At 37.8% G+C, this 144179-nt stretch overlaps 1 protein-coding gene across 5 annotated transcripts; it reads left to right on the top strand.

Moving 5' to 3' along the window:
• The first annotated feature begins 29111 nt into the window (after positions 1-29111).
• On the top strand, positions 29112-133012 carry Mbnl3 (muscleblind like splicing regulator 3). Of its 5 annotated transcripts, none has more exons than XM_052739486.1 (9): positions 29112-29340; positions 108352-108516; positions 121041-121232; positions 122446-122682; positions 125568-125721; positions 127010-127045; positions 129393-129487; positions 130414-130487; positions 132421-132519. In XM_052739486.1, exons 2-8 carry the CDS (start codon positions 108463-108465, stop codon positions 130468-130470), a joined length of 825 nt encoding a protein of 274 aa, XP_052595446.1. In that variant the 5' UTR covers positions 29112-29340; positions 108352-108462; the 3' UTR covers positions 130471-130487; positions 132421-132519. The 5 variants fall into 5 exon arrangements, with proteins under 5 accessions (XP_052595446.1, XP_052595411.1, XP_052595435.1 ...); XM_052739451.1 differs by lacking the exon at positions 29112-29340 and adding an exon at positions 74788-75038; XM_052739475.1 differs by lacking the exons at positions 29112-29340; positions 130414-130487 and adding an exon at positions 74788-75038 and having other exon boundaries at positions 132421-132534.
• The last annotated feature ends 11167 nt before the right edge of the window (positions 133013-144179 follow it).

The raw sequence follows: 144179 nt of genomic DNA, 5'->3' as shown, positions 1-144179 counted from the left end.
TGGCAGGTGATGACATAACTTCCTCAGTGGCTGGTGCAGCCTGGCCAGCCAGCACCACTGTCATGGTGGGAACTAACCTTTATTCTCTTCTGTATGGCTAATAAACAGAGTAAAAGTTAGTCCTCTTTGAGGAAGTGAAATTCAGAGTAAAGCTTTGAAGTTAGAAAGATATTGTTAGGAGAATATTGAGAATACTGGAGCAAAAGGACCAGTCCAGCCAGGGCAACAGCAAGAGCCAAGAGCCAAGAACCCAAGGCCAAAGCACAGTGAGACCACAGAGTGTCTGGAAAGTGGTGGCTATGGGAAGAGTGTAGGAGATGGTAGAAAAATAGGCAAGATACATATCACATACAGTCATGGTGAGGACTTTGGTTTTACCATTAGTGCCATGAGAAATTTCTGGGAGATCTTTAAAGTCACAATAGTCATATCTAATTTATGTTTTTGAGTGATCAATGCTGGCAGCTGTCTGAAGAATGAACTGAGGGTACATGACTGAAAATGGGGAGATTGATTTTGGGACTTGTGAGGAATCCAGGAAAGAGCAGTGTAGGCTGAATTTGCTTGATGATGTTAGAGGTTACAAGAAGGAAACAGATTCTTTTCTCCTTCATTTGTACCTCTCCATTCATCCACCCATCAACTAAAGCCAAACAATGTGTACATTCTCTTTGATTCTTTTTGTTCCTTAAGCACTGCCTATATAATCCCTCAGGAAGTCCTTTGAAATAGAACATGGGTTCTTTCAAAACCTTGCTTTATTTTTTATTAATTAAATTTTTTTCATTTATTTTACTTTCCAACCACAGTTTTCCCTCCCTTCTCTCCTCCCATTCCCTCCCTCACTTTCCCTCTACCCATCCCCCAATCCACTCCTCCTTTGTTTCTGTTCAGAAAGGGGCAGGCCTCCCATGGATGTCAACAAAGCATGGCATATCAAGATGAGGTAGGACTAAGTTCCTCTCCTTGTATTAAAGCTGGGCAAGGCAACCCAACATTAAGAACAGGTTCCTAAAAGCCATCCAAAGTGTTAGGAATAGGCCATGCTCCCACTGCCAAGAGTCCCACAGGTAGACCAAGCCACACAACTGTCACACATATGCAGAGGGTCTAGGCCTGTCCCATGCAGGAGCTCTAACTGTTGGTCCGTAGTCTGTGAGTTCCCATGAGCCCAGGCCAGTTGCTTCTGTGGGTTCCCCTGTCAAGACCTTGACCTCCCTGGCTCATACAATCCCTCCTCCCTTTCTTCAGGAGGACTCCTGGAGCTGGGCTCAATGCTTGACTGTGGATCTTTGCCATCTGTTTCCATCAGTTACTGGATGAAGATTCTATGGTGACAATTGGGGTAGTTACCACTCTGATTATGGGAGATTGGCAGTTCATCTTGTCTCTTTACCATTGGCATGGCCCTTAGCAATTCCATAAGAAACATTTGCCATAACTTCTATGAAAATTCAACAGTAAGTCTACCTGTCCTCAGCCATTGATCTCCACCATCAATTCTCCACAATGACATCAGACATAAACAGTGTGAAACATTCATCTTAAAATAGATGGGAATTTGGCCACTCATCTATTTAAGACTTTCCCATTACTCTTAGAACAAAGCTTCCCATCTCAGCACCACTGATACTGAGGGCCAAGTATTCTTTAAAGCCTGTCTTGTGCACTGTAGGATGTTGATCAGTATCCCCGGCCTCCACTTACTAACCAGTAACAGCCCACTCTCATTTGAGATAACAAAAATGTTTACAGACATTGCCTTGTCTCCTGAATGGGGGAGCAAAATTGTCATCTGTAGCTGGAAGTTTCTCTGTACCTGCCCAGCCCCATGGTCCGGATGAATCTCTCCCACCCACAGTCACACAGCTACTTATAAAATAATCATTCAGAGGCTTAATATTATTTACAAACTGTATGGTCTATGACAGGTCTCTTGCTAGCTAGCTCTTATATCTAAAATTAACCCATTTATATTAATCTATATTTTGCCATGTGTTCCATGGCTTACCTAGGTCTGCTGGCATGTTGTTCCTCGGGCAGCAGGCTGACGTCTCCTCTGCCTCTCCTTTCTTCTTCCTATGTCTCTCTTGGATTTCCTGCCTGGCTCTAACCTGACTCGCCATAGACCAGAGCAGCATCTTTATTAACCAATCATAGCAACACATATTCACAGCCTACAGAAAGACATCCCCCAGCAGTCATCAGTTCGTGACCATTACTTTAGTATCAACCCTTACATGTACAAGCTTCTAGGACCTGAACTCTGCTCAGACCTCTCATTTTAGTGCATGACATATTTTCCTATATCCACTACCTTCTACACACATTAACCATTGTTTTATTTATATTTTAAAGATGTATCTTATTTTTAATAATGTATATTTTATGTCTATATATGGGCATACATGCAGTGCCTGTGGAGGCCAAAAGTAGGCATCAGATCCCCTGAAGCTAGAGCTACAAGCAGTTGGTAGTCACCTGATGTGGGTGCTGGTAACCAAATTCCGGTCCTTTGGAAGAGCAGGAAGTGTTCTTCAGCACTGGGCCATCTCTCTAGCCCCATAATAACTGTTTTCATCCTGTCGTGTACTTCCACCAGAGGGCTTTTGCATAATTTATCTTTTTTGCAGTGATTTCACCAAACAATGCCCTCAACACACACCACATTGTTTATCACCCTTAATATTCTAACTTAGGAAAGTACATCTGGATCCAATCAACTAGTTATATTTCCTGAAGATACCATCTCAAGGGATTGCATACTTCCCTTCTAGAAATTTCCCCAGTGTTCTTTCCATTAGAATATGGCAATATCAATGATATTTCACAATTGGATTCCCACAGCAGGCTCTAGACTTGACAGCTTTGCATCTTGACATATCCCTGCCATTTAGTAGTGTTGTTGGATAAGTCACTTGATTTATCGAACATTTATGTTCCTCCTCTGTCAAAGAAAAGTCTTGTAATTTCTTTCTTGAGCTATTTTGAGAAAGAAATTAAATATCTGATGCAAGTGTTTTAGAAGTATATTTATACTAACTCAAATAATGATAATTACTGCTACAGTTATTATTATTTTTTGTTTGTTTTTTTCGAGACAGGATTTCTCTGTGTAGCTTTGGCACCTTTCCTGGAACTCACACTGTAGCCCAGGCTGGCCTTGAACTCACAGAGATCCATCTGCCTTTGCCTCCCGAGTGCTGGGATTAAAGCCTTGCGCTACCACTGCCCAGCTTATTGTTATTATTATTATTACAAATATCTATTATTGCCATTTCAGGATGTAGTTATGGCCTTTAGTAATTTATAAGGAAAAGGGCCTTATTTTGACTCACAGTTCAGGAGTCTGGGAAATCCAAGAACATGATGTTGGCATGTGGTCTGCATCTCGCGACATTCTGTGTGATGTTCACTCATCTTTGAGAACAGGAGAGTGAGGAGTTCTGTGGTAAAGGAGGCTAGATCATGAGAAGAGACTGCTTCATAAACTCTTCTTCTTTAGGTAACCAATCCAGTCTTCTTAATCATGAAGACTCCATCGTCGTCATCGTGGCCCGAACACCTTCCACTAGGCTCCACCTCTCAACATTGTCAAGTGACATAAGCTTGAGCTTTGTAAAGGTGAAACCATACTCAATCTATAGCAGGTAGCCATTCAGCTATCACTTTCCAGATAATAGTTTTTCCCTTTTAAAAGCTTTCTCCTCTTTTAAATATATAAGCAGATCTCTCTATATATCTATAATTAATATAATATAAAATAATACTTGACATGTAATTATAATACATTATACAATAATATGGCTATAATAAGTAATAATATAATATATAAATAATATATTTAAAAATATTTTTCCAGAGAGCAAAATAGTAATAATCAATCCAGCATGGTCTTTACTTAGATAACATGCTCATCTTTTTAGGTGTGACTCATCCTGAAACAATGTCTACTCTCAGTTTTTACCTGTCCATTCTTTGCTCTTCAACATCATCTTTGAAAAATCAAAAGGGAATAATTATGTAATGCCCAAATCATTTTCTTTAATTCTTTTTAAATTGTGTGTGGTGGTAAATGTGGTGTGTGTGTGTGTGTGTGTGTGTGTGTGTGTGTGTTTGTGTGTGTGTACACCCATGTGTACTTGCTTATAGAGTCCAAAGGAGGATGATTGTTGCCTGAATCCTAAATGGTCTTAATAAAAACCTGGAGCCTGACATTGGGGTAAATATTGAAAGACCAGAGAGACAAAGGAACAAGCCATAGCCACTTCTCACCTCACCAACTCCATGAATCCTATGACTGAATGCCTCTCCTCAGCCGAAAAACCTCAGTTCCTGTACCTTGTGAGGAAGTTTTCTGGTTTCTCCAGACACTTGGCCCCAGAGCTTTGGTCCATAAGCAGGCCTCTCCCATTTGATCTCGAGCTGTCCATGTTAGAGCCACCTAAGGAGGAGAAGGAATTAAAGCATACTAATGTGCTTGAGTGCACCCACCACAGCTTCTCAGATGGTAGCCGCGGAATCACTGGCAGTCTATATCCTGCTTGGAAACTCTGCAAAGCCCACGCTGGCCCACAGGTGCAGTCACACAGGGCATGTACAGAGGCAGGAAGGTAGCTCACCTGGATGGACTTGCTGCCGAAAATAAAGCTATTGTAGTCACTCCATCCCCTTTCTAGGCATGCAAGTTACAGTTAAAGTAACATGAAACCCAGAAATCTGTTTTGCCAAGGACTTTATTTTCTTCTTTTTGGTTTCTCTTATTTATTTTTACCATGTGTGTTGGGGTGGTGATGGAGGGATGCCAGAAGATAACAAGCCTTCCTTAACTGGCACAGTTTTCCTCCGGCCTGGAGCCCCTTACTAGGCTAGGCTGGCTGGCCAGCAATTGCCACAGATCCGCTTGTCTCTGCCTCCCCAGTCCTGGAATACAAGAGCCCACCTCCAGACTTGGCTGTTAAATGAGTTCTGAGGATTGAACTCAGCTCCTTGCTCTGGTACAGCAATTTAGCGGTGGAAGCATCTTCCCAGCACTCCTTTTTGTTGTCGTTTGTTGTGGAATAATCCTTTGCAAACTGTGAATATGTGTCTTTGACAAGACACCTTCTAATTGGTTTAATAAAAATCTAACCGGCCATTAGCTAGGCAGGAGGTATAGGCTGGAGAGCCAGACAGAGAACTCTGGGCAGAAGAAGGGAAGACTTGCCAGTGGACATGAGGGAACAGACATGCAAGAAAAGAGGTAAAAGCCATGAGTCACATGGCAACACATAGATAAATAGAATGGGTTAAGTTATAAGAGCTAGTTAGAAACAATCCTAAGCTATCGGCCGAGTTTTCATAATGAATAAGAAGTCTCTGTGCATTTATTTGGGAGCAGGCTGGTAGGACAGGAATATCTGCCTACAATTGTTGTTTTTGAGATGGGATCTTATGATCTCAGGCTGTCCTCAAACTCACTACATGCCAAGGCTGAAATAATGTTTGCCTGAAGACCAGAGGACAGAGCTAGCCACAGAGTTAGCCATAGAGATCAGGCAGTAATGGCACACATCTTTAATCCCAGAACTCAGGTAGCAGAGGCAGAGATCTGTCTGCATCTCTGTGAGTTCAAAGCCACCCTAGATTACACATGATTAATCCAGTCTAAGAGAGAAACAGAGCTAGGCAGTGGTGACACACACCTTTAATCCCAGTACCTGAGATCTCATGCCTTTACTACCAGTATTTGAGAAACACATTCGCCATTAATCCCAGCACTAGGAAAGTTAAGACAGGAAATGATAAGGCTGGGTGGAGAAAGACATATAAGGCAAGAGGAGACAGGAACTGAGGCCCTTTTGACTGAGGACTCAGAGGCATTCAGTCTAAGGATTCGTGGAGACAGGATCCGTGGAGACAGGATCCGCTGAGGAGTTGGCGAGGTGAGAAGTGGCTGTGGCTTGTTTCATCTGATCTTTCAGCATTTACCCCAATATCTGACTCCGGGTTTTTACTATAAGACCATTTAGGATTTGTGAAACATGATCTATCACTCTCCACCTTATTTCTTTAAGACACAGTCTCTCACTGAATCTGGAGCTAGGCTGGCAGCCAGAAAGCCTCAGTGATCCTCCTGTCCACCACCCCTCTAATAAGACACTGGAGTTACAGATGTATGCTCAGTCATGCTCAGCTTTTTGATATGGGTTCTGGGGAGTTAAACTCACATTCTTATGCTTGTGCAGCAAAGGCTATTACTCACTGAGCCATCCCCAGGCCTTCAAAACAGTTTCAATTTTTTTATTTATTGTTATTATTAATGACTTTTGTTTAAGCTTAAAACAGACTCAGTAGTAAATTAAACAAGTACCACTTCCAAATACCTCCACAACCTAAGCTTCAGAAATTGTGGATATTGCTCAGTCAAAAATAGCACATAGTTAAGACATGATATTGAGATAAAGAAATTATTCTGGATTAGACGAGTAGCCATCACAAGAGTACTTACAAAATGGAGAGAGAGCAATGGGACTGGAAATTCAGGGATGTGTGTGTGTGTGTGTGTGTGTGTGTGTGTGTGTGTCTAGAGAGAGGTGGGGTCAAAATTACCCTGCTGGTTTTGAAGATGAAGGAAGATGCAGGTGGACTAAAAAAGCTGGACAAGGACAAAAGTAGAATTCTTTTGCCCTTAGAGCTTGCAGAAGGAACCTTCTCCTGCAGATACTTTTATTTCATCTCAGGTTTCTGACATCTAGAACTATGTGATAATAAGTTTTAAGCTACTATACCTGTGGTAATGTGCTACAATGGTAATAGAAGTTTAATCCATGTTGACATGAATAATATTTCATATTAACTGTACAGCTTAATAATCAAAGGATTAAATGTCTTGATTTTTGTGTTAAAATATCAACTTATCTGAAATTTGAGGAATGTACATTGTGATTAAAAGGATTTCCAGTTTTATTGAGTTTATGGAATATGAAAAATTTTAAATATTTTAAAGATAGAGAAAATATAGAAAACAATATCATCTCCCATGTAGCTTATCAGTTTGTTATTCTCTCATGTTTCCTTCAAATATTATTTTCTTTAAAAATAACTGTTGAAATAATTACAATTATAATTTTTGATATTCTTTTACTTTTGAGATTATAATTTCTCACTTCTCTTTCCTCCCTCCAAACCCTCCCATACACCACTCCTTGTTCTCTTTCAAAGCTAGCTGGAGTTTTTAACTGTTCCCTCCCTATACTCCAATTTGGTATACATAATTACAATGCGGAATGCTTTCAATTATGACCAACTAAGTTTTGTGGGGTTTTGTGGAGGGTTACTTGTGCTTAACCCAACTTCACAAAGGTTTACATCTTGTTTTCTTCTACAAACTTCATATTTTCTTTCTAAAATTCATGTGTTTAATCTATTTTGTATTGTGTTAACTTTTGTATATGGCGAGAGGTGAGGTTTTGACCTTGTTCGATTATGTATAGATATCTAACTGTTCTAACAAGATTTCTTTAAAGTATTATTCATTTCTTTATTGAATTGGCTTTCTTGTCAAATATCTTTTTACTAGAAATATACAAGTTTATTTTTTATTGCTCAAATCAACTCTATTGATCTACATACCTATTGTTGTGTTGGATCCATACAGACTTCATCACTGTGCCTAGGGACTAACTGGGGGAACCATAGAGGCATGAGATCTTTGACTTTGTTCTTGTTTCTTTTTTTTTTTTTTTTTTTTTGGTTTTTCGAGACAGGGTTTCTCTGTGTAGCTTTGCGCCTTTCCTGGAACTCGCTTTGGAGACCAAGCTGGCCTCGAACTCACAGAGATCCGCCTGCCTCTGCCTCCCGAGTGCTGGGATTAAAGGCGTGCGCCACCACGCCCGGCTTGTTCTTGTTTCTAAGGATTGATTTATATTATCTGTGACTATTTTGGTCCTATAAGGAGTTTATGATAAATTTAACCATTTCTGTACAAGAGGAAGCTGGATGTCAGATAAATATTGCATTGAATCTATAGATGAATTTAAAAAGGTTTTCCATTTAAAGTTATTCGATATTCCAATTGATGAGCACAATATGTATTTTCTTTTGTTTAAGATGTCTTAATCACTTTCAAGCAGTTTCCCAAAGTTTTCAGTGGGGCTGGGGAGGTGCTTCAGCAGTTAAGAGCATTTCTGGCTGCCCTTGAAGAAGACCTAGGTTCAATTCCCAGTACCCAGATATCAGCTCACAGCCACCTGTAACTACAGTTCTAGAACTCACAGCTATCTGTATCAATTCCAAGGAATCCAACATCCTCTTCTGATTTCCATAGACACCAGCCACACACATGATGTACATACGTATATACAGGCAACACACTCAGACACATTAAAAAATATGTGTCAAGATACTAAAAAATTTGCTTCATTGTACATATATGGGCACTGATGTGGTTTTTAACCATGTGTCCTACAAATTGGCTGAGCTGACTTAGGGGTTGTCAGTTTTCTTGTGAATCCCTTAGTATTTCCTTGTTCAAGATGATGGTCATCTACAAGTCAAAATGTTTCACTTATTCCTTCTCAGTCTGGATGCATTTTGTAGGTCTTTTCGTCTAATTGCTCCGGCTGAGACCTTTAATACAGTGTTGAATTGAACTGGCAAGAGGAGATAAAGTTTTATTTCTAATCTTATGAGGAAAGCTTATTATCTTAACATTAAACATGCTGTTAATGGTGGTTTTTTTAAATACTCTTTATCAACAAGCTTCCTTTCCATTCTTACCTTGTTGAGTGTTTGTGTGTAAGACATTGGACTATGTTGATTATACTTTCCGAATATTTTGATGTGAATATGTCATTTCTCCTTCTCTATCAACCATATATATTACATTGAATATATGTTGATTCAACGTTATGCTGCTGATATAACCCCAACCCACTTAGTTATTGTGGATAACATTTGTCATGTGCTGCTAGATTCTCTTTGATGGTATTTTGGTGGAAACTGCTGCAACTATATTGATGATAGATATTGGTCTACAGTTTATTTTCTTATTATGCTTTTGTCCAGCTCTGTTATGAGGATAATAGTAACTTACAGGATTACCCAACAGAGAGGTATGTCTTCGAGTCTTTGGGAAAATTTTGTTAGATTAGTGCTGATGTTTTGTGAGAAATTCCAATACTGAAGCTATTTATAAGTTTAGTGAAACTAGGTTTTTCTTTCTTGTTTTGAAATTGTTGTTTCAGTCTTTGTATTTGTTATATGTATATTCATACATTCAGATTTTGTAGCTCTTGAGTCCATTTCTGTGGCTGTGTTCTATAAGAATCTATCCATTTTATCTACTTTACAGTTGTTCATAACATGCTCTTGGCACCTTTTTATTTTTACAAGGTTCATAGTAACATCACGCTTGTAGTTTTGCTTTATTTCTTATTGTTTGTTTACAGTGATGGAGATTAGATCCAGTGGCTTCACACATCTTATGTATACACTCTATAACTGGACTAAATTCCAGTCCATATATCTCTCTTTTAATGCTGATCTTAATAATATAAATCTTCCCCTTTCTTGGACTCTCTGAAGATATTCCATTTTTGTTGTTGTTGTAAGGAACTAATATTTAGTTTTATTGTATTTGCCCATTGTTTTTCTGTTCTTTAGTTCATTACTGTCTTTTCTATTATTATTCTATTCTTTCTGTGTATGTTAACTTTAGTTTATTGTTCTTAAATTAAAATCAGGTTACTTATTCTGGGTCTCTTTTTGTTTGTTTAGGTTTCTTTCAAGATTAATTTTTTAATTGTATGCATATTAGTGTTGGCCCCACATGAATACATATGGACCTATTCATGCTTGGTGACTGAGGACAGAAGAGGAAATTAGTTCACTTTGAACTGGAGTTACAGAAAGTTGTGAGCTGCCATGAGGGTGCTGATAACTGAGCATGGATTCTCTGAAAAAGCAGCCAGTGTGTTTAACCACTGAGCTATTTCTCCAGCCCTCATCTCTCAGTTTTTTTTTTTTTTTTTTTTTTTTTTTTTTGGTTTTTTCGAGACAGGGTTTCTCTGTGTAGCTTTGCGCCTCTCCTGGAACTCACTTGGTAGCCCAGGCTGACCTCGAACTCACAGAGATCCGCCTGGCTCTGCCTCCCGAGTGCTGGGATTAAAGGCGTGCGCCACCACCGCCCGGCCCATCTCTCAGTTTTTAACATATATATATTTTTCTCTCTATCCACAATTTTGTGACATTCCATTGTTTTTCTTTCTTGTACATTCATCTCAGAATCTTCTCATAATTTTTTCCTTAATCTCATTTTATCCATTTGTAGTTTTCTACACATCCTTACTAGCACCTGATTGGTGCGAGTGGGCACACTTTGCATATTTTTAGCCTTTCAGGCTTTACTAGGATTCATTTTAAAATCTAGTTTATAGTTTATGCTTTAGACTTGATGTGATCTTGGAGTGCTCTTGATGAGTGGCATGTTCTATAGAAGACTGTTAGGGCCGACCAGTCACGATACTCAAATTGTCTGTTTCACTTTGAATATAATCATTACTGTCATCTTGACCTAGTTGTTCTATACATTATTTCATGTGAGGTACATGTTGAAGACTCAAAGTACTGTTGCTGAAGTATTTCTCCTGTCCATCCTGTCAGATTTACACATTTTAGAACTCAGCTAGGTGGCTATTTGTATATAATCACCATATTTTCTTGAAGAATTGACTCATTTAAAATCATGAAATGTGCCTCTTAGTCATTCAGTAAAATTCATGTCTGAAAGTTTATTTTATCTGTATCACTCTAGCCATTTGAGAATTGTTTGTATTATTATTCACATGGCATATCATTTTTCAGAGCTACTAAAAATATGCTTATAGCAACCTAGAGTTCTGCAAAAGTTAATTATTTAAAAATATTGCTTATCCCCAGCAAAGGCTTAGGTACCATCACGACAGAAGGGGTAGAATGGTTGTAAGAGCCGGAGATAAGGGAGGACTACTGCAAATTCATGTCTTCTAGACATGATGGGATGGACCTCTGCACCCCGATACTTACTGTAGCCATGGCTTCCTGCACAAGACCAAGCCAGTCAACATTCCTGCATGGAATGGGGAGTGGTTATGAACCCCCACCCTTAAAAGAGGAGATAATGACAACTGATGGTTGCTGGAGGAAAAAGAGTCAGTTTTCTTCAATAGTGTGGCCCATAGTAGGCCAATCAACATTAGGTGAATGTCCCATGAGTATATGATCAACCCAAATGGGAAATGGTGTATTATCTAAAAAAAAAAAAAAAAGCAATGAAGTTGGAAGTTGGTAGGGGTGATGTGGGAGACATTAGGGAGAGAAGTAGAAGTGAAATAAATTGTTTAAAATTCTCAAAGAATTAATACAAATATTATACTGAAAATACACTGTTTGCTTAAAAACTCATAGAAGGAAATTTCAGAAGTCTCTTGATAAATTTTTTGCTGATATCTTTTCTTGATTCATTCTTTAAGGACATTTTAGAAAGATGTTAGTGGTTGATTTTTGACATGATTTTACTGTGACCTGAGAACATATGCTATATAAATAACTTTCTTTTGTTAATTAGTGAAAATGTTTCTTTTAAGTTGGAGTTTTAGAATTAGAAGAAATCAAAGCTTACTGAACTTTAAATAAAATACTATTTTAAATTTACTCCTTGTGTTACATATGTCTTATACAAAAGAAAAATCAACTTTCATGGGCCAGTCAGGACTTACATACTAATGAATAAAATAGAACATTGGCATATATTGTAATGTTGAAGGGCTATTATTTGAATGTGAGTGTTGTTATGAAATACCAATCATACTATTGCTATGCAATCATGTATAAGCGAGTTAATTTCATGTTGTAGGTCAAGCTTCTTGCAATTTTGTTGTATGCAAAGTTAAAGCATATTGAAACTCTTATATGGTTGTCGACATTATTAAACAACATAGAAACTGTCTAGAATAGTTGGGATATAAAATATGTGGAACAAAAAGTATGAAATGTTAGCCTAGGCCAGAGCCTAAATGGATGAGCATATGGGAGGTACTTCATAAGCCATTTCTCCATTTTCTGTTCCCATATATACAGTCATCTTAAGGAATTTGCAGAAACTGTACTGAAAGGAGAAGTTAAGTTCTCCCTCCCTTCCAGAAGATTTCAAAGTATTTGTTAGTTATGTTGGCTGACATTCACTTGCTTTATTGTTATTGCTTCTTTCTAAACAAAAGAATGCCAGCAGCTTCAGAGTTCCAGTATTGTGTTATGATGGAGGTTTTTCTCCCACCAATGATTGAGATTTGTCTTGAACTAAACTAATGGTATCATGATCCTCTGAGAATGTAATTGTGAAAGGAACAGAAAAATGTTTCGGTTAATCACTTAATTAAGGGTCTGTGTGGAATTCTGTATATGACACTTTAAGAATTTTTAATGGTATCAGGTATTATATTACTAAAAATGCAGTTCAACCAGGAAAATGTTCTTGTGAACTAAAATTAACGTTTTCAGTTCATTAATTTAGCTTCCACTGACTGAATGTTTTTGATGTTCAAACACCAAAGAATAGAAAAAAGAAGAGAAATCTTAAGTATGCTAGAGTAATTATCAGAGAGTGAATTCCTTTTTCATTGAGTTTAAATGTAGTATTATTGTGGGTTTTAATGTGTTCATAATAACATTTAATATTAAGATGGTGAAATCTGTGGTAAAGTGAAGGCATCCACTTCGTTTTTAAATCCATGCTCACGATACAGTCTTTCACTCTAATCAGAACTACTCACTTCTTTTATTGCTATCCTCTACATTTCTTCTCCATTTCCATCATATAATACATTAAAAGGAATAAAAAGCACCAGTTTCAATTTGTAGATATACATAAATACCTATATTTATTTACATACACAAACATCTTACCTCTTATCCCCTTTGAGATAGGACCTTTAAATGCATCCTTGACGGGCTTCAAACTCACATTTCCACCTCTTCCTTCTGATGGCTGAGATTTTAGGCTTGTGCGATTGCACTGAGCTCTGTGCCTTTATTGCGGAACATTCATTTGGAGATACATAAAATGTAGCCACATGGGCTATTTACTTATTACAATTGAGTTTTTGTGTGGTTCTGGGAACAGAATTTAGGGTCTTGTGCACGTTACTTACTACTGCTGAGCTACACTTCCAAATGCTTATTTGTAATAGGCTTAAGATGTTTTATCTTTGTTGTTACTTTTAGAAATAAAAGTGGCTAGATTTTCAAACATCTACTTTAAACTAACTCTCTTCACTCTAACCCACATTATTTAAATAACTTACATACTTTAAGTAAAACTAGATGCCATCCCTTTTGGGGCAATGCAGTTATTTCAGGGAAGACCTTCCTCATTACAAATTACCTTCAGAACCCATTCTTATGAGTCAGTGTGCAAATATTTGGTTTTCTGAATGTGAGTTGAATTTGTGAGAAGGTTAGGTAGTCTGAGTCTGACAAGCATTGGGAGTGGGGTAGGAAACAGGTTGGACAAATGCTTTTTTTTTTTTTTGTAAAGTAGGTGTTGATCTCAAGGAATGAAAATGCTTCTCTTGTGTGACTCAGATATTGTCTCTAATACATTTCCACAAGAGGAGTATAAAAATGTTTACCTGGCAGTACAGAGGCTACTACTTTTGAAAAATTAAGTTTACTTGGTTGGTTCAGGTGATTTGGCTTGTGTTGAATTTGTTTACTTATTACAATTGAGTTTTTGTGTGGTTCTGGGAATTGTTTTGTGGCATTATAAGCACACAATGATTCTTATAGAATAAGACCCTAGCAGGGCGGTGGTGGCGCATGCCTTTAATCCCAGCACTTGGGAGGCAGAGCCAGGCGGATCTCTGTGAGTTCGAGGCCAGCCTGGGCTACCAAGTGAGTTCCAGGAGAGGCGCAAAGCTACACAGAGAAACCCTGTCTCGAAAAACCAAAAAAAAAAAAAAAAAAAAAAAAAAAAAAGAATAAGACCATAGCTTATTCTCATATCATTTGGATATAATTTTATTTTCCTTAATGAGTTCATAGCTGAATGAAGTCTAGTTGGAACAAGTAAGTCCCTGATGACATATTTTTAGTAGGTAGTCCTGTTCTTGGCCCTTTGCTATTGCTTCCTCTGTCCCCTGGCTGCATGAGATGAGCAGTTTTGCTCTATCACACATTCCTGCTATGTGTTGGCCTCATCGCTGGACCACAGCAATGGAGCTTGGTCCCCACAGATGGAAACTTCTTAAACTCGGAGCCAACATAAATCATTCCTTCTTTAATTTGCTTACCTCAGGTATTTTGTCACAGCAACAGAAAGTTATTAAAGCTTTCACAATGCCTAGAGGGTCTGGTTTCCAAAGCCATCTGCTTTGAACAAAAAAAGACAGAAGCTGAGTGACTAATAACTGATTTACATATGACACTTGTGGGCATCAGTGACTGGGGAAAAGAAAGAATTCTGTGGCTTGGGTAGGCTGGCTCTGGAACACACTTTTGTGTATCTAAGGATATGGTTTAGTTTAGTCTAAAATTGGTTGCTTTTACCAAGGAAATATTGTGTCATACGTGAGCTGCATTTAATAAGCTGGAAGGCAGTTTTCAGAATAAACAGAGAGACACAAATGTCAAATTTTTCTCTTTGACTTAAAAAACAGGAAGATGAGCCTGGTGAGATAGCTCAGTGGCTAAACTCAAGCCACGGAACCCGCAAAGAGGTGGAAGGAAAGGGCCATTGAATCTTTCCCTCTAATCTCCTTAATACCAATACCACAGGAGAATGGAGTTTTGTTTGCATGGAATATTTTTTTGTGTGTTGCTGGGGATTGAACCAGTGCCTCATGCATCATGAAATTGTCCTTTGGCCTCTAGACATACATTGTGGGAGCCTTGGTCCCCAAGAGACACAACACAAAACACACACACACACACACACACACACACACACACACACACACACACACAAATAAAATTTTAAGACGAAAAAACAGCAAAAGGGATTCTGGGACATGGAATGAAGAAAGCGATAATAGTTAAAAATACAAGAGATTTAAGGCACTTGCCCATAATTTGCCATTGAATCATCCCTTCTAGAATCTATGTAGACTGTTTTCTTCTCTTTTTTCATTGTTTTTCAGTACTGGAGACAGAACCCAGGGCTCATGTATATTCAGTACATTTTCTGCCATGGAACCCTACTCCCACATCCCCAGATTTGGTTAATACTGGGGCAGGAAAGTATTAACTCGGCATCTTTGAGAGCTCTGGGGGGATATGTTCATCCCTGAGCAAGGGGACTTTCCATCTATGTACTTATTTGTGTTTTCCCCCCACTTGTTTATCCATGGAACATTTGTAAGTCTTAACTTCCCTGACAGTGATAGTGGTAGAAATATAACTCAGATATAATTCTAGTTCTCAAGACCTGATATGACAAAATGAAAGGGATTGAATTACATCACAAACTGGGGGCATAAAGGAGAATTTGAAAACTGAGTTGAACACCATTTTGTCAAATTATCACAAAAGGCCTTTTGGTACACACCTCAGTGAAAGAATAGAAGGATGGTTCCCCTCCATGGACACCTGAAGAAACTTGAGCCGTTTACTCAAGGAATCCCATAGAAATAAGCTAGGAGTAAAGCACTGCCTGGCACGCATGAGGCACTGGTTCAATCCCCAGCACCACACAAAAAATATTCCATGAAAACAAAACTACATTCTCCTGTGGTATGGGTATTAATCAGATTAGAGGGAAAGATTCAATGCCCCCTCCAGTGCTCCCTTCCTGAGCTTATTCTGCCAAAGTGAGAACCACGCAAAACAGCCAGTGCTTCAGATTTTCATAAGTTCTTTGAAAGTGTTTATCACCAAAGGTGATGGCTTAGTTCTGACCGTGTAGTCTTGGGGTTGGTAAAATCATGAAACTCCCATTACTGAGAGTGTAGATCCGTTAATATAGGTATCATCCTCACACAGGAGTGAGGGAAGTTCACTCTCAGCTGGCCCAGCTACCTAGGAAGCAGGTCTATTGTTTAAATGTAGACCCTTTTACCCCAGTGGTCTGAGTCTTATTCCTGGAACAATTCCTTACAAGACCAACTTTAAGGCCTTGTTCATATTTCTCAGAGGGTTTTATTGGACAAAGTTTGAACATAAAGAAAAATAGCAGCAATATCTGACTCAATCTAGTCACCTGCTTTATTAGTATTTGTCAGCAGTAAAGATGGGGGTAAGGACTTATGTGACCTCTTTTCTTAACTATTTTGATAATATTTGTGAGATAGGCTTATATCACTTTATAGATAAGACCAGAAAGTTATGAGATGATTTATCTAAGAACATACAATAAATCAGTGGAATTGGAGGAAATGATGTTGACTCTCCAACTAATATTCAACCTCTTTTGGGTCACATTGCAATTTTAAAGTAAATATATGTGTGTCAAATATTCAACACTATATTGAGTCTCAAAAATTACTTTTGCACACTGTTATTTCAATAGCACAGTTATAGAGAAAATGTGCATGTAAAATATGCAAAAGTGTATCAAACCACAAAACCAGTTTTACTTACTTTTGTTTCACTAACATTAGCCGCATGCAATGGAAGATTATAATTATAATTTCACCTTGGATTTATTTATCAAACAATTTAATAGAGCTGTTCACACTGTTCTAAAATTTATAATCTTCATAGGCACCCTTTGAGATGGTTTATTAGTTACTTTTCTGTTGCTGTGATTTGTGGAAGAAAGAGCTTATGGTTCCAGAGGGAGAATCCATAATGATGGCGAAGGCATGGCAGAGGTAGCTGGAGCAGGAAGCTGAGAGATCACATTTGCAGCTACAAACAGGAAGCAGAGAGAAGTGGGATGCAGCTGTAAACCCTCAATGCCTGCCCCCAGTGATGTGCTTCCTCTAGTAAGGCTCCACTTCTTAAACATTCTCTACCCTTCCTAAACAGTGCCCCCAGCTATGGACTGTGTTCAAATAAATGAACCTATGGGGGACCTCTCCCTTTATAGCCAACGGAATAAGTACTATTAGTATCCTCAGTTGTAAAAGATTCAACAGATTTACCTTAAATTTAAAATGCTTAAAAATGGGAAGAAGGTAGAAGATGTATTATCTCTATCATTATTCGCTCTGAATAGGCCCATTTTTTCCTTTGCAATGGAAGTGATTAAGGCAAATTGCCTGCTTTTATTTTTCAAAGAAATCAATGACTGGCCCTGGATCCTGACTCATCCCCTACTCACCCTTTCCTCCCCCAGTGAAAATGTACTGCCATTGACTTTTCAGAAGAACACAGCAACTACTGTGTAACCACGTATGGCATCTCAGAAGTGGACTTGAGGTTCTTAGATCATGGCATCCCATATCTGAGTGTTCTTTACAGCTCTGTGTTCTTTCCAAGACTTCCGCTGTCTTTTTGGCAAATCTCAGTTGCATGAAGAAGGAAGACTGATGGATCCAGTTGCCAAGGTAGACAGAGTGTAGCCATGCAGTGCCAGGCTCACGCTGTAACTGGTGAGCACACCTCACTAGAACCTTGCAACACATCTTGTAATCCCAGCTGGGCCTCCCCTAAGCACAGGCAGCAATTATGCATAGTGGTTTTGAGATGTAAACAAATGTCCACGGGGGACGGACTTAGAATCAGCCAAGCCATTTCATTTACAGCTTACATCAAATTGGAATGAAGGACTCTGATCGGGGAAATTGAGCACACTCATTTACTGTCTCAGCAAGTGTTTTTAGAACTCATGTACAATGCTTTTCCTTTGGAGATGTGATTGTACAGTATATTCAAGGCTCAGAAGGCACTTTAGAAATAGACCGTATCTTTAGAATAACTCCGTGTTTCCTTTTGTACTAAGCTCAAGTACACCAGTGTGATTTTGGCCATTTTCCATTACTATTACTTCTTATGACTCGGTGCCATAAGCCTGGAAAGGGATAGTGAAAAATTATGGGTTCTTTTTTCCCGAGACAGGTTTTCTCTGTGTAGTTTTGGTGCCTGTCCTGGATCTCACTCTGTAGACCACGCTGGCCTTGAACTCACAGAGATCTGCCTGGCTCTGCCTCCCGAGTACTGGGATCAAAGGCATATGCCACCACCACCTCCTGTTGATAAATTATGTTTTATGGGAACTTCGATGGTATCATATCATACCTCTGTCTCTCATTCTCTTTCTTTATTCTTCAGCAAATGCTTTAAATGATGGAGAGTTGAAATAGTTGCTTATATAAATCTAAGAAAAACAAAACAAGCCGAAACCTTATATGGAACAAGTTACAAGCTAGAGTGCTGTGTCTTGTGGCCCTTACTTAGTTTAAAACTGAGAATGGAGGGACCTGTGCATAAAAACAAGGACTAGAAAATACTAAGGGATTCTGGGCCACTGTGTTCTGGCATATGCTTCCGCCACTGGAAACTTTGTAAGACCACTTGCTCCAGTGATGAGCTCTGGGAAGCATTTACATTCCAAAGCACAGAGGGAAAAGTAGGTACTTGGAAGATGAAAAGAAGGAAATGAACTCAAGAGGAAGTGACAAACTAGGAGAGCATTGAAGAAATCAGGCAAGCAGTCTGTGACTGAGGAGAGCTAAGAGAGAGAGAGTGGTCAGGGGAACTTTCTGGAGGGATCCCGGTCATTGAGAAGTTCTTGAAAAGACTACAATTTGGGCTCCATAAAAGAAAAAAGAATTGTGCTGGGACTGAAGGATTTGGACCTGGGTTCAAATCCTGCTTCTTTCTTATACTAACTGCTTAGCCTTGGGAGAGTTTGTTTTTATTTATTTGTTTGTTAATTCATTTATGTAGACAACTAGCACATGACGCTCCCTATGTGTTATGCACTTTTCTAAGTGCTTTGTGAATATTAACTCATGTAAACCTTATAATAATTCGATAAAACAGGTACTAGTATAAGCTTCATTTTTTCCATATGAATTTACATTTATTTATTTATTTAATTTTTAATTTTTATTTCTATTTTGCAATACAATTCAGTTCTACATATCAGCCACGGATTCCCTTGTTCTCCCCCCTACGGCCCCCCTCACCTTCCCCCCAGCCCACCCCCCATTCCCACCTCCTCCAGGGCAAAGCCTCCCCCGCGGACTGAGATCAACCTGGTAGACTCAGTCCAGGTAGGTCCAGTCCCCTCCTCCCAGGTCGAGCTAAGCGATCCTGCATAGGCCCCAGGTTTCAAACAGCCAACTCATGCAATGAGCCCAGGACCTGGTCCCACTGCCTGGATGCCTCCCAAACAGATCAAGCCAATCAACTGTCTCACCCATTCAGAGGGCCTGATCCAGTTGGTGACCCCTCAGCCATTGGTTCATAGTTCATGGGTTTCCATTTGTTTAGCTATTTGTCCCTGTGCTTTATCCAACCTTGGTCTCAACAATTCTCGCTCATATAAACCCTCCTCATTCTCGCTAATTGGACTCCCAGAGATCCACCTCGGGCCTAGCCATGGATCTCTGCATCCAGATACCTCAGTAGTTGGATGGGGTTTCTAGCACGACAATTAGGGTGTTTGGCCATCCCATCACCAGAGTAGGTCAGTTCGGGCTGTATCTCGACCATTGCCAGCAGTCTGTTGTGGGGGTATCTTTGTGGATTTCTGTGGGCCTCTCTAGCACTTTGCTTCTTCCTATTCTCATGTGGTCTTCATTTACCATGGTCTCCTATTCCTTGTTCTCTCTCTCTGTTCTTGATCCAGCTGGGATCTCCTGCTCCAAGAAACACATTTCATTTTTTTTTTAAAGAAATTATTTTACTTTCTGTGGTGCTCCAGATTGAACTCAAGGATTTGAACACTCCAGCCAAGTGTTGAGCTAATGACTAGTACCACTAGCTATTATTCTCGAGTACCAAAGAGGAAACTGAGGACCAGAGAGGTGAAATAATGTTGTGTCCAAAGCTATACAATGAATAAGTGGCATATTGAAAATCAGTTTCAGGTGCTATTTAAATCCTTGCCTATGCACTTAGCTTATGATCAAGCTCTCATTTATAGAACAAATCTTTTTGATCCTGTTGTGAAAAATGAATACTTTAAGGGGTCAGTAAAACTACCTGGCAACAAAGAAGCACCCAATATAAAGCATTCTTAAAAAATAAAGATAAATTACTCCCTTCCGGAAAGTCCAGTTTCTCCTGGTCTTTGGATTCAATACTGTCTGGGTACATTCTTAAATATATGCTGCCTTGCCTCTTGGATCTTCTCCATTTGTTTTTGCCTGTCACTTTCTCTTGCTATACCCTAGCTCTTTTGTCATTACTATCCTAGCACAGGTGATATTCAGGCTCCCAGCACCTCCTTCACCCTATGGAGCAGATCAGCCTCTAGATTCCAGCTCCAACTTACATTAGGAGTTTCTAAGTCAGCCCTACTCATATTCAAAAGAAAACATCCCTGCAAGATTTGATCTACTGTAGGCATAATTCATTCTTCAGATAGCTCATAAGTATTCTTTGATTGTGTGCTTAGCTGTGTGCTAAGTGACATGTGGTACACACATACATAAGCACACATGCCTGTACGTGCACACATGCCAAAGAAAAAAGATAAAGGAGTAGAAAAGTAGGTGTGGTTTGAATAAGAATGGTCCCCATAGGCTCATATATTTGAGTGCTTAATCATCAGAGAGTGGTACTATTTGAGAAAGATTAGGCCAATTAGGAGGTATGTCCTTCCTGGAATAGGTGTGACCTTGGAGGAAATGTGTCACTGGGGGGTAGGATTTGAGGTTTCAAAAGCCAGTGCCAGGCCCAGGCTCTCTCTGCCTGCTGATCAGGATGTAGCTCTCAACTGCTTCTCCAGCACCATGCCTGCCATGAGTGCTGCAAGCTCCCTGGCATGGTTATAATGGATCAGCTCCTAAAACTGTAAGCAATCCCTGAATTAAATGCTTTCTCCTATAAGAGTTGCTGTGGTCATGGTGTCTCTTCATAGCAATAGAACAGTGACTAAGACAGTGGGGTTTTGGGAACTCTGCATGCTATCCTGGAGACTCTTCAGAGGTGTACTTTGCCTAACTTTCATCCCCACAAGCCAAAGGCTGCCTCCAGATGCCCTTTCCACTTTCTTTACCTCACAGCATCATTTAGCCATCATTCACCTGCTAGCTGTAGGGTCCAACTGCCAGAAACTAAGTAATGTGATGAGGGTAATTTCAGCTAAAATATCTATCCAGCTAACAGATTTATGTGTTACTTTTCCTGGGAAATGTGTTCATTTCAAAAGGGAAGACATTAAGGCATGACGGCAGGAAATTTCAGGTCTCATTGTGACCTGGAGTGGAAGAGACTACCCCGACATGACCTGGGCTTTCAGAATTAACATCTGCCTGTTTTTGATGATGGCCTTTTGGGAAGTTCTCCCAGGGCCCAAGTTGCCTCACTGCCTTGTGACTTTCAGTATGCCACAGTCAAGTTTGTTTAAATGTAAAAAAAAAAAATGCACAATACTCTTGTTTTGTATTTGGAATGGGTCTTCTTTGGACCCAGGAAGAAAATTCTCTTGATCACAGATGGTGTCTGCACCTGGGTAAAATCTGACAGTGCTCAGTACCTGGTAGGCAGCATTCCAAACACCTTTTCTATGCCATCTCATTTCATTCTCACCAGCAACCTCAGGAAGCAGACACTATAATTAGCACACCTTTCAAACAAAAACCAAGATGTAGAGAGAAGTAACTTGTACAAGGTTATACTGCTACTAAGCAAGACTTTTAATCACATACAATAGCATTTTGGAGACAATTTTCCTTTAGCTGCGTAGCATCAGCAGATAGAGCAGAAAGCCCTTGGCTCATAGAAACCCTCCTCCCCCCATAAGGCTTTTAATCCTATACCCAGAGCATAGTGCTGCTCTGCCATAGGCAGCACGGAGATAGCTCACTAGCCTGGTCCTCAGACTCTGCTCAGAAGAGCCTATTCTGCTCCTAAGAATAGTTTCGAATGGGTGCCACCTTCTTCCCTTATGTGTTACAACATGGTTTCCCAAGACCTCCTCTAGCACTCTCTTTTTCTCACACAGTGGGAAGGAGAATCATGAGTGCCATGGTGCATGGCTTTAATCTCAGCACTCAGGAGGCAGAGGCAGGCAGATCTCTTTGTGATTGAGGCCAACTAGCTCTGTACAGTGAGTTTCAGGCCATCCAGAGTTACATTTATTATGTAAATTGAGGCACTGTCTCAAATCAAAAGGGTTAGAGGGAATGCCTACATCTGGTCATTGCTTTAAAGTTCGCTAAGGAATAGCCAAAGTGTGACTAATACAATCAAAAGTAAAATGAGGGACTAGAGTGATGGCTCAGCAGTTGAGAACACTTGTTACTCCCATAGAAGACCTGGGTTCAGTTCCCAGAACCCACATGATGGCTCACAACTGTCTCTAACTCTAGATTTATGGGATTAGATGCACTTGGTTTCTGTGAGCACCAGGCACACACATAGTGCACATACATTCATGAAAGCAAAACTCTCATACAGATAAAATAAGATAAATAAATCTTCTTCAAAAGATAAAAGGAAGTTTTACCAAATTAACCCCCCAGTGTGATGTAGTCCAATCAGGTTTCTTTTCAAGGCAATTTGCACACTGTGTCTCTGAATCTGCAATTCATCTTCCTTCTCTCACCAGTAAAGCACTTACTGTGTGTCAAATACTGCATTAAGTAAAAACCACCATTATCAATAACAATCCCCCCTCCCAAACCTCCACCATCTGTCATATTTAACCTCACAGTACACACTTCGAACAAAATATGAGTATTGTCTTCCGTTTATTTCTGATGAAACAGAGAAAGAGAAGTAATTTGCCAAAAGTCACTTAAATACCAGTGAATGTTTACTAGCTTCTAGCCCATTCTTTGCATTTGGGCAGTATCATTCAGTTTCATCCCAGCTTCACAGTAACAGCACTCATGCACACTGATATTACATGCACAATAGCATGAATGCAAAATACAATGACATCATTAATGCATCAGCATGTTATATGAGGGTTAAAGCATGCTTCGGCATGATTAAAAGTAGTTATTTGACAAGTCAAAAATTGGAAAAGTACAGATACAAACCTTTCACACGTGTGTTCATTGTTCCTCCTGTGGTAATAAATCTAGTGGAATTATGATATGGAGTGTTGTCTACTTGACATAGTTTAGGTCTTTCAAGAAGGTTTGGATTTAGCTGTACCCAGCCATAAATAATTAAAACACAGTTCAATTGGGGTGTCCTTTAGAAAAGAATTTAAAAATAATGAATTCAGCTCATTCACTTTAAAAATGAACAAAAGTAATGTATTATTCAAGAGAAAAAATAAATAAAATACATTCCTGGCCCATATTTAAGCCGTCAAAGAAAAGAGAAACAAAAAGAGCTAAAGGGATAAAAGGCAAACAGCAGGGTAAAAGAGACGCTAGAGAAGAATATAGACGTTTGGAATGTGCAAGTGAAAAGAGACACAGCGTTGCCAGAAAAATAGTAACAGAAGAAAACTGATCTTGGTAATGCAAAGAAAGTGAAGGAGAAATGGTAAGACTGCAAAGAAATAGTTAATAAATCTCACACCAAACCATTCATTTCTCTAATTTAAGAGTGTCTTGTTACACAAATTAGGAAACTAAGAGTAACTAGCATATCTCCAAATTAACTTTAAAAAATAAAAGAACAACCTCTTCTGATTGTTATTCTCATTAATACATGAAGAGAATGACATAATTTTCATTTTAACCTTTTATCAACCTTATTTCATTGATCCTATTTCCATATCATTTTAATTACAGTAGTAAAATAATTTTATTATATTTACATATAATAAATATTTTGAGTATTTCCTCCGTTGTTGAGTAAAAACATCTTAGAGATTTGTAATATTTCTTATACGGTTTACATGTTATGAACTTATATGTAATGATGCTAATATTTTCATATTTTGATATTTGTTTCAGTACTATTTTTGCACTGTTATGTTATATTTTCTGCCTCATCTTCACTTAGTAATATTTTTTAGTCAAAAAAATCTCAAGGCAACATAGTTAAGTTAAATCAGTTACTTCCAGATTTTTCTTAAAAAGTTAAAATTTTATTATTATTATACCTGTGTGTTTGTGTGTGCATGCATATGCGTGTACACACCATAAGGCACTAGTCAAGGCCAGAGAACAACTTTGTGGAGCTGGTTTTCTCCTTCCACCTTTACACGTTCTATGGATTGAACTCAGGTTATTACGATTGTGCTTCTATGCACTGATCCAACTTACAGGCCATCATCCCAGAGCTTCGAGCTTTCTTTAAATATTTAAATTTTTAATTCATGTAGTAATATTACATGTAGCAAAACACGAAGTTTATGTTAATTTCTCTGCATATTCATGACTAATTACTCTATAGTAACCTATATCTGCTTTCTATATAGTGAACAATAGACTGAATGATTATGATGCATCAGTGAAAGGTGTCATTGCAGAAATGTATCACTCTGGCTGAAGATGTCAGTAAGTCAGGCAGGTGACACATGTGTGAGGGCCGGGATAGATACAAAATCTCAGTATCTTCCTCTCAACTTTAATTTGGTCCTACCTAAACTGCTATGAATTAAAACCCTAACTAAAAACTTCATCATTTTCATTCTTTTTCCTGTCTAACATTTGCTACTGGTTAATTTTCACACCTTGTGATCAAAACAAAAATTTCCCAGAAACACTAGACTTACAAACGAGTAAAAGCATTCTTGTTTTGATCCACTTTTTACAGGAAATGATGTTTTCCAAGATAAACAATTAAGTTCTTCAGTATACAGATTCTGTCCTGTTAGAAACATGGTTCAAAGCTAGGGGTGGTAGCATATACCTGTAACCCCAGCACTTAAAAGACTGAGGCAGAAGGATCTAGCATTCCAGGGGTTACAAAAGGAGACCCTGTTCCAAAACACCACCATGCAGAAAGGAACATGGTCACTACTCTCAGATGGTGTTAACCATATGTGGAACTAGGTATTTATTAAATGCCTTCTGGGACTATTTAATTAAACAGTCAGACATTTTTAGTAAGTATCTGCATTTTATCTGTTACATTTTGGTCATAACTCTCATATCAGTGGGAGATGCAATGGCATAGTAGGTAGAACAAGTATCTGAATTCAAATCTAGTCATACCTTATACTAGCTTTGTTCAGTATTGTGTAGTAGTTAAAGCATGAGCCCTGCCATAAGACAAAACTGATTTGGAATCCTTGTTCTATTGCTTAGTTTTTACTGTGGAAAACCTTTGCTGTGCCTGTTTTTAACTTGAGGAAATCATCATCATCATCATCATCATCATCATCACCTTACTGGGATTGTGAGAATTTAATGAGCTAACACAGATCTGGTATGAAGTAGTTCCACATTAATGGATACCGTTATACTTATTTATTCATGAGGAAGAACAGGTCTTGTTTTTCTTTGTAAGTAACATTCTTACCTTTTTGTTTTGTGCTTTTGTACCATTTTATCTGTGTTATGCTTAGCATATTTTCCTCTGAAGATACTTTTAAAAATATAATATATTTTTTCCGTAACCAAGGATAATTCATATCATATATTCTTCAAAGGCCTGGAGGAAAATCGCCTTGTAAACCCATCAGGTCCCAGTGTGTTTTGGATGATGAAATTCTTCCATATTTGTCTTGGCTTCTATATTTATTAGAAAGTGTTGAGATGATTCTGACAATTTTATGTAACTGAAAAAAGGCCCGTTTTAAAAAATTTCTTTGTGACCTGAGAATTGCTCATCAAATTATTATCTGTGCTTACAATTATTTTAGCATTTTGCTACTTACTGTATCACTTTATCATTCTTTGTCTAAGAAATATAGTGTGCACTATTTTAAAAAAGCATTACCTTGGGAGCCAACATCCATTGACTGTCTAAACTTTTTTAACAGCTAGATTCTGCATTTTTTCTCTTTCTTTATTTTGAAGCTTTGTGTGGACCACAAACTCCAAATTCCCAACTCTGAATGAAAAAGGCTTTTCAGGAATGGATGAATGAATAATGAATAATGCCAATAGCTCTTGAAGCACCGTCTGGAGGCTGCTTTCTGAAATGACAAGTGTTGCTGTGAAGAAGCTGCAGCCTGCAGAACGTTTCTAGAGCACAGCAATGCTTAGCAAATCGTGCTGTTACCGATAATACGAGGCTGGTGAGAACAGTGCCATGGATTCAAAACAGGAGGGAGATGCTTTTTTTTTCTTCATAGTATGGCCTTGCTTCTGTGTCCAATTGCACAGGTCAATTGTCTTTTTAAAGAGAGTAATAAATGAAGTATGCTGCATAGCAGAGGAAAAAATAGAATATCCAATACAATATAATAAGAACTTAAAAAATCCTTAAAACCACGATACAGTAACACATTAGAGATTTTTTTTTTTCGAGACAGGCTTTCTCTGTGTAGCTTTGCGCCTTTCCTGGAACTCGCTTTAGGAGACCAGGCTGGCCTCGAACTCACAGAGATCTGCCTGCCTCTGCCTCCCAAGTGCTGGGATTAAAGGCATGCGCCACCACTGCCGGCTCACATTAGAGATTTTAACTGTTCACTTATCCAGCATATTTAAAAATATGTCCATATTTGTCGATTATAGTAATCCTTCTGTTTCTAAGTCATTATGTAAGTTTTAGACTTTTCCTACTACACCAATCAAAGTTGACTATATTTTACTGGAAGAAAATGCTACTTGAGGCCGCTCCATTTTTCACTTACATTTTATGTGTAAGTGTCCATTTCAAGCTTTAAGTTGCAGTGAGAGCTTAGAAAGAATGTTCTCAAGGAATATTTCAATGTTTACTCACATGCCTCCATTTCACTGGCTGATGGGGCAAAGGGCCAGGAATGAAAAGTTAGATTCTAACACTAACCTTTGAATATCTGTCAGGGTAATGATCCCAAGAAGATCCTCAAATATAGTTGAGCAAGTGGAAATATTATGAGACTTGAATGTACAGACATTTATGGTAAGAAACCATCTGGAGTATCAGTGTGGGCACGGCCCTATTTCCCTTTGGTTATGGTCCCCTAGTTGTGCCTAGGGGTAAAAGTGCAGGAGAGATAATGGTGGATAGTTTTAACCACTCTACTAAAGCAGAAAATAATCCCATGGTGTATCTACCCTTGCAAATGGGCCTTTCTATAATACTGAGGAGAGGGAACAGAAATTTTTGTGGCCTTTGAAAATATTCTCCAGTGGATCCAGTGGCATGGAAATTTGCCTCGTTTTATTTGGGGAGGTTGTGCTTCGCCCCCCCCCCCCAAAGAAGACTGCTTACTGGCTAAGGTAATGTTACTCTCCCCTCCAGTGTGGGGAAGAAAATAATAAAATCTCATTTGCAGTTTTCACTGGTTACCATTTTCAAGCAAGAGATAATGTTGAAACTATCCTGTTTCACCCAAATGTCAGTTCCTTAGGGTATACCATACATTCATGGTAAAACAGCTATTCCAGCAACTCAAGAGCAATAAAACAGAGCCAGGAAACCCATGTGTGTCCCGCAGGAGATGTGGATTGCAATGGTGGCCAGAGGTGAGGGAACTGGTGTTGCCCAAGTTTAGTATAAAGACTCCTTTGTTGAGTCTCTGACATCAGTTCTTCATTGGTTGGGTCACTGGGCACAAAGTTATCTAATTCAGCATTGCCCTTCTTTTAGTCTCCCATGGTAGGCAACACCTCTTTAGTGTTCTGTGGTGGTTCCTGCACTGGCAAAGCCACTTCCTATATGCCAGACAAGTTTGACTTTTTACAGTAGTTCAGGGAATTTGGCAAGTATGAAAGAAGGCGTGGGAGAAGTGGTTAGGAATTCATGAGGTAACTAGGAAGTTCTTCTTATTTTGACTTATGCTAGGATCCCAGCCATAACTCTGAAATGTCAGACAATGTCCCTGCACATTGTCCTGGTGACTTTCACAATTCTTGCCAAATGCCGTTGTGGATTTTTTCAATTATGTGAAGGGCAGTTTGTGCCCAGTCTTCTCCTAACCATTGCTGGCCTACCCTTATTATTTTGCATTTAACACACAGAGATTGATTCTTGCCTAAAATTAGCTGAATTCTATTTGGATCAGCTCAGTAGAATTAAAAAGTATAATTAGCCTGAGAATTCACTCCACTCCTCAACCTAACTGCCACTTAAATATGTCCTGCAATGCTTTTGCACTTTCTGCAGAGCTTACAGAGCTGAGTTCTAGGCTGAAGCAGTTGATTGCATGCAGGAAAGCAGCCATGAATTGCTATGAGCTCCTCGTTGACGATCCTGCATATGTGTGTGTTATCATCTACAATTGTCCTCATAAAATTAAATAAAAGCACGCGTTTATTATTGTGGGGCTCCAATTAAGAGACAGCTGGTGCTCTTATTACGCTTGCATTAAATTGAAACTTGTAATTTAGATGTCCAGATGCACACTTTTAAATCAAAGTATAAAATCGCATTTGCTTTGTCCATTTTCCATTCAGAAGTATCTGGAATCTTACCTCGGGGCTCCTCCTACCCTGTAAAACTCCCTTGAAGTAGGGGAAGCATTTCCTCTGATTAACATTTTTCCTCTCTCAAGTTCTTCGAGGGAAACAAAAAAATCTGGGTTTGTACGGAAGGGAGGAGACCCAGGAAGGCAAACGGTGAGTATATAACCCTCGGCGAGTTGATGTATGTGTTGCTCGAGGTCGTTTTGGAATTCCCTGCCTCCCCTCACCTGTCTCGGAAGTGTCTCGAAACCCGGAGCTTCGCGCTCCGTCGCCTTTCTCATTGGCACTTCCGTCGCTGCCTGCCGAAGCTCTAGAAACTTTCCAGGCGGCTCGCGCTCCCCACCAGGGGTAGGTACACGCTTCCCCGTCGCTTGGCTTTTGTACCTCCGGAGCGTTATGATTTGCACTCCCCCGCCCCCCACGCCCCAGTTACTAATGCCATGACAAAAGCCACTCCGGGCGGGCGGGCGGGCGGGCTGGCGGGCGAGGGCTGGGGCAGGCTGCGTTTCGGAGGGGCGAGGCGCCACACCCCCTCCGGAGAAAGCCCACGCTGGGGCCGGCGCGGAGGTACGAGCCACACAAAGAGTCGATTTCACGACGAAAGTGCGCCCTCCAGGAAGCAGGGGCCCCCACTCGGAGCGCGAGCAGGAGCGCGACTTTTTGGCGCTCTTTGCGAGCGAGCCGCGAGGAGGCGGAAGACGGTCCCGGGCCGGCGCGGGAATCGGGCCACCAGGCGCCGGAGTTCCTGCGCGTGTCGCCGCCGTCCCAGCGAGAGACGCGTCTCCCGTGGCTCCCGGTCCAGGTGAGCTTGGCGGGTGGCGGCGGCGGAGGCGACGGCGACGGGCCCGGTGAGTGGCGCTACCTGGCCGGGCGGGGCGGGGCGCTGGAGGCCGGCGGCTGCCCGAGGAGGCGGCGGCGGCGGCGGCGTGCCCCTCGGCCGCCTCACCGACTTGGGCGCCAGTTGCCTTTTTGGCGCCCAAAGAAGGAATTCTCCCGGAGGAACCGGCCCGAGTTCTCAGCGAGGCTCCCCGCGCCGCGTCCGCCCAAGTGTGTAGCGGGGAAGCACCGAGGAGCCCCAAGTCTTGGGTTACCCCGGTATGGTGGACTTTTGTGTGTGTGTGGGGGGGGGTACACGGTAAAGGGGTACGTGTGTGTGTGTGGGGGGGGACAGAACCCAGGACATGCCTTTGCCTGAGGGTCCGGCTGGTGGTGGGGTGGGGGGGTTGAGAGAAGGGGGGGGTGAGGACCGGTTGCCGCGGCAACTCCGAACCTCGGCGGGAGCCCCCCGCGCCCCCCCCCACCTCTGCCCGCCCCACCGCCCCGTGAGGAAGGCGCGCTGCGCCGGCCGCCAGGGAACTCGGGGCGCTCACTCTGAGGTGTGCTCCTAGTGGACTGAACCAAGCGGCTGCGAGCGCGGGGGGGGGGGGGGGGGGAGAGGAGGGGGGAGGCTGGGCTCCCGGGCCCCTCCTCCAGCCAGCCGGCCACCGGCGGGGGGAGCCAGGGGGGGGGGACACCGAGGGCCAGCCACGGACTAGCCTCTTCTCCCAGCCCGAGGCCAAAGCGTGGGGGCCGGCGCGGGGGTGGGGGGCGGGGGAGATGGCATCGCAGGCAGGGCTTGCAGGCTCGGTCCGCAGAGTCCGCAGTGCCTGTGGCTGGACTTGACATTGGATACCCCGCTGCGGCCGCCGCCGGACTCGGAGGCCGGGAGCACCGGCCCGGCCCGAAGTTACGGAGGTGGGGCGGGCGTTAATTTGCTTATATCTAATGATTTCGGGAACCTCGCTTTAAAATGGCGGCACCCACTAGACACCCCTGCTAAAGGCTCGCCCGGCCCCGGGGCCACCTCACGCAGGGCTGCTTTTTGCTTCTCCCGCTAACAGATGGCATGTGCCGCTGTTTGCTGCCTCTGCCCTTACCGCTGCCGCTGAGAGCGGGGGGGCCCCTTAGCCTCTGGGTTTGCGCTAGACACAGAAGGTAAGGAGGGACCTGAGTTGGGGTTCCTGACACTGGCTGCCTTGCTAGGAAGCCGGTGAAAGGCGGCGCTGCTTTTTAAACTTTTTCCACTCCCGCGAAATGGCAAGCAGAAGGCAAATTAACACTGCCACTTGTTGCTTTTTTTTTTTTTTAAGTTTTGCTTTTCCTCTTTTTCTTCTCTTTCCTTCCTTCCCCCTTCCACTCTTTCTTTTTTAATTTAAAGGAACTTCTTGCATGGCATGTCATTAGCAAAGGCTTTCCATAACAGCTAACTTTCGCATTTTCGTGGGATGCCTGAGTAGGACCGCAGCAGAACCGCCTCTCTTCCCGCCCTGGGTCAATACATTTGGGCAGCTTGCTTTTATCACCTGGGGCTGAAGGACGTGAGGGTAGTACATTGTAGGGGAGTGTTATAAAGGGTAGCTTTAATTTTTACCACTCAGACAGTATGCTTGTATGATAAGAAAATAAAATTAAAACAAGGGTACTGTTGAAGTTTAACAGGCTATTGGTTGTGCCGTTCTCTAATGGTTATGGTAGACCTACTTAATGTTTTTCAGAACACTGTTTATTGATGTGCACACGCACGCACACACAAATTTATTTATAAATGTGAATTTTTTTGTTCTAATGTGTTTTTAGGGAGTTCTTTTCTTCTAGATGTTCTTAATCGCTATTTATAAACTGGCCTCTGATTCCACAGCCTCTCCATATGTGTATGTAAGGTTCATGGGAAAGCATCAATTAAAATAGAACTGCTGCAAGATTTAATTTTGAAATGATTGGTGATTTATCGCAGTGCTGGAGTTTTGGTTTAATTAGTAAGTCCTTCGGTGATGACTGATAGCGTGGTTGGAAAACAGACTGGTGATATACCTGAACTAATGACTGGACACCAAGGCTTAACATAATTCATCCAGATATTTCCTCTTTCTGTTGAAAGGCATATTGACAATGAGCTTTACCAGAGACTGGCTTTTTCCTGATTATAGTCACATTTTCTCTTTTGCCTATGCAAATTTAATCCTTAATAAACATTAAATACTAAATCAATGTAAGTTTTTTTTTAAATTTTGTAATGCTTTGGGGAAAAACTTGCATATTTATAAAAACTTCTCTAAATATAGCCTAAATAGATTTTTGTCTGTAATCCAGCTGATAACTATTCTACTCCTCTGTGCTTTTTACTTCTCCCAACCAGTAGAAACTGGAAAGGAAGGAAAGTATTATTTTGCACCTAACAAAGTCTACCACAGTTTTTCTGCCCAGGTGCTGCAGTCTACATAGAAACAAAGAGACAAGCTGCTTACAATGGAATTTACTGTATAATAATGCCACACTGATTTCAGGCTATTGTTCAGAGAGCCATGTGAAGCAACTGCTTCACATTTGAAAAAAGGAAGTGCTACAGGTAGAGCAATAGATACTTGGATCTTTCTTTCTTTTCTTTCTTTCTTTCTTTCTTTCTTTCTTTCTTTCTTTCTTTCTTTCTTTCTTTCTTTCTTTCTTTCTTTTTGCAATGGAAGGATGACAAAAACCAGCTTCTCTCATTTTTAATGGTTCCAAACTTAGGCCTCACTTCTGTAAGCGTCATCTCTGTGGGTGCTGCTGTAGGGATGAATGACTTTGGCTCAGAGACATCATTTTAAAAAGTGAACGTATTAAACCTGGGGGCCAGAGCATTAGAGGTGTGAGAACGTTTCCCAGTTACTGTTCTGCTGCCTTATATAGGGATGAGACTGGAGACTCTCTATGAAAATATAAGTGAAGGTTTGTTGGGAAACTGATTGTGAGAGAGAATTGGTCCAGGACTGGGCTAGAGGTGGTAAAGGCATGTTTCACTCTGCTTGTAAGAACCACTTCATTTCTCTGATTTCCCTTGCTGCTTTAAGAATTCATAATGAGTCCCAGGACTGTTATAAAGTAGCTTTTCCCCAACTGTCTTCTTCAGGCATTTCATAACAGCTTCTTTTTAAGGAGAATAAAACTTATGACTATGCTCTGGTAGCCAAAGCAGCCTTGTGATTGTATTTGTACCCATCTCATAGCTAAATAATGTTTTGCACACATAGCTGTTTAATAAATGTTGAACTATATAGAAAAACGGCAGTCTATAAATTCACAAAAGAACAGAATTTGTGCACAGCTTTTAATTTAAACAGAAAGCCTTTTTGTACACTTGCAAGAACCAAAAATGTAAAGTCGATTACAATGTGCATTCTCCTAATTGCATTCTACTTGCTTCAAATGGGTTCTTTTGCCTTTCATTGTACTTCCAGGAACTTGTGAAAGTTATCCTTTTAGCCAGTAGGTGTATTATTATCTGTCCAACTTTACACAATGAAGAAGTAAAAAGCAACTTGGAAATAAAAAAAGGTTTTGTCTTTTGAGTGGCTGCACAGTACTACACATTGCTGGAACAGTGACAAGCTCTTGGCTGTTATGCAGATGTTGACAATATAGCTTGAAGTACAGTTCTGTTCTCCATTCAGCTGTCTTTGCATCTAGGAAAGAGAGGAGGGAAGAAAGGGAGTGAAAAGCCTTAAAGTGATGAAGATATTCATTCATAAATTTTACATGTACCCTGCTTCTAGTGAAATAAAGTCAAGAAGGTGGCAGAATTCTTCTTTTGAAATAAAAGATTCTGTCTGCTAGGATTACAAATGGGGATTCAGGAAATGCAGAGAATAAGTTACAGTGCATGTAAGACAAGTAACTTGATCCTGTCCTGTTGTTAAAGTAAAATAATGGCCACTGCCATGTTAAAATGCTCAAGAGTCTGAAAGAGATACAGGTTGCAATAACCTCTACTTTGTAAAGATGCTTCCATATTGTTGATTTTTGTTGTTCTTGCTATTTTGAGACAGGGTCTCACAGAGTAGCTCAGGCTTTCCTTGAACTCCTACTCTTAATGCTCAGCTTTCTGAGGCTGGGATTACAGGTATGTGCCAGGCTGTTGGATTATAACAGTGATTAAATAGATAGGTTTAGACCATTATAATTGCATGTGATATTAAGGAACTTGAAATCAGAAATCATTCTCCTCTGTGAGATTTTTCTGCTTCTTCCTAGGTATGATATGATACTTCAAAAATAGGAAGCTGAGTTTCTTCACATAAAATGGGGTGAATCTTTTCATTCTAAGATAACAGACTGTGTCTGGGTGCAAGTAGTTCCACTGTCAAACAAACAAACAAACAAACATAAATTATGAGCAAGTAGAAGCAATTGGATCTGTATTAATATAGACTTTCAGATCTGTAGGGAACTTTATGGTTGTACAGATATATGGATACTTATATCTGGTCTCCTGACAACCAGGGGACCATGCTGGAAAGATAACATTGAGAATTAGAACAAATGAGGTATCAATTACGTTATCAGATATTAATGCCATAAAAGGGAGAAGAAACCATTTATATAATCCTTTTTAAAAGGCACAGTGTAAACCCATTATTATTCTCTGGTTGCTATTAAATTGAATGATCTTGCCTTTAAAAGATTGATGGGGAGCCGGGCGGTGGTGGCGCACGCCTTTAATCCCAGCACTCGGGAGGTAGAGGCAGGCGGATCTCTGTGAGTTCGAGGCCAGCCTGGGCTACCAAGTGAGTTCCAGGAAAGAAAACTTTAAAAAAAAAAATAAAAAAAAAATAAAAGATTGATGGGGAAAAGAATACAGTTCAGGATGAGACTTTATTTTTGTTTCAGAAATAAAAGTATTCCACAAGTGTCTGGGAATATATATGCAAGCATAAATTTGAGCACAAATGTACAAATTGGTGATCAATTAAGAACAGTATTTGCAGTCACACATTGATTTCTCCCTGAAATACAGAAAAATACCGATTTTTATAGTATTTTTCCAAGGGGAAATGAAAGAAAAACAGGTTGACAATAAACTATAACCAATATTTGATATAAACGATGTGTCTGTTGCTTAGAAATGTTTAACCCTAGGCAGTGTACTTTCAGAAGAAGGGTGCATTTCTTAGAACTAAAGAGGAAGCAATAATAAAAAGACTTGATTTGAGTATATGTATAGATTTCTTTTCTTCTATGTAAATAGTGTTAGAATCATTGTGATTGCAGAACGTATTTTATGAAATGTAGTTGACACAGGGAATTTCAAACTCCTAAGCTTAAATGATCCTACTTCAATCTCCTAAGTAGCTGGATCTACAGTCATGCATCACCATGCCCAGCTTCTCAAAACTCTTTGTAACAACCATGAAAAGGAAAAGTTCAGGGGAAGAGGAGCCATGTTAGAAACTTAAGACTCAATTAGTCATGCTTGTTAAAATATTATGTTCCACTCTCAAGTCCTTCTTGCATCAGCGTTAAGTTGGCGCACAAGAAAAAGTGATTTATTTATGATTTGGGGTAGGAGTTTGTTTTCTACCTATACAATGAGTGCATTTGTGTGGCCAGAAGCAGAATGCCTGCAACTGAGAAAGGCCAGTCTAGATAGAGATGCAGGGAGTTGACACTGGAGAATTCTGCCAGGCTAGTTAATCTCCTCAAGTCATGTGAGCATCCTAGAGACTGATGGTTGGCTGGATTGGGTTTTCCAATTTGGGTTCTTCAAATTGGTTTTAATGTGTCCCCATCTGATTCTGAGAATTCTGAGCTTCTTGGCTGCCTACATTTGTGTGGAAATTTGGGATAGATTTCCTTAGGTTCATTCAGGTGTCCTCGAATGTACCAGCATCTCATTTGCAGGTAAGCTAATGGATCTCTTTACCTTATATCCTCAGTGCTTTATCTTCTAGGTAAAAGTTTTAGTAAATTAAGGAATAGGTTGATATTTTTAATTTTCTCTTGCCTTTTAGACATATTTTCTCTGTGATTTTAAGTAATGTTTCTTTTTTTTTTTTTAAGAAAATGAGCAACAATTTATATTTGGCTTTATGTCCTGCTGAGGGCCATACTGGTGACTCAAAATGAGCCCAAGGATAAACATTCAAAGGCAGCTTTTAAGATGAATCCTAAAGAGTGACCTGAAAGCTAACCACTACCTTTCTGTCACCTGAAATTACATTTAATGAACATCCTCTGCATCTCAGGCAAATCATCTTCTGCATGAAGCTATGTAGATACAGTTCTTTTTAACTGACTCCACAGATTAAAAAGAAGAGATAAAAGAATTGCTGTTATTAGAGTGCCTCCTGTTGTGTGTATTTTACAAAGTGATAAAGACACAGGTGAAATATGAAAAGGATATTGGACATTGTCTCTTTTTCAAGGACTGTCCATTTACAGGCTGTATTTGCATGAGTTTCTATTTATCAAGATATAGGTGTGAATTCTCTCTCTCTCTCTCTCTCTCTCTCTCTCTCTCTCTCTCTCTCTCTCTCTCTCTCTCTCTCTCTCTCTCTCTCTCTCTCTCTCTCTTACTGTATCCAGAAAGCAAAGCCCTCACAGAAGGGACTGGAGCTGCTGTTTCTGATCCTCTACAATCATCCTTTGTGCCAGAGGACTATTATTTTTTTAGGTAGAGCTCTTGCAGTTTTTCCTTATGTGGCAATATGAAAAAAAAATACATAACAGGGCATACTGGAAAACATGGTGGGGGGGATATCTTGCCGGAAAACAGTGAAAAGCTTGAATTTCACCTTTTGGTTTTTTAAGTTTTCTACCTTCATGAACAAAGCAACAACAAAAAGCAGAACGAAAGTGTCACATGTGGTATTGTGTGTGTGTGTGTGTGTGTGTGTGTGTGTGTGTGTGTGTGTGTGTGTATGAAATAGTAGGATTCATCAGTTATTTACTTTACAAATGGAGATAATGAATCTGTTGCTTTATTAAGATTAGGTTTGTGTGGGACTGGAGAGATCGCTCAGTGGATAAGAGCACATACTGTTCTTGTAGAGGACATGTGTTTGGTTACCTGTACCCACTGCAGATGGCTAGCAAACACCTCTGGCCTCAGGCATCTGTGCTCTAGTGCACTCATCCACCCACTCATTCATACACATAATTAAAAATAATAAAAATAAGTTTTAAAAAAATATTGGGTTTCAAAAAGGGAAAAATACTAGGTTTGTAATCTAGGAAAAAGTGTAAAAGTACTTGGGAGACTAATTGCGAATGAGGTAAGGAATCGAGGAAAAGGAGTATGAATAAGAGGATAATAGGGGTGAATATACACTAAGTACATTTTATCTGTGTATAAAAATGTAAAAATGAAATCTATCATCTTGTATAATTAGTATGTTCTAGTGAAATAATTTTTTTAAAGAAAGCCAAAAAAGGATTAGATTTGTGTGTTACAAAGTAGTTCTTGTGAGTTCTATTTAAATCATATAGAGATATATTCAACATGACCCAAGGCATGAGGTAGGGCTCACACTTTCTTTCCCTCAGTGCTCGAGTCAGGAGTTTGTCTTTGTATGCGCTTGCTCAGTCAGTTGTGTGATTGTAGATACTGTTGTTAGAGGGCATATTGATGTTTCAGAAAATTCTTGCTGTCTGTAATTGATAAGAATCCCAAAGAAGATGGGGGAACTATTTCTTCTCAGCAGCGGTTTTGAGAACTTAAATTCCCAGCTCATTTATGTCAGCCAGCCTTTCCAGCCAAGTACTTGGACAGCATAAAATAAACCTTATTAGTTCATCCAGAAGTACAAAGTGAAACATAGTACACCTTATATAGTTGTATTTTATGTCTACAAGCTTCAAATACATAAAAAAATTTGGAGGGGGGGCTATTGGGGTGCTGAGCCTGTGTAATTTGTTCTGTTCTATTAATGTCTAGATTATTGGACTCAGTTACAGACAAATCCAATGTCAGTATAGTTTTAAGGTAAGCTTGAGGCTGGATTCAGATTGACATGGCCCTCAAGGGAAGGCATTTTTAGAGAAAACTGTAGGTTTTAGCAGGACTTTTTTTTTTTTTTTGAGACAAAGTTTCACTGTATAGCCCCAGATATTCTGGGAAATCACTCTGTAGACCAGGCTGGCCTCAAACTCACAGAGATCCACTTGCCTCTGCTTCCTGAGTGCTGGGATTAAAGGTGTGTGCCACCACTGCCCTGCTTAGCAGGACTTTAGATCAACTGGCTGCCCCTTTATTATGTATAAATCCTTGTCTGTGTATCCTGCATAATGGGCGTTAACAGCTTAGATGAAAGATTGTAAAACATCAGTAGCGAACTTCTGCCCTCCGGAGTTCTCCCATTGTGCTGTAAGCCTGTATTTAAGATCTCCTTCCTCCTTCAATAAATGGCATTCGGGGGGAAAAATTTATACTGTATCAAGCTGATAATAGAAAATAAATAATAAATAAAAATGAAAAAAAATATGATAATTAAAAAAATCCTCTTTCTCAAAGAGATAAACTTTGTTCTGTGGAGAAACTCATTTGGATATACTGAGAAACTCTATATAGTAATAATAGCAAGGCAAAATATTTTTTTCCTTTATTACTTAAACTTGCCCCCGCTACCCCGACCAGTTCTTGTGATTGAGAACTTGACTGGCTTGGAAAATGTACCATAGTGCATTGTATTTCACCATACTGGAAAAAAAAGTCTGTATTTTGTGAACAGTATGGTTTTCTTAATCTTAATAAAGATCTACAATACAATTCAGTTAGGTAACTCTCAAATATGAACATAACACTGAATGTGCACAAGTCATTTTGTAGAATGATGATGATGATGATTCACAAGAGAATAAGAGAAACAGTAGAAGTTACTTCCTGTAATGCTATAGTCTGCAACTTCTAATACCTACTTATTAGGTGTATGAAAACTGCATTTCATAATGTTGATTCTGAATTAACAGGAAACAGTCAGGTAATATCAGTAATTCTATTATTTGACTCTTAAATACTTTTACTAATTTTGCCTACTGGTCTAGCATTCATTAAAATACAGCAAAAAGTCCAATGAACAGATTGTCTGACCTCTGCTAAGTACATGATATTTTGTAAGTTTCGTGTTTTCATTTCAGTCATGGTTCATACATTAGCTCTTCTTATTGTCTTGTCTCTATCTCCAAAGAAATCTCAGAAATATTTTTAGCTATCTAAGAAAACAGTTCAAATAAAAGTGCTCAAAATACTGACAAGCAATGACAGGAAATGCTGGTTGCCCTGGTCTCCTTCATAACTAAGTGAGGCCCCAGCTGGCTGATTGACTTTAAACTTCCTGTTTGAGGGCTGTTTGGGTCAAAAGTAGCTGTGTTTTCCATATAGAGATTTTTTTCTTTATTCTGTAAGGCCACAATAAATCTGTCACTGGACTGCATATTTTGTATATTTTATGGACTGAATCATGTGGTTTGAGTTTAATTTGGAAAGCAATGCTTTTACAATCAAGATTTTTTTTAACCCTGACATGTGCAGCTTTGGGGTCTGGGATTGCACTGGCCTCCAAAAGTTTATGACTTTATTTACACAATAGTGATTGCTGAGGAGGGCATTTCCTGCTAGTTAATGACTGGCTGGAAGGACCAACAATCCAAATCCAGGGGGAGAAGACCATTCATTAAATGCCAACAAGGGCCAGTCCTCCTTTTCTATGAAGTTGTAGGGAGAAAGTGAAACTGCATTCTACCTTTTGAATTGCCCAGAGCAGGGAGGGCAGAGATCACTCTGGAGGTGGGGCGTCATGGCGTGGGGAATGGGGCCTCTTTTCCTAACAGGAGCTTGCTAAGTCTTTCCCTTAGGTTGTCAAACAGGGTCTTGGACCAGGAGGATATTACCTTTATGTTGCCAGGGCATAGAGGTAGAGTAAAGTTGTGGGCCCCTAACTGCCCATTAGCTGTCTGAAAATGCTCAACTAGAAGGTGTTACAGCTACTTTAAAAACCTGTAATATCGCATGACTGAGTTTCCTAATTGGTTGAATAACTGATTATGACTAAAGCAGAGAAGAACTTAGAAAGGAATGGAAAGAATGACCTTTTTCAAGGTCACCCTTGAAAGGTACCAGCAGGTATACACATTGCATGTTAACTCCTAATATAATAAAGGTAAATTATATTCAGAAAGCTTGCTTTAGCTTTTGTGGAAGTACCTTGGGGAGGGGGCTGTAATAGTAACCATTTAACTCATCACATCTCCAGGAAACAGTTTTGTTCTTCTGTAATTCTTGCCTGCTGTAAACCAGCTGAAGTGTGAAGAACTTGGCATTGATTTAGAGCAAAAACAGAATTAAGACCAAGGCTGAGTCCACATCTAGGAATCCCTGACTTCCTGGCCTGTCCTTCACTCCCCTTAGCTTGTTAAGCCTCCAATTTGATGACTAGTTGAATGTTTATAAAAGATACACATCTGTTCTGAGTTCTTTCAGTAGGTACATCCACATGAGAACAGTTGTGTGACACTCCCCCACCCCAGAACTTGGCTTGTGTTTTCACTTGAAATTCAAGTTCTTTATATTCCAAAGTTGGTAGGGGGTAGAAGGAGTGAGCTGGGGCTCTCAAATACAGGCAATCACTGAAGGCCAGACACCTGGATTTCTTCACGGGATTGAGTAATCTGTCACATGCGGAACAAACCAAATATTAAGTTTCTGTTTTGAGTCTGGCAAATGTCATTATATACTTTTAAAATATTCAGTAATCCAAGGATTGCTGGTCATTACAGTTCACAAAAATGAAAAGGGTTTTGAATGCTCTACAAATAAAGTATACCTGTTATAGTTGTTATTAGTAGATTGTTCCTTCAGCAGATTGTTAAGCAAAAAAGTGAATGATGAAATAAAAAGGTATGTGTCAAAACATGCTTTTATTGTTTAAAAACTTGAGCTTAAATGTTATGAATCACTAAAGTTTTGCTAGCTTAGATTAATGACAATATTCTTACTTATAAACTGTTTTGGGTTAAGAGTCAACAAAATTTTCCTAAGTAGATATCCCACTGGCCTGAATATTACATTCATGAATAATTACAATATGGCTGCATTTAAACAATGATCCCAAAACCTTAGGAGTAGTTTGCTCCACAAATTGAAATATGTCTTTCATTTTCTTGACATTATTATTTTGCTTAGGAAACTCTTGCTGCACAGGTAATCTAAAAACATAATATTTTAAGGTTGAAGTTATTTCAGTCTAAATTACTGGTGGCAAAATGTGAAGATTAGCCCTGCTATTTTTGGGTATAATAATATTTCCTTATTCTGTTTGCCTATTTGTCCTATCCTTGTAGTTTTCAAGTGTCAAGAAATGACTGATCAGCATACAATGAAATGCATGCAATCAGTTGCAGTTAACATCTCTTCAGAACAAAATTGCATAGAATGGATGGTAAGAAAAATATCAGATCATATTATCTAATGAAGTTAGGCATTTTGAGTGAGACATACTTCAAAGTCATGCACATGTGCATTGAGGTAGACTATAAAGTATATTTATTACTATCTGTTGCTATCAGCAAAAAGTTTACAAGTTAGTGTTTTAGGACATGTTAATTCAAACTAGGTCAGAATATATTTTTCCTTTTTGAATTATTGAGAGGATGATGATCAAGAGATGCTGAGGGCTTTGGTGCCAACATACTGAGTGATGTTGGTTAAGTGCCTTGGTACCTATGTTTCTGTTTCCAAATATCTAAGGTATTTATGGGATTGAGTTATTCAAAAAAGGAAGACAATAACCATATTGCCTTTCCAGTAATTAAGCCCAGGAATAGAAAATAAAAAAGATTTATTCCCTTGACCAGATATGACTTTTTTTTTTTTTTTTGGTTTTTCGAGACAGGGTTTCTCTGTGTAGCTTTGCGCCTCTCCTGGAACTCACTTGGTAGCCCAGACTGGCCTCGAACTCACAGAGATCCGCCTGGCTCTGCCTCCCGAGTGCTGGCGGTGGTGGCGCACGCCTTTAATCCCAGATATGACTTTTAAGCAATGAGTGCAATTCATCAGGAGATTTGAATCATCCTCAGACATTTGCACATTCTGAGTGTATTCCATTGAATCAAATCATTGGTGGGAGGAAAATGTCTTCTAGAGTACTGTTGTTTCTCTGATAGTATCATATGTATCTTGTCTTCACCCTCCCTATCTGTGGCCATATTCCCTTCCAGTGCTATCAAATCCCTTTTCTGTCCTGGATGTATTGAATTCATCCCCAAAGGCCTCTTCCTGTGGGTATCCTTTGAAGCCTTAAAGCAATACTGATTTCTCAGCTCTGAGGACTTGAAATGCAACTGGGCCTTTCTTCACACACATTGAATTGTTAAACTCAAGTTACTGTCCTGAAAATAAAATCTTAGCTCTGATGAGGTAACACCTAAACTCTGTGATTATAAATTAGTTTTTAACTCCCTCCTTAGAAATACTACATTTAAAGCTTAAGAATAGAGAAAGATATACATCTAATCATTGTGTAAGTTGCAATCAAATTATGAAATTATATGGAAAAATACTAACCACCATAATAGTCAAACTATCATAACAAAGCATTGTGTATGATATTTTATTCACAATGATAAAAAGACTAAAATATGTTGATGGGTGAGTTTATTTGCATTTCCAGATCTTGAGAGTGGCATTTTTTCTTATTATATTTGTTAAAGCTATTTTTAGAAAGCAAAATTCCATGTGTTTGGGACCAGAGGCCACCTTTGCCTGTAGTGTCTCTTTTACTACCAGCAACATTTACAGAGGAGGATGAGTAAGTGGGACTTAAGTGGGAGCTCTTCAGAATTTCAGTCTAGCAAGCATGTAGTTGGTTATGCGTTTTAGGCAGACAAGATTAGTCATTGTTTTGAGTGTCAGTTACTTTTTTTCTTTGGCTTCTGTGGGACTTGTTATGGACTATCTGGCAAATTAATGGGGAAAAACAAAAGTTTTGACAGGGTGTACCAAAAGCTATTACATCACGCATGTAAAATACCATTCTTGTTTTTTCTCAGTATGTTTAAAAATTGTACTGTGATCTGTTGTGAAACATTCCTTACAAATTACATTGGAAACTTTAAAGTGTATTGAGAACTCCAAGCCTTTGACAGGTGAGTTTACTTTTTTTTTTTTGGTTTTTCGAGACAGGGTTTCTCTGTGTAGCTTTGCGCCTTTCCTGGAACTCACTTGGTAGTCCAGGCTGGCCTCGAACTCACAGAGATCCTCCTGGCTCTGCCTCCCGAGTGCTGGGATTAAAGGCGTGCGCCACCACCGCCCGGCGAGTTTACTTATTTATTGTGAGTGGTGACTAACCTCAGTAGTCAGTGAGACTAATTGCCTTCTAAAATGGAGGAAGAAGGAAGGGGAAAGGGGGTGCAAGATTTGCTAATTTTGCTTCCGTCATACTTTAGACTACATTCCTCATTTTTGTTGAACTCTTCTACCCAAAAGAATGTTGTGATGTTGGTATTGCTGTTAGTGGACATTTTGTGAGCTGTTGTGAGAGGGTCATCCTTGGGTTCCAAGAATTGGCAGACAGCAGTGATTGGGCATGAGGAAAACAAAAACCTGATATCTCAGCGAGTAGGATGCCCTTGCTCATGTCATTCTTCATCTTAGCTAAACAAAACAAGAAAAGCCAAAGCAAACCAAAATGAAAACCTCTTTCAAAATGGCAGGTTTTCTTTTACAGATGGGTTTCCTCAGAACCCTATAAAGAAATTCTTGTGAAGCATGTTTCTAAAGTTAAGAGATTTCTTTCCTTGTCTAGAATAGGACACGTTTGGGGTAGGAAGTCAGCAAATAAAATCACAAGTCGTTGCTTCTGTGCTGCTACAGATCCTTTCCTGACTTGCTTGCTGGACACTGGTATAGAATGTAACCACTTGAATCTAGACGTTAGAGGCTGAGGCTTCCCTGACCACTCTCCATGCTGCCAGGTGCAGGCATGGTGCTATTGGAACACTTGGGTGGCAGGAGAACCAGTGTTTACAGCCACCTTCACCTCCAGGAATGTATTAGACTTTTAAATCAATCTTAATATCTGTAGGCAGGAGTTTATATATAGGAATAAAATTTGAACCCCCATTTTCACACCCAATAAAAATGTCCTATAATAGGTGTTTATTCAGAGTCAACTGACATTTATTGAACAATTACTGTGTGCCAGATGGTCTGCTAGGTACTTTAATTTTGTTTTGACAAAATTTCTTTTAGTATGAAATACAATTTGTTCTTCCAATCAGGTATTCTTTTTGGTGTCTAGTACATACCAGGCTAAAAACTATACCCTCAAGTCTTTCCATACCTTTTACATATATCTCCCATGCAAACAATACATTCTTATTCATCTCATATTCTCCTAATGATTTGGGGACTAGCTCCTTATCTTTCTTCCTTTACCTCTCAGGTGCTGTGGTTATAGGTGTGAATCACCACAACCATCAAAAAACTCACACCTTTGAGGTTATTGTAGAAGTACCAGTGATCAAAGCCAGCATTTCTCAATCAGTTTGTTTTACCACATGCCCCAGGAAAAGAACTTTCCTTTAAAATTTTTAAAATTAAAATATAATTACCTCATTTTTCCCTTTCCCATTTCTTCCTCCAACCCTTAGCATATAACACCCTTCCTAAATATATAAATGCACTAGCACAGTCTATATAATGTTACCTGCATGTGTGTGATATCAGGGATGACCACCTGGTATTGAACAACCAATTGGATTGTGGGGACATTCCTGAGGAAGGCTATTTTTCTGCTCTTAGCATTCCTTACTTGCCTGTCGTTCTTTATCTAGAGTTGGAGCCCCCATAAGATTTCCCCTTCCATGTTAGCATGTCAGTTGGTGTTGTCCTTGTGATCATCTCATGTTTAGGCAGTCCTATTGTTGAGATTTCCTGGGTGTGGCCTCACTGTCATTTCCCAAGATGAAGTCTTACAACAGACTTCCCATTCCTCTGGCTCTTACAATCTTTCTACACCTCTTCTATGATGTTCCCTGAGCCTTGGGTGCAGGAGTTGTGTTGTAGATTTGTTAATGGGAGCTGGGTAACACACAATCACTTGTTCTCTGCATCTTGATCAGCTATGGTTTTAAAACTACAATGATCCCTGTATGCTACAAAGTGAAGTTCCTTTAATGAGGTATGAAAGCTGTGCTTGGTTGTGGGTATAAGGATAAATATTTAGAATGTAGTGAGGAATTATGCTGGCTTAGTAAAGCGGTGGTTGAAGGTTCTCCTTTAAGATCCATGACTTCACTAGCCTTAGGTAGTTAGCTAGGTTTCCAATAACAGGCATGATTTCCCTCTTATTGAGCAGTCCTTGAGTCCAAATAGAGAGCTGTTGGTTACTACCAAAGTATGCATTATTGCACCCATAGGGTTATAATGCCATGCTGATTGTTGTGGTTCATAGGTATCATAGATGGATAGGACTACTGATTGATTGCCTCCCTTGGAAGCTTGCATGACATCTTCTCGTGCCATGAAGGCTAGCCCTTAGGGAGCAGGCTTTTAGGTCAGATCCAACTCAGATCCTCTGTTTCCTGCATCTGAAGCGCGTGGTGTCTTCAGCAATAAGGATTTACCTGCAAACTCTGAGAAGCAATCACGAGCAGTAGCAAAGCCTGTATTGTTTTGGGAGTCTCTTGAAATACCCTGAACAACAACTCAAAAGGAGGTTTTTCATGCCTTGTATTGGTGTTTTTATTAGGTAGTTTATGGCTGTTGAAAAGACCACTGTTAGTACTGGTGGGAAATTTTCATTTAAACTCTGAATGTATGTGTATACACATAGACTTATATGTATTGTATGGAATTTTAGGTAAATGGGTATTTCATGACTTTTTAAGGCATCCTTACTGTTATTTTACTCTCCTCCTTCCCTCTCCTTCAGTGTTGACCTCCCTCCCTTTCCCTAACTAAAGAACTTCCCCTAATTTCCCCATTTCTCCCTTCAAATCATCTGTATCGTGATATTCCCCTCTCTGGTGCTACCTCTTCCATGGTTCCTTTTTACTTTCCTGGTTTCTGTGGTTGCTCCAGGTTATAAACTCACATCTGAATATTTAGAGTTAGGAGCCACAGATGAGAGAGGACATTCAATGTTTGTCTTTCTGGGTGTGGGATACCTCACTTAAAATAATCTTTTATACTTCCATTCATTTACCTGCAAATTTTGTGACTTCATTTTGAAAGATGCTTCCCTAGATGGAATGCCTGAGAATTCATGGCTGAAATAAATACCACATTCCAAGGATTAAATTGCATTAAAGTTATATTTCGTGTGTTTGTGTGTGTGTGTGTGTGTGTGTGTGTGTGTGTGTGTGTGTGTGTGTGTGTCCTTCTAAATTTAAGTGTTTGGCTTTCTATGCCTTTCCTCAGTCTACTATGTAAACAATACTTGTTGATAAGAATTTAAGAATACTCTATCAAAATAGTTTAATGACATTTTCAGAGTGCACACCAAACAAAATCAACAGAAACTTAGACAATTCCCCTCAACATGGGAAAAATAGGTGGAAAATACATTTCTGAAATGGCTATTTTAATTTCTTGTTTATATTTTCTGGTTTAAATTTGTTCTTCCCATCCTTCCCTCATTCATTCACCTTACATCTCTTTTCTCCTTCCCCTTTTCTTTTCTCTACTGAAGATCAAACTCAGGGCCTTACTCTATTAGGCAACTGCTCTATCTGGTTTAAATTTCTTCTTTACCATTTTACACTGGAGAAAAAATATTTTTATGCAATCTCAAATAGAGAAACAACTTAAATGGTTTCACAATTGGATTCTGTGGATATCCGTTTTCTTTGTTCAAGTGAAACCATGAGCCAAGATAACTATTACATAAAGTGTGGATGGGCTTTTGAAGCCTGTGAACAAGGATTTGCAGCTGTTTGCTTGTTAACTGGTAGGGTTGCAAAGAAAGGCAAGTTCGTATCACTTATTTAAATTAAGATTATTATTTTGAGAACATAAGTTTGGTAGCCAAATTTTGAACTCTAGACATCTTTAATTTTTTCTGTTGTCTCTTCAAAAGCTTTGTTCCATATTACCAAAGAACTCACCCTCATAGGAATATCTGTCCTCTTGCTAGGGTTTGCTCTCAATGTTTATTATTATGATTCCTTACTAGATTCCACAAAGAAATTGAATTGGTAGGTAGATGCTTCTGAGTTTTGAGAATATTCATGATATGCATTCTCAGAATAGTATTGCTCAGTAAAATTATATATTTATAAGGGTTTATACATTGACATTAAAATAATTAGAAGTGAAAACCAACAGAAAAAGGCATTTCCCCATAAGTCTCACTGCATTTTATTTTGAAGGTCATGTATGTGCATGCACGTATATGTATGATTAATCTTGTAATAAATACCAAAGAAATGACGACTTGTTTGTTAAGCTTAAGGTGGAACAATTCCAGCAAGGAAGACGAAAAGTGAATGATGAGAGAACATTTCCAGACATACCCTTCTTCAAATGGCCTCTCAGTAAAAGCCTTTGCCTCCACCTCTGGCCATCTGTGCTGCATTCATAGGGGCATTCCCTTTAGGATGCCAAGTGCCTTGTCTTTTTTCAAAAGTCGGGAAGTCTGGTTTTGTGGAGCTTTGAGGGGTATTCACTTCCAAGCCAATTCTGTTCAATTTTTCTTGTGTTAGTTCACTCTCAGAACTCCATCTTGCCTCCAAATGCAAACTTCACCTTATGTTTGTTTCCTTAACCTCTACTCTGAGCATACCAGTGTTCCTAAGAATTTGTTTTGACAATATTCCTGCATATCCTCTTTAGCTAACCAAGGATTTGATTCTTGCAACATTTAAACTGAAAATTCTACTCATTATTTATGTAATATGAGTAGTTCACACAACAGAGGTGTAATTTATTTGACTTCAGTCAAGAGCAACACAACTTCATGTGCAAAAAAGAGAACAGTCTCCAGAATCCAGGGGGAAAAGGTAGGCACACCATTCACATTTGACTTTTGCAATCAACTTTTTGTGGATTGCAAACATCAACCCTGGAATCCTACCCAAACAATCTTTAACTCACTGTATCTATAACCTTTGGAAATTGCCCCAGCAATAAGTATATTAGTCACTGTGTTGTCTTGTTTAAAAACATTTATAGATGACATATCTATTACAAGTTTGTAATAGGACATCCTAAGTGCAAAATACTTTCCCCTGTCCTGCAACAGGGATAGATGCAAATATTCACTGGAAGAGTCTTAACTTAAACTTTAAAAGAGTTCTAGACTATTTCACTCTGTTGTGTTTATTTGTGTGCATGTATGTGCATAGTAGCTATGAATCTGTTTGAATTGATTATCTCTATGCAATAACTGGCTTAAAATAGAACACTTAATCTTATAAATTTACTTAAGTATAATGTTAGATGATAACCAGTTTTGAGATTCAGAGTGGATCTAACTCTGGAACCATCCACTAGGAAGTAAAGTAAAAGGACTATTGAGGCCATGTTAGGAAGTGGCAGGAAGAAGTGATACAATGTTACAAGTTGAATATCCTGTGTCTGAAATGCTTGAGATCAGAAGTGTTTCAGATTTAAGATTTTTTTTAAATTTTGGATTATTTGACTATGTACAGTGAAATATCTTTGGAATTAGACCTAAGCCTTTAACTTCATTTTTGCTTCATTTATACTTTGTGTAATTTTATATATTAAAAAATAAATTTGAGCCGGGCGGTGGTGGCGCACGCCTTTAATCCCAGCACTCGGGAGGCAGAGCCAGGCGGATCTCTGTGAGTTCGAGGCCAGCCTGGTCTCCAAAGCGAGTTCCAGGAAAGGCGCAAAGCTACACAGAGAAACCCTGTCTCGAAAAACAAAAAAATAAATAAATAAATAAATAAATAAATAAATAAATAAATAAATAAATAAATAAATTTGTGCATGAAGCAAAGTCTTATGATACAGGATTTTCTACTTAAGGTACTGTGCCAATGTCCAGAGTCTTGTTTTCCAGTACTACACTCCAAGCTTTTAGGATTTCACATATCAAGATAAGGATGTTTAACCTGTAGTAACAGCTACGCATTCTGTGTGAGACTCCTTGGTCAACTATTTACAGGCACTATCTCCTCTACTCTTCAGATCAACTCTGTGAGTTTGGTGTTCTTATTAATCTTCTTCTTACAGATGGGAAATCCTGAGCTCTGGGAGATTAAGTAACATACCTGGAGACATTCTGCTAATGAATAGAAATATTTTACTACCTAAACTTAATGCTCTAACTCCAAAGGCTATCTATGCTTATAGCTCCCATATTTGCACCACAGAACTTTGTACAGAACTGGTTTGGGAACTTGAGTATGCTACCTGGGTTTTCACATATTAGCCAGCCAGGACTGAGAACTAGATAAAAAGGGGAAACATCTGGAGCAGCACATGATGTGGATACTACAGTTTGCTTCCAAGTTATAGAATTATATGGTTACAAGGGAGTGGGGGAGAGAAGCATCCTGAAACAACTATACAATTAGGAAGGATAAGTCTGCTTAACACACAATATTGTCAGTAAAAGCATCCCTAAGTGTGCCAGACTTTCACAATGTGAGGACTTTTACTATGGTAGTACCTGATTTTTTAGATTCTTAAAATTTTATTTCATATGTATTAGTGTTTTTTTTAAGAAATTTTTTACTCATTTTACATACTAACCACAGATCCCCCTCTCTTCCCTCCTCCTGCTTTCCCCCTAACCCACCACTCATTCCCTCCTCCAAAAAGATAAGGCCTCCCATGGGGAGTCAGCAAAGCCTGGTTCATTCAGTTGAGGCAAGTTCAAGCCCCTCCTCCTGCATCAAGGCTTTGCAAGGTGTCCCACCCTAGGTAACAGGCTCCAAAAAGGCAGCTCATGCATGTTTTTCTTACATGTATGTATGTGTAACACATGTGTGCTTGGTGTTCATGGAGGCCAAAATAAGGCATAAGGTACTCGAGCTGGAGATACAGGTGACTGTAAGCTGATACATGGGTGTTGGTGTCTGGGACCTCTCAACTATGGAACAGTCTTTGAAGGGAGGAGTGAGGATTAAGAAATAATAGATATACATAAAGGAAAAGACAGAGTCACAGGATAGCATTGGGAGGGCTCTAGGTCAATACCACAGTCACCTCGAGTTTGTTCCTCATGGGCTTTCTATACACCAACAAGGGGAGAGGCAAAAGACCTCCCCCTATTGAGGACAAAGTACAGACAAGTGTAAACACTTCCTTAATTTTCAAAACATCTAGTAGCTATGCCTTTTGGCAAAGCATCCTGTAATTAGGGCTTGAAGTATAAGACACCTGGTAACCATGCCTTTGGCCAAAACATCCTATTATGCAACCTTGTAGGACATAACAAGCTTGGACTCTGACCTTGAGTCAAGATGGAATAAGGCTACATTATGGAGTCTCTGTGAGCCCCCATATGTTGGGAATTGAACCTGGGTCCTCTGGAAGAGTAGCCAGTGATCTTCACCACTGAGCATCTCTGGTGCCACAGCTCCTGGTATTATTATTTTTTTGTTTCTGTTTTTTCGGGGGAGTTTTTTGTTTGGTTGGTTTTGTTGTTGTTGTTTTCGGGACAAAGTTTCTTTGAATAACAGCCTAGCTATCCTGGAACTTACTTTGTAGATCAGGCTGGCCTGGAACTCACAGAGATCCTCCTGCCTCCGCCTCCTGAGTGCTGGGATTAAAGGCGTGTGCCACCACACCCAGCTGATATTTTTGTTTTGATACAGGGTTGCTGTGGGATGTTCTGTATGGCAAATGTGTTGCTCTGATTGGTTGGTAAGTAAAACACTGATTGTCCAGTAGTCAGGCAGGAGGAAGTGTAGGCGGGACAAGGAGGAGAATAAAGCTGGGAAGTGGAAGGCTGAGTCAGAGAGACACTGCCAGACGCCAGGATGAGAAACAGCATGTGAAGATGCCGGTAAGCCACGAGCCACGTGGCAAGGTATAGATTAATGGAAATGGATTAATTTAAGCTGTAAGAACAGTTAGCAAGAAGCCTGCCATGGCCATACAGTTTGTAAGCAATATAAGTCTCTGTGTTTACTTGGTTGGGTCTGACGGCTGTGGGACTGGAGGGTGAGAGAGATTTGTCCTGACTGTGGGCCAGGCAGGAAAACTCTAGCTACACAGGGTTGCACTTGTAGCCTTGGCTGGCCTAAAGCTAGTTAAGTAGATTGTGGTGACATTGAACTTGCAGAAATGGGCTTGTTTCTGCCTCCCGAGTACTGCCAGCTTTACAGTTTTTATTACCTTCCAAAGAAGCTCCATACAACTTCACTATGTCCTCATCCATACATAATAACTAGTGGGCTTCCTCTGTCTATGAATTTGCCTATTCTGGACATTCTCCTGTGTGCCAGGATAAAAGGCCATCCCTGGCCTTTCCCAATATTTTGATAAATGTGTTTTATTGAGAATACTTTAATGTGAGAATACTTTAATGTGAAGTGGTAAATGCATAAAGCTTATCCACAGCACATTTTAAATCATGGATTAGCCTGGTGTGGCGTTTTATTTATAAGCACAGCACTTAGGAAGCTGAGGTGTGAGTTCAAGCCCAGCCTAGGCTACATAGGAAGTTCAAAATTAGCCTGGGATACACAAGGGATTCTGTCTCAAAATAAAAATAACAACAATAATAAAACTAAATCACAAGTTTTTCCCCTGATATTTTACTCCGATGTCTTTTTCATTTTAACTTTCCTTTCAACCTACCTGCAGGATTTTTGTTGTTGTTCTTGTTTTTGTTGTTTATTCAACATACTGTACTAGGCACACACTATAAATCAGCCATATGTCTCAGTTCTAAAGATTATCTAACAACTGAATAAGTGTTGAAATGAATTTCAGTGTTAGTATAAGGAGCCTAGATTATTTTCTAAAAGCTAAACATCACAAAGTATTGTTATATTTATCACCTTAGATGTTCTTCTTTTGCTTAATCTTATTATTTAAAAAGTTTTATTCCAGTCCCCTCCTCCCAGGTCGAGCCAAGCGACCCTGCATAGGCCCCAGGTTTCAAACAGCCAACTCATGCAATGAGCACAGGACCCAGTCCCACTGCTTGGGTGCCTCCCAAACAGATCAAGCCAATCAACTGTCTCACCCATTCAGAGGGCCTGATCCAGGCCTGGGAGGAGGGGACTGGACCTGCCTGGACTGAGTCTACCAGGTTGATCTCAGTCCGCGGGGGAGGCTTTGCCCTGGAGGAGGTGGGAATGAGGAGTGGGCTGGGGGGAAGGTGAGGGGGGCCGGAGGGGGGAGAACAAGGGAATTCATGGCTGATATGTAGAACTGAATTGTACTGCAAAATAATATATATATATATATATATATATATATATATATATATATATATATATATATATATATATATATATAAAATATATATATGGATAGATAGAACACAATGATCCAGACAACATTAGTATTATTGTAATAAATGGTAATAATAACCCAAAAAAGTTTTATTCATACAAGTTATATGAAGGTTGTATTTATGCATTTGGAATTATATATACATATACATATGTGCATATAGCAACAAACAATTAATAAAAAAAGAGCCATGGATTTGTAAAAGAGCAAGGAGGAGTATATAGGAGGGTTTGAAGGAATGAAAGGGAAGGGGGGAATAATGTAGTTATATTTTAATATCAAAAAAGAAAAATGTACTGATTTGAGCAGCAAAAAAGTGGATATAGTCCAAATGTCAATTAACTGATAAGTAGGTACACAAAGTATAGTATGTTCACACATAATTCAAGAATAAAAACAAACAGCAGGGGTTGGAGAGATGGCTCGGTGATTAAAAGCACTTGGCGATTTGCAGAGAACTGGGATTCAGTTCTCAGCACCCAAATGGCAGCTCACAGCCATCTGGAACTCCAGTCCCCAGGAACTGAATGCTCTCTCTGGCTTCTGCAGGTAGTGCAGGCAAATACACATGAAATACAATAATCTTAAAACCAATAACTATTAAAAACAAAACAAAACCCTGAACAGCATACTGATACATACTGTAACATGAGTGAGCCATAAAAGCATTACCCTGTCTCAAAAAGCCACATAATATATACTTTTTATATGAAATGTTCAGAATAAGCATATTCATAGACAGAGGAAGCCCACTAGTAATTGTGTATAGATGAAGGGATGGGCTCATAGCTAAGTTGTATGGAGTTTCTTTGGAAGGATAATAAAAACTGTAAACTTAACAACATTCACAATTGCAAATATTTGTAAATATATTTGTATTTTTTACATGTATTACATCTCAGTACAACCACTATTACATGCTTTACTACAATATATGTTGAACATTATATTATTTTCATTTTGAGATTATATAGGTTAAACCAATAGAGTTGACCTACTTTTAAAGAAAAGTGATCAGTTGGAACAGCCTTGGAATCCTATTTGTTCTGTGACTTTTGTGAGAATGTTAAACTCGTAACTGAAGTCCTCATTTGACCATCTTCATTTTTCAGGGTACTTTCATGTGCTGGGCATTTTGCTGTGTATCCTTATACATGCACCATACCTCAACTTTGCCACCATGGAGCACAGTGCTTTCCATGTTGCATGTGTTCATTGCTTTTTTTAAACCAAGTTTCTTGAGAACTTACTAATGTGCATTATTTAGATAGACACTGAGATAAATAAGATGTACCCTTAAGGATTTCATGGTCAGGCACACAGTTGAGCATCATTTCTACTAGGGTGATAAGTGCTGAGATGGCATAGATTGACCTGTTTGCTGGAGAAGCTGGAACCTCGAGGGCGATTCTGTGTGATTCAGGTCCCTTCAAGTGGCTGGTGTGCACATCTTATATTCATGCAATAAAAAGACACTCATATTTTACTGAGATAGTGAAGTTAAACTGTATTTTTCTAGTTTATCAAATACCCGTGCATTTCAGTATCAATCTAAGATACAATGCAGTTACATGTTTTATTAGTAAAAGAAACTTAAGTAGAGCTAGTTTTAACATGGTTTGCCACCTCTAGACATTTTGTATCAGGATGGCACTTTAAATAATCTATATATTTATAAAAAGTATTGTTATTTGTGTGTTTTAGTCCCTGATACTGTGCATTTTGCACCAAGGAAAGACTGTATAGATTAGTCACTGACAGCAAACATTTTAAAACATGTCCGAATTTGATTGCAACTTTTCTTCTGTAGAACCTTGAGCCAATTTACTTACTGTCTCTCTGTGTGAGTTTCCTCATTTGTAAAACGATGATAGTAAGGGAACCTGTCTTACAGGATTTTTTTTTGAGCAGTGAATAAATTACTATACGTGAGTGTGCTTAAAACAGTGCCCAGCACAAAATAAAAAAAGTGTGCATAACTGCCGTCATTTTTGTTGTTGTTTAATTGAAATTTCATGCTTTGTCAGTCTATTCTTCAAAATTATTACATACTCACCTTGAAGTGACATGCAAATGATGGGAGATTGATGAGTAGTTTTCTCTGACTATAAACCACCTAGGTTTTTGAGTGTCTGTACTTGAAAATGGGAGCACAACTTTGTCACTCCTTCCTATTTATTCCTTTCCCATGGCTGCATATCGTAAGAAGTCGAGTGCTTATCTATTGTCAGTGAGATTGTTAAAGTAACTCATATATATTATCCTGTGCCAAAGGATCAGTGCATAGTTTAAAATCTATGAGAAATAAAGTACACAACAATGTTATTTATGCTTATTAACTGGATTTATGCCACCCTTTTTGCAAGGCTTGTGACTTAACATGGACTTTCTCCCCACCACCCCAACCAATAGTGTCTTTGTTCATGTGGTGTCTAAAAGCTAAATTTCTACAGTGAACTTCAGATATGTACTCATGAGAACATGTGGCTTTTTTTCAGTGTTCAGGAGTTTTACTAGGCCAAACATCGACATACACAAAGTTATTTAGAATATTGATGAGCTAATGTTGAGTTACTGGTTTTGTTGTAGTGTAGGTTATTGTTAACCTTTCATGCTTGTATATTGTTTCAGAATTGTCACTTCTGGAACAATAATGATGTAGTCATTTAGAATGAAGCACAGGAGACAACAGTGAAACTAGCAAGAAGGAATGAAGGAGCTACTTTGGCACTGATGGTGGAAACCTCTTGGGACATGTTACTTCATTAATTGGAGCTCAGTCAAGGGTCCCTAGTAGATCTACTTTGAGTTTTTAAGCACTATGGACCAAGTTGTTAACAATATCTTCATCATGTTTAAATCACAGTGTTATGTTTATCATTAAACACAGGTATTTTCATGTTGTACACACTAAGCAGATGTTTTCAGTACCATTACATAACTGAATTTATTATACTTCATATGTGTGTTAAATAAACATTAATAGTAATGTTTAATTAGAAATTCTCTTAAAAAGTCACTGGAGTGCAGCTCAGTAGTAGAGTGTTTTCCTGGCATGAGCAGCTCAGTTTCTTTGTGTGTCAGTCCCACCCCCACCCCATCCTGTTCTTTCATCTTCATCACCTCATACTTTTCCTGGTTAGCTCTCTGGGGAAAAAAATCTCCTCTTCACTTTTGCTCACTGACTTGAATCCAACTAAACTCTTGTATATCCCCTCACATTGTACATATTGCATATATGTCAAGGGACTGCATGTGTTGTTCATCAGCAAGTACCTAGCACAAAGTAGTAGTTCTATTTTCCAGGAGTGTGCTTTATATGGCTATGTAATATGGTGATGCTATTGGACTACTTCTTGATGGATTAAGTAGAGACCAGAGTACCCTTTCTCTTCTTGTCCACCTTCCAGGCATTCCCAAAATTCAGCAGCAACAAAATGACCCCATAAAAGGGCATCAGTTCTGATTGGCTAATCCCTGTGCTGTAAATGTTAAATAACTTGAATAACATCCCTGGTTCACAGCCTGTAATGAAGTCAAGTGCCTGTCCCAACATCCATACCATTTGATTTCTGGAACCTTCATAGATTTTTTTTTTTTCAAACTGAGTTCTTTTCCTGTTTGGTTCCCAAAATTCAGCTAAGATTCTCTGAGAATAGCTGTATTCCATAAAAAAGATAGGGTGTTATTTCCAGACTTCAACTTCTATCAGGCACATAGAATTCATGAATTCTAGATCCTAAAACTTTAAAACTTTGCTCAGAGGACAGCTCCCAGGGACACCCGCAATAGCATTCAGGAACACATATCATTCGTGTTTTATAGTGCAGATCTAATATACTTTATTGAATACCTTAACCAGAGCAATTGCTTTCTGCATTTTATATGATGGACTCTGGTTTTGCAACTATAGAAAATTTAATCAGTATGTATGTTTTGGGGAACATGATGGAGACACATGCACACTGAACTTACAGCCAATAAAAAGGTGAGTGTGTGGCCTGAGAGATGGTTCAGTGGGTAAAGTAATTTGCTGCCAAGCCTGACAAGAGGACCAGCCCCAGGAATCACATGGTGAAATGAGAGAACTGGCTTCTGAATGTTCTCTGAGCTTCCCATTCATGCCATGATACACTCCTGTGCAGGCACGCAATGCACACACACTAAAATGTATTTTTTTTTAAAGAGTGAGAGTAAAGAAAACTTAATTGTAAAAAGTAGGTAGAAGACTCCAAATACTGAGCCTTTGGAGGTGATCTCACCTCGTGCTCAACATATCCTTCAAGGCAAACTGTTTCTTTCCAGTGATGACTTAGGTTACGAGGAAAAGCTTAACTTTTTCTCACTATCCTGTGATAGATAGCACTATGAAGGTTTTACCAAGTGTTTCAGAAAGATTTCTCTCCGCACTGGTGAAGGGAATTAATGTATGAGGGATTGTCTTTTTAAAAGTTTATTCATCCCCACGTTGTCTGATAATTTTTCAGTAAGTCAGAAGTTACTGTCATAAGACATTTTATGAACTTAAGGAGTTTTGTTGTTTCTGAAGGACTGGAAATAATAAAATTATTTGTCATAAATATTTGGATATTGGGAAAATTATTTTGCAACCAGGAGTGGTATTGGTTGGAGTCTACTTCTTTAAAATGCTTGGAGGAAAAGAAATAGTTTGTATTTGAGATTATTTAGACACAATGTAATATCTTGAGGGGTAGAACCCAAGTATAAATATGCAATTCATTTGTATTTCATTTATAACATATGTATAGGCTGAAGGTAAATTTTAAACCTTATTTTAGGTAAATATGTACATGAAAAGTTTGATGACATGGAATTTTCCACTTGTGGCTTTTTTTTAATTTAATTTTATTTTATGGGAAACAATGGTAAATAATGCAACAACACAAATTTGTTATCTTATGTGCTTAAGAAATAAATGATAGATTTAGCCTTCATATGATTTATAATCAAATATCACAGATACAAACTCTTTTTTTATGATTTTTTTTATTTTGCAATACAATTCAGTTCTACATATCAGCCACGGATTCCCTTGTTCTCCCCCCTCCTGTCCCCCTCACCTGCCCCCCAGCCTGCCCCCCATTCCCACCTCCTCCAGGGCAAAGCCTTCCCTGAGGACTGAGATCAACCTGGTAGACTCAGTCCAGGTAGGTCCAGTCCCCTCCTCCCAGGCCGAGCCAAGCGATCCTGCATAGGCCCCAGGTTTCAAACAGCCGACGCTTCTTGATAGTACTCAAACTGTTTCAGATTTTGAGTTTTTAGATGCTCAACCTATATTGGATTTCAATGAAAATACCCAGCAGCTTGTAGAGTTTGTGAGGTGAAAGAATGCAAGCATTGTCTTATTATGTAGAAATCAGTGAAAATTTAATTTGATTTTCTGTATGGTGATTACCAAGGCAAAATGACAACTGATATTTTGAAAAGATTTCTATCAAAAGTGGTTTCTAGTAACCATAATTTAAAAATCCATCCAATATTTTTGTTAATTGAATCAATTTCACATGTCTACTGCTTTCAGGCATTATTATTATTATTATTATTATTATTATTATTATTATTATTGCCTTTCACACAAAAGAAATCATGAAAAGCTTTTTTCATATGTATCCATTTCTTCTCTGGTGTTGAAAATGGAACCCAGGACTTTGGATTTACTAGGCATGAGCTCCATCACTGAGTTCTATCCCTATTCCTTTTTTTTTTTTTTTAGATAGGATCACACTTATTATATAGCCAGGGGTGTTACCAAATTTGCAATGAAGCCCAGACTGGCCTCAAACTCATGACTCTCCTGCAACAGGCTTCCAGTGCTGGGATTACAGGTTCATGCCACTACTTCTGGCTATTTTGTGTGTTCACACTTCTATGTCACATTATTCTCTTATACTTACAAATTTTTCAGCCAGTATTTTAAATTCAAAGTAATAGCTTAGCCTGTGTTAGTTCTGACACTCATGCAGAACATGCTTGATTATTAGGAAAAAAATGGTAGAAATTACTATGCAAATGACACAAGTTGCAGTGATCTGTATATATTTGAAGTACCACAAAATGAGAAACAGAAGTAATTTAAAGGAATTATTTTAGTTGCTTGGCTTTTTGTTTTAGATTTTAAAATTTTATTATACATGGGTTTTATAAAGCCATGTACATGCAAGTATATATTGTACTTGGAGCATACTCCCCCCCAAACCCTGCTAGTTTTAACTTTCTAGCCCCTCCCCCTCCCATTGGTTCCCTTTGTTTCTCTAGATGACTTTGCTTCTACTGCCATATCTGTACATTTATGATTTTATTGATCTATAAAGTATAGGACCCACAAATGAGAGCAAACAAGCAACATTTTCTTCCTGAGGACCAACTTTAGTCACTTAATATTGTCTCTAGTTTGTATCCATGTTTCTGAAAATGGCATAACTTCATTCTTTATTGTTGAAGGAATTTTATTGTGTATATACACTCTATTTTCTTTATCCATTCTCCTGTTAAGGACACTTAAGTGGGGTTCATAAAATAGCTATTGTGAATAAAGCTGCAATAAACACTGATATGCAAGGTTCTCAAATGATTTGGAGTCATTTGAATAAATATCCAGGAGTTATGTGGCTGGGTGATATGGTAGGTCTATTTTTAGTTTGTTTTAAAAGAAACTCTATATGTGCTAGGTAAGCTCTGAACTACTGCACATCCCTTGCTCACACACTTGTTAGTACATTGTGTTTGCAAAGAGCCTTAAGTGGCCTGCTTATTTTGACTAGCTACTATGCTTACAATTTTATTTTCTGCCATTAGGCAGTGCCAGTTGTAAATTGTAACCAATTGCCTTGCCCCTGTGGTGAAAATAGTGAGACTAGATTTACAGTATACAAGTATTCAGATTTATTCTTTCCATGAACATTAATTGGCTATTAAAGTGGCCAGCATACATATTCAACCAGGTAAGAAATAGATTGATGTATTATGAAAAATCGTGTATCATTTTATAATGATGTATTTGTATATAATCATTTAAATGAATGAGATGCATAATGTAAGTACATTTTTTTACCTTATGCCCTTTCTTTGCTTTTTCCCCCTTTCGATAGAACTTTTTCTTTTACCTAAAATGCTTTGTGTATTAAGAAGCCTTGGAGCTTGAGCTAGGGCTGTGGCTCAATGGTATATATAGCACTTGCCTTGCATGCCCAAGGTCCAGGCTAACAAAACCAGACCAAAATATAACAAAATCCCAGAACAGTATGCCTATGTACAACTTCTTGTACAATTTTTGCTTGTAGTCATCATTTTCCCTGCCCTAGATAATTATTTTCCTACTGTTTCTAATTGTTCCAAATGATTGATGCTCAATTTTAGATGCAGTGTTAGTCTATGACACATTTTATATAGGAAACAACTATGTCATGTATATAGTATAATGTCTCAGTAGGCTTGCTTCCTTTTCTGCCAACAGATATTAAGATTTCAGCCATTCCTTCTCCTCTACCACCAACACCTCTATATACATGCACACACACACACACACACACACACACACACACACACACACACACACACACACACACACACCAGAGTCACTCATACTCATGTACTCAAGCCCTAAGTTTGCTCGCCTGTGCTGGGTTTTAGTCCTATAATATACTCACACGGATGTCTGTTGTATCTTCCCTTGTTCTTAGGAAATCTCGCTGTTTCTGTGGTTGCTTTTCTAACAAGCTGCTAAATTCCATCTCCTGTTCTAACTCTGGCTTTCTTTTGAACTTGGATGCTTGGGTTGGCATCAAACCTAATTTACATCAAGTAATGAAGAACTTCCCTAGCAGGTTCCCTGTAGTTGTGTTTTATTTTGGAAAAGGAGGCCATTATTCTAAATCTGATAAATTAAAAGCATTTGTATCAACATCCTGTTCAAGTAAATGAAATTATTTTTAAGTGAAATGGTTTGTTCTTTGACATACATATTGTCATGCCATAAAAAATGATGTGCCGGGCGGTGGTGGCGCACGCCTTTAATCCCAGCACTTGGGAGGCAGAGGCAGGCGGATCTCTGTGAGTTCGAGGCCAGCCTGGTCTCCAAAGCGAGTACCAGGAAAGGCGCAAAGCTACACAGAGAAACCCTGTCTCGAAAAACCAAAAAAAAAAAAAAAAAAAAATGAGCTTGTGAGAAGATTGAAGGTGGGTGAGGAAAATGTAGTAGGAAAGGGGGTGAGGTTCAGTTTTAAACTTTTCTCCAAGGTTTAAAAAAGTATATAACTTTGATTGTCTGAGTGGAGCTCTTGAGCTGACTGCCACTCATTCATTTCTATTACTATCACAGTCATGTATCCTCTGTAATACTATTGTCTCTGTGAGTCCTGTGACTTGAGCTTTCCCAATAAAGCAAAAATGTAGGGAAATGCATCTTCTCTTCAGTTTTTGTGTTCATGACTGAATCACCTTCAAAGAAAAAGCACCAATTGTTATGTGCAATGGAAATGTGTAGGTCTGTTCTTTCTATTTTTCATTCATGTACTTTCTGGATCTGCTGCTCTCAGTGCAGTGCTTTGCATTTGGGAAATCCTCATAGATACAACTTTCCCATTCATGTTAAAGTAAACAAGAACCCTGCAGGGATTATTTCTTTTGTTAGCACAGATAGTCATTGAAATTTACAAGAAATATTACCTTTAGAGAAGAGAGTATTCAAATAGGATGTAGCTTGTCATTTTATATTTCTAGAAGTTTGTGGTTTATAAAGCAGGTGAAATCCAGAGCTTAATTATCTGCCATCTCTACAAATTTCTAAGTGTTTATAATCTCCTGAGTAGATTCATTAAGGAAGGAGGCTATTTTGTGCGGTTGTTTTGGGCTTTTTTGTTACTCTGAAGCACGAATCAAGCAAACAAACAAAAACAAAACAATACTGTGAACATAGTATGTGGGTTAACAATGCATTTCCTCTTTGATAATCTAATACAAATTATTGCAGGTCTGGAGATGTGCTTTAGTAGTAGAGGACTTGCATAGCATACGTAAAGCTTCATGTTCCATCCCCAAGCATTGCCCAAATAAATGAACAAAATAAATATCACTGGTCCCTGACATCTTGATTTTGCATGATGATTTTGATGTTTCTGGTCCAGCTTCCCATCTAAAGTGGCAGAATCCCAATGTAGGCATTTGTGGAGTCCACAACCTAGCAAAATAGTTCAACAGTCCACAGACTGGGAGGAAATATTTACCAGCTACACTTCAAAGAAGGAGTTTAACACCTAGAATTTACACAGATTTGTTGAAAATAAATATCAAGGAAATAAAACTGCCAATCAATGGGCAAATGAAATCGAGGTTTCATTAAAAAGACGCAAAAATGACCAAAGACTATTTTAAAAGGTGTTCAATATCTATAACCATCAGGGAAATGCTAATTAAAACTACTTTGAAGTACCACTTCATTACAGTCAGAATGCCTATCACCAACATATGACAGTAAATATTGGAGAGAATGTGGAGACAAGGGAACTTTCATTTACTGTTGATAGAGGTGAAAATTAATACAGCCATTATGTGAATCAGTTTGGAGATTTCTTTTAAAAAAAAGAAGGAGAACTACCATAAGACCCAGCTATTTCCTTTCTGGGCGTATACCCAGAAAACTCCGTACCCTACCATAGCAATATTTGTACTCCATGTTTATTGCTGCTTTATTCATTACAGCAAAGAGTTGGATTCATCATACTTGTCCATAAACAGATGAAGGAATAATGAAAGTTTTGAATATATATTCATATATATATATATATATATATATATATATATATATGAATGAATGCTATTCAGCTCTAAAGAAAAATGTAATCACAAAATTTTCAGGGAAATGGATGAACTTAAAATGTATAATATTAAGTGAAGTTACATAATCACAGAAAAAGCCTCCATGTTCTCCCTCATATGTGGAACATAGCCAACAATATGTGTATGTATATATGTAAACAGCAGTAAAGGTGGGTACATATAACACAGAGAATAGAGAACAAAAAAGACTAAATATTAAGGGGTAAGGAAGGACTGACAGTAGGTAATGGACACCAGTTATAAAACAGGATATAAAACTAATTGTTTTTCTAGTTCTGATTCAGTCATTCATTTTTCAGATTTGGTGGTGAATAAATGCAAAAAAAAAAATAAATTCAATAGCGAGTGAAAGTGTAAAAGGCAATGTGAAGCCCCACAACTTCAGAATAGTTATTTAAACTATGTGGAAGGAAGTTTGTTGAGATGCACAGACTGTGGGTCTGGTTAATTTTAGTGTGTGATACCTTTTATTTGTAAGATTTTTAAAATAAAATTTATCAGCCTTATAAAAAGTACTTCATTTTGATGTTTCATGAGACATCGTAAATTCATTCTAACCTTAGCACGCATCAAGCTGTGAAACAACCTTGTGAGATAGATACTACTATAGATACTACATTATGGATGAGGAAACTGAAGCATAGATTGTTTTTGTAACTTGCTTAAGGTCTTTGAATTAGTAGAAAGAGTTAGTGTTATGAATAAGACTTTCTGTTTCCTAAAGCTTGTTTATAACTATTATGCCATGCTGAGAACTCTTTTATGTGTTTTAAAAAATCAGGTACATACATTTAAAATTTCTCTTTTGTTCTCATTAACAAGTACCCAGCTACCTAAAGTTTTCATTTTTAGACTTTATTATTTTAAAATTAATCTTCCCTTTTAAGAATGTGTAAAAGATACTCTAAAAGCCTGGGGAAGGCTCTGCTTTTCTTTATTCACTTTATGCCCCTTGAAGCATTATACATTTATTTTGAATATATAAAACTCCAGCCGATTTAATTAACTGGCATTGCTAATATCTGGGTAAGTTTTTTTTCTTGTGTCTCAAAGGATACTGTTACATCAGCTCTGTGCTATGTCCCAAGAATAACTGTTTACTTTTCCCCCCAAGTCCTTTGCATTCTCAGACTGAGGATTTAATTTAATGTTCAGTTTGGCAAAAGTCAAATCTAAAACACCAAATAAATAAATTTGATCCTGTTTTCATTTCCTCTAACTTCCTAATAACCCACCTATATGCCAGTTTGAATGTTGGGTTTATTGAGCACCTACCTTATACCAGGGATTTGCACATCTAGTTCATGTTTTATCTCTGCTAAGATTCTTAGCAAACATGGCCATATTATTCTAAAGCTTATTGTTTGTCATACGCAATAATGGACTTTCTTCTCTCTTTGGACCTTTGTTTCTTCTCTTAGAAAGGGGTGAAAAGGTGGATTGAGAATCTACTAAGTGTCTGGCAGGAGACTAGGTCCTGCTCTGAGGGGGCTCGTTGAAATAGAGCTACAATTATATGTCGACTCAGTGGAGAGCTCTATTTGAACAGTGTTTTGAACATCTTTTGTTTCCTTTTGCTTGGTAGAGTTGTGAAACCTGACTCTAAGAGGAATGACCACAATTTCTCTCTCTCTTAGGAAGTGTATTTTGTAATTCTACCTAACCTTAAAGTATAAATCTGTATATATACTTATTATTTGCAAAATTAATACAGGGACTTCAGTTTTTATATGTAGTCTCTTATTAAACACAATTGGCATTTTGAAGTCTTATTTTAATATGCAATCACCAGGTAATACATACTGCATTTTATTATTTAGGAAACATTTGACTTAGTACTACCCAAGTATCTATTTGTGCCAGGTACTATGCTGGGAGGGTGTTACAGTAATTGTAAATTCTAGATACATTTCTAACCTTAGCAAAATTAGAATCAAATTAGTGTTATTCTTGGCCTCAGTTACTGAATCTGGGCAGCTTGAATGAAATTGTGGTACTGGAAGCCACACCGTAAGATATGCAGGAGTATTTGAGGAAGGAGGTGTAGCAGATGGAAAGCATTCCAGCAATGAAGGCTTTGGAGGTATTCCTTGAGAGGGCCAATACTGATGTACAAGGACTTCCCATGGATGTTTATTGCAGAGACAGAATTTCAGCTTAAGAGATAATGAGACGTGTGGGTCGAAGAATGAGGTGGTTCCTAATAATAGTATAGTTGGTCCTAATCATCAGTAAGCTTTTAGGTTTAAACATAGTCTTTTTAAAAAGGGAAGTTTATAGTATGTGAGTTCTTAAAATTATGGCTTTTACTCACTAAGGTTTTTGCTGAAAATGTGTTTGAAATGTTGAAAAAGTGGAATAAATGAGGGTCTGTGGTTTTTCCATGTTTGTACACTCAGCGTCTGGCTAAATGTTTAGAGAATAAAATTATGAAAAATTAATTATGAATAACTACTCTTAAGGTGAATTCAATGATTGGATTCTAACCATCTAGTCCAAATGACTTACTTTCATTTTCTTCTTTGTAGTCTACAACCTAGGACTGGTTTGCTTCAACTCTAGAATTATTCCAATCTCCATCCCTTACCAAATGAGTCTTATTTGACTTTTAACAAACATGATCACACACACACACACACACACACACACACACACACACACACACACGCACGCACACACACGCACACACACACACGCAAGAAAATCAACTAAAGATGAATGATTTTCATATGGAGTTTGTGTTTTATTGAGAATGGTTTTTAAAGAATAGTTATCTAATTATTTAAACTTCATGTTAGGTTGCATATGATCAGATTTGTGTATATTAAAGAAGAGATTGTACATTTGAATGTAAGTTATTTTCACTAGGCCATCTAACACTACAAATCTTCGAATTTACCCAAATAAATGTTATTGATGAGATTATTAAGGCCACTCTACGTAGTTAAAAGGGAGGTTTATTTTGTGGGGTAACTTACAAGTGAAGGGATACTTACAGGGTCTGGGAAAGGTGTGGCGCAGTCTGGCGGTGTTCTCTGGAGAACTCCGCTTGGTCTACCTCCAGCATCCAGGGTCCAGGAACCAAGAGGGCAGGCGCATCCGGATATTGGGTCTTCAGGGTCCTCCCTTGGCCCCGCCTTGTTGGCGTGACAGTTACCGAAGCCTCAGTGGGGGTTGGAACTTCCAGATCAAAGCTGGAATGGCTACCCACAACAAAATGTCTTGCTGATGTTTAAAAAAAAAAAAACAACTGATAATGGAGAGTCCTGTTGTAGCCATTACTAATGTGAAAGCTTCTTTGTTACTTCCAGCTTGAGTATTTGTAGTGGTACAAACATATGGTAGGACTTTAGGCAGGGTTAATCTCAGGTTTTGTCAGTATAAGCTGAAGTTTGTATTTAGCAAGAACCTTTGTGATTTAATTTTTTTTTTAAAATTCAGACAAGGTCTCACTATATAGACTTAGCTGTCCTGGAAGTCTCTTATGTAGACCAGGATCATCCTGAACTCACAGAATCCACCTGCCTCTGATTCCCAAGTGCTAGAATAAAGTCATATACTATCATGCCCAGCCCTTTATGATCTTTTGTGAGATTATACTGTTCTATTAAACAGAATCTAGGCCTTTTTGCTCCTTTCGTGTACTTATTCATCTGTATGGCTGTCAAATTTAATCACTTAGCTCATTCAGTACTTACAACATAGATGCTATGTAATGTTAACCTTAATTTCCTCATCTCACATATAATGCTGTATACACTATTATAAAATCATGAATTCACCATGGTAGCTTTAGTATGGAGTTTTATATGCTTTGCTAAGTATTCCCCTCACCTCCATATCAATGTAAATACTCTCTTTAATTTAGTATTAAGCCCTTCCTCCTTTTGTTCTGGCCACTTATGGTGATTTTATAGACAGGGTTTTTGTGATTTTAAATTAATTTTTTCTCTGACATTTTCATACATGTATAAAATACTTTTTAATTATTCTCTTTCCATCCCTGTCAAACTATTCTCCATATAAAATGCCTTTCCCCACATTCATGTCATTCATATATATATATATATATATATATATATATATATATATATATATATATATATGCACTAAAGATATTTTGTAATCTTATCTGCCTGTTCTTACTTGTTGACACTTGGTGTGCAGACCCTGACTGGTTCAATTTCAACATTTCCTTTGAGCTTTCTTTTCTTTGTATGTATTTAAAATTTTTTATTTATTTCATGTGTATGAGTGTTTTGTCTACATGCATGTCTGTACACCACCTGTGTGCAGTGCCTGTGGAGTCCAGAGAGGGCATTGAATCCCCCTGGGAATGGACTTACAGATGATTGTGAGCTGCCATGTGGGTGCTGGGTCCTCTGGAAATCAGCCAGTCCTCTTAACCACTGATCCATCTTTCCAACAAGCACCCTGAGTTTTATTTTCAAACCCCTGCTTTCTTTGAAGGTTTTTACTTAGGTTTTCTCCATAAGTGTCAGAATCTTTTTTATTTTTCCCCTCTGAATGATGTACGTAGTCCAGGTGTTGATATGGAAAGCTCAAGGGTTAGCAACAGAGAGTTGAGTTTTTGAAGGTACTGACAACCTTGCTGTAATATTATAACTTTCTAGTTTTTTTCATGCTTCCTAAAGTTTGGTTCAAAGTGTTCACTTTGGTTTGGATAGCTATTTTGGGGTCAATAAATTCTGTTCCTGAGAAAGAGATTTACTAGGCCCAAAGGCTGCTATGCTTCCCTCTCCAGCTGGATGCCAGATTTGTAGACCACATGTTCTCTTGATTGTGATTTTTAAGCCCAATGTGTGACACATTTTCAAACATATTTGCTAGGTATGTATGAGAAGATAGGACCTTCCAAACTATAAGCAATTCAGAATCCTCTGGGTTCCACTGAATAATGTGCTTTCATATTGTGATTGCATGAGCTGCGCAGAAAATTGAAAACTTGGAGAAAAGTTTTGGTGTACATGACTCTGTCCTTATTTCTGAGGAATTTAAAAGTGGGAAAACTCATTGCGACTATTTAGTGTCAAATCTAGGATTTAAATTCTGAGAGATTGTGCTTTTAAATTGAACTTTAACATTGCTTCTCAACAGTACACACTTTAGGAAGTATTAGAGATGATTGATCAAGGTAGTGACTATAAATTAATAGCATCTTGTATGGCACAAGATGAGACTTCCATAAATGTGAGCCATTTTTATTCTTCTTCTATTGTATGTGTGTGTGTGTGTGTGTGTGTGTGTGTGTGTGTGTGTGTGTGTGTGTAATGTATGTGTTTGTGTGGGTATGTGCATATGTACATGTATATGTGTTCATGCAAGGGGTAGAGGTTGAGATTTCTTCATCACTTCTTACCATATTTTTGTGACAAAGCCTCTCACTGAATCAGGAGCTCACCCGTTGGCTATGCTGGCTGGCCAAATTATTCTAGAGAGCTCCCTGTCTCTGACCCTTTCTCCTCAGTCCTGGCAGTACACACCTGTGCTACCTCTTCAGGTTTATGTGGGTAGGGATCAGAATTATTGTACTAATGTTGCAAGGCAAGCACTTTACCCATTGAGACATCTCCCTAGTCTCAATGTTAACTGTTAGTAACAACTACAAACGAAGACTGTTTAACTCAAATACCAGCTTTTGTATGGCATGGCAGAATGTATTGGACAACACACTCTCATGTTGTATTGACTATTTTGTGATCCCTAAAATCACTCTTGGAGTTTTTAATCAATACAATTCTCAGTATCCTTGTTGATTAGAAATTAATACTGAGAAAATTTATATGAAACCTGGTTGGTTTTTTTTGTTTTTGTTTTTTTGGGTTTTTTTTTTATCAGAATGTAGTAGAAAAAAGTGAACTCTTACAACTAAGAGTATAGTAGAAACATGCCAGATCTTAAAATTTGGGGCTAGTATTATATGAACTGGAAGAAGGGTGTCAGTGAAATTGCATTTACATTAGTGAAAGACACAGACCTATAGTTTCAGTAAGTGCTTATAACCTTAAAAGGATGGGGTTGCCTTTTCTGTGTGGATTCAGAGATGCTGAGGATATGCTTTTGGTTGTCAGGAGTATGTGAAAATTCCTCCACAGCCAGGAATTAAGCTGCAAAACAGATCTGACTTGTTACTGAAAGAAGCCAAATAAACCAGGCCAATTGGTTCCACCACTCATTTGGAACACAGACTGCCAAGGTAGCATATGTAATAAAATTAGATTGTCAGCTCTTCATTTGTACCTTAAAAGCCTCAGGTATTTTAGCCCAGGAAATGAACCTTCCTTAGTCTCTGTTCAAGATTGAAGTAACCAAGAGGTTACTTTATCCCCAATGGCTTTGATAACTACTGGGCACCCATTTAAAGTTCTTTGGAGTTTTTTAAATATTTGACATGTAGTTAATTTACCACATCCCTTATTTAAACTGAAGCCTGGATTTAATTAACATGCCTTACAAATGTAGGCACAAAAGTTATTTCCCAACTTATTGAGGCAAATGGGAGCTGAAACTGATAAAGTTCATAGAATTATTTTGTTGTTGTTTACCTCTTTTTTCTTTTATTTCTCCTTCCTCCTTTTCTTCTAGTGCTGGAGATGAGCTCAGGTCTTCAGACATGCCAGGCAAGGTACTCTATCACTCAGCCATATTCCCAGACTTAGAAAACTGTTTTGTTGTTGTTGTTGTTGTTGTTGTTGTTGAAAGTTGACTTAAATTACAGAGTTCAGATATTGCTTTCCAATCTCAGTGTTAAACCTATTTTAGGGACGGGGAGGTGGCTCAACTGTTAAGAGCACATACTGCTCTCTTAGAGGATGTTGAGTTCAGTTCCTACATGAAGCCAGTCAACTCTAGCTCCAGGGGAGCCAACTTCCTCTTCTGGCCTCTCTCTCCCTCTTCTGATTTCTCAGGGCACTGCACTCACATGTACAGCCCCCACCCCCATAATAAAAGTAAAATCCCAAAGCCTGTTTTATTTATAGCTTTCCTCTGCTGTGGGGGTCTTTAAATCTTTCCTTTGAGACTTGTTGAGATTGACCTTGTGAGATAGAAGACAACTTGTCCCATCTAGGCTGAGTGATTTTATTATTGTATTGTAACCACACAGCTTTCTTTAGCATTAGCAAGTACATTGACTACTTATCTAACGTTTAATTAAACTTAAAGTTCTACATTTTTACATAAAGAAATTTTCTATAAAGAATTGGTTTTGACAATCTAGTCTAAGTCACTCTGGAATATGAAGAAAATATCAAATTCCTGTTTTAGGAACCTTGAGAGGCGGACACCCTTAAGTCTGTGTGAAGACAGAAAAGTAGAGAACTTACAATTCTGTCCTATTTGTGCTTCCAGTATTCCAGTCTTCATTCTTTCCTACAGCAGCCATTGCCCTATCACCATGAATTCTAAACAACTGATTTATAGGCACATCTTCTCATCATATGTGTGCTAGAAAGCCTCTAGAAATAGTAACTTCAGACACCAAGGGTCAGCGCTCTCATATGTACACTTCCACAGGATTCATTTTCGTAGCAATCTCCCTTCATGCCTACTACAAACTTCAGCATTGGTCTTTGAAATGAAGGTACATATGGGACTCTCCCAATATTATCAGCCATAGTATTTTTCTGTTGTTTGACTGTTTTTATTACTGCTCTAATAATGAATAGATACCAACTGTTGAGATTGAGAGTCTACACTCATTTGCTATAATGCTATGATAAATTCAGGTAGGGAAGTCCTCACTGGATGCTTCCTAAGTATAGTGATGGAGCTCTTTATGCTGCAGAGATCACTATATGCTACCTCAGTTTACCTTGCTGACACATAATCATTCTTACAAGACTCACAGTTTTGACCAGAGAGGGCGTGACTCATGGTAGCACAACTAACAGCATGTTTGAGTACCTGAGTTTAATCCCCAGTACTGCAAAACAAGAGAGTTAGTAAAGTACTTGGGCTATTTATAAATAGTTGAAAGATAAATAAACATCATGTGATAGCTTTTTATTATTATTTTGAATGGGAGGAGTTGGGAGAAAGCGCCAGTGGAAATTTGGGCTGCATTTTCAAGAGTTTCTCATTATAGACAATGAGATTGTAAAACATTGAGTGCTGGTGAGATAGCTCAGTGGGTTACTACTTGCCCTGTAAGCCAAATGCTCTGATGCTGATCGGCTACCAAAACTTGTCCTTTGACGTCCACATGTGGGCCATGGCATAGTTACAAACGGGCATGCACACTAAGAAATACATAAACAAAATAGACACAGCTTCACAAAAAGATGCGCCCATTTGACAAAAGTGAGCATCATCTACTGTACAGTAATGATCAGAAGAAATCATTGCATCTATTTTTTCTTCTATGACCATAGATATGAACCGAGGTAGGTCATTTCATGGGTTTGTGAAACAGAATAACTTGACTTAAATGTCATTTTTTAAAAAGGTATCTGATTTTTGTTAGCCTGGGGCTAGTGTGGAAAACTGCAACAGAAGTTGAACTAAATCATTGAAAATGTCCTGCACATGGGTGAAATGTCCTTTTCTAGTCTTCCTTCTTTCTCTGGACAGAAGATTTGAGTATGCTGTATGGTATTTGTGAAATTGTGGTCTCTATCTTCAGCGCTATGCACTTCACATATGCCCTAAAGGGTGCAGTGCTGGGCCACTAAGCAAAACAAAGGAGGCGGGAACTAGGACCTGAAGCAAAATTGAAAACTTGAAGGCTTTTAAATCTTGTCAGCCTGCCAATTCAAGCAGTGTATGGCAGGTGTGTTGGATATTTGTAAAGCCAAAATAAATGGCCACAAGAAATTCAGAGGCAATACAGATGTTAAGGAAAGCTTAAAATGGAAAGAAATAAAACATTGTATTCATTGTTCATTCTGGAGTCCTATAAAAATAATTTAAGGAGTGCCTCCTTAGTCATTGTAGCTTTGTGATCTTTGGAACTAACCAGGCACTGGTCATGTTTCTGTTATATACTGGCTTGTAGAGACAGTGAGAAAAGGCGTAGATAAGAAGAATGTAGGGAAATGGGACCAAAGTAGCTGATGGTAGTGAGTTTGCACTCCTGGAATAAGTTCCTGTTTCTGTCAGATCAACAGAAAGTAGTTCTTCCTACTTTTTGTTTGTTTGTTTTGTGTGTGTGATAATTTTTTATGAAAAAATAAAAGGAATCCTTAAAAAGCATAGTGTACATCTTCAAAAGATGCACTTACTGATGAGTTTATTGAGTGTGCAATTTTAAGTGCTTATAGTTTCCTTGTATTTTATCAAGTGGTCTTATAGATGAACATTATTTTGAAATTTAGAATTGTGGGAAAATACTCAATTTTACTGTTCCAGTGGATTCAAAATCTAGAGAGGTGGACAAAACTCTGACACTTAAAAAGTGCTCAGTGATGAAACTCCTTTCTAGCAAGGTACAGCTGAAAGGCTAGTAATATTAAATTACCATGCCACCCTAATATCCTTCAAACTAGGAATCCTTAAAGCAAAACAGTATTTGAAATTCAGATGACAAGATAAAAGGAAAAAAAAAACCTGAGAAGCCATGTTCTTTACTATCAGGAATTTATACTCTAATAACAGAGCAAAGTTAAGTTGTGAGGTCAGGTAGAATAATGAAAAAAGTGATCTCTGCCATAAGAAAGACCCAGTATGTTGATATTGTTTAAAAGGTTGATTATGGAATCCAACTGTCTGCATGGCTCTATCACCTACCTAGCTATGAGAAGTTGTGCAAGTTAATTACTTAACCTTCCCTACCTCCATTTTTCCATCTGTAAGATGAGAGCAGTAGAATCCTCTCCAGGAAGAATCTAGGCAGCAATTAATCTTAGTATGAGTAATTCTTCAGTATTTCTCTTCATGACTCACTTCTGTGCAAGTGTTTGAAAGTGGATTTAAGAGTATTAAGTCATAATGCTTAGTGAGTTAGAAGCTTGTGTTGAGTTCACAATATCTATTGTCTATTTCCAACCATTCATCAACTCTAATATAATCCTTCCAGTTCTCTGCATCTTAGATTAGTTCTTTATCTAAACAAACATAGGAAATTCCACAAAACCAGACATCTTATCAGTATCCTCAATAGTGCCTGGCACATAGCAGATACTGAATACATGTTGGTTCAGCACAACTTGGGGATATTATGAAAATGATGATGCACACCAGGCAAGAATGGAATGTTGTGAAGGAAACTTAAGTATACCACAAAATGACTAGCTTTCCTCTTTTAAGATTCCCGAGGGAGATAGATGTCTCTGTCGAGATATGTGCACAAGACTTGGAGTCAGAAGATATTGCCTCGGGTCATGGCTCAACCACTCATAGCTTAGTAATGTCAAACAAGTGGTTTAACTTTATGAGTTTCATTTCTTTCATCAGAATGTTTCACTTATCACTCATGGTTTAGTGTATTTTGAGATAGCATGAGAAAGTCTTAGGGTTCCATTCTCAGCATTTCAGAAAAAGCCCCAAAACTGCAGTCTTTTTGAGGGATTCACAGATAAGTGCAATCCAAGCATGTGAAAACTGTAATACAGACAAGAACAAATGCACTAATTTCATGCTTTGCATTGGAGAACCATAAATCAGAAAAGTCCAAACTGTATTGCTGTCGCTCAAATATAAAGCAGCAAGGCTAAAGTTTTACTGTCTCCCAAACAAGAGGATCTTAAGAATATAGGCTTTTATGCATAGTCTTTTAAGTACAGCTGCATGAGAGACCTCCACATTCTTACTAGCTCTTTTTGTTGTTGTACCTCATTTCTTCTGAGCCAGCTCCCCAAATATTTTCACCCTGAAGGAAGACATGTGCTGGCTAGAACTGTATCGAGGAATTGGCCAGGGTCCCATCCAAGGTCGTAGACCAAAAAAAAAAAAGAAAAAGAAAAACAAACCCAGTCCTTCTACTCCCACTCTCGATGTTACATAGAATGCATGGCCAGAGGCCAGTTCCTTTTTGCATTTTTCATTTCTGTAAGTTCAAATTAAAATTTAAAATTTATATCTATGTCTCTATATGATGGACCTCTGTAGAAAAGTCTTTCTCCAGATCTTCACTGTTTATGTTCAGAGCAAATCCTCGACCCTTATAAACATTTTTTTGTGCATGATTTTCTGTCATATATCTTCAGGCGGCCTATGTAATTTAGTTGTAGGATTAAGTGTGAATGTAAACTTATACACCTCTGGAGCACACTCTCTCAGTGTACTTTCCATAATATACTGAGCCACTTAAAATATATGAACTGGCTTTACTCTTGTACATTAACTTAGTTAACTAACAGTGCTAAGATTTAATGTCTACGATGACTACAAGAAAGCTTGGAATAGCTATTCCCATTACTCAATGGAGTTGCTTTTTTTCTTTCTTTTTTTTGTATGTTTGTTTTTTTAAGCTTTTGAAAGAAGCATTTATTTGTAGTATGTGCATTACAGGAAACACAACACAAGAAGTCATTTAATTTCCCAATGGTAACTGGAAAGTCCAGTAATGTTGAATTTCTTCTGGACTGTGGAAAAGACAAACAAAAAGTGGCTGAACGTGTTTAAAAATTAAGTGAAATATTTTCAAGGGTTTTAAGTCCACTTTGGATGACATTAACAAACAGTTGCTTTATTTGCTGCTTAGAGCTGACTTTTGTTTTACTCTTACTTCAGGTTGTGTGCATGGTATAGCACCAGCAAACTAACATTGCATGTTTCTTTTCAGCTGAGTTGCTTGCCACTGTTGCTGGTTGACACTGGGCTAACTGCAAATCTTCAAGCTGCATAATATCTAACATGTTGCTCAATAATGCTTTCTATCTCACCTACTTGTGTATGTTGAAATCTTTCTTTCATGAAGATTAAGAAGTAGCCCGAAAAATACACCCAGGAAAAGCAGTCCTATATTCCCAAAGAATTTTCTAAAATTGAAAGCACATTTTCTCTTTCCATCCCCCATTTTATTTCGTATGAAGTGAGTCTCCAGCTAGTTGTGTCATGATTGTTTCATATATGTTTCCTATGCATACATGTCACCTTTCAGAGCAACTTACATTTTCTTAGAAATTCCTGTGCTCTGAATTTTGAGAACAAATAATAGAGGCTGCAATCAGACGATAAGTTTAGTTTAAAGACAGATTCCTAGAGCCTCTAAAAACCAGACACATACAAGTAAATTGAATGTGTAAGGGGCTGTCATGGCACTTTCTGCATAGTGGACTCCACAATGACTTTCTACCCCGAACATATCAAAAAATAAAGTATCATTTTTAAGAGATTGGGATGTTACCCAGTTTTGCACTACAACAGTATCTAAGCAATTGCTTGCTTTTACTCTGAAAAGCTAGCTGTACACTGGAAAGTGCTCTTTTATTGGTCATAGCTGACTCTTGCAGTGTCAGTGTGTAGATGCTTCCTGTTTTACAGAAGTTACAGCTACCTTTCTTTCCAAGTCTAGAGTTTGAAAGGAAGCATTGTAGTGTTTTAGCTAATTTCATTTATTTTTTTCTTGCAGGTTCTGAAAAGTGCCTTTTCTGAAAACTCTGCTGCTTGGATTCTACTCTAGAGCTCTCTATCCAAGCCCTCTCCCAATCACCCTCCCCCACTCCTGCCCCTACAAAACTTGCTGTGCTTGTAGTTCACTGTCAGTAACTTGCCCGTTTATTTTTTTCTCTCATTCTCAGTTTTCTTAGTCATTTTCCATCCCCTTGATTTTGCAAAACTATTTTTTAGGTTATAACATCCTCCCAACCTTATTCTTCAGAGCAAAGAATTGGGGAAACAGACTTTTCTCTCCCTGATCTGAGACCATTCCACACGTTGAAGGGCAGCCAGCAACATATGCTTTTTGTAAGAATAATTGAAAACCTCAACTAGACAGCATAGAATTCTTTTGAAAGTCTGCCAGTTACTTGAAGCAAATTCAGCAAAGGAACAACATATAGCATTCAATATCTTAATCTTTATAGTTGCTTTCTTAGGACTTGGTCTCTAATTTGATTTTTGGTTATTCTGATACAAAGTTGACTTAATAAGTGGCTTTTTGTGTCTGACCAGATCAGATTTGACTTCAGTGAGAACCTAAGTGCTAACAAACACATTCCACCAAATCAACCTGCTCTCACTTCACATTTGTTTCAGATTCGCTTAACGCCTTGAACCATCCACTGTCATACTATTGTCCGAAAGAGGGTGCACTTGATTGCCATTTTGCTTTCAATATGACAGCTGTCAATGTCGCTCTAATTCGAGATACCAAGTGGCTGACTTTAGAAGTTTGTAGAGAATTTCAGAGAGGAACTTGCTCTCGAGCTGATGCAGAGTGCAGGTTTGCCCATCCGCCAAGAGTTTGCCATGTGGAAAATGGCCGTGTGGTGGCCTGTTTTGATTCTCTAAAGGTGAGTGCCACGTGTATGCACATAATTACTTCAATGTGTTCATTTCTAGACATTTAGAAGGAAGATGTACTAGAAAAGAGTAAAATTAATAAGAGCATTAAATTATGTGTTACTTGCTTTAAGAGTAGATACAGCCTTTCTTTGTGCTGAACTAAGCTAGTAAAGAGGCTCATTCTACCAAAGTCTACTTATCAAGATAGATATACTTATAAAATAAAAACTCATGAATTTTTGTAGGTCTGAGGTATTATATCCTAGATGAAGTTTAATCTAGTTCTCCATATGTATCTCTGGTTTGTAACTTACTACGTAGAATAAACTAGCCTTGAATTTATAGCAACCCTCCTGCCTTTGCCTCCTGAGTGCTGGGATTGCAGACATGCATCACCACACCTGAATAATTTACCAGCTCATGAGATTTTAATTTCTATATAGAATTTAGACTTTAAAATTTTTATTATGATTATTCATTTTATTATATCTGTGAATATTTTGCTTGCCTATATGTATGTGCAGAATGTGCATAGTGGGTACCAATGGAGGTCAGAAAGGGCATCGTATCCCCCAAAACTGGAGTTACTGATGGTTGTGAACCAATACATAGGTTCTTAGAATCAAACCTGGGTCCTTGGCAAGAAAAACAAGTGCTTTTAATCACTGAGCCATCTCTCCAGCTCATGAAATTAGGATTTTTGACACAGTGATCAAAATTATCATGCAACGAAGAAACTTTTTGATGAATTACAGTATACATATAGCTTATTCTGCATATTATTAAGATATAAATGCCTCAGACCAGTCAGCTCTCAGAGGATAAATAAAGTAAAACAAAGCATATAACTTAAAACCTCATTGTTCAGGAAGATTAGGCATATTGTTATAAAAATAACTTCACTAAATTTTCTTGTTGAACACACGATTGAACAACTTCTGATTTGTAAGTATCAAAGAAGTCTTAACTGCCAAAGTTGTAAAGCTTGAGTAAAGCAAAATTATGAGGGCATGTGGGTGTTATATATAGTAAGACATATGATTGTGTAACATGAGAATGCATTTGTTTTCATAGTTACCTTAAAATAAGAATAAGGATATCCAAATTAAAACAGAGATGCAAAACGTGTGGATGGATTCTTGGTTTAATTAATAGATTTGACATCATACATTTGAAATGATTTTTGAGATTACAGCCAGATGAAATAGGCTTAAGAAGAATTTTTTCTTACGTTTTATTTATTTAAAAATTTTTTTTCATTTTACATGTTCTCCCCAGTTCCCCCTCTCTCCCCTTTTCTTACTCCCCCCTCCACTTCCCCCCATCCTACCCCTATCCACTGCTCAGAAAGGGTAAGGCCTCCCTTGGGTAGTTAGCAAACTCTGGCATACCAAATTGAGCCTCTCCCTGCTACATCAAAGCTGAGCCAGATATCCCACTGTACGGAATGGGCACCAAAAAGCCAGTTTGTGCACCTGGGATAAGTCCTAGTACTCCTGCCAGGGGCCCTATAAACAGATCAAGCATCACAACTGTCACCCACATTCAGAGGGCCTAGAATTAAAAAAAAAAACAATTCTTGATACTATGTGACTGTCATCATGATCAACTTCACCTTACTAACATTTTTATTACTGGCTGCATTGGCTATTAGAGGTCCATTCCTTTGTTTGCTAGCTTACTCAGAATACGTTTTCAAGTGCTTTACTACGAATGATTGTAGTTGAAGTTTTCCTGTGTCCAGCCAGCTCGTGCAGCTGCTCAGACCCAAGTAAACACACAGAGACTTATATTTCTTATAAACTGTATGGCCGTGGCAGGCTTCTTGCTATCTAGTTCTTATCTTAAATTAACCCATTTCTATAAATCTATACCTTGCCATGTGGCTCGTGGCTTACCGGTATCTTTACATCTTGCTTCCTCTATGTCTGGCTGGTGACTCCTGACTCAGCCTTCTTGTTCCCAGAATTCTCCTCTCTCTTTGTCCCACCTATACTTCCTGCCTGGCTACTGGCCAATCAGCACTTTATTTATTAACCAATCAGAGCAACACATTCACAGCATACAGAGCGATATCCACAGCAAATGATTCTCATGATAGGGGCCAGAATTGCTTTGGACTTCAGAGTTCTTCAGATTTGGGCATATTTTCATGTACATAATGAGATATCCTTGGAATGTGATCCAACTTTAAATAGGAAATTCATTTATATCATATATATCTACATATATATATATCTACATATATATATATATATATATACACACATACACATATAAGCCATAGGTCATTTTAATACAGTATTTTAGTTCATCTGTTGATTGTATGTAATATGAAGTCATGTATAGAATTTTTGAATTACAGTATTACATTGGTGCCCAGAAACATTGGATTTTGAAACTTTTTGGCTTTTCAGATTATGGATGCTCAACAAACCTACATAGTTTTACTTAGTTCTTGGTTGCTAGTTTTTATTGTGAACCATTCCAGTTCAATAGTAGAATCTTATTATGGATAAAAAGAGATATTATTAAATCGAAAAACTCTGAACTGCTTTTATTTCAAGCAGATCTAAAAACTAAAAATGTTATTTTTTTGGCTGGTGGCACACAACTTTTATCCCAGAATTCAGGAGGCAGAGGCAGGCAGATCTCTGTTGAGTTCAAGACCAGACTGGTCTACATATCAAGTTTCAGGACAGCTAGGGCAACATAGTGAGACCCTCTCTTAAAAGAAGAGCTTATTTGTTTCTTCATTCTTTACTCATTCATGCTCTATCTACAGTCATCTTCTGTGTATTGCTTTCAATTTTTTGTTGCTTTCTGTTGCTACAGGACTAGGTTGTGTCTTGAGGCAAAACAGAGCACTGAGCTAAATAGTGACATCTTATATTTTGGTTGTGAGCCTAGCCTTTAACGGCTGAGCCATCTCTCCAGCCCAATAGTGACATCTTTCACCCAGAGCTCTTGTAAGTCCAGAACACTAGGCTCTTTGTCATCTTGGTTCTGGAGATCTAATATAGAGTCTGCGTGAGCCCCACTAATCTGATCCTTCAACTCCTTTTTCTCTCAAACCTTGAGTGATGTTTTCTTTAATAAATACATAATGCCTTCACTACCTAACTTTCATAATGTCTATGGAGATTCCAAAGAGACAACACAAATGAGAAACAAAAATTATAGCTACAAAGTGAATCAAGTATAAGGTTATTTTCTTGCAATTAGTGAAGTGTTTGTTTTAGGAGCTATTTAAAAAGGGTTCCATTTAGGTAGAGTTTATTACTTAATGCTGCAAGCTCATGTGCCCAATCCATTGCAATTTTATATCTAGAATTTACACATCACTGTTCTGTGCTTTATTCTGTGGTAGGGAATTCATCACAGACTGTACATTCTGTCTTTCTAGGCATCAGAGAATGGGGGATGTGTGTGATTTTCCTAATATTTGATATGCTTTAGGTCACTGTTCCTATTAAAGGCAAAAGAGTACTTACTATAAGGTAAACACATTGAGGAAAATAATATGAAAAATAGTTGTTTACAAAACACATACTGGGCATTATAGCTTGGAAAATGTTTAATTGAGGTACTAAATAATGACTAATGAGTATATATATATATATCACTTAATTATTTTCATATGCTATATACTCTCCTAGATCCATTGCTCTTAAAATAATTCAGGCATTATGTTAATATCTTGATGATCAATCACACAAGATAAAGATGATTTACATAATCCTTACAGTTTTAATTTATTTTCATGAAAACCTCAATATTTCAAATATATAAAGAATTAAAAGATTTTGTATATTTAATTTGCCATTTAGATAGCACATTCATCAGAGTTCCATGTCTGTAAAAAAGCTTTGTAGTTCTTTTTTATGTTTCTCCTTACCCAAGATATGCATGAACGCTATACTAAGATGAGGATAATTGACCTCTACTGATTGTACTCCTATCACAGTCGTTGCTCCTCTTGAATTTGTATAATTGAAACGCCATTAAAATTTATCTGTGTACTTTTTTATCAGTGGTTAAAGAAATGAAGCAATCATTTGATGATTTGTGGGCTGTGGGTTTTGTTTTTTGGGTCGTGAGTGTGTGTGTGTATGTATGTGTGTGTTCATTCCATTAGCACTAGCTACTCAACCAGATGATGGTTCTTTGCCTACATAATAGGTACAATAGGTACTGTGTCCTATTTTCACCTCATAATGAAAGGAGGTCATGAAAATAGGAGGGTGAGCTGAATGGATGATCGTTCATTGTGCTTTAAGAGCTGTGCTCATAACTGTATAAATGCTGCATATTTAATGATGAAGGTTGTGCCATTTTCAGATAGGAATCTAGCTTGTGAAGCCTGTAGACTAATTCTCAGCTACATAGAAGAGTTTCATGTCATGTTGCTATGCCACTGTTTTTTACTCAATTGCATTATCTTCTTGGTACATTTATTTCAAAACTTACCTTTAGTATTGTTTAACCCATTTTATACTGATTTCTTGGCATTACATGCCGTCATTGATTTAGATTGGCATTTTAAATGAATTCCCCTTAGATTTAACAAAAGATCATCTGCTTGTGCTTGTTTCCATAGCCAGCTTTCTCTACATCAAAAATATCAGGCATATCTTGAACCTTCTTGCACTCTTTTCTTGCAGCAGTGTATGATATCATCCACCTGCTATGCAGGAAATACGTAAGTGCAACTAGTATTTCATTATAACAGATCAACAGCAGTTATATCTACCTGTCATAATCACTACTTTGGGTAGTTTCGTAAAAACTACTTCCTAGTTAAGCCATAAGAGCAGTCATACTCAGAGGATGATTATGTCAATCCATACATATTCTTGAATGATGAGAACTGGGAGAGTGATACACACAAAAGACCTCTAAACCATGTCTTCAAACTTCATGTATGATTACAAGTACAGTGATAATATGACAAGTGAAACTTGTTATATAGACATATCAATATAACTCAACCCATTGTAGGTAATAATTGGCCCTACGATCCATATGTTCTATATTTAGAGCCACCAATCACAGCAGTTTTCACTAGCTTAAAACTTAAGTATTTGGGAGCTAAGGCCTAGCACAGTGGTTGTTTGCCCAGCACAGTCAAGGCCCTGAGTTCGATCTCCAGCACCACACAGGAAAAGACAATTTTAACTTAATATTTGCTCATCCATGTTTGCTTAGGCACAGCTTGCCAGAAATTAGATCATTAGCAACATAACCTCAAGAGTTACACAAAACATAGAACCAAACCAATTGTGAACTCTAGCAGAGAGGTTTGTCTCTACTATAAAGAGAGTCATGGAAAAAAATGCTTTACTTTAAAATATCTTCTTTGATACTGCCCTTAGAAAGGAATACTCCTTCATTTATAATAGTCTTTGGGGGAAATTTTCAAAAATCTCTTGAATGAAAAATAGATGCATGATTACCCAAACAGCCTTAGTTTATTTCAACTTTTTGTTTTGAAATGAATTTAGACTTACAGAAAAATTGCAAAACTAACAGAAGCACTCCCTGTACACTCCACCCAGATTCCTCTAGTGTCAATAACTTACATTCCACTCATAATACAATTATCAAAACCAGAAAATTAGCACTAAGCAAAGCTCCTGAAGTAGTGGTTTTATTTAAATTTCCCCAACTGGCTCCCAAAGGCTCAGTGGTTCAGATAATTAATTTAAAGAAGTTCTTATGTCGATAGCATTTCAAACAAAACTAGGAAATCAAGAATTTTGACTGCTGAAAGACTATTCAATTAAAAACTTTTACCATTTATGCATGAGGAAACTGAAGAATTAGTGAGAGAGTTAATTTCTCAAGATCATTACAAAATTATCAGAAGACCCTGATGATTCCAATCATTTGAGTCTTTATTACATGAGAAGAAAAAATGGAGAAAATATTAAAAAAGGCATTTAAATTAAGGTTTATGGTTCATGTTTAGCTCTTTTTCTGTGGTTATTGTTGGCGACGGGGTCTTAGAGTAGCTCAGATTATTCTCTAATTCTAAACAATTCTCCTGATTCACCTCCCAATTGCTGAGATTACTGATAGGAGCCATAATGCCTGACTCATACTCTGAGTTTATTGTTAATCATTTAGACTGTTTGTTCCAAAATGGAGACCAGAAAGGAGATACTGTTGGCTTAGGATGTTATTTAACATTATGATGATAGCTTTGCTCAATTCCCAAGCAACAGAACACTGGGTTGTCTCTGTTCCCTTTTCCATTCTTTTTCCCAAACACCACATTGTTGGGTTAGTTAACCAGATTGGTGGCTGATTATTCATAATGTTCCCTGATGTCTGATGTTGTCATGTACTTAGTAGTAAATTGCTCTGGCTAGCTGGTGATATCTGTTACCAATCACCCGGAAATATTGTACTAGTTGTTCAGCCTCAAAATGGATTATTTTTAAAAAATAATTTTAATTTAATTTACCTAAAATGTTTTATAGGACCATAGCTCAAGGTCATTTCTCTCCTACCTTGCAGCCAAGTAGCAGTTGGACATCTGGTGACATACAACTCAGGATTGGATCAGGAATGTATTTGCCAATTCACAATTTGATTATACCATTACCATGTGATAGGAGAAACCTGGTTATGAAGAAATTCTTCCATGTTAGGGAAATATAGAAATAATTTTATTTCTGTTAACATAGCTATATGAAGTGATTGCAAATACTGTTATTTTCTAAACCATATTTTTGTGAACTGTGGATACCAGGTACTTATGTACATTTGGAACTTGGGGATAGTTTTTTAAAAACATGACTTTGTACCCAGAACATCATTTATTTACTGTTCATTTTCTCCCCAAGAGATGAACTTTCTGCCTGTACCATCTTTGAAGTAACTCTTTTTCTCTAAATCCTGTGTCATTTGAGCTTCAGCTTACAGGCTTATGTGTTTCAGAGAAATCATAGCCATCTACTATCATTATCTTTTCATTTTCCTGTGCGTATTTAACTGTGTAATCGGTGTTTGAGTTTTTTGCAATTATTGTTGTATAACTTGGATATGTAATCTTGTTTGAAGTTTCAGCATTGTTTGGTTTTTCTTTTTCTTTTACAATTAGTTTTTAATTTATTTTTTAATTTTTTTAGAGAGGTTCTATGTATCCCCAGATGTCCTGGAACTCACAGGAAACCACTGCCTCTACCTCCTGAGTACTTGGGTTAAATGAGTGGGCCAGCATGCCCGGCATGTTTCAGTGTTTTTATTCCTATACTGCAGGTTACTTTACCCAAGGTCAAGTTTATTACCAGATGCCAGAAGTAATTACGCATTTAAGTTATACTTTCATACTTTTTTTTGTCTTGATGTTGTTCTCTTTAAAAGGTCAATAAATGATTCCATTTTTGTCCATGTTTTCTTTTCTAAAAGATCCTCCCTTTATCTGGACTTAACCACCTGGTCACTGGAGATGGACTAAATCATTTTTATGTCTTGTTTTTGATATATTTGTGCAATATTACTTACTGTTGTGCCTGATCTGTTATTTGGTTAAAGAACATATGGCTATAAGATCCATTCATTAGAAATAGTTTTTCAGCTATGACTTTTTCAGAAGCATTTATTAAATGTATGCTTTCAGCTGAATGTTTTCTATCATAAATGGACATCTTGCTTTCGGTTGAAATTCATTTTTGACACACTAAAAGTTAGTATAAAAATTAACCTTTGGTCCTACCCATATTTTTCTGGGTAAAGAATGGACAGTGAAGGTAGTTTTCAAACTGTAGAAATGGTCCCTAAATTTGAAGGGCCCACAGTAACATAACTATATGTAAAATATAGCAAATTCCCTAAACCGAGACATATTTTGAGTGTTGGTCACAATATGCTGACAATCTACATAGTACCAATATTCTAAATTTTCTCCATGCCAAAATGAACAGATTGTGCTGTTGCCTTTTTTTATTGCTGGCAGTGGAATCCAAGGCCTCTTGCTTGCTAGCTACCAGTTCTACCAGTGAGCTGTTTTCGAAGGCCTTGTTTTCTGCTGTTTTGTTTTGTGACAGTTTGACTGTGTGGCCCAGACAGGCCTCCAACTCCTCGTCCTCCCTCCTTAGCCTGTCCAAGTGCTGGGGATACAGGTGTGTTTGGGGCGTCAGAAAACTTTTTCCCTCTGTGACGTCATACTCTTTATCTAGTTTGTTTTATGCCCTGAAATACATTGTATGGACAGCATTGCACTATCACTAATCTTTGACCCAGAGATGAGATTGTTTTAAGACTACATTGTCACATTGTCTTAGACCTTTGTTCATGGGCCTATTTGTGAAAGATAGTAACACTAACACAACAATTTGAGGATTTTTGACATCTTCAAGAACACTGCGTTTTTGTTTTAAAGATTTCACAAATACCTAATCCCTGACATTGTTAATGTTTATGCTTAAAACTTACACGAACTTAAATTTTTTCTAGCTTCTCTAATAGCATAGTTTGGTTCCTTCATTTTTTTTAATTTTTATTTTTATTTTGCAATACAATTCAGTTCTACATATCAGCCACGGAGTCCCTTGTTCTCCCCGCTCCGGCCCCTCTCACCTTCCCCCCAGCCCACTCCCCATTCCCACCTCCTCCAGGGCAAAGCCTCCCCCGTGGACTGAGATCAACCTGGTAGACTCAGTCCAGGTAGGTCCAGTCCCCTCCTCCCAGGCCGAGCCAAGCGATCCTGCATAGGCCCCAGGTTTCAAACAGCCAACTCATGCAATGAGCACAGGTTCCTTCTTTTTAATAGCCAAGAAAGTACCTTATATGGAAATAAATTCAAAGAGCTGGGTCTGCAGCTCAGTGATAATGAACATGTTTCATTCATACTTGCAAGACCCCAAGTTCCATCACCAGCACAGAGAAAAATAAGTTCTGGAAACAAATTCGGTCTTAAATGTAACTAACAAACATTAAAACTATGGACATTTTCATTCTGCCAGTACATAACATAGAAGAAAATATTTCATTTTAAGATATTGTCTTATTTTTCAAGGAAGCTTGAGAATCATCTTGATAAATGCTTCTTTCTTTGGTGAATTACAAATGTAACCATTAAAATATTTGAAATGTGACATGGTATCAGTAAGTGGCAATACACAGTGAAAATGTTACTTTAGACTAACAGCTCTGAGAGGGCTCATTGTGCAGCCTTGAGTAAATCATGAAACTCCTACCATCTATGTTTCTCTTCAAACAACAGCCTTTGGTGGCACATACTTTGGAGGACTATTTGTGGTTTGTTACCTAAATGTCAGGGGTTATTTAATGCTGAAAGTTCTCTTATATCCAATAGAAGTTCTATATGGATTCAATTCCCAAAGACATGATTTGTTTAACAAACAGTTATTGAAACATCTTACTTATTAGACAGTGATTGGGCTCAGCACAAAATTATGGAAGATGTGACTCTTGCTTGATCTCTTATTATAAAGCTGCTCTATCATGTACCATAAGCCATATATGATGTCGCAGTTTAAAGAGGCCAGAGGAAGGACAGGACAGGATTATGTCCAGCTGTAGAGATTAAAGACATAGTCATGGAAGGAGTGGTGTTTGAAGTATTCTTTGAAGAAGGGATAGGCAGATATTCAAGTCAGAAGGAGTAAGCTAAGTCAGAAAGGGAAAATCGGTGTGTCTGCAGAGTTGAGTGTTAAGTTTGGACAGGCATGAACATAGAGCTTGAATTGAAGAGGAGTGGGCTTACAATTCAGTGAGTAGGGTGGAGGATGTGACTCTAGGTAGAGTGCATGCTTAGCATGTACAAGGTTCTTAGTTCTGTCTTCAGCACACACAGAAACAATTAGTAAAGAGTTAGGACTCTAGGCTTTATTTTATAGCTCTGAGAAATCTAGAATATTTTTTAAAATGAGTGTATATGTGTGTATGTATTTATGTATGTATGTATGTATGTATTTGAATCAAGTCATGGCAGTGGTAAGAGAATGCCATCAAGGGTGTTGGAAATCCAGACAAAGCCATTTGGGTGCCTATTTATCCATCTATTGTAGCCCATGAATCATGTGTTCAACTTGACATTGGATTGCTTGAACTGATTTGCTGTTACTGAGTATTTTAAAAGTGAAGACTCAATTTCAAATAATTTTAAGACAAAATAATTTTGAATATCATCAGATTATAACACAAATAAATATTTTAAAATAATATTCAATGGTAACCATTTAGGAAAGTTTTTAGACTTCCTCTGTGGATAAAATCACTGGCTACTCTTGCAAAGGACCTGGGTTTGATTTCCAGCATCCACAGCCATCTGTAATTCCAGTTCCATGGAATCTGACACCCTTGTAGGCACTAGGCACCACCGTGGTGTACAGACATACATGCAGACAAAACTCCCATAGACAAAAAAGGACATAATTTTTAATTAAAGAAAATTAGAGTTGGGCTGAGGGGGTGGCTGAATTGTCAATGTGCTTACTGTGCAATGATGAAGACCTAACTCGGGATCCCCAGCACCCACATAAAAAGCCAGGTATTTTAGCAAATGCTTGTAATCCCAGTGCTGGGAAGTGGAGAAAGAATGATCCCTGGGGAGGCTACCTGGAAAACAGGACCCCAAGAAAGACACGGGGAACCCCCAATGACGGAGAAATGAAAGAGATCTACATGAAGAGCCTGGACATGAGTGGGGGTAATGAAGGGCGAGGGTCGAGGGAAAGAGAGCTTGGGGGAGCGGGAGATCCCAGCTGGATCAACAACAGAGAGGGAGAACAAGGAATAGGAGACCATGGTAAATGAAGACCACATGAGAATAGGAAGAAGCAAAGAGCTAGAGAGGCCCACAGAAATCCACAAAGATACCCCCACAACAGACTGCTGGCAATGGTCGAAATACAGCCCAAACTGACCTACTCTGGTGATGGGATGGCCAAACACCCTAATTGTCGTGCTAGAAACCCCATCCAACTACTGAGGTATCTGGATGCAGAGATCCATGGCTAGGCCCCGGGTGGAGCTCTGGGAGTCCAATTAGCGAGAATGAGGAGGGTTTATATGAGCGAGAATTGTTGAGACCAAGGTTGGATAAAGCACAGACAAATAGCCAAACGAATGGAAACCCATGAACTATGAACCAATGGCTGAGGGGTCACCAACTGGATCAGGCCCTCTGAATGGGTGAGACAGTTGATTGGCTTGATCTGTTTGGGAGGAATCCGGGCAGTGGGACCAGGTCCTGTTCTCATTGCATGAGTTGGCTGTTTGAAACCTGTGGCCTATGCAGGATTGCTTGGCTCGGCCTGGGAGGAGGGGACTGGACCGACCTGGACTGAGTCTACCAGGTTGATCTCAGTCCGCGGGGGAGGCTTTGCCCTGGAGGAGGTAGAAATAGGGGGTGGGCTGGGGGGAAGGTGAAGGGGGCCGTCGGGGGGAGAACAAGGGAATCCGTGGCTGATATGTAGAACTGAATTGTATTGCAAAATAAAAATAAAATTTTTTTAAAAAAATTTAATAATAATAATAATAATAATAATAATAATAAAAGAATGATCCCTGGGACATGCTGCCCAGCTAACCTAGCGTAATTGGCAGATTCCAAATTCAGTGAGAGATCCTGTCTTTTGTTTTTTAATGTGAAACATGATGCAGGAGGATATTTGATATCAACGTCTGCCATCTACATACCTGCACACACATCAGTGCACTCCTCTAAACCAATGCACACATGCACCACACACATATACTACACCCCCACACACATATTTTAGCCTGACTGTGGTGTCACACACCTGCAGTCCCAGCACTTGAGAGCTTGAGACAGAGGATTATGAGTTTGAGGCCAGCTTAAGCTACCTACTGATAGATACCCTGTCTCAATAAAGTTTTTAAAATGAAGTTTTAGTAAAGATCTCCCTTTCTCTCTGTTATATTATTTGTTGTGCATTAGGTTCTGTCTTATTAGCATATCTTTTTTTGTGACTAGCACATAATAAGGCCTTTAAAAGTACTTTTTCAGTAAAACACAAACACCTTATGGACAAAACTTTTATACAATTATATGCCAACTTTCTTCACTCAGTCACATTTTAGCCTAAATTTGATGACCAATAAACTGCAGATTTATGCAAATGGAATTCTATCCCTCAGAATCATAGAACTTTTCTTTGTTCAAATGTTGTTGGATATTCTATAAATGTTGCATTTTGTGTACTTTTATCTTACATTAGGACCTTCAGTGTTTTTCTATATGGATACCATTAAATATTATTTTTAAACAATTGGTGTGATAACCCAGTAAAATTCAAGCATAAATCTGGATAAAAATGTTTGGAATTGAATTTGACAGCACACAGATAGCTCACAAATCAAGGTATTATTAGAATCATTATTAATTATAATGAGGTCATTTTTCAAAGGATTTTTTGAAAAACATGACTGTCTACTCCAATAAACACACACACACACACACACACACACACACACACACACACAGTTCAATTGATAACTTGCTCTAAATACTCTGTGATATTTGGAATTCTTAGAGTCTGAGCATAGAAAGGCAAAGAAAATTTCAAGTCAAGAGAATCCATGCACTGACACTTCAAAAAATGTTCTGTAACTGCAATTTAGTAGTAAGAACAAGAACCTACTTTGAAAGAAATGGGAAGATACTAAGATAGTATACTGAAGATATAATTTAAGGAAGGGTGTCTAGGCAGGCTTATGAGTTAAATATCTTTGAGTTTTTTAAGTGAGTACAGTCTCTTCCACTTTTTCCATCTTTATGACCATTCCTAGATATCAATGTCTGGTATTCAAAACAGAATATTCTGAGGCCATGCAAAATCCTCAGTAACCAAGATAAGAGCCAGTGTAGGCAGCTGACTCTGTTTTCTTTCAGAAACAGGAAAGAAGTTGGGCATGTTGACCAGTGCCTGTAATCCCTGAATTTGGGAGTTGGAGACAGAAGCATCAAAAGCTCAGGGTCATTTTTAGCTATATAATGAGTTCCTGCCCAGCCTGAGCTCCATGAGACCCTTTCCCAAAACATACAAATAATAATGACAGAAAGACAGATAGATAGAGGCAAGTTCCTTGAATATTTTTTAAATGTTTCAATGAAGAAGAAAATAAGTATTTTCAGTATTTAGTAGCATTCAGTTGAAGTCAGCTTTGACAATGACTTCCATAACAGTGATTTGAATGTATTAATGGACAACTGACCTGTCAAGAGAATCAAGACTCTTTTCTTCAAATTTTGATGCCTTGCTATGGTGGCATGTAACATCTATTCCATGTTGGAAATGACAAAATGGAAATGACATTTTTTAACACACTTTCCTTATTTCTCCCCGAGTTTTCCTATTATCACACTAGAGAAACAGGTAAGGAAGAAATGAAGTTGCTTTAAGTCACAGATTATAAAAGGTAGAGGAGTAAGGGAAGCAAGGAAGGAAAAAAACAAGGAGGAGGCACAAAAGGATAGATAGGCAAGCTTTTCATTTTGAAATAATTTAGCTTAATATCACTGTGTTGAAACCAAAGTATAATGAAAATGTAATGAGTAAATTACATACTACAATGTGTGTGGGAAGGGTAATAGAGAAAGGCCCTTCCCCCAGAGAGAGAATTCCTTATGTCATTTTGCCATACTTTCCATTTGGAACTGCTCTGCTTTCCACAAAAAAAGCAAAGGCAGAACCGTAAAGAGTGAAGCCTCAGGGAAATTCCTAGTCTCCCCATCAAACATGCTCTTCCTCCTTCTCAGCTACCATTAGTCATCCTGGTCACCTTGGCTTCCTCTCCTTGTTTCCCACCCCCTCAACAGGCTTCAAGTCCCAGAACCCCCCTCAGCCTTTCCTTAGGCTCTGCACCTTCAGAATAGATGAGACTGACCTTCATGGGTGAGTTCCATGAGGTCTTTGGAGCTCAACTGGGTCCCCTTCGTTTCTTCATCGGTATCTTAGCACAGTCTTTTCCACATGAGAGGTGCTTAGTATCATTTTAATTCTTTGATCAGGGAGAAAGCAATGCAATTAAATACATCTTCATGTTTTCTTATGGTTGTCTGAAAGCTCTGCATTACATTTGGACCCCAGTAATGAACTTTACTGTAAATTTGGAATACTTTGATATAATTATCAAATTTTAAAAAAATATCCTGTCATTCCTACTGTGTTGGACTTGCTCTTTAGACCTAATGTAATGACCTTATTGGAAAAATACCTTTCTTGTAATTAATTTCTAAGGCTTTTTTTTTTGGAGGAATGTAGCTGTATAAATTAGAAATAGAGCAGGTCAACATGGGAAGGATCTGATTCTGTGTCTGAGTTGCTTTTTTTTTTTTTTTTTTGCACTTCATTAAGTGCCTAGGTAGTTTTTATTTAGATATGTTATTGTATTCTGAGCACTCCAGTATTGGGAACTGGAGATCTAAGTTTAAAATCGATTTCCAGTGATAATCACATCATACTGTGCCCCATACATTCAGTAAAATTATTTATCAGTCTAAAGTCAAAGTAAAGAAGAAATAAACTAAGTGCAGCTGCAACTAATCTTAATATAAAGTGGAAAAAGAAAAAAATATGTGGAACTTGTTGATACTTTCTTCCCTATGTGAAAAAGGATGAGTGAGGATGTAGCTCAGTGGGAGCATGTTTAAGGCACTTGGTTCTTTACCCAGCACTATGTGGGGAAGGGGGCGTGTGCAGGTGTGCACACACGTGCTCATATATGTACGTGCAGAGACCAGAGCAGGACTTGGGGATGCCTTTCTCTAGCTCTCTGCTATATGGCCTGGAGACAATTCTCTTCTTGAACCAGAAGCTGGTGATTTCAGCTAGGCTGGCCAGCCAGGGAGCTCTCAGGACCCTGCTATCTCCAGGGTTACAGATTAACTTTGTAGCCAGTGCTTGCTTTGAGGGTTAGAAATCTGCTGATCCTCAGTTTTAGATTATCCATATTGAGACACTAGTCATCATTGGGCTGTTTGTTTTGAGGTAAAAGCATTTTCTTGCCTTTACCTCACGTTTTCCAGGTATGTTTCTTGGGGGTGAGAGAAGGGGTAATGTTTTCAAATGACTGGGGCTTTCTGAAGCCAGTGAAGGTACGAATTTAAGGAGAGCTGAGTGAGTTTTTTCACTTCCATTTGGGTCCTGAAGAAACCTTCAGGGAAACATCCTGGCAGTGCTTGTAGAGCAAATGTGCTCACCATGGAACCAGAGCTCTCATGTACTTACTTGCCATTATAACTAATAGGCCTGTTTTTGTAATCAGAAAATGAATTTATTTCCTAGGAACTTGGAGAAGAGCAGTCTCTCATTTAGTGATCTATACTGGCTTCCTGTACATCACTGCTAGCACCATTACTGATGTCAGAGTCACAGAGTAAAAATGTGCAACTCTTCACTGTGGCCTTTGATAAATAGAATTATCAGTAACGGGAAAATGCTTGGTAAATAGCTAAATCTGTTGTTTGAGTATAGAACATTATTCCCTGATAGCCTAGGTTCACAGAAGTATGGTAGCAGACTAGCTTCATCTGAACACTTGCTATAAATGTGTGTTCTCTTGATGCAGCCAATACCTGCTGAAGAAGACCATCGGTATTTTACTGATTTTCAAGAAACCCTCCTGGTAGTTCTGATGATCACAAATATTTGATAGGCTTTAGTCTAGAGAAAACTATAACAATTCAAGATGATGTTCCAATGCTTGAGAATCTTTACAAGTGTGTGTTGTTCTCCCCAGTGCTTCGTTGTTCCTCTCCACTTGTTCAAATGTGGGAGAAAGTGGTGTCTGATTCACAGGACTCATACACACACCCTTGGAAAGCCTGCTATATTTCTCCATACAAAAGCATCACAATGCCTATCATGTGAGGGAAGGCTCCGAGAGGGTCTTCATTTAAGACAGTAATTTACTGCTTCATATCCTAATATTTCTTAAAATTCTTTGACCATAGAACTTTATTTTGGTGGACTATATAGAAACTTCTCATGGAATATTGTATAGGTGATTAGCCAAGATGCATACTGTTGGATAAATGTGTGAAAATGAAATTAAATAAAATTGTCTTAGCTATGTATCTGTCTGTCTGTTATAATGCTTTAGAAAGGTTAGTGAATTTCTGTACCTCTGAAGCTCTATTGTCAGTATTATGGACCTACAAAATTTTATAAGCAGCAAATGTGAGGACAGAATTCATGTGCATATTTGTAAATGTGTATTTGCCTATGATATATATGCATATGTATGCACATATCACTTATGTCTATAGGTATGTAGTAAGTAGTCCTTTTTTTATTCTTTACATTTATATGAGTCAATCTTAGCTTCCAAAAGGTTGGCTTGTTGATAGGAAAAATGGAAAATAAGCTGACTTATATAACCAGATTTAAATTGGGATTCAACTTTTATTATTTAACTACTTTGTATAATATTTGAAATCCATTTGCTACATATAATACCCAATTATCTTTTTTTTTTTTTTTTTGGTTTTTCGAGACAAGGTTTCTCTGTGTAAGCTTTGCGCCTTTCCTGGAACTCACTCTGTAGCCCAGGCTGGCCTCGAACTCACGGAGATCCGCCTGCCTCTGCCTCCCAAGTGCTGGGATTAAAGGTGTGCGCCACCACCGCCCGGCTAATACCCAATTATCTTAGGAAAACTGTATCAGAGACTGTGATGTTCTGTGCTTTGTGTATAATAAAAATGATTTTTATATATTTCATTAGGATTCTTACAAGAATTTCTGCTGTGCTAATTTTCAGAAATTTTGTTTGTTATGTTTTCTCAGTGCTGGGACTAGATCCTGGGGCCTTTGGCATGATGGCAAGTGCTCTACCACTGAGGTTTCCTCTAGCCTTTGTTACTGCTAAATCATGTAGGCCACTTGTAATAGGAAGAGAACAATTAGTCTCTTGAGTGATAGTTTCTTCACGGTCCAAGAGGAGAGAGCAAAGGGCATTTGAAGTGATTTAGGAGAATTAGAGTAATATGTGGCTCTGCTTTTTTATCTTCTGCTCCTCCACCTACTATAACGCTAGGATGTGGTAGCAGCAATTGCTTAACAGTAATAGCCAGTTCTCAGAAGAGAGATCTCAGTTTTCAGCATTATGTATAAACTATTTGTCTAGACATTTGATAATTTATATTTCTTATATAATCAATAACTATATAAAGAATAATGCATTACTTCCAATAGAGAGCTAAAATGATACAAATATCTGCAATTTGTTAGACTATTTATAGTTAATTATGAGCAAGTGTTTTAGTTTGATTGAAAAAAAACTAATAAAATACATTTTTGTATATGTTACTATTTTATTTCCAAAACATACTAAATTTTCCCAGTCCCTATAGTCATTCAAAGAACCTATAAAGTATATGGAATTAGGAATTATTTGTAAATTGATGGAATTTGAAATAATTACAAAAGAGTGCACTTGGAGTCCATCTCAGCATTCTTTCCAGTAGAATCTGCATTCCTATTGAAATTTATTACTTGTTAGTTTAGGAAAAATACATTTAGAGTGGGAATAGTCTGTGCTAGCTGGTCTTCTGTTGCTATTACAAAAACCCCTTCAAAGAAGAAAAGATATATTTTTGTCTCACAGTTTCGGAGGTTTTCATCTGCTGTCTGTCCTTGGATCTGTTAAGTCCTGTGATAGGAAAGCTGTGGCAAAGGAAGCCTGCTCACCTCGTGGCCGCCAAGAATAAAATAGAGATAGACAGATATGGAGGAGATAGAGAGAAAGCTCAAAAGAGAAAGGGAGAGAGATTGATTGATTGATTGAGGTCTCAAAATTGACTTCTAGTAAACATTCCAAGTGATTATAATTGAGCCTAATATCCTAAAGTGTATGTCACCTGCCAGTAGAGTTACCATCTGGGTGGCAAGATTTCACACATGACCCTTTTATGAATATTGCAGATCCAAACCAAAATAATCAGTTATAAATGCTTGATTCTCATAACAATGGATATATCAATTGTTATTGTTTTTTCTGTAATACTGTCTCCAAAAGTGTGTTTTTCATTCTGTGTGTTCAGTTGTTCAGTCACTTGTCATATGAGCCAGATTCTTGTCATTAGCAGATGTCTATAGCACTTTATGCTTTAAAAGTCGTGGGAAAAAACTAAGTGATAAATTGAAGAATTGATATGTGTACAGTACTGATGTATTTCCATGATGTAGCCACCTACTCACTTATATCTGAAAATCACAAAGTTCACAGAACTAAGCTTTTGGTGGGGGAAGACTTTTGCGAGATAGTGTGTGTGTGCATTGAGTTGTCACTTGCCTCTGTTCTTAGAGGAATGGAATACTTCAGAAGAACAGTCTGTACTGCTCTTTTAAAAATGAGGATGAACTTTTGTAAACCCTTTGGAGTTTTGCCCCACTTTGTGATAATGTTGAACCTACAGCACTCAAACACTTGTGATCAGAGTAAGCCTGCTCTAGAATGAAAACACTGTGTTTTTAAAGTTCTTCCCTTAGGGTGGTAATGATGGTCACAAAGTGCCTCTCTTTCCCCACTGGTTCTCTCTCTCAGTAGAGTTTTGCTTGACTGTTCCCTTTGGCTAAGTCTTAGTGACTTGTGCTTAAGTTCCCATGACCCAACTCCTGAAAAATTAACATTGTTTCTCCCCAACAAACTGGCGAAGGGCTGAAACTTCGTGTTGAAAGAGGACTAATCATACCACTTTAGGACAGAGGGAAGACTTTCTTTTTTGTTTCAGTGACTGACTAGTTGCTGCATGTTTTTGTGTCCCCTCCCTCTCAAACTTGTGTGTGTGTTGGATGTACAAATGATTGTGCATGTGGAGGCCAGAAGTTGATGTCCTGTGTCTTTCTCTACCATTCTCTACGTTAATTTTGAGGCAGAACATTTTTTGATGAACCTGGGTGAATGCTTTGAAAGACTGGCTGGTCAGCAAGCTCTGGAGATCCACCTGCCTAGCACTGAGGTTATAGAAAAATGGGTTTCCTTGTGACATTTTCACAAATATACATCATTATGCTTTTTCTTATTTGCCTCCTCTCTCTGCCCTCTCCTATTCTCCATCTCTTGGCTGGTCCCCTCTGTTCCTACAGATAGTCCTTCCATCTACTTTTATGTCACTCAGATTCCCTTACACTGTCTTGTTTTCCCCTACCCTCTTTTTTTAGATCTCTTCTTTCCCTATCATGGTCCCCTTCTCAATGAAATAAATGTAAACATCCAATAAGTATTTGAAAAGTTGTTCAACAACCTTTGCCATCTGATACACGAATTAAAATTTCTTTGAGATTCCATTTCATCCCAGTTACAATGGTTTTTGTCAAGAAAGCAGGTTCTGGTGATGATGACAAGAAAGAGGAACCTACATACACCATTAGTGGCAATGTGAACTAGGCAGCCATTATTGAATTCAGTAAAACGATTCCACAACATACTAAAGATATGGCTACCGTATGACCCAACTGTACCACTTATGGGCATATACTAAGACTCCTAAGTCAGCTAACTATAGGAATACTTGCACATCCATATTTAGTGACTATATGAAAACTAGTTTTTAATTACATTTATTTATTTATGTGTATGTCCTTATGCATATGTGTGCTATAGTGTGCACATGAGGGTCATAAGACAACTTGCATGAGTCAGTTCTCTCCTACATTGTGGATCCCAGAAATCAAACTAAGATCATCAGACCTGGTAGCAAGCACCCTTAACCACTGAGTCACCCAGGGAAGACTATATTTAGCATTCAGTTACCTTGTCTGTTTATTTTCTCTTCACTCAAAATACCTCTGTACTTAATAAAGTATCTCACTCTACATATATTTGTATATTAAATAGTTTCTCACTATACCTAATATCGATTAATATTCAGTCCTTGTTAGAGGGAATGTAGAGATTCACCTAGTAGAACTATTAGAAATTATCTATCAAACTATCCTCAATTTAGCTCTACCAAAGTATTACTAGGCAATAGGGTATCTTGGTCTTCAGAACGTGATCTGTGGCTAGAATAAAGCACCTAGGTTAAAGTCCAAACTCTGTTCCTTTTTTTATCTCCATCAGCTTAGACACTTTCTTCATTTTGTATTTCACTTCTCTCCATTATGAAGAGTCAATGAGGTAATGCATTTATAACACTTTGACCAGTGCATGGTAAATACACAGTGAAGGCATCCACCTATATTAGATGGACACACTGTGAAAAAATACAAACCAAATAGGTTGGGGTGCACACATCTATAATCCCAATGCCCCAAAACTGAGGCAGGATGGTTGAGAGTTTGAGGCATATACATACATACATACATACACACATATACATATGTGTGTATGTATGTATGTATGTATGTATGAAACCAGACTGGACTGCATGGTAAGACACTGACTCAACTCCCCAAAATTAAACCAGTTGACATCATCCTATAAATCCTTAAAATGACTTTTTGATGTGATGGGATTAGTGGAAAACATAAATGTGTGTTAATCGTAGTCTCGTGTCAAGTAGCCTAAGCTAAAATTATATGTACAACTTTCCTCCATCATACTTATAAATAATTTGAGTTGCTTAATACATCAGTGCTCATTTATCTGTATAGAATGTAGTGTGTAATAAATTCACTGCAAAACATGAAATGCTGTAAGACAAAAAACATGCTCCAATTACCTTTAGTAGAAAAATCCATGTGAAAGACCTTTATGCCGATGTTTTGCACTACCTAGTTTATTTTTACTTTATGGCTTTATGAAATATTGGCTTTATGAAATTGGCTTTATGACATATTTTCTAGAATGGAATTTGACTTGCCTTATATAGAAAGCATAAACAAACTCGTTTAATTTTTTTCAAAGACCCATTTTCCAAATTTTATCCTGATTGACAAGGAAGACACAATGTAGCTGAAGTAGATTTATTTTATTTTATTGTTCCTCTCCAAATGGAGGACTCCACTTAATAAAGTACACCGATTAGACTGCACAGTGGCATGGTGACACCTTTCTGTGCTGAATATAAAGTTTTCATAGTGTGAAAAGTACCACCTCCTTACAAGGCACCAGTCTTCTTCCTATAAGTCTTCTTCCAGTTCTTTAAGTTTACTTCAGGAGTAAAATTGATAGATTTTAAACACAGCTAATTAGTTCTCCCTGTTCTTTGCTTTGATTAATTTTTCTCCTTGTTTGGGATTTAGAGATATGCATCTTTTGGCAATGATCATATTTCAACTTCTTCTCAGTAAAGTCATGAGACATTTGTAGTTGAAGGATTGATTTCTTTTAAAAGAGAAAACCTCCCTTAATCTCTTTTACTTAAAGTAATCCATGTTCTAGTCACATTGTTTGTAGATGGCCTTGTTTAGGTCTTTGACTAGTAGGAACAGTTTCATCATTGTCAAATATTAACAGCTCACCAAAAGCAGCAGGTGATTTTAATAAGATTTCTGTACTTACTGAACCAGGTTTGGAAAGGATTGTTTTAAAACACATTTTAAAAAAAAGTTATGGTAGCAGTATCATTTAGAACTTTTTGTCAATTCAGTTTATATCTCTGAGACACATCTCTGAATTTGGTTGAAATTGAGGAAAGTTGGTGGATGTTAAGGCAAGACAGAATCATTTGCTTGTTTTAATGTCTACAGAACAAAAGAGGGAACTGACTGAACTTTTAGATGAATTTCAGATACATTTTGCTGAAAATGCCACTTTATTTAAATATAGTACACTTGGGGTTTGGAGTTTTATTTTGGAATTTGTATGACACTCTAAACTGCCTTGACTCTAGATCTTACAGCTTTAAATTAATATTAAATAATGGACTTAGATAGAATAGATATACATAAATATATATGAAGTAACTAACAAAATGTGCTTTCGTGCATGCTGCCAAGTATTTTATAGAGGTGGCCCGTGTCACCAAATAAAACTTGATGCTTAGAAATTGCATTTTTTTATTGGTTGGGAGTACGATAGGCGTGTGAGAAGAATAATAATTTTAATGTGAATGTATTTGTCTCTTTTTGAGGTTTGTAACATGATCTCAAACTTACAAACTTAGCAACAACCTGTAAACATTTTGATACTATGCTCTTAAAATTCATTGTCTGAAGGAATATTCATCTTTAGCACAAAAAATAACTGATTTTTATCTTGATGTCCCTAATTTTAAAATGCAGTATTAAGTCTGTAATTGTATGTACCCATTGTACAACCTTTGTGTGGATGGATAGGTGGCTGGATTTTGAGACAGTTATTAGCAACACACTGAGTTTTAGAAAGCTAACTCGTTTAAGTCTGAACAACCATTAGCATTTTTCTCATCTTATGTTCTACTTACATATTTGGAAGATATTTATCTAAATTAAATCCTTGTTTGAAACCTATTTTACATAGAGGCAGGAAATTTAATTTTGCTAAATGGAAACCCCAAAGTTTAAGCGTAGCACATAACTAAACCCCATAGGAATGGAGAGAATTGCCAAATACCTTCCTACTTCCTGAGTTTTAGTACAGTTAAAACTCACTTGAGACCCTTAAGTCATGGAAAGCCTGGAGTAACTGGCTTGGTTCCAGGGGAAAGAAGTCCCAATGTAGGAAAGCCAGTTTGACAGAGGTGACTTGAAGTTCTTACTTGAAAAGTTGCCTGAGGAAGCCTTCAAACAAAGGAAAGCCACAGCAGGCAAGGCAAAATTCCTGAGGAAGCCGACAGCTTCTAAGAGGCCTTGGGAAGACGACAGTGGGATGTTGTTTCGTAGCAATCATAGAAAACCATGACCATCTTGTTAGCTTTGAGGAGATCGAGTCTAGGCAAAAGAACAAACAACCAAAAAAACCCAAAAACCAAAAAACAAAAACATTGCAATGGAAAAGCTCTTTTTCAATTTAGGACAGAAATGAAAATGAAAACAAAACAACAAAAAAACAGCTTTGACCTATGAAGTGTCATGAGTTCTAGTTTGAGCATCAGTTTCTTTATCTGTAGCATTAGGAAGATGGATTTATGGATTTGATTGGGATTTTCATGAGTCACTCTATAGAGAGATGGTAGTGGACATTTGATGCAGTGTGGTAAATTTTAATAATTAAAAAATGGTTGTAAAATGCTTAGTGAACAAGAGTGAGCAGATTTCTTTACTGTAGGCCATAGGGGACTCTTGTATATTTTCACTCTCTGAGAGAGGAACACATTATGCCATTTCTTCCAACTGTTTGATCAGAACTCCCTGACCTAGTGGTCTGTAGTGCACATCCTGGCAAATGCTAGACTAAAAGATTTCCAGGTCTCTTTCCACTTTTGTCTTTCTGTTTTCCACTTAGTGTTTCTGTTATATGTCCATTCATGGAGAAAGTTCCCCAGCATGGTGTAATTTCATTCATTTAGAATTTACTAATTCTGATTCTTTGATAATTCCACTCAGAGTCTACATTACTAATAATAAAAATAAATTCAGGACTGTGATTATCAATTGATTCCTAAATTGATCGCCACTTCTGTGATATATATTTATATTCAGTAATGTGAGCCTCTTATAGCCATTTTCTGGAACATATTATTTTGTTCATTAGAATTAGCCATGGCCTTGACTTTTCCTTTGTTTTAATAGGAGTGATCAATCATTGACTGAAAAAACTATTCCAGTTTTGTGTTTTAATTATGTAGTTGCATAAATTTTATGTGAGTATATATAGTTACATGACACTAATCACTCATTTTCCTGGATATTAATGTATGACTTCTGCTTGAATTAGAGTATTCAACAGACAGGAGTAAGAAAGAAAAAGCCAGCCTCCCTGATTAACCTCTCCCTAGCCCACAAATTAAAAAGAAAGAATGTGGTACATATACACAATGGAATACTACTCAGCAGAGAAAAACAATGGCATCATGAGGTTTGCAGACAAATGGATGGATCTAGAAAAAATCATCCTGAGTGAGGTAACCCAGACTCAGAAAGACAAACATGGTATGTACTCACTCATAGCAGGATACTAGACATGAAACAAGGATGACTTGTCTGCTACTCACATCACCAGGGAGGCTACCTGGAAAACAGGACCCCAAGAAAGACACAGGGATCACCCAATGACAGAGAAATGGAATGAGATCTACATGAACAGCCTGGACATGAGTGGGGGTAATGAAAGGCGAGGGTTGAGGGAAAGAGAGCTTGGGGGAGCGGGAGATCCCAGCTGGGTCAACAACAGAGAGGGAGAACAAGGAATAGGAGACCATGGTAAATGAAGACCACATGAGAATAGGAAGAAGCAAAGTGCTAGAGAGGCCCACAGAAATCCACAAAGATACCCCCACAACAGACTACTGGCAATGGTCGAGAGACAGCCCGAAGTGACCTACTCTGGTGATGGGATGGCCAAACACCCTAATTGTTGTACTAGAAACCTCATCCAACTACTGAGGGATCTGGATGCAGAGATCCATGGCTAGGCCCCGGGTGGATCTCTGGGAGTCCAATTAGCGAGAATGAGGAGGGTTTATATGAGCGAGAATTGTTGAGACCAAGGTTGGATAAAGCACAGGGACAAATAGCCAAATGAATGGAAACACATGAACTATGAACCAATGGCTGAGGGGTCCCCACTGGATCAGGCCCTCTGAATGGATGAGACAGTTGATTGGCTTGATCTGTTTGGGAGGACCCAGGCAGTGGGACCAGATCTTGTGCTCATTGCATGAGTTGGCTGTTTGAAACCTGGGGCCTATGCAGGATTGTTTGGCTCGGCCTGGGAGGAGGGGACTAGACCTACCTGGACTGAGTCTACCAGGTTGACCTCAGTCTGTGGGGAAGGCTTTGCCCTGGAGGAGATGGGAATGGGGGGCGGGGGTTGGGGGGAAGGTGAGGGGGACGGGAGGGGGAGAACAAGGGAATCCGTGGCTGATATGTAGAACTGAATTGTATTGCAAAATAAATTAATAAAAAAAAAGAGAAAAAAAAATAAAAAAAAATAAAAAGAAAGTCTTAAAAATATAAAAGCCTCGTTTTCATGCAGCGTTTTCTGTGCTCAAAAATATCTGTTGTATAAATTTGGAGTCAAGTTGGGAGTGTAGCTCAAAGGTACAGCGTTCTGCAGAAGGCCTAGATTTCACCATTCTCTCTAGAAAATAGTCAGTCACGTACCATGCGCCTTCTCATCTTAACCTAAAGAGGGAGCTCCAACAGGCATTGCAGTCACTTAAATATACAGAGAAGTAAGTGTACAGTTTTGCCTCTGTGGCTGGGAAGGTGGAGTGGCTGACAGAGTGAATGATTGGTGTGAAGCTTGTGGTGGGAGGAGCAATGCAGTGAACAAATTGCCTTCTCCAACAGCCAACTTCCTTCAGTTCCTTGCAGCTGGTCAGGTAAGCTGGAGCTTAGCATTCCTTCTGGGTGACTGTGTACTGATCGTGGGATGATCGGTCCCATAAGAGGGAGCTAGCTTCTCTGGGCCTTTTGGTAAAGGGAGTAAAAGGGATTTGGGAGAGTTTGACTTTATTTAGCTCAGTTCACAGCATAGAGGGAATGTGGAGAAAGTTACCAGATAAAATATTGAATGGAGCGTACTTATACTTGGATCGCTTATCAAAAATTCAAACTAAATTAGGAGTCTTGTATTTGTATTTGATAAATTTAACATCCCTAGGTAGGATTCTAAGCAAAAGCCTTAGCGGGGAAGAAAGGGCACAAGCAGCTGGTGTTCTTTTTGTCCTGGCTTTCTAATTGCTGTGGTAGATGCTGAAGGGGGTGTCCAGACAAAGAAGGTAAAGGCGCTGCTGTAGTGCAGTAGATTCAACTGCTGGGCAGAGATACCCTTTTATATTGTTTCATAACAAAGTCTATGTAGTAAGTAGCAGTTTGAGTGCATGCCTTTAAGTGTATTTTGTTCCTTTCGGGTAATACACTAAGTTTTCTGTATTTAATGGCATTTTATGTTAGCCACCAATGTGTTTATCGTAAGAGTTTAGTTTGATTCTGCCTATTTTTTAAATAGAGATCATTCATTCACAAGGGTCTTGTGAATCCAGTTAGAATTTTATCTAAGATGACTGAAGGTATTTGATTTGAGCAGGGGTGAAAACTGTATGTGGAGTGCGGGGAGCGGGGAAGAGCAGCAGAAGCAGAGGTGGGATGTTGGTGAGGTCAGCTTGCTTTGCCGTGGTCAGCAAGAAGGTCTTTTACTGTTGTTTATACTTTCAAATTTTTCAAAGAAAAATTCAAGCTCCTGATTATTCAGAAGTAAATCTTTAATGTGAACTAAGGTGATCTTGGGCGAAATATATTTCTTTAAAGTTGATATATACAGGAGAAAGCCACAAGGAGGCTGTACGTGCCGATTTCCCTAAAGCCATGGATTCCACCTTTGTCTGAGTAGCTTAGGGGAACTGGACCTACAGCATGTTCTGAGAAATTCTGGGGAGGGGTGGGGCAGGCAAAGAAGCACTTTGTTCTAAACTGACCCAGAAATACGGAGCTCCCCTTGGACAGGCCCAGGTGCTGATTAGATATGGATCAATGGCTGGATTTTTTTGCTGTTGTTGTTCATCTGATGGGGGCCTATATTCTGGGGGGGATATTGAGACTCCTGGCATTAGAACTAGTGGCCGTATCTGTGTGCCTCATGGATTTATGTCACTTCTGGTTCAGCGCTACTAAATTACTAGGGTGTTTCAACCATGATGATTATATATCCCTCGAGGTTCAAAATCATAGTAGAAAACTTATAGACTAGCTGTTTTCTAAACCTGAATGAAATATTAGTTTGTTTAGAAAATTCAACTAGGAGTCATCTCAGTCATATGTTGACTATTCTCTCTCTTGGAAAAAAAGAAGGATCTTATGAAAGGCAATAGAAAGGGGAGCAAGAAGTTTTAAATGTGGTGATCTACAAAATTGTTTATCCAAAGTCTAGCAAACTTGTGTGGCCACTGTTCACCAGACACCAGCTACATCCCTGGGGGAATTCAAAGATGAGGAAAATAGAGTTCTTCCCAGAGATAGACTAGAAGTCTAGCAGAGGAGATAGGCATGCAAACAGTTTATTGATGTATTTAGTGACAAGTGCTTGGGCAGTGCTGAGTATACAGTTGGAGGTACAAAAGTGGGAGAGATAAGGGGGTGGGGGTGGGGAGAAAGCTTCGGGAACAATCTTTACAGACACATAGTCATTTGAACAGACTCCATCTTGGGTAGTGAGAATGTGGAAATTTGGCTTTTGTGCTTACTAAGCTGCTTGTGAATTAGGACAAATCCCTTCACCCGTTCGGCCTTCATTTTCTTTCTCTGCCAGATAGGGGTACACAAGATGTTCCTGGTTCAGCCCTAAAATGTTTCAGTTCTCGGAATGAAATTATCTTAGTGGGCTCTCCTAGAACAACAGACAATTGTTGAGCCTAATCCTCCCTTCGTTCTTTGGAGGTCACAGCTACAAAGCTCTCTTGAAGAAGATAGGCAAGAAAATTCTACTCTCTTCCCGGTCTTGCCTATTCAGACTTGAGAGCTGGTTGCATAGAAGCCATGATTGCCTGGAGAAATGTGCCTTTGAGTTGTTTCTAGAAAGAGGGTTCTAATAGTATGAAAGGGGGTGCTGACTAATTTGGAGGAGCACTTAGCTAGCCCATTCCTTGGTAGTTTGTGTTCAGCCTCATTAATTTTGCCTTCAACATATGTCTTAAAAAATTGTTTGTTAAAACTTCTTTTTCCAGGTTTCTTACCAGCAACTCAAGTTTATATAAAGGTGCTATGCAGCAAGCTAAGGGTACTCTTGGTACGATACGTCAATACTGACTGGTGATAAACTATTTGGAAGAGAAAATTGCGCAAATTATCCCTATTATCGGAAAGACAGAACTCCAAGAAAAAGAAAGTGGGGATTTGCTAGTAACTGCTGATAGGTGGCTAACACTCAGTGTGGGTTGATGTTGATTCTCCTTTTGCCCTTTCAGATATTTCCTAGATTTCTATAGATCTGTGATGGTTGCAGAAAGCAGACATCCTAGTGCGTGGGAAGTGCAGATTCTATATTCACTCCTACATCCTCTGAGAAGCCACGTCTGTAAGCATACAGATGTTATGGTGGGACATCACAGATCAGGATTTTTTTCGTCATTTACCACATGATCATTAAAACAGAACAACTATTTTTCTTCTTGAACAAATCTTATAGGTGGTGTTTTTAATGTTTAATTTTTAGCTGTTGTGTTTGGCAGGCCAATAAGATTATGTCTTTGAAAAGGTAATTCAGGTATAATTGTATTTGAGAGAGGTTATTTTCATCTCCCCCCCATAAATCCAAATGTATATGAAGAAGCAAGTTATTCTGCAAACAGCTTTTTTTTTGTTAAAGATACAGTTACTGACAGAGGGTAGTTTTCAGCTTCCTGGGGTCCTTTTCTTATTTTGATAGATGGCAGGGCTTTCTCATGAACATAAAAAGTACTTTTCATAGGTTTTTTTCTACCAACTACATAGTATTCTGTTAACTGACAGACTCTCTCATAACTCCCAAGACTTAGGTAGGATTTGAATTATTACAATGCTACTTTTTCTTTCTTGGTTAAAGGCTTTCTATTCACGTGTGAAAAGCCTGAAGGTACAGGAAAGGCAATAGATTGAATTTTGGAGGTTTTATAAATGCTCTGCAAGGTTTTCCTTTGTCTGTTATCAACCTTTTGATGCCGATGTGGTTCACAGATGTCATCAGCCATTCCTTTGCTCTGTTGCTTTTTTGTTGCATTTTCCAAGACTGTAGGTTGGGAAAGAGGGAACTGGGAGATTCATCAGTGTGGGAGCACTTATTTCAGCAGAGAACTACTTTCCTTCTTGAATCATTGTGCTTCTTGTTTAACTTAATAACATAATGATGGCCAGGTGATAATGACATGGTTTTCAAAAGAAAGTGGGAAAAGAGGGAATTTAAGGCAAGCATAAATGAGCTCATTCTAAGTCCTTTATTTAAAACACAAGTCACTATATGGTTAAGGGGTGAGGGAGATTGACTTGAATGTCCTGGCCAGCCTTAGCTGCTGTTGTTAGGATAAAGTCTCTTAGGCCAAAGGATGTTGTCTCCTAACATTTATGAAGTCCTTAATGACATGGTCTAATACTTTCCTAATACATGACAACTCTGACCCTCTGGGTCTAAATGAGAATACAGAGGGCTTGAGACACCATTGACTTCGCTGGGGAATATGAGGAGTTATTTTTCAGAGCCAAGATTGGTACTGGGTTATTATGGCTCCATTGTGAAAGCGTGTCCTGTCGCCCACTCAGACAGCTTAGTGGTTCCAGGGGCATCATGGGAACCTTTCTAATCTGTAGTCATTATTTTCCAAAGGACAACAGCAATCTTTTGGGACAGTCTACATCCACATCCTATCCTATAGATAAATGCTTTACCAAAGTCATTTTACTGCTAAGAATGAAAAACAAGGGTTACCAAATGTCAAAACTAAATTTATATCCCCCATAATGCCAATTAAAATATTTAAGCCTGGCCGGGCGGTGGTGGCGCACGCCTTTAATCCCAGCACTCGGGAGGCAGAGCCAGGCGGATCTCTGTGAGTTCGAGGCCAGCCTGGGCTACCAAGTGAGTCCCAGGAAAGGCGCAAAGCTACACAGAGAAACCCTGTCTCGAAAAACCAAAAAAAAAAAAAAAAAATTTAAGCCTGTAACTAAATTTGGGATTCTTTTTTTTTTTTTTTGTTTTTTTGTTTTTATTGTAATTATTTTTTTTTAATTTATTTTAATTTATTTTGCAATACAATTCAGTTCTACATATCGGTCACGGATTCCCTTGTTCTCCCCCCTCCCGTCCCCCTCACCTTCCCCCCAACGCCCCCCCCCCCCATTCCCATCTCCTCCAGGGCAAAGCCTTCCCCACAGACTGAGGTCAACCTGGTAGACTCAGTCCAGGTAGGTCTAGTCCCCTCCTCCCAGGCCAAGAAAAACAATCCTGCATACCCCATTGCATGAGTTGGCTGTTTGAAATTTGGGATTCTTGAAGAATGAACTTTATCTATAGGTTTATTATCACCAAATGTTCTACATATAAATATATTACCTTGAATCCTGAAGTGAGTTTTAAAAACTATATAAAGGGCTTAGTTTTCCTTTGAACCAGTGTATTCTACAGATAACATAGATATTAAATTACATGGTCTCCTCATCTATTGTTTTGAAAGAAAAATGTAGATTTTGTATTTTATAAGATTTTTTAAAATACAAGCAGCAGTCTCTGGTGAGGTAGTATTGCTATACATTTGCATTGTTATAGAATTAAATTATGGATTCTGTCATTCAAAAAAGAATGCTTTATAAATCAAGTAAAATCTCATAACTAAGACGAATAAGTTTTTTTTTTAATTTTATGCTTCCTCATATCCCATGCTTTGGTTTTATAGCACAACTTGATGTGATTTTTACACTTGCATTTATTTTTTCTTTTGCTATTTCTGTGTACTGTTTTTGCTTTGTGAAAATCTCATTAGTTTCTGGGAAAAAAAAGAAGCTTAAGGAAAGTTACTATTTGTAATGGACAGTAATATAAAATCATAAAGGCATGTTCAATTTTTTTCTCTCTGGGTTGGCAGAAAATGTGCCAGATACACTGTACTTCCTTCCTTTCTTTGTTCTTTCTCTTTCTTTTATTACAGTAAATGTAAATTTTGCTAAAATTCTGTAATTTTTAGCAAATGCTAAAATCCCAATTAGTCCCCTGTCTTTCCCTTTAACAGATATTCTGTTGTTTGGACTTCTGAATATAAAAGATGTATTTATATGTTTTTTCTCTTGCAGAGCTGTTTCAAATCATATTCCATACTTACATATACTAATTGTCTTAAGTTATCTACGCTTTGCAACCCAAGGCAATCCTGCTCAGCAGCTGCCTGATTTCTTTTCCTCACTGCTGCTGTGTAACTGCCCCAAACCATAGGAACTGATGCATTTCCCTGAATGTGAGTGAGCAGCAAGATGAAAGATAGGCAAAGGTCGGGAGTAAGGTATTTCCACCTGGTCAAAGGGAAGAGCCCCCGTGCAGCTGCAGCTGCTGAAGAAGAGGACTGAAATTCAGAAGAGAGGCCAGAGAGAGATTGAGATTTCAGATCTGGCAATCACAGGGCTGCCTGCAACTTTGGAACAATTCCCTTTCTCTGGGGAAATGAGATGAGAGAAGAGAACAGGATTTAGGCCTGAGCCTTGGGGAAATCTTTGCTGTTGGGGTCCAGAAGGAGAAGCAAGCAGGATGGCTGAAGTAGAAGCATAAACTGTCATGTTATGAAGGAAGTCACCAAGTGCTATGCATCTTCTAGGCTTTGGATTTTTGAGCCAGATAACTTTAGTTATGGTGCTGGAGGGTGAGTGGTCTAGGCACTGTAATCCCCGTGACTGCCATACCCTTTAAGGAAGGTAAAGTAGATGTAGAACAATGTTTACAGTTTTCTTGGGAAAAGACCCCTGAGATTGTGATTTTAGTGTGGGTGAAAATTTCGTTACAGTCCTTATATGTGTTGAAGTTGTATAACTTTTCCTAAGCTACTTGTATGAATTATTAATGACATTATAATAACATTCCTAACTCTTAGTATGTATAATGTCTTCATTTTCCAGGATTTAACAATAAAATGTAAAGATATATTTGAAGTCAGAATATTATTAGATTTTATAAATTATTTTAATTTAGTTAAAAAATAAATTTACCAGTGGAAGAAACAGAAGGGCAAATGACAGAAAGCAATAAATTTACTTTCAGTTTTTCATACTAGGTTTTAAGTTATACTCTACTTCATAAATATGTGCAATTACCATGCAAGTGTGTGTGTGTGTGTGTGTGTGTGTGTGTGTGTGTGTGTGTGTGTGTATGTGTGTGTGTGTGTGTATCTCGGAATTGATGAAGACTCTTCTACAATGCATTCAAATTTGCATTATATGTAGCTCAGTAAACATTTTGAGTACACACCATGTTTCTCAGTGAAATTGTAGAAATGTCCATATAGAAAGATATTGAAATATGAATGAGTGAATACATATATACCATTTAGAGAAGTAAAATGCATAGGATGTGTTGAATGAAAACTCTTGGTGAACCAACTCATTTTTCTCCTGGGAATTCAGGTAGCCTAGCAACTTGCATTCTTGAGTCCAAAATGAAAAGGTTGCATTTTTTTTCTCCCTTCATCTTCCTCCTCAAATAACTCCATGCACTGTAAAGAATGAACATCTGTGGGAAAATGTTTTACTTGCAGTTGTGCTTATCTTAAAAGGCTTATGGTGGATTTAGTAATCCAAACAAGGTAGTTGTTAGTTGCTTCATGTAAGGGTCATAGTTCAATACAGTGGTCGGTCAAATTAAGACATTGTAATAAACAACTTGTCCTACCACATAATCGGCAGCTGAGTCAGCATTTAGGTGACATCAAAGGCATGTGGGATTTTTGTATTTGATTTTTTTTTAAATGGGTCCCACTCTGTAGCCTAAATTAGCCTCAAATTCATGGCAGTCCTGCTGCCTCTGTCTCCACAATGCTGGAATTACAGACATGAGCCACTATGCATGGTTCAATGGAATTCAAATAGTAGCCTCTCTTGAAAGTGCTTAAACTATGAATAAAAATTGATGAGAATCTGATACTTTAGTTCCAAGTATCTAAATGACCTGAGGACATTGCTGCTAGAACCTGAGGAGCAATGTGACTGCCAGGCATACAGATTTATTCTCAGATTATCAAAACCTCATTGGATTCCAGGATATTTTTCACATCATAAGGCTTTGAGGAAATAAAAAGCTTTCGCGCCTAGAATGTCCTAGGTAATAGAGTACAGAATTTATGTACTTGCGTGTGATTCTTAAATATCCTCCCTGAATTTTCTTAATTAGTTGTACATATGGATCCAGATCCCAATTCTTAAACAAACGATTTTACATTTCTTATTGAAAGATTTTAACTTTTCAATTTCTACTTACATTTTATGGCATACCTTTCCTAATATTTTATGTTCTAAATACAATATGATGCATATCAAAGTAAAGCAAAACAGAGCCAGTAAGAGAATTCTGGAATTAGACCAACTAGATTTTCATTCCAGTTCATTTTTCCATGGCTATGTGCCCATAGGCAAGTCACTTCATTTCTCCTAGCCTCAGTTTCTTTGGCTGGGAGAGGAAGATTTCAGAGTGTCTCTCAGTTTTTACAGGGCTGGTAGAAAGCAAAGGAGTGACTTCATGGGTAGTGCTTGCAACTGTGGGCTCCTAAGAGTTCCGAAAGTTTCTAGTATTTCTTTAGTCATATCAGAATTTTAGATATACTAAACAAAAGTTTGTCTCAACTTTTGCTATAAGGGTCGGTGCACTCGAGAGAACTGCAAGTACCTCCACCCTCCACCCCACTTAAAGTCGCAGCTGGAAATTAATGGGAGGAACAATCTGATTCAACAGAAGACTGCCGCAGCCATGTTCGCCCAGCAGATGCAGCTTATGCTCCAAAACGCTCAGATGTCATCTCTTGTAAGTTATGGCAGAGTCTTTGAAAACTGCCAGTTCATGTGGAGTATTCGGGTTGCTGTATGACTGTTTTCCTAATGCTGGGTGCTGCTGCTCACCAGCTCCACGGCTGTTATCAAAACATATATGCTTACATTGGAATACCTCTGCAGGGTCTTTGGGAAGTTAAGTACTACAAAACTGAGGGCAATTCTTGTGTTCTACTTACCAGTTCAGAGCTGTTCATATGAAGGAAGCAATCAGGTGTGCTTTTAAATAAATTCTCTTTTATAATAATTTCGGATTAGAAATTTTCCAAAAACATGGCAGGGAATCTCCCGTTTTGTTTCTTACCCAGACTTCTTTCTTTCTTATTTTTTGTGAGGTGCTAGAGATTGAATTCAGGGATTTGAACATGGTAGGCAGTAGCTCTACTACTGAGCTGTACATTTATCCTTACACTTAGATTTTCAACAATGAGGGTAATGAAATCTAAGGCCTTATGCATGCTATACAAGCACAATACTACTAGGCTGTAGTTCCCTCACACAATGTTAATATATTCTGTTACCATTATAGATGTATCAGAACCAAGAAGCTGGTATCCAAGTATTATTATACACTCTAAGTTTTATTCAGACTTCACCAGGTTTTCCATTAACATGATCTTTCTATTTCAGTGTCCAATCTAGTAGCAGCATGGTGCATTTATTTGAATTGTTCCCCTTCTGTCCTGTGGTCTGTGACCATTTCTCAGTTGTTTTCTATTTCCTATGAGCTTGACATTCAAAAATATAATTAAACTCTATCTATTCATATTATGCTTTTGAGAATTAATCTTGTCCTAACACCTTAAAATACAAATTTGTGTTTTAGTCTGGCACCTCTCCGTGGAAATTGAAAACTGTCCCCTCACTGCTATAGTTCTTTGCGTCTCTGATTTAACTCAGTGGTTTCTCATTCAGATTCTAGCTAGCATACTTCCTTTTACCCATTAACAAGACCAATTTGAAAAGACTGTGCTTCCTTTGTTACCTGTACATCAGTGACTGTGGCTGAAAGTTGAAAGTTGTCTGTAGCATTTAGATGCAGTGAAAATATGGGAGTGGGACAATCTGCTGTGAGTAAAGCTTATCTCATTACAAAATTGATTCTCAGACTTCAAGGAGCAGCATGTTGATATGGTCTTCTAACTAGCATATCTGTTTACTAAGTCCAACCACAGGAGGCTATTGAGTACTTGATGTTCTTTATGATACTCTGTCTCCAGAATATCTAGACAGATTAAGGTAAGATAGATTTCATGGTCTGCATCATCAATTTGCCAAATATGTTTGCCTTCTAACTCAGTGATGATGATTATGTTGATCAATTAATACTCATGTAATCAATGAGCTCTTTAGAGCTCACTTGACCTTCAGTAATACTTCACATGGTCCAAGTACTTGTTGAACTCTTCTGGGCTCTTATGTGATGAAGCTGTATGGGAAGATACTGGGAATAATGTTCACACAGAAAAGTAAACATGTTTGTGAACCCAGAAAATGTGAGTACTTGGGAATAAACCAAAGGAATTTTTACTATTTTTCCACTTTATTGTGGTATAATTGACAAAGTGTATATACTTAATGTATAAATGTGATTATTTATACATATAACACGTATGTGCCTTATTTATAAAATGAGACAACATGAATTAACCTAAAGGATATTATGCCATGTGGGACAGATCAGATTGAGAATGACAAATACTGAATGGTTTCACTTATATGTAGAATCTCAAAAGTGTTGAATTCATAGAAACAAAGAATAGATTATTGATAGAGGCTTTGGGTGGGGTTTGGGGTGGTGGTCAAATTTTGACTATGACAAAGAAATATTTAATTCACCATTACTATTCTCAGCCACTTATGGGAATGAGCAAGGAATGGAGCAAGATTTTACTAACATTTGAGCCCATTATATCCTATAATGCCAGAGCAGATATTTTTTCAAAGGTACAGCTTTAGAGCACCAGTCAAATGCCCTGTTGCATGGAATCAGGGAGCCAGGCATAGGGCAAAGTAGGGGTAAGAAAGAAAGACAACCAGATGGTGGTGGCACATGCCTTTGGTCCCAGCACTCAGGAGGCAGAGGCAGATGGATCTCAATGAATTCAAGGCCAGCCTGGTCTACAGAGTGAGTTCCAGGACAGACAGGGCTGCTGTGCAGAGAAACCCTGTCTCAAAAAACCAAAGGAAAAGAAAAAGAAAGAAAGAAAGAAAGAAAGAAAGAAAGAAAGAAAGAAAGAAAGAAAGAAAGAAAGAAAGAAAGAAAGAAAGAAAGACAACTATATTCTTTCTATTCAGCCTCTGAGACCCTTTCTGTTCCAACTCCCATGTATTAATGGTTAAAATGGCTCCTAATGGGCAAATAGGAAGTGGCATTGTAAAGGAAATGAGGAAGACAATCGTTGAATTTTGGAAGTTCTTCTCTTGTGCTTTCTAATTTGGTTCTCCATAAGTGTAATAATAAGCTGTATTTTCTTTATTCTTCAGTGGGGTAATAACAGATCTCAGGCTTCAGAAGATAACTGATATGACTGAACAAAGTACAATTTACTTTATGGCATGTTACATTATATAAATATTACATGGAAGACCCCAGGGAACAATTAGGAATTTTTTCTACCTCATATTATTTAGTGATAGCTGTTGTGATATAATAAGTTAATATAGATTAATTTCTGCAGCTTTTATGTGCATAAAAATCTAATCCTAAGATGGTTGATATGCTCCTCCTCTATGGTCTAGGAACTAGCTTTTGTAGATCTGTTGTAATTGAGCTAGTGTGTGCAATTTTAGGTGTAATTTACCAGTCTCATTTGGAATAAATCTCTTTAATATGAATCCCGATCTCAATAGTACAAGGTAATGTATAATTTTGTTTAATTTCTGTGGTATCTACTTTTCTTATGAACTGCTCTCTTTATCTCTTTTTATCACCCCCTTACTAATAATTTGATACCTGTTCTTAGAACAAATTTTGTTTAAAATTTTCCAGACCTGTGTTTGTGTGATAACACATTAATAACCATTTGTATCACTGGCTTGAACCTCAGGTCTTTCCACAAAGCATACTCTGATTTGTTTCTAAGATACCAAGAGAGTGCATCTGCCTTTGGAAAATTGAATATAGCTTGCTTATTGTAAGCCCCTAGATAAAGGGAAGAATGTCAGCCTACAAAGAATGAGAGCAAGAGAATAGATTCTGTTCAGTGTAACTGAACAATGAATAAAAACCACACCTAGTCAATTTAGGTGGAATGCTTGCGATAGCAGGCAAGTTTGTTCTGTGTTTAACAAGTCTGCACTGACATTTTCTACTGTAAAGATCTACCTTTGAAAGCTTTTTGTTGACTTTATTAAGAAAGTTTAGCAGGTAGAGCAAACAATGTGACTCCCTAGCATTTTCCAGTGCATTTTAAAAGCCATTGTTTTTTATGCTCAGACTCTGTTTGCATTGTGAGGAAGCAAAAGAACACTGTAAAAGAGTAGTAGAAGTAGACACACTAAAAAACTCTCAAATGAAGCAAAAATTTAAAAAATCTCAGCTTCACAATGAAGAATTTTAGTGATAGATATTAATTTTCACTACTACAGATGATGTACGTACATATAAAGTAAATATGATGCTGTAAGACTGCACATATTTTTCTTTAGACATTTTATATACCTGGATCTGTCAATATCAGGAACTTCCTTTACTTCTTTGAATTTAGTAATTGCCATGAAAGCAGATCCTGATGAACAGGTGACCTTGACCTAGTGGAGTACAGTCACCTGATGATTTACATAGAAGGTGTTGGCTCAGCACATTTGAGGTCCCCTTGCAGTATGCCAAGCCCTCTAATTCTGCCTTACACTTTCCATGACTTTCGTTTTGACTAAGTTAAGGAGTCGAAACCACAAATGTTATAAACCATTCCATACTTTACCTTTCATCATGGGTATCTCAGGTTGAGTCATACAATGTCTGTTGGGACCCATGCCTATCATGTTAAATCATAGTTATATTTAATAAATATAATTCTCTAAAGCAGTATCATGTGTTAACATAATAGGGACTGAAGTAATTATTGTAGCCCTTCAAAAAGAAAGAAAGAAACAAACAAACAAAAAACTGGAAGTTGAAAGGGGGTGTACTAATTAGCTGTGTGCTAATAATTGTACACTCCAGTGTTTTTGTTGTTTATCCTCTTAATGTTTGGACTTGAATGATTTTAAGTAAGTGCAAATAAAGTTGGAAAATATTTATTTACTTATCAATTTTTGAAAATCAGTAAAGAACTTACAATTTGAACATAAGAAAATCTCTCACAAGATATCCTCATTTTGAAATTTTGTGTTAAAGTTACAAATGACTTTGTACTTGACACAAACTCACTTCATCTACTGATATGTTCATGCCATAAAGAATAGTTATTGTCATGATCCTTTTATAAAATCCTGATGACAAGATGGGCCAGATATTTTCTGGATTTAATGGAAAAGGAAACTATGTCCATTGTTCCAGAACAAGCTGGTATTAAAGTAGAGCCAGTGAATGCCTGTTTCAAACTCCTATAATACTGAAGGCATAGATACTCAGATCCAGAATTGGCTACAGTGTAGTTTATTGTGAGACTTCATGACAGATGTGTAGTCATGAATGGCAGCCAGATCAGTTAGAATCCTGAGATTTGTGTCAGAAAGAACAACATATATAGTGGTTGAGTGAAACATGATTTTACTCTAGGAAGAATATACCCAATTTATTATAAACCATTACCAGAATTTCTAGCACATTCCCACTTCCATGCTCAACCTGTAAAGCACCATGTAACTTTCTAATGGTTTTATCTAGTTATATTTTGCTGAGAAACTAAACAAAAAAAAAAGTCTAGTAATGACTCTAAGGAGATCATGATTGTCCTGACTCAAAATGGCTTTGATCATGTCACCTCAAACTGAATCCATACATCCAACAGAATTCAAATTTATTTTATTAATTAATAATTAATTAATACACACACACAAAAAAAACACTTGAGTTGGGAGGAGGGATGAAGGAGGGTAATAGGGAAAATAACAGCAAAGTACAAAAATATATATAATTCCATATAACATGTCATAATAAAACCCATTATTTTGTGAACTAATTAAAATTTAACTAATAAACCAATTAAACAGAAATAAAAGGAGTTACAGTGTATTTTAATGAAGGTTCTGCAGTTTGGTACCTAGTTTTCCATCTCGACATAGTAACATTAAATGTTTTATGAAATGATTTTTTTGTAAAATATTCAAGTCACTAGACAATAGATATTATGCAATTATAAGGTTAATGTGCTCTTAAGATAATTGTGATTGTCCTTATCATGTGATGTGCCACATTGAAGTTGACCAAGTTACATCACAAGCATTCCTGGAGTTCTACTATGATGTGAGACCAGAATTTCATCTTGATTTATCTAGGTTTTGTAGACAAACTCAACATCCTTCCTTTTTCCTCACTCAGTATTCTCATGGGATAAATTAAAGGTAACCTGGCCATGGCCTGTTCTGCCTCCTCCTCCTCTGGGGCTGGTTAGCTAAGTTTCTTTCAGCTTGATACTAATGAGACCATGTGGGCATCCTAGCTTCACTACTCCTGATCATAGTCTAAGCTGTGAGCCTGCCATCACAAAGCGGCTTGCTGTTGTTCACAAGTGAAGTGGAATGCAGTGTATGTGCGGTCAGGGGACTGGAAGGAGTGGAGGGAGGGAAACTACAGTTAGGTTGTATTATATGAGAGGAGAATACAGAAATGAAAGTAGGATTTTGGAGGGTGCTGGAAAATCTTTTCCGTTGATAGAAGTTAAACAAAGCAACTTGACAGTCTCATCTATAAATAATGTTTATTTTTTTATCAAAATCATTCTCTTGTGTAGGTGAGTATAGTTTAGAAGTTTGCCACTGAGAGGGCTGCCAGGATACCATGTGTGAAAAACTATGGTTTCCCTGATGATTTTAAGTCTGTAACACTAAGTTCCCAGCTTGCCTTTAAGGGATGCTCAATATTAATTTAAATTCTTCATGTACTCTTTTCTTTTAAATATCCAGTGGATACTAGTTACACTAGTAATTCACTAATCTCCTATAAACAGTTTGTAATACGTTGTATATTTTACCTCAGTCATATATGGAGTCATCAAAAGCTGTTCTCATAGAAGTAGAGAATAGAATAGTTGTTACTAAGAAGGGTAGTGGAGAGGAGAGAGAGGTAAGTAAGTGGTTAGAATTTTACAGTTAGATGGAAGGAATGATAATTGTATTATATATATATGCAGTGGATAATATAACACAATTGAGTAATTCATGCCACAAACTGTATCTTTAAAATAGTTTTCATTCTACTGAAATACTACATTTAAGGCAGATGCACATATATCATACAAAGAGGGAATGTGTGTGTGTTCATTTAGCTCATTGTACCCAATAAATATGTCTAATTATGTGTAATTTTAAAACAGGAAGTTACATAGCTTGATCTGTTACATCACAAAACCATTTTTTGAAACTCTTCATTGCTTAGCCTCTGGTACTATCTAACTAACCAGTATTGGTATTACTAACTAGTAACCAGTAAAAATATGTACATACATGTGAAACATACGTGTATGCATGTGGGTATAAAATACCTTGTGCTTTTCACACTGATTGATCTAACATGTCCCATCTTTCTCAAAAATGGGAGTACCCATTTGCCTAAAATCTCCCTTAATTGAAAAACTACTTTTGTTTGTTTCACACTGTGATTTTTGAATTGAGATTTTTAAATTTGGTAAATTAAAACCAACTAGTGGTTTAGGAATTTTTTTCAGTCACTTTAGTTAATATTTATTGGTCCATATAGATGACTTGGGTAAAAAGGAACATTAAAGTAGTCAGGTAGACAAATGATTGGTAGGTTATTGTGAGTATAAGAGATACAGAGGTGCACAAAAGAGGGCATCCACCACAGTTCAGATCTACCCGGTGGAATGAGAAGCTGCAGTAGAGGGCCAGGAATTACAGTAGAGTACCCAAACTCAGATCAGCATAGGAAAAGAGCAAATGACTGCTTCTGTGTAGTAGACAGAAACTACAACCATGCATTCATTGTTCTTTAGAATTTTCTGACAGAAATCAGCCTGGTGATGATGAAAATGGCTTACTTCTTTTATACACCATGAATGTCTTCAAAGGAACAATAAAGGGAAGGTATTATGAGTGCTAGGAAAATTTAAGGGCACTATTTTTCTGGTATTAAAATTGAGTCAACAAATTGCTAACAATGTTTACCCTTAAGTAAAAGAAAATGCTTAGTCTTCTACCTCTAAATAGAAGTTCAGAGAAGGAAGGCCACTGCTATTCTGTGGCCTTCAGGCTGTGATATCATTTAAATCACTTAAAATCTTTTGTATTCATCAATAATTGTAACTGATGTTGGATATTACCGAGAACAAGTAGGTCTCTTTTGTTAGAGAGACAAAGCAATGGATTTGCCACAACATTTAATTTTTGTTAACTTGATGAATAATTCATTTTAAGTAATAGGTTAGTGTCCCAAAAATATTTACAAACTAGACAGATGTACTTGAGACATTTTTGCTTTTTTCTTAATTTTGAAATGGAAGCATATTTACCACCCACATATTTATGAGGTACACTACAATAATATGTGCATAGAATGTGAAATGCTAATCAGTGCAATTAGCATTTGCATCTCCTCACTTATCTGTTCCATGTGTTGTGAACCTTAGAACTATCAGAAATTTGTGTTAGACTTTAGTTACTGAAATAATTATATGAAGTAGACACTTATACTTTCAGGTTTCTTGCCCCACTGTTCACAGTAGCTAAGATATGAAATCAACCAAGATCATCAACAGGTAACTGATTAAGGAGCCAGAATTTTTATTGAATTGCTTTACTATTCAAAGGTGCTTCAGAATCCTTTAAGAAGAATATTTGCTGGGTACTTCATATTTTTACCTTGGCAGGATTCCAACTATTGTCTCCCCATAGTTAATCACTGAGTAGCATGTAGAAACATTTATATGTAAATATAAATATATGTGTGTGTGGTGTGTGTGTAAGAATTTTTGTGTTTGAGATGAATTAAATGTCCATAAATTTTTTGCAGGTCTACAAAGCAGCACAGTGAGATCAGTGAATAGACATTAAAATAAAAATATAGTAATTTCCCTGTCACTAAATATTATTCTGTTAATATTTTTAAACATTAAAAATATAAGAAGCAGGTTCCTGTTCATACAAAAATAGGGACAGGTCAGATTTGCCTGAGGAATCTTGATTTGTGGATCCTTATTCACCTGGGCTTTTCTAACCTTTTGCCATTGTGACAAGACATTGTCACTCACAAAGCTCATGTTTGAGAACTGTGCAATCCAATCAATAATCACAAAACAATCTTATAATGTCTAACATAACTTTTTGATTTTGTGTTGGGGCTCTCTCCAGCTTCATGTGGTCTGTGGACCATGAGTTGGGCAAGCCTTTGAGGAGCCAGAAATCTGCGCCGGGGATGGATATCCCTGGGCCCTTGAACTTCCTACGGTCCGAGGCAGCATTGTGTGTGTGTGTGTGTATGAGGTTTTTCTGTATACAGTTCCTGTATACAGTCAGCTTTTAGCTGACTCTTAGAAAGTCCCAGATGAAAAAGGTTAGGAGCCATTTTTTTCTGAAGACTTTTCCCTGTTAAGATGCATTTCTTGAGCACATGGTAGTTTCTAGGCTCTGTGCAAGTGCCCCAGAAGTCTTAGAAAACTGTATGATAGGAGAAAACACTGCTAGACACTGAGATCAATAATTGTCCAGTGATCTTGTTTCTTAAAGTCTGCTACCTGCACAATTCTTTATGCTTTGTCTTATTCAGAAGCATGAAAATCTACATCTGGTTGTGAGAGAAAAGTTCTTTTCATATTTTCAAATATTTAGTAAATGATTTTAGTCAGGCTTTAAGTATCAGAAGCAATTGAAATGTCTAGACTACTACAGGCTATACAGAGAAATCAGATTCTATATAATAAGAACCTTTTCCTTAGTGCTGGGGGATGTGGTAAAGTGTGCTTAGCATGTATAAGGCCATGGGTTCTAGCCCCAGCATACATACACACAAACCCCTATCCTTTTTCTTTGAAATAAGTAATAACTCACAGATGGGTTCATGTTAGTTTAATTGACATGAAGTGCTATGATATACATAGAAGCAGGATTAAGTTGCTTAGCTTATTGCAACTGAATGCACAAGGTTATAGGCCGCTTGACTTAACCTGTGGCTGTTATTCAAAGCTAAGCTATTGAATGTTCAGATTCATAAAATGGAGTAGTTAGCCTGGGGCAGAGGTGGTAGTGAGAAAATAGAAATGCTTATTTGAAAAGAAATAAGCAGCTCAGGAGTTCCTGCCTCTGCTCCAGGGCTGCAATCGGAAGAACTTGTTCTCAATAAAGTATTATAGAATGAAATTTGTTCTCAAAGAGGAAATGGTCATAAAAGCTACAACACTAATTTTAAAATCTAATGACAACTTGGGATAGTTTGTGGTTAAACCTTTAAAAAGGACTAAACATCTCCAGGAATTGTTTTACCTTTATATATAGGCTGATTATTTACAGATTTTTTTCATACTGTTAGAAGAAATAACAGACCCTAAGTAAATTAAAATGATTTTAAAAAGAAAGAAGTTAAGCAGAAATTTTTCCCTGGCGTAAAAAAAAAATTAGAAATTTAGAGCTATAAAAAGAAAGCCTTGCTTAGGTAAACATTAGGCTTGGCTTTTAATTGAACATTAATTAAATATGTTATTACTAATTTGTTAGTTTCCTTATTGTTTTTAGTCTGGCAGTTCACCCACCCCTTAGCCTTTGTTTCTGTTCAATATATCATAGTTGTATTTCTTTTCAGTTTTAAAAAAACCAAAACTAAAAACAATCTAGAATTGGAAGAGTAACTTCAATGAGAAAGTTCTATTAAAGTCTGAGAGAAGCCAGGTGGTGGTGGCACATGCCTTTAATCCCAGCACTCGGGAGGTAGAGGCAGGTGGATCTCTGTGAGTTCGAGGCCAGCCTGGTCTACAGAGCGAGATCCAGGACAGGCTCCAAAGCTACACAGAGAAACCCTGTCTTAAAAACAAAACAAAAAGTCTGAGAGAAAACAAACAGAAAACAAACAAGACTGTTGTGTGGTTCATATGTGGGGTTTTGACTTTCAAAGATTCTTGCTGAATTTGACAAGAGTATAAATCATTGAATTAGTAAGATCTGACTTGTCAGGTCTAATTCCCAAAGATGGTGAGAACTTTGACAGGTTCCTGAGAACTGTTTCATCTCAAGACTTAGCCTGATTTGGTCAGCCTAAGGCTATCTTTTCAAACCTGAGAGTCCCTCTGCAAACTACCCCATCATCTTTCTTGGCTTCGAGTGTGGTCCTTTCCTCTTAAAGTGCTTCCTCCCTTGCCCTAATGAGTCCAGTTCCTTTAAGCTGGATTCTTTCTGTTCTTCCTAACAGAGCAGTCAGGTTATTTGATACATTTACATAAGGTGGGATGCTAAAGTGGGAGCACTTCCATTTCAGCCAACTTGGCCTTTGGGGTTTCTTCAGGCAGCTGTGCTAGTGAAATTTTGAAGTAAGCATGGAGGGTGAGGTAGAGATTATATATATGGCCCCACCAGATTCCACAGATTCCTATTGTCCCTGTGTTTAGAGGAAGCCCTTTGACTGTAATTTAGCAGGCATGGGTGTAGCTTGATTTCTCCGGTGAAAGAGAGAAAATGAATGCAAGAAAGAACACATGCACTTAGTATAAAATACAGTGAAATACCACCAGTTATTACCTTATTAAATTGCTATTAGAAATATATAAGTAATATATATTATCATTCATAATATTTAAATTTTATTTTTAAAATGTACCTTCAAGGGTATCTACAAGTCATTGAGTAAGTATTCAGTACTTTAGGGAGGACAAGAGAACTATCAATGAAACAATATCCACATTGAAAAAAGATGCACACATGTGGCACGAACTGGAAAAGAGCACAGTAAAATGATAAAATGTGCCATTCCTGATACTAAAGGCAATACACATACTAATCTCTTTGAATCCAGGAACTGTAAAGAGAGACAAACCGGTAACAACCTTTGCATTTATAAAGCTTTTCTTTACTAGTTATACTCTGAATCATGACCATATAATCCTGTTATCTCTTCTTCCCTAATAGGGATCCTTGTAGCATTTCTAGAGCCTCCTTTTGAACTATGAGTATCATTTGGCCCCTAGATAAAGACAAGGCTGGGCAAGTTGTGGGAGACCAGCTCCCACTTTTTCCCCAGGGTACTCTTGAGGAGAAAGTGTTAAGAGATTTAGATAGAAACATAGAGGGGAGAGAGACAGACCATAGGATAGCCTCGGGAAGGGCCTAGATCCTTATCCACCAGCCCCTTCTGTCTCTTCTAAAGGGCTTTTTATAGGAATGCCAACAGGTGGAGCAGACCTCCCCATAGCACAGTCACGTGCAAACCCTTCCAATTACCTAGTAACCACGCATGTGGTCAAGCAATCCTCTAATGCAGCCCTGCTGGGTAAAGCAAGCTCAGATTTCACTAGGAAACCTTTGTGAGCCTCCACAGCAAGTCAGATTCTTTGTGAAATAGGACCAGTAGTAAAATAGTAAAATAAAATGACAATGCTATCCTCATTTTAGGTGGATGGTAAATTGTTAAAGCATTCACTTTTTCTAAATTACCCTTTTCTTTTTCAAGTCTTCTATAAATATCAGTGGGCCAAGAAAACAAAGAAGGATACTATTGGGTGATTGGACATGTGGCAGGACAGGCAGCGTTACATCTGGGAAGAGGAAGGAGAAAGTGGAAGGAAATGGGCTTTCAGGAGATCACAAAGTCTACATTTAAAGGCCTGGCTATGTGAGGAACCAAGAGAAATCTTGTGTGTGTATATGTGCTGTCATTCATTGGTGAAATTATGGCTTTTTCAGAAATCAGCTTACCAGTAAAGTCCATGCCTATAGATAGTTGTCATTTTAAAAGCAATTCCTATATGGGAATTAGTTAAAGACAAAAAAATCAAGAAACAGTGGTGATTATATTTAGCATATATACATATTATATATTTATTTCATTTAACAACACTTAATGAAAAAAGGCCATAAATTTTAAAGAGAGTAAGGAAAGGGTATATGGGAGGATTTAGAAGGAAGAAAGGGAAGGAAGAAGTGATATAATGATATAATATGAATATATAAAGATTAATATATATAATTTATAATTATTTAAAATATAAAATAAAATACATAATTATATAATAAATATAATAAAATGATATGATTATATAATCTCAAAAATAAAAGAAAAACAGAAATAGTGGCTTAGGAAATGCTGTAATTCCTTTGAGAATGCCTGGTGTAATAAATAGTAAGAAGGATATGTTTAGCTCTAATACCTCTTTTTTTCTCTTTTGAACACAGGCATCTCTTCCTATGAATCCATCACTTGCAGCTAATCCTACTATGGCTTTCAATCCTTACATGCCTCATCCTGGGATGGGCCTGGTTCCTGCTGAACTTTTTCCGAATACTCCAGTTCTGATTTCTGGAAACCCGCATCTTGCATTGCCAGGAGTTCCTGCCCCAAAACCAATTCGTACAGATAGACTGGAGGTATTTGTGACTACATATAGAAATGCTTATAGAATGGATAGTAACTTTATGCATAATGTACCTTTTCAGAGCCTAATTTATTGAATGTTTAAAATTAGAATATCCTAGTACCTTTTAGCATAAGGAGCCTGAGAAAGAATGTTAAGCCAGGCGGTGGTGGCGCACGCCTTTAATCCCAGCACTCGGGAGGCAGAGCCAGGCAGATCTCTGTGAGTTCGAGGCCAGCCTGGTCTACAGAGTGAGATCCAGGACAGGCACTAAAACTACACAGAGAAATCCTGTTTTGAAAAAAAATAGTAATGTTAAACATTTTTAAACTTCAGTTAGACCTTGTTCTGAAGTGAATGAATTTTGTTGTGCAGCACGTCAATGTTTCAAGTCTACCCAAACGTGAACCACTGTATAGGAAGTCTAAGTGAGAATTTTCTTTGTACCCATGCTGGAGCTTTTTAAAATGGAATAACTGGATTTGCTCATGAGTCTCTACTTTCCAAAATGATAAACTGAAAAACGAACCTAACATTCTACAATTATAGAATGTAAAGCCATATGAATATAGGTTGTAAATGAATTTCATCACACCTAAAGATTTTCTCCATGTTAAGAATGATGGACTTCACAATAAATATCACATGAAACCTAAAGAATTTAAAAGAAATTTCAAACATCTTTTGATTTGACACCCTTTAGTTTTCCTTTAATTGCTATTCTTTGTTCACTAGAATAAATAACTGGTTGATTTCTTAGAATGTCAGCTCCACTGGCAACCAATTGAATGCCTGCTCATGTATTATAATGGAACCTAAATATAGGTTTGACTCAATGTGGTTTACAAATTGTCCATGTAAAACCACTAGTGCATTGCTGTATGATAAAGAACCACCCTAGGCTTTAAAGAAATCGTTACACTTGAGGGTATATGTTAACTTCAGGATTCAAACACATTTTCAGTAATACTTTCAAGTCCTATTATGTCAGTGTAAGGCAAATAGACACTCTTATCTTTGTGGAAAATGTGATCTTTCCCCCCTTATATGAAATTGTGTTTTTATCTTAGGGTGAATATTGCTTTTTATTACCCTTCATCTTTTATAGCTGTTTCCTACACAAATGACAAAATTCATATGTGACTCTCATATCTTCTTGGAAGGTAAATAAAAGCCAGTCACCTTTCAGTCATCACTGGGAATGTATTTTTTTTTTCCTTTTTAAGGTTTGCCGTGAATTTCAGCGTGGAAATTGTACCCGTGGGGAGAGTGATTGTCGATATGCTCACCCTACGGATGTCTCTATGATTGAGGTGTCTGATAATACTGTGACAATCTGCATGGATTACATTAAAGGCCGATGCTCCCGGGAGAAATGCAAGTATTTTCATCCTCCTCCACACTTGCAAGCCAAACTCAAGGCAGCTCATCACCAGATGAACCATTCGGCGGCGGCTGCGATGGTAAGAACAGGTTGGGACTGTGGGCTTCATGTAAGGCCGCTTTGTCTAATATTTTGCATACATAAAAGACTGGTTACTCGTGAGTGCATCTTAGTATGAATAGCCAAAGTTATATGCCAGAAAAGAGAGAACCAATTTATTATACTTTATTTGCTAAGACTTTCTAAAGATAATTATTTAAAGCTTTATTAATGATTTAACCCACTATTCTTTTTTCTTAATTTTAGGAAAAGGTAAATTATATGATTTAAACAGGAAATTATGTTGAGTGCCTTTTACAGTCTGACTAGCCCAAATATTTAAAAATGGCAGAGCTGCTTCTATATTCTATCAGTCACTCACATGGGCACCTGGTTACTCACATCCTTAATGCTCTTTGAAAACACTGTGCTTCAAAGTTGAGGTAGTAAGTAGCTTCTAATTTCCCAGAGGTCAAAATTACCTTTCTGGGCTGGTTGTATGGTGCAGACAGAGGGGAAGATCAAGGCAGAAGCCAGCCATATCTTCAGGGAGATTTGGACATGACTGGGGAAAAGGCCTCTCCTTTGAGTTGCCCTAACAGTCAGTTATGGGGAAGAGTTAGTTCTTATTGATAACACTAACAAATAGCAAGTAGAAAAAATAATTGTGTGACACTGTAGTGTGAGAAATCAAAGTTAGAATTACTCAAGTGTTTCACAACTATGAATTATTTTGATATGTTACTTGCCACACTCTTTGCTTGTTTGATTTTTGCTACTAAAGACCTCCACTCATATTTCCAGTGGGGGACAAAACTGAATAAACTTCATGTTACCTGTGTAACCCCAAAGCCCATAATCAATATGAACCAAATTACATGTGTATGCATTATTCAAATTGACATGATAAAGACCATGTGTTTTCATAAGAGAGATCATCCCGTCCCCTCGCTTTTTCCTTTCTCCCATCCCCACTTCCCATCATCTCTGTCTCTGTTTTCTCTCTGTTCTCCCTTTCCTCCCTTTCCCTTTTCCCTTTCTTTCTTTTGTTTCCTGTGACAGAGTTGCACTATGTAATCCAGACTGACTTCAGATTCTGTATAGTTCAAGCTGGCCTGGAATTCACCATTTATCGGTTTCAACTTTCCTTTTCAGCCATCCCTCTTTAGAAGGTTTTCCTCATATTTAGATGAAATTTATTTTTTCTGTAACTGAAATTTCATGATATAAAGTGAGCCACTGTCCTAAAAGGATTATGTCTCATGTCCCCTCCCTAAGCCCAAATGTTCCATATTTCTGTAGTTTTTTTCTCATAGTTTGTGATTTGAAGGATGTAACATCATTATTGAACTGGATCTACTTTCTTACTACACCTTTTCTTTTAAAACTGACTCCTTTGACTCATGAAGGGCCTGGGTACCCAAGTAGAACACACTCACTTTCTCCTTTGATCTCGGCAACAAGTCTGTTAATGAATATTAATTACATTCTCAAATAGTTTTGATTTTAGATGTTTTGGAATGCTTTTAAGTTATGAAAATAGCAAGGTATCTAGGATAGTCAGTGCCGAAGCTAAGCCTTGATTTTATTTTGAAGAGATTTGGGCCAATGTTGGCCTCTAACTCCTGATCTCAAGCTCTTTCTGCCTTAGCCTGCCAAGTAGCTAGTCCTACAGCTGTTCTGTATCACACCCGGCTAAGCCTTCGACTTCCTGATTACTTAAGTTGGTTGTAGAAGTTCACACACATGCATACATACACATGCACGATATATAAAAAAATGAGCAATGTCTTGCTTTTGTGCAATTACGTACCTGTACCTAAACTCAGGGATGAATTTCATGTTTCTTTCTACTGATAACTTGGCAGAGTATGTATATAATGTATTAATCTCAAATTATTTCCATTTAGACAGTTAAATCTTATATAGCATGCTCTCATTAGAACATGTGGATGTTAATGTAAAGTCCTTTTCTAACTGATTACAACAGGGTCTCACTTTAGCAGTGACCTTATGGGTCAGACTGACCCAAAGGAAATAGTGTGATATAAGACTAAATAAAAGAGGATTCCGGGAAGAGGTTTGATCCTTTGGTGTTTTAATCTTTTTATAGAGTATAAATGTTTTCTCAAAGGATGGTATTTACCTTGTTCATGTGTATAGCTCAAGTTGTGTTTACTGAAGAAAAATTACATGTATTAAATTTTTAAAAAGCTGGGCATGGTGGCTCATGCCTATAATACTAAGACTTGGGAGGCTGAGGCAGAATGATTGTCATGATTTTAAGGCCAGCCTGAGTTACAGAGTGAAACATTCAAACCTTCCCCCACAAAATGAAAGAAAAGGACAGGTGGTGGGGAGGAATGATTCACCTGCCTTGTCCTTACAGGTGAGTTTCTAGACATACACTTCCTAGATGTAAGATTTGAACCTGAGGTCTTTGTCTAAATTAGATTTTGTTTTGTAGGACTACAGTATTCTAATGCCAATGGCTGTTTTATCACCCACATGCCATTTACCCCCTACATCCATGTTGGGACTTTAATGGGCAGAAACCTTCTCTTCTACATGTCATTTCTGTTCTTGTTTCTGTTGTTTACTAGATGAGTACATCTAAGTTAATTGTGTATGACAATTTGCTGTTTGAGTTTTCTGTCACATCCTGCCCAAAGTGTTAAGGATTAGGGACATTAAAAGGTCCTCTCCCTTTATATTTCTGTTCCATACTAACTTTTTCGCACTCCACCAGCCAATCTTTGTAGTTGTTTGCCCTGCTGAATATCCACTACTTATGGAAAGTCTTGCTCTGTGGATTCCCTTGTGGTGGCTCCCCAGGCTGTATCTTAGATAAGTGGCACTTGCTTGATTTGAGTACATTTGTACTTCTTCTCTGATGATAGTAACTGTTTCATCCCTTCTCTATAGGCTCTGCAACCTGGTGCACTTCAGCTGATACCAAAGAGGTCAGCCCTTGATAAGGCCAATGGTGCCACCCCAGTCTTTAATCCCAATGTTTTCCACTGCCAACAGGCTCTGGCTAACATGCAGATTCCGCAGCCGGCGGCATTTATCCCAACAGGTGAGAACACAGCTCTGGGAGGCTTGAGTTTAGCAGTTTGAATATGTACATTGCACAGCAGCTTCTAAAGCGCTTTTGTTGGAGGACACCATCATGCATTTTGACTACAAGTAAAATAAAACAATTACATTTGATTTGCTATTATCAAGAATAATGTATATGATTTTGGAAATGAATGGATTGAAATTAAAATAGGAAAGGAGTTTTTATGTTTGGTCAGTTGTTTTTTGGTTTTTTTATTTTTGCTTCTAAAGGTTGATTTACTGGTTTTATCTCAACTAATTACTTGACTTGTAGTTATTATTTCACAGATAGCAATTATCTGTCAAAAGAACTTTCCAACTTCAATACTGTAAAATTCTGTAGTCCATATAACTATGATATAACAAAATCAGTAATTTTTTTAAATCCATAAATTTATAGTATATTTACAGTCTATGTAAAACAGGTAGTTTTAGACTCTTAAGTCTTGGAAATTATTATTAAGTGAATGTAAAGATTTGGGGATGTATGTTTAATAGAGAATTTGTCTAGCATGTACAAAGCCCTGGACTTAACCCCGGCACTATCAAAAAAGTTGTGGAAATTTTTATTTGAAAAAATGTAAAGGGAAGGTACCATTTGCTTTAAAAATCATTTTTATAAGACTTAAAAATTACATAAACATGTCCAGATACATAGTGCTGTATACTCAGACATAGAAAATAATAAATTGATCAGTTAGCTAATAGATTAATTCTCTAAATACAGGCTTAGATCCTGGAGCATACCTTTAAAAGAATGTGTGTAGTAAACAAAAAAAATCTCCTTTATGGATAAATTATTTACAAAGCATTTGCCTGGAATAAATATATATTTTAAGTGAGATGATTCCTTTAAAGAAAAGATAGCCGGGCGGTGGTGGCGCACGCCTTTAATCCCAGCACTCGGGAGGCAGAGCCAGGTGGATCTCTCTGAGTTCGAGGCCAGCCTGGGCTACCAAGTGAGTTCCAGGACAGGCGCAAAGCTACACAGAGAAACCCTGTCTCGAAAAACCAAAAAAAAAAAAAAAAAAAAAAAAAAGAAAAGATAAAGTTCTTTTTTAACCTGTGAGTTACTTTTATTCCCTGGGTCTGTGGTCTTAAATCTAACCTGTAATTATAAGCATGGGTGACTACTGGTTTGCATGTGCTGATTAATTGATATTGCAAAAAATATCTTTCTAGTTAAAATTCACTTCTATCTGTAAGGCCTTAATAATGAAATCTCTCTTTTCTTTGCTTTCCACGCTTTTCTGCATGGTGTACAGGGCCAATACTGTGCATGGCACCCGCTTCAACTTTTGGTAGGTTTTGTACAAAAATTCTCAAATTTCTCTAACCTAAAAACATTTTTCTACTGTAACTATGAAAACATGAGTGACCAAATGATGTGAGTGGACATTTTCTGAGTATTTAGGGTTTAATATGGTATTTTTTGGAATCAAAATAAATATATTTCTCAAGCTCTAATAGGTTGCCACAGTAGCCAAATTTTAACCCTGCCATTTCCATTTCTATCCTAAAAAAAGCAACTGAAATATTTTTAAATGTTTCTTTTTGTAGTGAAACTGGATGATTTTCTTGTTCTTGTATGTATTATTTTAAAAAATACATTTCAAATGTATAACTTATAAACTACAATGAAACAATCCTCTCCCAAAGTTATCCTTATAGTGTAATGCATTCATTACACAGATATTGAGAAAGGATGACTTAAGCAAAGCTAGAACATCCTGCCATGTTCTGTGATGAATTCTTACATGTTTAGATTGTGAGCTTGGTATTTAATGGCTGAGCCATCTCTCCAGCCCCTGTGATGGGTGCTTTGGTGTTCAAGGATGGAGCATCATCTGCCCAGAAATTGCACAACAGAATCATTTCAAAAGTGATTTGGGGTGATGATGTGATTTTTAAACTACCAGTCATATCCTCTCAGCCTTTTGGCTAAGATCAAATGGAATAGCCAGTTACACACAATTCTTTAGTTAGCCACCACCACTATATGATAGCCATCCCTAAGCCATTTTGTATTTCACTAATAGAAAAGAAAATAAGAAAGCCACTGGGTGGTCACGGTTCCTATAGTCTTCATGGGAACCAGGAACCGATCATGAGAAGTTAGTTTTGTTTAAAGCGAGGAAGACGGAACACATTAGCTTCTCCTATTAACCCAGTTCCTCTTATCTTAGAGAATTTGCAGCAGCTTGCCCTCCATCCCACTGGTAGACTCCAGTGATTGTGGAGTTATTGAGATAAAAAAGGAAAGGTTAAAATGATGACCACATAGAAGCAACACAAATGCAGCAATATCTGAACCCTGGCAAAGGGATGAGGCCTGTTATTGAAGGCTTAGATGCCCCCATAGGAATTAACATTGCGTTGATACTAACAGGAACATTCTGTGAATGTAAGTGGAAGAATAGACATCTGCAGCTTGGAGAAAGGTGTCTCTCTTTTCACACTTTGTGACCTGTTTCTTGGGCTGCTTCCTTGTCCTTTCCCTTTCAGAGCTCTGCTTATGAATGCAGTTGCATGCTTTGGCACTGCTGCTTCCTGCACAGTTGCTGTACTTCCAATGAGAGAAACGAGTGGTTTTAGAATTAGCACGTGAGACAATGAAAGATGGCTGTAGGAAGTAAGTAACCAGAGATGGAGAAAAGGGACAGCTATGGAGTTTCTGGGAATCACTGTTTGGGAATAGTCTTGCTTACTTTGGCATTGATTGCATTTTCCTCCTGGCCATTCACTTTGTCAGTAGACTTTCAGAAAATCTGAATTTGACTGAGGTAGACATGATAAATTAATATATGTGTATGCTTCCCATTTACACATTGCCATTCACACATTAATTCCCTAGTTGGCCTTCCAAAATAAGCTGGAAATTAGAAAAGCATCCAAAAGTTTTGAGAATGAAATAGAAGTAGCAAAGCAAAGAAAAAATATCCTGAAAGAGATTTTGCAGCTGCTAGCCATTGTAGCTCTAATATCTGCTGTGAAGACAAGATTTACTATGGAGCACTCGTGTATTTGACAATAGCTAAAATTTCCAAGGAACTTACCAAACTGAGTACATAGTCCACTGTATTCTTCATACCTGCTCTTCTACCACATACTTATCAACAGAACCACCATCCTTTTTATATTCAGATCAGGTAAGTACACATCAAACTGCCATTTGTACCAGAAAAATCTAGTAATAGCACTTGTCAGTGAACCCAAACACCAGTTGACAATTCTGTAATTAATTTTGACTGTGCAACCCAGTGACTTGTCTGCTTAAGTAGCTTTAATAGGTAGCCCTGGTAACAGCAGATTTTTTTTCATATGCATTCATTACAACCCTTCCTGAAAATTCAGCATTTTGAATACACTACAATGTTATTTCGCACAAATTGTTAAGAATGGCTCTGTTTTCCTTAATGATAACTATAATTGGCTTTCCCCTTTTCTCTTTTTAAATTTTCCTCCATTCCATGTTGTGCTGCTTTGCACTGACTTTGATTGCATGCTGTACCCTGGTGTATATCCATCATGATGATGTTACGTGGCTTGTTGCTGGGATATCTACTGTGCCCCATTCCATCGTATCTGTCATGGTTGTGTAAATGCTTCACCCTTCCATGTATTGCTTCCATGATTTCCTACTGAAAGTGCCCATGATGCACGGTGCTACACCCTCCACTGTGTCTGCAGCAGCAACACCTGCCACCAGCGTCCCCTTCGTTCCAACAACTACGGGCAATCAGGTTTGGCCATTTATTTCATCTGTTCCAACCTAGATAACCACAAAATGTTGAAAAGGCACAGTATATGCCTTTCGGATTGGTGAAAGTGCTTAATCCATATGCTTATGCATTTCTTAACCAGTCATTACATTTGGAACTTTTATTTTTATGTGTAATTAGGGTATTGTATGTGATTTTTCTATTTATCTCAGGGTGAATTGGCAGCATTTTACTCATTGTTAACTGGTGAGCAGATGTTATCCATGCTTTTCTATATCAAATTATTGCTACCACACCAATCCTCAAATGTATATGCTGTACTGAATATGTCTTAAAAGCTTTCTCATCCTGGTGAAGAGGATAAGTTATTTTACTGCTCCCCTTGTTTTTGGTTATTGTGTTTGAACTTTGATTTAGTAAACACATCGCCTTTACTTGCAGTTCCACTGGAAAGAAAGCATGCTATCACATTTCTTTCCAAGGAATGCACATGTTTATTATCACCCAATGATTACATCAGAGATTCCTTCTCATGCAGACATTAGATGTGCTTGTGTTGTTTCCACTTTCATTTGAGTTAGGGTTTTTCAGGCGGAGTCACAAGCAAATGGCCAATTTTTAGGATATCTTGAAGTTGCGAAGCAATTAGTACAGTAGTTACTGAGTACTATAATACCTGATCTGCCTTATCAAAATGCTCACTTGCCCCAAGGCTGCTGCTTAAATTTCAAGCATGATAGCTAAGACGCAAGGCACATCATTCATTTGCTGGATAAATCACACTCCAACCCATGCTCTCCAAAACTGACATGGTGCCAATAGTAAATGTGCTTAAAGTTCTCTGTGAAATTGAACATCATTTTAACGTAACAAACTCAGGCAGTGAACAAAATAAACAGGATTCTCCTAAAAATCATTTTAATCTAAAATCTTTTTTACTACTATAGATGCCCCAATTATCAATAGATGAGCTGAATAGGAACCTGTTTGTTTCACACATGTAGAAGTTACCAGTAAAACAGTAAGTTTAAGTATTAATAGGTGGTATTTGTAGGTTGTGTCTTTTATTTACACAATTGTATTTGCTAAGGTTTGAGTAAACTTGTTCACTTAAAGACATTGCTTATAACTTGAATTTGATTGTGATTTCCAACGCTTCAAAACTGAAATGTGAGAGAGATGATTCTTTTGATGTGGAGATGACAGCTGTTACTGTATTTTTCTAATGAGCTCATAGACTCAGTAATATTTTTTCTATTTTCAAAGGGGCAAGAGTTTTTTTAGCCAAAAGCACAAATCACATTTGAATTTGAATTCTTTAAGCTTTTTTGTTTGTTTGTTTTGTTTTCAAGACAAAATTTCTCTATAACCCTGACTGCTCTGGAACTCACTCTGTAGACCATGCTGACCTCAAACTCAGAAATCTGCCTGCCTCTGTCTCCCAAGTACTGGGATCAAAGGCGTGCACTGCTATGCTGGGCTTAATTCTTTAAGATTCTTAAGCTTCATTTTTTGTTGAAGTAAAACAAAGTCAATTGGTCAGAATTTGGCTGATATGATCATCTTAAAGACAGTGAGTGTTCCGTTTCTTTGTGAGTCAGTATAAAAAGCTGTGCTCCTGCCGGGCGGTGGTGGCGCACGCCTTTAATCCCAGCACTTGGGAGGCAGAGCCAGGCGGATCTCTGTGAGTTTGAGGCCAGCCTGGGCTACAGAGCGAGATCCAGGACAGGCACCAAAACTACACAGAGAAACCCTGTCTCGAAAAAAACAAAAGAAAAAGCTGTGCTCCTTCTGTATGTTGCAGTGTGTTGCTGCCCATGTAAGTCAAGTGGAATTGTGCTAGCTGTTTTGAAGTTTGAATGACACATCAAATAATTTAGTAATCCAATAACTATTTTCATTCTTTCCCCACCTTAACATTGGACCTCTACGTTGCCCGGTTGAGGGGCCATTAGTAGTACACACTTAGTTCAAGCAGTCATTCACATGAAACGTGTCTGTTGAAGATACTTAAGAATCCTAGGTAGCTGAACTCTAGAGACCTAACAAGTGAATCTGCTCTGAATTACATTGTAGAAAGCTCGAAGGTCTCCCACCTTTAGTGTGTCGTTTGGTTGAAGGAGGTAGCTGATATGCCTGCCGCTGGCGTAGTTCCCCATCTCCCATTAATAGGTCCCATGGTTATTATATACTAGATAAGCAAGTCCCATCAGTCATAGGAATGTTTTTAAAAGGGCATGGGAGGACTGGAGGAGATGAAAGTTAGAATAGTTTTCACAGGTGTTATTTAGCATAGTAGCAACTTGGGAAAGCCCTAGAGTGAGAGTGGAGGTTTGTCCAATGTTTGCTCAGTTCTCATAGGCACATCAAGGGAAAGAAGATCCAAACAAAATTGATTCACATAAAATATGTTTGGAAGAACGACTTTTCTACTTGATTCCTTTAAAAAATAAGACATTTGGCAGAATATAACTTTCACGTGTAACAGGTGTGAAGATTTTCTCCAAAGATCAAAAATGTTGTTTTGTAGAATAGTATATGACTTACTCAGGTTATTTCTGCAAGGGTATGAGATAGTCAGCTGAAAGTGTAAAGCTTTGTTTACTATTGGACCTTTTCAAAGTGTTTGATATTAAATACTTCTTGGAGATACATGTCTGTTGAATGAGGTGAATTGATGGTTGGATGAGGAGCAAAAAAGTTTTGGTATTGTTAGATAATGCCTTAAATATGGCCCATTGTGGGACCTGCCCATAGACTGTTCTAGCTGTGTGTCTGTTTAGTGATTGCATTAGCCCCACTGTCACAGACATAGGGTCTGAAGTTCAGAGTGGGGCATATCTTGGCCCACTTAGTTCATTTGTAGAAATGGAATAAGAACTAGTCTCCTGACACCTTGTTCAATAACCCTTCACTCTTTCTTACTGACTCTCTTGTTTTGTTTTCTATTTCAGTTGAAATTCTGAGCAGCAGAGTTATGGAGTATCAGAATCTCTCAACAAGAAACTCCACATGGCCTTTCTATGTGTATTCTCGTATGTCCTCTTCTACCAACACAACGATAAGCATGGTGCAGTCGATATAGTAAAGCACATACACCAGTCGAAAAATTCAAATTTAAAAGAAAGCATTCAGAAATCTGTGGAGATGTTAAAGCAAATAGAAAATTGACCACTGTGTGTTACCTAATATGGATTATTAATTGTATATGAATTAGCATATAGAATACAACCATACACCTTTGTCATTTATGTGAATTATCAGATCCATATTACATAAATAATCCATCTGATATGAATTACCATATTGAATATAACCGTAAAATTTTGTGATTTTTTTCCCAACAATGATTTATGTTAAATAAATTTCCACAGTGTACTGTAGGCATACTGTACATTCTTGGTGGATAAATTGTTTTTGAAGTGTTACCTTACTGTTTTGTTTACAGGATAGTCTATTGGATTGATGTAGAATGTAACTAATATACCCAATACCATTTCCCCCATTGATATGTTGTATTAAATTGGGTTCTGTTTAGCTTTTCAATGCTAGTGTTTTGTTGTTTATATGTGGTGTTTGATTTCAGTTAAATGTCATTAGTGGGGAACAGAGGTATATGTGATAGAAAAACATGACAAGTTCATGTTAATATGCACTCTTCAAAATATCTCTTTAAGTTTCTTGAGGCATACATTTAAAAGGCCTCACTTTTGAGTGTACACAAAATCTGTTCATAGAATTTTACATGTAGACCTGACCTTCCATAGTCAATAATATGCTCAATTTTTAAAAGAGAAAAATAATTACCTACATATGGTAACAAAGTTCAAATGTTAACATCAAATCATTTCTCTTAAATAACTTGAAAATCAAGTATTCACATTCCAATAAATTTCTGAGCATGTATAAAATTATGTAGAGTAGCCATTACATTTATTGTGTCACAGGAATCCTGTCTCTCAGCTTGAGTGTCTAAAATTGAGCCATTTGTCATCTTCAGTTGAGAAACTGGTACTTACTAGTTTAAAGGTATGCTAATCATAGGTTATAAATCAAGTAGAGAGATGTGGGCATGGAGAGAGTTTTTATGTACTGGCAGAAAGTGTGTAAAACCTTTGTATTGTAACCTTTTGCACAAGTGCCATTTTCCAAATGCAAATGGCCCGTGCTCTTCAGACTATTCTTTGAATAATAAGTAAGATGCAGTCTAGCAAAAGTGAATCCAGGTGAAAGAGAATTGTTTCCAAAAGAGGCCTTACCTCCCCAAATGGACAATCTTTCCTATTGATCACAGAAGGAGGCTGAGTACAGGTTTGGAGAGATGGCAGGGATGGGAGCAGAGAGACATTTAAAATGACGGATTATGCAAAAGAACTAGAAAAGGTTTTCACAATTGTCTTTCACTTCCGTTTAGCTGAGTTTCCAGTTTTCTACAAGCTGCAGTGAAGTCGCAAGCTTTGGCAAGTGTTTCCCTGCCCAAATGTCAATCAGAGTTTTGGGAGTTTTTGTTTGGTTGGTTTTTGTCTCAGAACAAAACCTTTTTTTTCTCATTTGAACTTATTTTCTTTTATGTGTGTTTCAAAATTATAGTCAGTTTTATCATCATTTGGCTAATGTAGAAGAGCAATATCCCATGGAGGTGTGGTATGAATTCTTCTTACTAATACTTATGAAATAATCTCACAAGTATCAAATAGTAATCCATCTATTTCTGTGACATATGGTGTACGTTTTCTACTTTACATAGTTATTAACATTACTATTATTATAATAGGGAGAAAACATTTTCCAACAGCTGAAGTAGATTTAACATTTTTTACTCAATATGTATTCTCCCATTGGAAAGTATAAAATCATCAATTTTTTGTATGTATAAAGGTTGTTTTTCTTCATGAAAATTACAGTCAAAGAGAAAACATTTGGGATACCTTAAGACAGGTACTTGGATTGATTTTTCAGAACAGTGGAGTTGGCAAAGACTTTATTGCCTTTGCCATGGTTGATAAAACAGAGAGCCAAGCCATGTGACTTGCCTAAGGCTGCCTAGCCATTATGGGAACCAATTGTTCCTCCTTTTTACATCTTTCTCTGGAACATTTGAGACTCCAACTCAAAGCAGATCAGATTGGCTCAGAATACAAAAAAGCAAAATTACATCTGGTGGTTGGTATCCTGTTGATCTTAATTATCCAGGTGAATCCTGGTCACCAGTGATTTCTAAGTAGTCTTGTTTGTGTGTTGGGCCTTTGCCCTTTGTTAACTGTTGCCTGGTTAGACATTGAGAGTTGTGTGTCTTTTTACCTTTGGGCTCTTTGAACCACTTGATTTCTGTTTTCTAAAATCATAATTCCAGAAAGAATATACCTGAGCTAGTCTAGATGTAGTTCTTAATGGATATGGGAATGTTTTGTGCAAAATGAACTTTTTGTAGTTTGACATTTTGATGCAACATACGATCTCGTTTAACTTCTTAAACTTTTGACAAAGACATAGATGGTGAACTTAGAGGAGAGCTGTTCTCATGTTGCTCTAAGCACTGGAAGATACTAGCTAGCATTGACTTATTTTTAGGAAGAGATTCAGTGAGGAACATTCAGGGGAGTTGTCTTTTTGGTGCAACATGTTTCTATGACATTTTAAAAGTTTAAGAAAGCAAGCTCAAAGCTCGAACATTTTGATGAAATTTAACCGAGTTTTGGGGGGAATGAAACTTTAAGTTGGCACTCTTTAGTTGTGCAATGACTAATGATCTTATTGAAGAAAAACACAAGTCATTTGACTATAAATTGAATTAACAAGACAAGTCACAATGAATCAGTGACTCTAAACAAAAATTTACTGAATCATTTGTAAATAAACTAAATTCTAATCAGTTGTGATTCTTAGTTAGCATTTTGTAGTCTTTGTGTTTTACAGTGGCCTCTTTTTATTTCTCAAAAATAATCGGTTTTGTCCATCTTCTCAGCCTTTTGCCAAAATTTGCAAGACCGCTGAAACTTGGATAAAATGTGTCAAATATAAACAAACTAAATGTGTCATTTAAGGACTTAGTAGTTTCAGTTTTTACAAAAAGCTCTATGAGACCATAATATTTTAAATAGGGACTTAAAATTAAATTAAATGGGTTCATAAAATTACTATTTAAATACAGTATTTACTTTTGAAATTGGAGCATGAATCCACACCCAGCTGTTGCTTTTGATCTCACTTTTCTAGATTAATCTTTAATTTGCATCTTGTCATGAAATCAGTCTTTCTGTTCCATCCATCTTGCTCATCCATTTCTGAGCATGCTAAAGCACTTTTATCTTGCTGTAAGTGTTGTCCACTAACGGGAGCCCTGAACTCCCCTGGTCTCCAGGAAAAAGCCAGTGCCTGCTCTCAGCTATCAGCAGGAAACAAACGAAATGAATGTTTTTGACTTGAATTAGCTTTGAACGGCATGACCAGTAAGACAGTGATGTGTGAAGAAGGAACAGCATCTACACTACATTGTAGGAAATGATGGAGTTGGCTGAGGCAGCTCATGCGCTACTTGGAATGCCAGTTGGTTCTTTTCCTCGTCTTTGAAGAGTGTTGCTGAGGATGCCCTTAGGTGATACACAGCCCAGGGTGGCCAAGATCTGGCAGTCTGTGGGATGAGCTGTGCTATGCAGAATCATTAGTAACTGTACTTCTTTTTCCCCTTAAAAAAAGCTCTTCTTCATTTCACTTACACTGAAATGGAAATAAGTAGAATTCGGTGGGGGCGCCAATTCCCAATTTTGATTTGTAAAATTAATAAGATAGTGGCCTAATTTTACCAGTGCCTGACAGAGGTAGTAGACTAAAATAGGTTAAAGAATTGAACATTTTTTTTTGCAAATTTAGCAGATAGTCTAATAAAACTGTAAATATAATTACAAATATAGGCTCTGAGTACCAAGTCACTAATTGGTGCCATGTTTTCATTTTTTATTGTTAGGTTTTTTTAATTTTTCTTTATTAAGAAATTTTCTACTCACTCCACATGCTATCCACAGACCCCCCCTCCTCTCTCCTCCCACCCCCAGCCCTCTTGTCCAATTATTGTTAGTTTTTAAGGTTTTTAATTATACTACATTTTTATATATAAACAACTAATGAATTTAATTTTGAAGAAGAGTTAGAGAAAGTTTAAGTTTTTACTACATATATTCAGACCATTTATTAGGTTGTAAACTGGCACGGTAGCATAACATGGTATAGATTGCAGTCCATAACTGCACTCTACAATTTACAGTTTAAGAACAAATTTAGTTATGTACACAAATAGTAGTTATCAGCTAAATATATTTAGTTGTTGCTTTGGCAACAAAACTACAACATGGCTACCTTTAGACATTTGTGCATGTAAAACTTTTATTGGTAAGCTATATGTGGGTCATGACAATGTGAACATATAGAAGACACAGCTGAAAACGCATGATGTTTTTGAAGCCCTGAGTCCCATGTGAAAGCTGGATTTGTGTCCTCCTGTAGCCTTTTGTCTAAAAAAGTTTATAGCACATGGATTCTAGAGTCAGGCTTCACAGTTTATAGAACATGGATTCTAGAGTCAGGCTTCACAGTTTATAGCACATGGATTCTAGAGTCAGGCTTCAAAGTTTATAGCACATGGATTCTAGAGTCAGGCTTCACAGTTTATAGAACTGGCTGTGTTGATAGGGTTCATACAGTACTTTGACACCAGAACAAGCATGATATATTATTACCTGACCTTTTTCATAACTTCATTCAAAATTACCTATTCATGTAGTATCTGTGGCTGTAAAAAGAATCCTATTTTCTAGAAGTATATACAAACATGTGTGAGGATTAAAGCATAACTCAACATTTTGAAATTAACTCATATTTGTGAACCCACACACAAAGATACTATAGAATGGCCCCTGAATAGTGTTAAGAAGCATATGCTGCAGTTACCTGACTGTCTCAGTTAGGGTGCGAATGTGTGAGACACACCTTTTTTGCACTTATGTACATAGTCCATGAAAGCAGTCCTTTGAGCTTTTTAAAATATGAGAAGTCTGTGGTAATAGCAGAGAGTTGGTAAGAGTGGTTTCTGAGGCTTTCAGAAGGCAGTTGTTCTTTGCTCTGAGAAGTAACGAAGCATAGTGTTGCAGTGCTGTTGTGGACGCTTGCTAGTTTGCTGCAGTTCACCAGAAGCTCAAACATCTGCCAGATCCCCCTTAACAGCATTGAGCAGAAGTACAAAGCACTTCTTTTAGTAAGGCTACTAGCAAAGATTGTTTGCTTTGTGGATTAATTCCCACTGTAAACACACACATACACTCACACACACCCCCCACAACACCCCACACCGTCATGCATGCATCACATAATGGGTAAGGTTCCCAGCAGAGGCTTCTTTTTTCAATTACAGAAAGCAGGGAAAAAATACAAGACAGTTAATCTCAAATCAAATAAAACAGACTTCATCCTTCATAGTTAATGCATACATCAATTAAAAGTGACAAATTGTTAATGTTTTAACTCAGCAGAAGAGAACCACCAAAAGCTTACATAACACAGAAATTGGAAGATAGTGCCAATGTAACCCACCCTGTCAGTTTTCACTCCACACTTACAGATAGCCAAGGAACTTGATTATTGCTCCCCACCCTCCACCCCCACCCCCGCACACACTCGCACAGGCACTGAGGCTTAGCAAAGGTGGAAGTCTGAAAGGTTAAGGGATGGATCACCAGTGGCACTTAGAGTCCTTCCCATCTTGAGGCCGGTGTCGTTCACACTGGAGAAGGACACTGTCCTCGGCTGAGGGTAGTTCTTGTGAAATGCTGCTACCCATACTGCTAACTCTTGGAGATATAAAAAGAGTTGCAACTGTAGCTCAGTGGTAGAGCACTTGCCTCGGTGAGTGAGGCCCTGGATTTCATCCCCAGCACTGCAAAAGTTAAAAAGGGGAAAAATGAGAGAAAGATGGAAAACAAACCAAAGCCAGAAAGCAACCCAAGCCTTACATGTATTCCATAGCTCAGGGCCAGTTGGCTAGAAATTACTCTTCTTTTTCCCTCAGCTCCTGATCACTGAAGAGTCAGCCATACCAAATATTCTAACAATCTGAGCAGCCATTTTGACCAATAGAAAATGTAAACATACATTTATTTTGTAGTTAGGAATGCCTACTTCAGCCTTATTACCCCCATTATTTCATTATGTCCTTATGTGGACATTCCCTTGTGAATCTTTAAGTCATAAAAATATATTTTCCTAAGGATAATAGAGAGAGGAAATTTTGTGTGGTGCTGAGAATTACAGCTCAGGGCCTTGTGTGCTGTGCAAGTGCTCTAACAATGTGTCTATCCAGGTATAAGATTTTAAGTCCAGAACCATCAACCATAAATTAGTAGGGATTAGCCTTGGAGTATCACAAAAGATAGCCAATTAATTTATAATACGTACATGCTCACAGCCACTTGGTCACATGCAGAAGCTTAAACATAGTGACTGTGTTTAAAGCAGTAAGACAAAGTAGAGAATTAAGTATAATAAATGCACATGGCTAAAGCCAAAAGATGACATTAATTGGTATTAAGTTATGACTAATTCATAATTTATAGCCCCTTTACCTGCCCTTGCTTATAAGTGAATTATTCACTGACACTAAAAATCTGGATTATCCCAGAGAAATTTTATGTTTATATAGAACCCTTCCTCAATTATAGTGTACCTAAAAATGAGAAGTGCTTTTGTCTGAGACAAGTTGCCACTCTTTATACATACTGCAAGAATCCTCCCTAGTATTCTTTTACATCATGTTACTTTTAAAAATACCTCTGTAGCAAGACCTAGAAGAATTAAGCGAGCTTTTTATCCCAAACACACAACCTTAAGACAGTCATAAAACTACATGGTTCCAAAGCTTTATTTCTGTATACAGATGCTATCTGTTAATGACAGAAACCAAATTGTTTTGTTGCTATGTCTTTTGTGTCTAGCAGTTGAGTGAATGATATGACCATCATTTCATTAGATTCTGGGAATAACTTTTTCAAAATAAGTTTCTTTTTATTTTTGTAGCTATTGCTTTAGTTATAAAATGAGCCATTTGCTCCCAAATTATAATAATTTAAATGAAGTGCATTTTTTAGAAGGTGAGGTCTCACTCAATGTACTGTGTAAATGAGTCCAAATTCTATGGCCTTAAATGATTTGGTTCTCCCATGCCAGCCTTCTAGATGGCTAATTTTGTTTAACATGATGGCCTAGGTTACTCCCTTATATAATTTTAAAGGGATAGTTTATGTCTCCATCTAACAATGATCTGGATTATAGAAAGTAGAAGAAGAAGCAGGTGGATCTCTGTGAGTTCAAGGCCAGCCTGGTCGACAGAGCAAGTTCCAGGACAGCCAGGCTACACAGAGAGACCTTGTCTTGAAAAAAATAAAAGGGAATGCTGCAATAAGAAAATTCTTAGCCTCGTGCAACAATTAAAAACTTAAGTATGACCAAAATGTTTTGCAACTAAAAACTGTTCACATAATATTTTGTCCCCAAATGCAGTAATTCATTCCCTCAACTGCAAATGTTTGGACTTTTTCAAGTTACAGTGTTGTATTCCCTGTTTGTGTTTAGAAGTATGCATTATATAGCTCAATTTAGTATGCTACTTTTTATGTTTATTTTTTATTCTTTTAATAAAGTTTGCAAATTCCTTTGTTATGTCTTCTTTTATGAATTCCTATTCACACATTCAGCCAGAAGTTACTCATGTTCTAGTATACCAAACTTGACATTAATAACTCTAATATAAAATTTAAGTTTGTGATTTGGCTTAGTGTTAACCATGTAGTAAATTTATATCCAAATGCCTTAAGTATTTTAAAATAGGTAGATGATATATGCATTTTCTTTGTATTTTTCCCATAAGGTTGTAGTTAGTAACACGAAAAGTTACATTTTAGTAAAATAAAACAAAAAAATTATTATCGTGGTTTCTATTGTCCCTCAGAAACTTGAAACCATTGACGCCCAACTTGACAAAAATGAACTGAACAACACTGGTATGTCATACTAAAAGTAGAGGATAAAATGGATAACTGGTACACATAAACTTCTCATATATTTTGGAATGTGCCTTAGAGTTTAAGGAACAATAGGAACCATGTTATTTTTTTGTTTTATTTTGATTGTTTTATTTAATAATTCATGGCAGACATTCCCAACTATTGTCAAAATGGAGACTTGGAGTTTCTGTTGGTCAGAAGTTGACTTGTAGGCAAAGCCAGATATCAACCAAGTTTGTCTTGGGAACTTTTCACTTTATTTTACACCATCCTTTTGTGCACCATCTTACTCATCCCTAATTGACTCCAGCCTTTTAGCAGTCCCATGGTAGCAACTTACCAGGCCTACATCTTCAGGCACATCTGGAATCTTCCCTATCAGAACCTTACTGTTGGCATTCCAGGTTTCAGAGACCTGTTCACATCTGAAATATTAGAGAAAAACTATAATCTAAAGACTGGAGGTATTTAATGTACTGCCTCTCTTGGGGAAGTTTGTGCTTAGAAAGGCACAGCTCTCCAGTGGTTTAGTATCAGGCACCTACGTGCATAGATAACGGGTGTGTATTATTGAAGCAAACCTTGAGCATCCAGTCTCAGTATTTAAGAGAATTCAAATTTCTATAGATTAGTAGGTCTGTCTGTTGCCACCTCAAGAGGGCCAAAAGATGAAAATGCTTTTATTTTTATAATTGCCTGCAAGCTTCTCAAATAATGATGAACCTAAAAGCTAACTAGATAGTGAAAACATGAAGATTCCCGAGTGCAGAACCTATTCACATAATCAGCATCTTAAGAGAATGCCCCCCTGACCAGCCTTGTAGCTGGAGTTTTTTCTCCGGGTCCTGCCAAGCCCTGGCAGTCCGACAGCCCACTTATAAAATAAACACACAGACGCTTATATTATCTAAAAACTGTATGGCCATGGCAGGCTTCTTGCTAACTCTTCTTATATCTTTTTTTTTTTTTTTTTTTTTTTTTGGTTTTTCGAGACAGGGTTTCTCTGTGTAGCTTTGCGCCTTTCCTGGAACTCACTTGGTAGCCCAGGCTGGCCTCAAACTCACAGAGATCCGCCTGGCTCTGCCTCCCGAGTGCTGGGATTAAAGGCGTGTGCCACCACCGCCTGGCTCTTATATCTTAAATTAACCCATTTCTACAAATTGATACCTTGCCACGTGGCTCGTGGCTTACCGGCATCTTTACATGTTGCTTGTCATGGCAGTGGCTGGCAGTGTCTCCCCACTCAGACTTCCACTTCCCAGAATTCTCCTCTCTCCTTGTCCCACCTATACTTCCTGCCTGGCCACTGGCCAATCAGTGTTTTATTTATACAGAACAATATCCACAGCAAGCCTCTTCTGGCATTGTATTCCATCGCAATCTAGTGCCTATACTTGTTAAATTAATAGTCAACACACGAACATGCACACTCTCACTTTTAAAAAAAATTGACTCTGTGCTGACTTCCTTTACCTGACTCCTTGGAGATGGTCCTTTTTTGTACCTAGCTCACACTTTTACCATAGGCAGGAAGGTAGTGTGTATCTGAGGAATAAAGCCAAGAATACTTTAGATAGAAAGGTCAGCCACCAGGGCATGGGATAAGGTTTGTTAGAAGTACACAAATTGGTTGTTATTCGCAAAAGCAGAATTGTCAAGTAGATGCAGAAGTCAGTATTAAAAAGACATTCTGGCCAAAGTAGCCCAGGGTTTTATATTGTTCATGGAAACAGCACGGGGCGGAGTGTTCAGTGCAAGGTACAGCAGAAACACATGAAAAAATGATAAGATTGGATGTTTTCTTGTAAGTCATGTAAGGCAGGGCCTTCTTAGACATGTGCAATGAGAGTTTGGTGAAAACATAGGAGCATAGAAATAGCATAAACACTACCTGTTAAGGCAGATGGCCTGTTGAACAATTGGACTTAGGGAACAAAGAAGAAAGCTGAGGTGTGTCTGCAACCTATTTGAAGAGACTTGTCACAGAAGATGCTGATCCACCCAATGAGGATCAATGTAGTTCTTAAGCAGAGGGTGCTCAAGAGTGAGATTGGGATGGAAACATTGCCTTTACCTTTCATGGCCTAAAAAGTTGAAAATTATGGGTTAGAAAACTTGGCAGTTAAAAGAGGCTGTAATTGTGTTAATTATACAAATATATTGTAAGTAGTTATTGATGTACCTTTATTAACTCGTAAACGCTCTGTGTGTGTGTGTGTGTGTGTGTGTGTGTGTGTGTGTGTGTGTGTGTGTGTTTCATTCAAGGTGTTGTGGTTCTTTTAAATTCCTATTAGTGATGTCCATGTTAAAATACATTTGGGGGCAGTTATACGAGGACAGCCTGAAGTTACCCGAGGCCAGGTGATTAACAGTTACAATCTGGAGTTCTAGTTAGGTGCTGCCAGCAAATGAGGCATTTGTGCAAATGAGCATGCCCAGTTTTGAAATATGCATATAAGACCTTAATGATAACATCAAGCAAGTCTCTATGATGATCTGAGCTAGCAGTCAGGGATAGAGACCCTTTAACAATGACTTTCTCCCGATGGACACCATAAGAAGTATTCTAGAACTTAAACATGCATGGCATGTTAACCATTGGAATGAGAGTGTGGACCCAGAAAATCACCAAAACAATTAAAGAAAAATGGTCAAAAGAGCATGGTCAACATATAGCGGTGTTCGTTATTCCATACTTCTGATCCTGAGGAAGTGTTATTATGATTTTAAAATGCACCATTCTTGGGGCAACCAGGTGGTAAGGGCACCTGCCACCAAGCTTCGTAACTTAAGTTTGGGCCTCAGGATTCACATGGTAGAAACACTAAAATGCCTTCCGTAACTTGTCCTCTGACCTGCACGTGCAATCTGTGGCATGTGCTCACATTCCCCTCCCTTCCCCTCCCTTCTTCCCTCCCTCCTCCCTCTCCCCTCCCTCCCTCTCTCCATCACCCCCTTCTCTTCTCTATTGATTCTACCATTTCTTTCTCTAATCTCCGTTCCCTTGTCTGTCTCTCCCCTCTTGCTCACCAATAAAATTTTAAAATAAAAAAGTAACATACCACTCTGGATATTATGAGAATGGTTTAAAAAAAAAGTAAAAACTTTTTGAGTGAGTGATAATGGGTTAAAACCCCATAAGTAGTATATTAAAATTATTATTGAATATGTTTAATGCTGTGTCACTTTGCCTTTCTCTCTTACAGTTTTTCTTCCTTCTGACCCATCCATATAACTGTGAGAGTCATTTTTCCAAGTCAAGAATTTTCATTTACTTCATTCACTGTATTATATGAGAAAAATCTATTTTAAATAAAAGGAAAAAAACAAAACAAAACACAAACATATGATCACATATATAGATACACAAACACCACACACATATATATCCACATACATGTATATATGTGTGTATATATATATATGTGTGTGTGTGTGTACATAATGCATTGTTTTTTCATTAAAATATTTATATTTTCAAATGTTAATGTATGGTAAATATAACTGTATACAACAATGTAAGTCTATTTTGAGGATTATGATCATAATGGATTTACTATATTTTTAACTATTAAATCACAATTATGATGATGAAAATAATAAAACAGATCAAAGTAAAGTTTTTCTTTAAAAAATGTTCCATAGTTTCTCAATTCCTGAGTAAA

The sequence above is a fragment of the Peromyscus californicus genome, unplaced genomic scaffold (assembly GCF_007827085.1).
Source record: "Peromyscus californicus insignis strain IS unplaced genomic scaffold, ASM782708v3 Scaffold_10__1_contigs__length_136768540, whole genome shotgun sequence".
NCBI lineage: Eukaryota > Metazoa > Chordata > Mammalia > Rodentia > Cricetidae > Peromyscus > Peromyscus californicus.
This window is presented reverse-complemented; position numbering and strand designations above follow the sequence as displayed.

Excerpts from the sequence above, each read along its gene's own strand:
- Mbnl3 (XM_052739451.1), top strand. The coding sequence starts at position 74,862 with ATGACAGCTGTCAATGTCGCTCTAATTCGAGATACCAAGTGGCTGACT. Across the intron at positions 121,233-122,445 it reads TTCGTACAGATAGACTGGAG|GTTTGCCGTGAATTTCAGCG; the intron begins GTATTTGTGACT and ends TTCCTTTTTAAG. Across the intron at positions 125,722-127,009 it reads GGCGGCATTTATCCCAACAG|GGCCAATACTGTGCATGGCA; the intron begins GTGAGAACACAG and ends CATGGTGTACAG.